Source organism: Phragmites australis, chromosome 2 (assembly GCF_958298935.1).
Source record: "Phragmites australis chromosome 2, lpPhrAust1.1, whole genome shotgun sequence".
Lineage (NCBI taxonomy): Eukaryota > Viridiplantae > Streptophyta > Magnoliopsida > Poales > Poaceae > Phragmites > Phragmites australis.
Window position 1 is genome coordinate 32,916,135 of NC_084922.1, and position 141,328 is coordinate 33,057,462.

Consider the following 141,328-nt stretch of genomic DNA (forward strand, 5'->3'; position numbering starts at 1 on the left):
CTTTCTTCTCCTATTCTTTTTCTCTTACTTGTCATAGGGAAGCATGTCAAGCGTTAGCACAACATATGATATTCGGCTTATCTTACCATTAGATTGCTATGTAGTGAGCACGGAAAGTACTAAAGCCAACGACACCGACGAACGGTGCTTAAACAATACAGAAAAACCCAGGTTCTTTTCCCGACCTATCCCGGGGAACTCCACATCGGGGCAGGAGAAAATACCCCTAACACCGCCCATATCTCGTCTCATCCTCACTACTCATCCAACCAACATCATAAACCTGACATTGTTATCATTGCGATAGTAATTAAAGTGTATGCTCGCGAACGATGAATTCATTTCACCGCTCGACTTCTACCTCATAATCTAAGCATGGCTAAGCAATTCAGTTAACCTTTGAGTTAGATAACATCAAGTTAAACCTCGGTTACAAGGATATGGATCATCAGTATCTCAAGACAAGAGATGTAATACATCAATATAGGTTTTACCCATACCAAAACCCAACACCGACTCGATAACATGCAAATATACATAAAGCATATGTTATCATATTAGACACATATGATCCAAATTAATAGGAGAAATAGGCTTAGATGTTTGCTTTGCTGATCCGGTGATCGCCTAATGCTACCCACGCAACACACGCAGAATTCTAGTAGATTGGCGTCGCCTTCACCCGCGCTCGCGTTACACTCCGGTTCTTCATTCACTAAAGAAGAACGCATGCAATGATGAGCATGAATGAGGTGCAACATTGTTAAGAGTGCAAGATATGCGAAAGAATAATAAACTTTACGATCTAAACAACACCGGAAAACTAACATGAGGCTAGAGATTCCGGGTTGAACTCGGAACATCCGGGTTTCGGAACCTCTAGGGTATACTTCGGACATGGGTTCTCAGTTAGCCATTTTTGGATTAACTCGGAAGTTCTGGGTCGAGTCCGGAATCTTTAGGTTAGGACGGAATGTCCGAGTGAAGCTCGAAATGGGGTTCTCTGCTAAATCTAAATCGAATTAACTTGGAACCTCTAGGTGATACCCGGAACTTCTGGGTGGGTCAGACTTTCCGGTTTAGGCTCCGAGCGAGGGTGTTCGGTTAAAAGCACCGCAAATTACCTGGACCCTCCGGGTCTAACCCGGAACATCCGGGTTGGGCCGACTTGAACTTCTCGATGGTTTTCCACGGTCGATTCAACTCGCATGTTGAATTTATCCTACATAGACATAGATATACACTATACAAAGGTTTCTAGACCCAAAATGCACCCCAAACCCTAATGATTTATGATGGTAATTCAGCGGGGTTTTCACTGGGCTACCCAGAACCTCTGAGTTCTACCTGGACTATTCGAGTTGCTACATAGAGCATTTCTTCACGAGGACAAATGGCCGATTTGATTTGCGAGATTCCTCGATCCAAAGAGAAAAGGTTTTGCACTAGTTTATGGACTCTAAACTTCATCTAGCAACATGGCAACTCGATTCCATGACTTAAACTCATCTAAAGTCTCGAAATCGCTCCTAAGCATCAAGAACATGAAAAGCATTGCAACTTCACAACCAAAGCTCCAAGCTCAGAATTTATCCAACCAAAGCGTGCATCCTTGCCATGGGAGCCTGGGAGACTCACCCAAGATGCTTTACTGAAGTTGGTGACTGTCGGGGGAAGTTGGAAAAGCTCGGGAAGAGGAAGAACGTCGGTGCTCCTCATGTTTCAACCAAGAACACCAAAACAAGTCAAGAATGACCCGAATCCTTTGAAAAAAAGCAAATGAATTGGATGGATGAGGAGCTTAGGAGTTAAGGAACACACGAGTACCACATGCATACCTCGATTGTGCTTCTAGAAGGCGGATTCGAGGAAGAGAGAGAGAGAGAGAGAGAGAGAGAGAGAGAGAGAGAGAGAGAGGAGGGAGAGGGGAGTTGCTCCCTTGCCTTTGCGGATTGGAGAGAGCATTGGGGAGTGAGGGAGAGAGAGGGAGCAGGTGGGGCTACTACCCAAGGGAGAGAGGGAGTGGTTGGCCACCTATGTGGGTCCACATGCTAGAGAAAGAAGCCCGTTTCAGCTGCGAATTCATTTCTTTTCTCTCCTAAATTTTTCTCTCTTATCCAATTGACTTAAAACCGAGTGCTCTAATGCTCTGAAACAAAATTACTTAAAATCAAATATAATGCTTATGAAGCATGATTATGCTTAATTACGTGATTACGGTTTTGGGACGTGACAGTGCCCGCGCCTGTCGGGCACAATACATGTGGGTACCCGAACCCGTGTTTAGGATTTTCATCCCCGGATAGTAGGCAGGGCCGCAGAGACAGGCACCAAGCCAAGCGATCATGCGTGATTAGATCCTTCTTGTGGCTATGTTTTTTGTATTTTTTTTCATGGCTCCAATTTGATCCAAGCAAAAGGAAAAAAATAAATACTTACCATCCTAATATCAGAGAACTGGTAAGAAGAAAGTGCTTAGAAAATAGGCTCGTAAACCTCACACTCTTATTTTTTTCGTTGACTTGTATTAGGTAGAAAGATAAAAGGTTTAATTATAAATGGTTTCATGAATTTGCAAGTTGGCTTGAGTTTAGCGAGTCTACATATAAAGCTTACTGTTTTATTTTTTTTTTCTTGATGAGAGATCAGACTAAGAAGGAGGCCAAATATCAAACATTTATTGTATATGGTTGGAATAATTGGCATAATAAAATAGACTAAATAATCATGTATGTGGTGTTGACAACCTTCACAACATAGCGCTAAAAAGTTATGATGTTTTGTTGAAAACATCACAACATATTTGAGGTTGCTATCCATAAACAGAGTGAAGCTTCTGGGATTACCAACAAGCATCATTTTAAAGTTGATTGTTTTAATGATGTTGTTGATTGGCTACTTCAAGAGCTTGATAGCCACTTCAACGAGACTATCTCAACTACTTGTTTGTTTAGCTGCATGTATTAATCGAAGAGATCCATTTCATGATTTCAATATTGAGAGTTTGTTATGCCTAGCTAAATTATATCCCAATTATTTTGATTTGGGGGGGAATTGAGGAAACTTAACCATAAAATTTTCCTTTACATTACTGACGTGCAACAAGATAATAGATTCTCCAACTTACAAACTATCGTTGAGCTTTTCCAGAAAATGGCAGTAACAAGAAAATATCTTTGATATCACTTGGTTTATCAGTTTTTGAACCTAGTACTTGTATTGTCTATCGCTACTGCTACAATTTAGAGGTGTTTTTGAATCATAAAAATATATTTACGCAATCGTATCGGCGATAAGTACATGAGTAGTAGCCTATGTGGAGAAACAATAAATGTTGAAAGTGACCGATGATGTCGTGGTTGGTCGCTTGGAGGCTACTTTGGTGTTATTTTGGTGTTATTTACTTTTACTGTGCTCATTTAACAAATATTATGGAACTGTTTATTTTAGTAAATATTTACATCATTACTTCGTTGTAACTATATATTATGTTGATTTTTTTGTCACATATACATTAAAGTGTGCACTGGGGTACAGCTTTGCCACTTAGGACAAGTAGTAGGACCGGTATTTGTCAAAGATCGTTACAGGAGTGAACTGACCACTGACCATGCAGAGTTTTATATGCGTGGCAGGTGAATGGTGTTATTCCCAAGTAATTTTCCATGCGCCCTTTTGACTTAGCAGACTAGTTAAACTTAATTAGTTATATTTTTATTTAATTATTCATTCTAAAAGTTTTCTCCTCTATATTTCTACACACTTCAACAGATTAGTTAAATATCACTTTCCATATCTCATATACAATATTTTATTTATAATGGTTGTTTCTTACAACGACTTTATTCTAACATTTATTTTATTCAACAGCTATATTTCAACAACTAGTTTTTTCAAATAGCTTTTCAACGGCTATATCTTCGCTCTATACATGAGCAGTTACCACACAAACACACATATTATAAGAGTAGTTATCATATAAGCACACGCGTTATAAGAGCAGTTATCATACAAGTACATGTATTGTAAAAGTAATTACCACATAAACACATGTATTATAAGAATTTGTAAGAGCAGTTACCACATAAAAATATACGTTATAAGAGCAGTTACTACACAAGCATACATATTGCAAGAGCAGTTACCATATAAACACACGTGTTCTAATAATATGTAAGAGCAATTATCATACAAGCACACGTGTTATAAAAATAGTTATCATACAAATACACGCGTTGTAAAAGCAGTTACCACGTAAGCAAATTTTTGAGAATTAAATTTATGTCCTAAAAATTCAAACGAAGTATAAAAATAGTTAAATTTGGAGAATTTTCATTTAAAATTTTTAGAAGATTTTAGTAGGAGCTAGTGTGATTTTAAAAGCTCTATAAAATCATTTTTTGAATTTATAAAAGAGGAGAGAAGAAATGGAGTTTTGAAGCAAAAGCTAACTTGTTGGCTTTGTTATAGGAATTTGGTGAGTGTGGAGGTGAACACCAAGTTTGGGAATGGGCAGCTATTTGGCTTTTTTATTTGAGTCGTGTTTTTCAATCTTCTGATCAATTTTAACATGATGAGCCGGTTAGCTCTTCTGCAGAAGATGCTCTAAGGTGTACCAAGGAAGACAGTGTTTTATACGCATAAAGTCGTTTGCATTTTATTCCTCGCCCTTTCGATCTATTTCTGGGGTCGCAGAGAATTCTCACAAAAGTCCCGTTCAGATCTGTTCACACCTCTCCACTTGGGTTTTGGGGGCCTAGCTCCAATGATTAACTGTGCTAGTAAAGCACAGTACATGGATTCTTCTTTTTGGATGTTTATTTCTTTCTGCTAATCTCATTATTGCTGATGTTGTGCACGATCCTGTATGCTGTTTATAGGTTCAAACTATTTATATTTTGTACCTTTTTTTAATAAAGGAAATAGTTTCCAGCATCTGTATTTTGAAATGCACATCTTATTACACAATTCAGCAACAAGCTGAGTTCAGACGGAAATAAATGATTATATGACTGGGCAAATCATGCATGGAAGAGTCTATTATTAGATTTTTCACCCGTGCTGTGCAAATAACACCATGGCAATGACCTCTAATAAGAAGCATGCCGCGCAGGCCTCCTCCTTTGCCTCCTCATGTCGCAGCATCACTAGAAACATATTCAGTAGGTTCCCCTAAACATAGTTTGCATAAAAGTAGTATGTTTTTAAAAACCATATCATTTCGACAAAGCCATATAATCTAACATAGAGCCGTTGTCCCCACCAAAAGGCATTTGTTTTGATTTTTTCCCATACACAAAAGCCAATCATTGAGCATGTGAGGTATAGAACTTGGTGGTGGTAATCGGGTAGCAATTTGGACAATTCATCAAATAGATAGCAAACTAACAATAAAAAAAGAGATGTTGAATAATCAAATTATTTTCACAGAAACATCACTTCTGACTACTATTTAATTCCTTTTAGCTAGCTTATCTTTAGTTAAAAGGACTCTATGTTGTAAGTATCACAAAAGGATTTTAATTTTCAGTGGTTTTTTTACCTTCCAAATAACCTTATGGATGAAAGGTATACATTGAATAATCATATTATGATACATAGAATGGACTGTGAATTGTCCGCTCCTATGTACATTCTAGGTAAATACATCCCTTTTCTTGTGTTAGTTGAATATGAGCTATTTTGGCCACCTAGTTTGGGCGGGCAATGAGTTTATCACCCAATAAAGCTCGTCTTAATGATACATTGAGCGGTTCACTATGTATTACATCCGCTATTGTAGCATGTTTTTGTGTACAATATAGTACAAAGTTGGATATTATTCACTTAAGGGGGATTGTCCAACTCAAGTGTATTTCCATAAACTCCTCTGTGAGCCATCTTTAATATGAAACGACCCGCCACAAATGAACTAATATTTGACCTTTAAAAGACCTTTTCAGAAATGTGAATCATCGAGCTTTATTTCAATATTTGATAAGGTTTTTGAGCCTAGATATTTATTTATGAGCAAAGTTTGCCATATACCATCCTCATTTAGCAGTTTGAATAGTCACTTACTCAGGAGGCACTTATTTTTATGCCAAGGCCTGTAATTCCCAGTCCTCCTTGATACTTAGACACAAAAGGCTCCATTTAGCAACTATGTAGTTTTTTTCTTATGATCATCTCCTTACCAAAAGAATCTAGAGCGAAGATAATGTAGTTTTTTAGGACCCCCTCGGAATTTTGAAGGACATCATAAACATAAGTAAACAACCGAGAACTGAATCTATTAGGACCAATCTGCTCCCATAGGACATGTGTTTGGCCTTTTAACTACTCAGTTTCTTCTCAAAACATTCCTCAACCCCCTTCCAATTAGGGATGGCAAAAGGTCAGATCAAGTGCGGGTTCAACAAAAACCCACCCGCCATGAAGCCTGAAAATCAAAACCCGACCTGCATCCGAATTACTAATCGGGTTGAAAGCACACTGCACCCGAACCCGGCAGGAACCTGTCGGGTCTTACGTCATCACAACTCAGAAATCAGAATACATGTTCAACCACTTAACCAGTCAACCAGATGTCCAGATATCAAACACCCAACATCTATATGCAATTTGACAAACAAGAGTGCTATCAAACACCCAATATCTGTCAAAACAAACTAAGCAAAAGAACCACTACAGAACATGACATAACCAACATCTATACACGAACTAACAAACTCAAGTGCTATCAAACTAAGTTCAGAACATGCATGACTGAACCACAGTAGCCCAGAATGACAGAATATTTGCTCAACCACTGAACCAGATATCAACCACAGAAGATGTAGAGAATACTTGTTCCTATCATCAGGCACATAAACACATACACTCAAACTGCTTATGCTTAGTGCCCTAATTCATACTTCATACAGCCATACTTCATACTTCATAACTCGTCAACCCCAACTCCTCTTAGCCTCCTGCAATTACATATTTACATTAGCTACTGAGAACAACATGCTTCTACAACACAAGTATCAAAGCATTAGTTTGCTAGAAACTATAGCTATAGTTTAGTGCAAAATATTATAGTTCAGTGCAAATGATCCCTCCATGCAAGAAAGGCAGACACCTCATTGTTGCAATGCAAAGGGAATTAATTAGGGGAACAATTAGGAAAGAGGTCATGCTTCTCCCCACAAAATACAAATACAAATCAAACTATGGAGTGAGAAAAGTTAGTGAGTTCTGAATTCAAGTTCTGCAAAATGTATTGCCAACCAAAAGGTGATGGAAAAATTCTTCTTCCTTGAAGGAGATTTTTAGTTGCAGACAGTGGAGATAGATTCACATGATTAGTAACTCATAATCGAATGGAAGCCGAAGTGAGAAATTCGCAGATTCTGAACTAGATTAGTGCTATGATAGCTAGATCACAGACAGTTTGCTTGAAGCATTATATCTGTCATGCAGACAGTCCTGGAAACTACAGCTATAGCTAGATCATAGACAGTCAGTTTGCTTGAAGCATTTATGCACTCAACAGCAACAAACACAATCATGCAGACCACAGAAAGACTATTGCTAGATCAACATATACCACCAAAATCGATCAACGAAAATATGATAGAGACACAGATAGCACCAAATCGAAGAAAAATAGCAGATCTGAGCAGTGAGCAGTGAGCACCTAGGCAGATCTGAGTGGAACCGATGGCTAGAGGTGGCAGCGCGTACCACCAATGACGAGGCCGGAAGGGATAGCATGGAGCCGTGGATGGCGAGGCCGAAGGAGCGGCGTGTCGGCATTGAGCCTTGGACGGGACGCGAGGCCAAAGGGGCGGCGTGCAGGCATGGAGCCCTCGACGGGACGGCGAGGCTAAAGGGGAGGCGTGCAGCTGTGGACAGCGAGGCCGGAGGGGCGATGTACCGGCGTGCCGCCGTGGAGCTGTGGACAGGACGGGCGGACGGCGAGGCCGAAGGGCTGACGGCGGCGGCGGCGAGTCCGCGAGTGCCTCAGCGCCGACCGCCAAGCAGCGACTAGCGTCTAGCAAGAGGCGAAGGGTGTCCAGCCGTCCGCGAGTCGGCGAGTGCTCGTCTGCCCAAGTGAGAATGCGAGATGTGAGCAAGGTTTCAAAATTCGATTATAGACCGATTATTACCGAGCCCCGGCGATTTCTGAAAGTAATTTGGTAGAATTCGGTAAAAATCTGTCGAATTTCTTCAATTTTTTTTATTTTTTTGAATTTTGAATTTAAATTTAACTGAAAACCGGTCAATTTCTGAATGCGAACTGCAACGAATTGATCGGTAACTGTGAATATCGAGCGGTTATCGACGTATTTTGAAACCCTGGATGTGAGACTTTGAGGAATGAGGCAATGGGCGATAGGGCGAATGGCTAAGCTAGGGTTTAGAGAATAAAGTTGGGCTAGGCCACTGGCGCTGGAAAAACATGTTTTCGACCTTCTGGGTGATCCACGGGTTAACCATATGAAAAATTACAAACTATGGCCCGCACTTGCTACATATTGGATATCCGATCCGTCATATCTATAGACAGGATTTAGAACCTGAATTCATACTTGTCGGGTGTAGAAACCATGGTTCACGTTACCGACTGGAGGTCAGTTACCGACCTCCGGCGGTAACCGAAAAACCGCGGTAACCGCGATTTTTGGGCAGTTACCCACGAGTTCGGCTATCATCCCTACTTCCAATCAACATTTGTTAGTTTTCTATAGTGTATATGAATTCCTAGGTACCTGAAGGGATATGACCTAACATCATACCCAAATAGCTGTATGTATTAGTATTTAAAGTTTTTAGCTTCAGCTTAGTAAAATAATTCACTCTTATAAAAAGTTTATTTTGAGCTCAAACAACGAAAACACAAAGAAATAGCTTCATGTTCTTAGCTTGATCCAAATTGTAGTCCATGAAGATAATAGTGTCGTCTACGTATCGTAAGATTGATAAGTCATCATCAACTAAATGTTGGACCACCTCATTGATTTGTTTGACATCCTTTGCTCTGTAAATTAATATAGCAAGCATATCAGTCGCTATATTAAATACCATAGGGGAAATTAGATCACCTTGTCGTAATCTTTTTTTTGTCGGGAAGTAATGACCAATATCGTTATTAAATTTAATGCCAACACTTTCCCTTGATACAAAATTTTCAATCCATGTACACCACTTAGGTGAGAACCTTTTTATTCATAGTGTTTGTTAGAGAAAAGACCATTTAACTTTATCATAGTCATTCCCAAAGTTATTTTTCAATATCCCAACGTTCAATTTATTTGTACGAAGTTCATGGATTGTTTTATGGATAATTACCACACCTTCCATGATATTTCTACCCGGCATAAATGTTGTTTGAGATGGACATCCCGTCGATCCTGTTAGTGCCAACCTTAGTAAATATCTTGAAGCTAACATTAAACAAGCATATGAGTTTGTATTGTTGAATTTGTTTTGCATCATCAATCTTTGGTAATAAAGTAATCACTCTAAAATTAAGACTGAAGAGAGATAGGTGGTTTTCATGAACATCCATAAAAAGAGTCATAAGATCCCTTTTTTTACTTCTCAGAAAATCTGGTAAAATTTAATTGGAAAACCATCTGGACCTAGAGGCTTATTGTGTTCCATGTAAATAATTGTCTCCCTCACTTCTTTCTCAGTAAATGGGGTAGTGAGAGAGTCATTCACAGTGTCACTCACTTGAGGGATATCTGTTTTGCGGGATTCCACCATAGAGAAATTATTTTCCTTCGGTAATCCACGTATATATGAACAAGTAGGAAATCATTGTCATTGTCATGTTCGATTTTTTAGGTGGATGACCCACCTTATTCTTTTTCACGAAGTTGGACTTTTTATTATGGGAACAACATTCAGATCACATCAAATGTGATCACACCCCTCATATACATCCTTAGTTAATTCACCACAAATGTGATCAAGGATAGTATCTAGATTGTCTGTATCCTCCTCATCACATACTATTCATTGCAACAGCTTGTTTCTTATTGTTTTTCTTCCTACCCAATACCGAAAGCCTATCAATCTTTGTATTCTTAATAGAAGCAATAGAAGTACTAATATCACTATTATCTCTACCCATCGATTCGTCTATGTTAGACATATTAGAAGAGATATGGGCATCTGAAATAAAATGAAATGATGTGGGCACTGAATTCATATCGACATCCTCCTCCAAGTAGCGCTTTGCCACCATCCGGTCCGCCTTCACCATTTTATGCTCATCATTATTTGTTGCTCATCTTTTGCTGTGTTTGCAATTGTTGGCTTTGCACCAAGATCAAAAATCATGAAGAACACAAATACACAAAATAACGAAGTCATTTTTCTTAACATGCACTGCTCCTTTATTTTTCAAGCGTACACGTTACAACTCATGAACACGACTCTTTTCTCATAGCACATTATGGGGTTGCCCCTATCATTCATTGTATATGGCTCGAATACTAAATTCTAAATCATACTAAGATCCAATCCTATTCCTACTCAGACTCTTACTCTACTCCGATTCTATACGTATTAAACTCTTATTATGACACCACATACGCACTTGCACTCAATTCCGGATGGTGAACACACATCTTTCACCATGCACTCAGTTTAGGGTGACAAGCACACCTCTTCCACTCTGCATCACTTAATTTAGGACAACAGACGCTACTTCGTCATCCTACACACACTCTATTTAGGATGATGAATCTGCACAAATACTTGCACTCGCACACATGTCTTGAACATGCATAGGCTCAACTACATGCACGACAATGACACACATACACAGGTATGTAGCACATCTACTATGTGCGCCACCATGACATGTTATCAACCTGACATCTTCACCACATTATAAAGCCACATACTCCATACTGCACGCACCATTGCAGCTATTCTCACACCACACCGTCGACTACCATCTTATCGATATTGTCGATGTTGTCGTAGCTTCCTGCCATCGACCATGATGATGCCATGTCTTCTTGATATATCACAAATCTCCGGATAGCATCAACTTCTACATCTTCATAGATTAAACAAGCTTGGATACCAATTGTTAGATTTTCACCATGATGAAACAATCACGAAGAACACAAATACACAAAAAGAACGGTATGATTTTTCTAAACACATGTTGCTCCTTTATCTCTTATATACGCACATGTTACAACTCACGGCCATATTTTTTTCTCATGGCATATTGTGGGACGTCCCTCCACTCTTCATTAAATATGGATCGAATATTAGACTCTGAATCCTACTCGAATTAATAATAAATTTTTATTAGGACATTACTTCAACTTTAATATAGACTCTCGTTTACATACCAAAATTAATCCTATTAAAAACAAAATTAACTCTAACAACAATGATATTAGTGTACTTGTGATGAAGCGCGTACCCAAGCAGATTAATTGGGGAAAGTATACGACCGATCTGCTTAAACTCAGCACCTAAAGAAAACAGCAAAAACATACAGAAAAAGCAAGAACGAGACAGCCTCCGTTCACCACAGCACCATATATTTTCTGTTCTGCCAGCCACTGATAGATCTGTATGCCATCACGCACGGCCGGACTTTTACCAGCGTCCGGTCGCCGTCAAAAGTGACCCAAGGGAGTCTACCGTACGTCGCAACTCACCTGCAGGGCCCTTGGGGAAACCTCTGCAGTCCCACCTGTCTTGTACCAAAACCAAACCAACCATCCACTTGATCCGGCATTGCAGCTCATCGGCCGCCGGTCAAGCCCAGAGACTCCCGACCAAGGCCCTGTTTCACACCAAAAGAATGTAGTGGCACCGGTACTCGCGCTACGTCACGCCTGCCCTGCCCAGTGCCCACTCGCATGGGGCAGAGCCTGAACCGACGCGAAAACGCGTCCCAGCAGCGAGGAGTGATGTACAGATTTACTACTCTTAAGATCACCTGATTCCAGTTACATAGACTCAGGCTCATCCATATGTTAACCTTAACGGGTTGCCATGCCGCCAACAGGCTGCAGGAGAAACGATGCGATGCGCGGCCACGGGCACATGGCGTGCCGTTGCGCGCCGTGAGACGCCTGCGCCGGGGACAGGCGAATATGTCCGCCTTGTAAGCTTTGGGATCTCGATCGGGCCAGTGGCCAGTTGGAATGTAGCGTGGATAGGCTGGGATCGATGCCCGTGGAAAGCTACAGACAAAAAGAGAGAGTGAGAGATGGCTGTCTGGTTGAGATGCGCCTCTGAGTTGGGGCACTCCCGCGTGATCCGTTGTGTCGCCCATGATTCTGTTCGTTCGTCTGCTGCATCGGTGTTTGCACTCGTTGCAGTACCAGTAGTAAAGGATATCTTGTCGAACGCCTGAAGCTAGTGCAAAAGAGACCAATGTCTAGGTATACGCTGTTTCAATCAGAAACTGAGGGTTATGACTAATGTGTTTGGCATCGGAAATATGTACCTGAAGCATTTGGCTGCTTGGGAAGCCCTTGTCAACAAAAGAACAGAAACAGCTATCTTTATGAGGCCAGGAGCCAGGTCGTCTCTAACTGGACCAAAATATTCTCGCTCTCCGGAGGCTCTATGGATCGCCAATTCGCCATGGTGATATCTAGGCTGGGCCTACTCACCTACTACATGTCGTTCCCACTCTCCAAGTTTTTTAATTTTTATATTTTCTAACATAAAAATATTTAAATATATCTCGGATGAAAAGATTTATAAAAATAGACATCTACCGTCTGTCATACAGCGGTTAGTCCAGTCCATCTACAGCTACAGTCTCTTACCGCTCTTTACTCGTGGTGAACAGTACTCCAAAGTTAAATTTCCCCTCCTATCTGAACAGTGATGTTCTATTGCTCCAAAAATTCTAAAACTTATTGTACGTATTCCATAATCCATGTGCAACCCATTTTAATTGAACTCACCCAAAAATCCTGTGTAGAATTTAAACTAAAATTCTCCAAAAAAGGCTACTTTTATAACTTCTAGCAATTGTTAGGGCCTCAAATAAATTTCTAAAAAACTGGTAAAATTTACTAATATTCTTCTTATGTGATGTGATAATTTATAAAATTATTTTTAGCACTATTTTTATATGTTTGAATTCAAATTAAGTTAAAAGAAGAATATCACATGAAATTATAAAAATACATATAAATGGTGCATTACAAAGGAATACAATTTTTTACCATATAATATTGGGCTAAAAATAATTTTAGAAATTATCACATCACATAAGAAGAATATTAGTGAATTTTACCAGATTTTTAGAAATTTATTTGAGGCCCTAACAATTACTAGAATTTATAAAAGTAGCCTTTTTTGGAGAATTTTAGTTTCAATTATACACATGATTTTTGGGTAAATTGAATTAAAATGGATTGCACATGAATTATGGAACAAGTACAAAAAGTTTTAGAATTTTTGGAGCAACAGAACATCACTGTTTTGAACACATAGGAGGGAAAATTGAACTTTATATTACTGTTCACCGCGGGTTACTGTTCATGCACAAGCTCACCCGCCTACTGCGGTGTCGGTAGGCTTCTATTTTGTAAATTTTTTCATTTGAGATATATTTAAATAAATTTTTATGTTAGAAAATGTAAAAATAAAAAAACTCCTCACTCTCCCATTATCAAATATCGCAGTATTGGATTTTCGAGGCCCAAACTAGTCAGCCCAACGAGGAAAGAAGAAAGCAGGCCCATGGAGCAAAATGTCGAGGACGACAGGAACAGTTGTTAAGAAAGTGCACATATTGATATACTCTCTCTTAAAAAAAGAGCATCGATATCACTATATATATTAGAGCGGTAGTGTCGGTGGCCAGCCGTGCTATCCACGTCAGTGGAATTCTTCTTGCGTGTTTGATACACATCACGTAGCTATGCTGCCGTGCAGCGTCCAGGTTATCGTCGACGTCGCCTGCCTATTAAGCATCGTGTTGTAGTGCGGCCCATGCGTCGAGCCATGGCACTAAGACCAGTCCTTTTTGAAGCAAATTTTATAAGATCATGTTCTACGAAAATCTTATTTTCTGTAATGACACGTGTTCATTCTCTCTCTATTCTTCAGCCTATTCATTTTCATCACAAGATAAATTATATGAATAGAGTCTCACCAGAGTCTTTCTAAACAAGATTCTATAGAATTTGCTTTGGATCCCTCCCCCTCGCTAGCCCTTAGTGCTGCCCACGCGCCAGCTCCAGGACCATAACACGCTCCCGTGCAACTAGGCCAGGTCTGGGATAAGAAAAATCACAGCCTCCGCCCTTATGCCTCCCCTTTGGCCTCGCTGCTACCTTCACGGTGAGCTTTTCCAGCTCCTCACCCTCCATTTCTACTCTACTTCACTACTACAGAAATAGACTTATATACCGGTCCATCACTGCTGGTTCCTTACGAGCCAACAGTGATGGAGTATCACTACCGATTTGTATCAAAGATCGACACTAAAAAACCATTCAAAAAAACTGGTAGTGAAACTTGATTATCATTGCCAGCTCGTGGCTAGAGTCAACAGTGAAACCTTGATTATCACTGCCGGTTGGTGGCTAGAGCCGGCAATGATAATCGTCAAGCATCAATGCCGGTTGGTAGCGAGAGCCGACGGTGATAGTTGATGACAATTTATTTTAAAAAATTCATAACGTTTTCATACGAAAGCGGATGGGACAAACTTTATATCAAAACTGTAGCCCTCGACGAGATCTACAACTTTGTAGTTGAAAACCTTTTCATTTGATATCATTTAGATATCCAGACAATCATTTGAAGTTTCAGACCGAAGATATCAAAAGGATTGCATATGCTAATGGTATCACTAGTACTTATATGGTGGGATGGTAAGGACATATCTCGCGAGCTGAGAGGTTCCGGGTTCGAGTGCCACGAATCACACGCGTGCGAAAAATCATGTGACTTGTGACTTGCGACGGCGCAGGAGTGAGGGTTCCTCAGGTGCAATTTTTTTTCAATTTTTCCGGCCCAAAAACATTAATTTCGCGCTCGACTATCACTGCCGGCTGAAACCTTCAGCCGACAGTGATAACCCCTTCATTGCCGGTCCACAGGTCGACAGTGATAGTCGGGGACTATCACTACCCGTTGCCCACTGCCGGCTCTAAAACCGGCAGTGAAACCCTTTTATGGGCTGGCAGTGAAGCGGTTTTTTTAAGTAGTGCTTGGTGGTTGAGTGCAGTGATTACCTAGTGTTTTCGCATTTCTGTTGTCTTCTGTTGAAGATTTTTAGCCTTTTGGTTCCCTTTGTTGCGTGTCCAAGGGAGTTCCAAGCAGCTATGCTTTGATTACCACGTAGCTTAACCACGTGGTGCTCATCATGCCCCCTAATTTTTGTTGGTGCGGTTGAACCCCCATGGGCTGATATGCCTCCCGGTTGCTTTTTATTGGTTGGGTCTATGATTCTTTTTCCTCCTATTTGTGTTCCATTTTTTCCAAAGGCCACTGTTGGCGTGGAATTTGGTAATCCTGTGCAATATGAATCTATCCTAGATAACTATCACTTTTCGCGGCGACACGTGACTTGTTTACAAGCAAACAAGCAAAGAATTTTGACCGGCAACCTTAAGGATCACCGTCCGGACGATTTATAAGCAAATTGACAAAGAACTATCACCAAATCACGGACACTCAAAATAGCAGCAAAGAACTACTCTAAAACTACCATAATGTGCAGGAAAGTAAATAAAAACGAAAAGTAGATGCAATAGTTGCGATTGACTGAGTTGTTGTTGCTATCGAACTCCATCCTCAACTATTTATAAGGGGGATGTGGTCGTGGTCCTAAGAAATCAAAGTAGGACTCTATTCCAATCCCAAACACGCTCTGTTCGGCCAAAAACGCAAAAAGAATCCGAGCAGATCTACGAATCCAACTCAAGTCGGACTCGAACTGAACACCGGATGGTCCGGTGAGAACAAACTTTTGATCACCGGACTATCCGATGAGTTCAACTCAACTGTACTCTAAAACTCTTTCTTAATATACACCGGATAGTCTGGCATTTGAAATACACTCACTAGAGGCTATCGCCGGACTAATATTTGCAGAGAGCAAATCCTGCTGCAAAAAATTGAAATACATGCACGGGATGACCCGTCGTTGACACCGAAAGCCTCACCGGACTAATTGTCGTAGAGAGCAATTTTCTCTACAAGTTTTGCCATTGAACTCGCTAGATGATCCGGCGCTACCTCGGATAACACACTAGCAATCCCGTGCAACACGAATCCATCCTGGATAACTATCACTTTTCGCAGCGACACGTAACTTCTTTATAATCAAACAAGCAAAGAATTTTCACCAGTAACCTTAAGGATCGCCGCCCAGATGATTTAAAAGCAAATCGACAAAGATCTACCACCAAATTAACTCAAAGTAGTAGGGAAGAACTACTCTAAAACTACCATAATGTGTAGAAAAGTATAAAAAAAAATTAAAATTAGATACAATAGTTATGATTGACTGAGTTTTTATTGCAATCAGCCTCCACCCTCAACTATTTATAAGAGGGACGTGGTCTTAGTCCTAAGGAATCAAAGTAGGACTCTATTCTAACCCTAAACACGCTCTGTTCGGCCAAAAACATGAAAAGAATCCTAACAGATCTACAAATCCAACTCGAGTCGGACTCGGACTGAACATCGGATGGTCCGATGAGAACAAAATTTTGATCACCAGACTATCCGATAAGTTCAACTCGGCTGGACCCTAAACTCTTTCCTAATATGCACCAGATAGTTCGGCGTTTGAAATACACTTATCAAGGCTATCATCAGACTAATATTTGTAGAGAGCAAATCATGCTTCAAAATTTTGAAATACATGCACCAGATGATCCAGCGTTGACATCGAAAGCCTCGTCGGACTAATTCTCACAGGAGAGCAATTTTCTCTACAAGTTTTGCCATTGAACTCACCGGATGATCCGATGCTACCTCAGATAACACATTAGACTATTTTTTGCAGAGAGCAATTCTCTCTATGCGATTCAAGCTATAAGCACCGAATAGTTTGTCGTTTGCATCGGAACCCTCGTCGGACTATTTTTTGTAGAGAACATGTTTTCGGCTAATATCAACTTACAAGCACCGGATAGTATGGTGTTTGCACAGGAGCATTCGGCGGACCAATTTGTACAGAGAGCATGTTTTCTACATAAAATCTCCTTCTACTCATCGGATAGTCCAGTGATGACACACAGTAAGCACCGGACTATCCTATGTGCACAAAAAGTCTGGTTGTGCTATTTTTTGCTATCAACACATGCCCCCTTGTTTTTTGGTAAAACTTGTGCACCAAAGCACGTTTTCTCAGTACAATCATCAAATAAATAATTATTCATCTTCGGCTATTACTTAGGATGATATGAATAATATATCAGCCACGTGTACGTTCTAAGGGTGATAGTAAATACACCGGCCATGTATAACTATGTATCTTAGGGAAATGGCAAATTACATCGTCCAGGTATGCTTACCTCTCTTCTCAAGCGTTTTGCCACACAATTGGATAGTATTTCTTCAAGTATTTCCTATTGATAGCCCGAGGCATCTTGTCTCCTTATAAATATTGCAATATATACAAATTTCTAGGTACGATTTCTACAACCTTAAAAGGATATTCCCAACTAGGAGACCACTTTCCAAACTTACTATCTTTTGACCCGACAAGTAAAATCATCTTCCAAACCAAATCTCCTACTTGAAATGATTTTTCCATTACTTTCTTATTGTAGGCTCTAGCCACCCTCAATTTATCCTTTTCAATTTCTCTCAAAGCTCTAAACATTTCATCATTGAGGTCATCTATTCTATATACCATAGCATTATAATAATCCACGACCGACAAATCATTTTTGTCATGCCACTCTCAATGCGCCAAGATTTACCTCAACGGGAAAAACGTCTTCTTGTCTATAGACCAACTCATAAGGAGTAACTTTTGTAGCACTATGTTTAAATATGCGATGAGCCCACAATGCTTCACTTAAAACCTCATGTCTTCTTTTTAGATGTTCTTCTATTTTCTTTTTTATGAGCTTGATCAAGGTTTTATTGCTTGACTCGGTTTGTCCATTGACCTGAGCATAATATGGTGAAGAATTGAGAAGCTTAATTCTAAATGATTCGGCAAACTCACATACTTGATGAGAAATAAAAGAAGACCCTTGATCGGCAGTTAAAGTTTGCATAATGCTGAATCTATAAATAATACGATCCAAATAAATTTGATTACCTCTTTATACGTCATATTCTTCAAAGGAACGGCCTCGGCCCACTTTGTAAAATAATCTGTAGCAACTAAAACAAAGCGGTGACCTTGGAAGATAAAGGATGAATTTGGCCGATGAAATCCAAAGCCCAGCCTTAGAATGGCCATGGTTTGATGATATGATTCACCATAGAAGCATGAGCTAATTGTATATCAACAAACTTTTGGCATGTTTCACATCGTTTGTAATATCTAGAGCAATCATCAAATATAGTCAGTCAATAAAACGCAGCTCTCCTTAACAGCCACATCATTTTGTGAGATGACTGATGCATACCACAAATACCTTTATGTACTTTACATATAGCAATTTTACTTTGCTCCGAACCTAAACATTTTAGAAACAACCCATCTATAGTTCAGCGATATAATTCACCATCCAACATCATATATTTTAAAGCTTTTCGCCCAATCTTTCTACCTACTAATAAACTAGGATTATCTAAATACTCAATTATCGGCTTTCTCTAATCATTAGGTGTAGGCAAATCTGATTTTTTGGGCAAAACTGAACTGTCCTCCTGCTGTTCGGCCAAATAGACACTAGCACAAGCCAACAACGATTTTTCTAATACAAAGAACATCCCTCTATTGACTCTATAACCGGATGCTTGCTACGCTAAATTATTTGCCCTCATATTTTCTTCTCTAGATATGTGAGTGATGGTGCAATAATCCAAATTTGTTATGATAGCTAAATATTTATCTAAGTAGCTATTTAGTGACCCAACAAAGCATTCAAAAATTTAAGAAACTTGCTGCACCACTAATAATGAATCACCAAATGCCTCTATATGTTTCACATCCATAGACTCTAAAATTTGTAAACCTAACAGAAGAGCTTCATATTCGACTTGATTGTTGGTACAAAAGTATTCTAAACGAATCGATGTTTCGAAAACAACACCATAGGTGAAACTAAAACAATACCAACACCTTGACCTTCTCTACAAGCCGAACCATCAAAATATAGTTTTCATAGACACACACTAATAACACTATGTAACACCCAGTTTTAAAGAAACAAACCGGGCACAACACATGTATGCTAGGATCAAGTTTCATATATGCGCTTACATCATTAGTGAATCATTACCGTGTCATTATTACAATAACGCTGCTTAACTTAATACAAAAGGACCTGAGGGTCTAAAAGAAAACACTACGGAAACTAAAGAGATCTTCAGCGCTAGCGGGGCTTCCATTCTTCCATAGGCGTCGACCGGAGGTACTCTAGCCTAGAATAGCAACTCTGGATTGAAGTCGTCTTCTTCGAAGGTAGCAGCCTCATTGACGGTTTCTGATCAGCAAAAGGGGAAGCAAAAGAAGGGGCAACGGGTGTGAGTACAAACATGTACTCCGTAAGTGTAGGAAAAACATGTTATGAGGCTCAAGTCAAGGAAAGGATAGACACAGGTTAACTGCACTAAGCAACTATGACCTATGACTTCAACATCAAGTATCCTATTTACTAGGTGAAGACACAATTATGACAAAAGGATTGACTCATCGGATTCCATCCGACTACCAAGACTCACCAGGTAATTCCATTACCCAGCTACCCGACCAACCATACCAACAATGATCCCAACTAATCCTGAAGAAGTCCAAGTTCGCTCTTATCCGTGAGCACGGCTGATCGACCAGTTTGATACTCTGCAGAGTTTGCACAGCTTTCCCCACGGGTCGTGATTCCCGTGTTGCTTCACACTTCCAGGGTGTGGAGTCGGGGTCTCACTAATTCAAACATTCTGTTATACAACTTCTTATCCCCATCACTCCTACTTCGGGTCACCTGATTACGAATATAGATATTGCCATGCTGTATTTTGGCTTGGGGAAAGAGTTAATCTGATTCACCCATAATAAACAATATAATCATTTACAATTCTTGCTGCAAGGGAGGAAAGATTTGTATATCGCCTTTTAGAGAATGACCCGAACCTCTGGCTAGCTTAGCTAAATTTGATGGTAATGCTCATTGCAAAAAGTTATGAAAAATATACGCCAATACAATTGCTTATTTGCTTTTATATCACTGTGAGCAAATATAGAGCGCTCTAGGAATGATGGTCAAGGTCCACCTGTTTTCAAAATTAACGGTCAAGTTCATCACCGTATTGGGTCTTTGCTTCCACATGATGGTGACCCTCCTAAGTTCATACATACATACATATATATATACATATATATATATACATATATATACATATATATACATATATATACATATACATACATACATACATATATATACATATATATACATATATATATATATATATATATATATATATATATGATACTTCTAACGAAATTAGAAATAGATTGCATGCATTGAACCCAAATGAAAGGCCTACTGACCCCTTAGATCCAAGGATAGTTGATGAGCTAATGCAAATGCTTGATGAGCATAACCCATTCGCAAAAAAATTTAGGCTAGCAAAAGATAGGCTTCAACACCATGACAATGAAGAGTTCATTATTAGAGTTATAGGGGCAAAGGAGGGTGATCCAGTACAATATAATTACCTATAACTGATCAGCTTGCCATGCTTGTCGTTGGTGGCTTCACACTAGACACATTCAAGCGAGACATAGTAATACAAACTCACGCTGGCTAGCTCCATCAAATATCCGCCTTGCACCCTACTTTCATGGTGCTTTAGTACCCTCTTCTTTTTCCATATGGTGAGCGTGGCTACCAGGTTGGAATACCCTATAGTGGTGTCAATCCATCTCAAAAAACACACGTGTCATAGCAACAATGCAAGACTATTTTCGCTACATGTTCCATTATAGAAAGAATCAGCCAAATCCATATGTATGTTACGGTGCACTGTCCAACCAAGCTAAAGTAGATGCTCGTGCTTTCATAGATGAAATAAGACTCTGCTTTATACTTAAAAACCAAGCTAGACTTAGAGTAGAAAACTTGCAAGGCATAGCTGATGCCGTCAGCCGCGGATGCATAGATGACAATCATATTGGGAAAACTGTATTGCCAGCTTCACACACTGGCAGAAGGCGCTACATGATCCAAAATTACCATGATATAATAGCAATATGTAGAGTATATGGACCCCAGATTTCTTTACAATGTTTACATGCAATTCCAAATGGCCAGAGATCTCTAAAGCATTGATTTTGGAGGCAGACCAAAAATCTGCAGACAGAGCTGACGTAGTTGTACGAGCATATAACATGAAACTCAAGGAACTTTTAGCATACACAAAAAATGGTGTGGTTTTTAGCCCTATTGACGCATGTATGCATCACTATTTACCATAACCTATTTTCCCTAAGTTAGGATGCGTTCATTCCAAATCCGCTCATACTTACTTTGTTCTCTTCTTTTTTGTTACACGGAATTCCTATACCCCTCATCAGTCCTGCATACTATCAAATTCTAGAAACGTGGCTTTCCTCACGTGCACATTATTGTATGGGTTTCCCATGACACCTCACAGCCAACACCTGCATATATTGATTAATACATAAGCGTAGAAATCCCAGATCGAAAATTTGATCCCCGAGGATACGTATTAGTTGTTGAACACATGACACATGGGCCATGCGGTGAAAACCACCAAGATAGCACATGCATGAAGAATGGCAAATGTTCGAAAGGATATCCTAAACCTTTTCATGTTGAGGCCACTGTAGATGAAAGTGGCTTTGCAGTATATAAAAGACCTGATAATGGCAGGTATATCCAGAAAGCAAACATGAGGCTAAATAGCCGATGGATAGTACCCTATAATATGTATTTACTTAAGAAGTTTCAGGCACATATCAATATAGAGTGGTGCAACAAAGGCATTTTTATCAAGTACCTATTCAAGTATGTGACAAAAGGTCTAGATTGTGGCAAGGTTTATATTGAAAGAATAAGAAATGGCCAGGGTGCACCATATGACAATGAAACTCAAACCATCAATGAGGTAAAAGAATATCTAGATTGCCGCTATATCTATGAGCAAGATGCATTCTAGCGCGTATTTGGATTCGACATTCATAGACATTTCCCAGCTGTAGAAAGGCTCCTTGTACACTTACCAAATAAGAATAATATAGCATATAATGTTGATGCTAATTTAGCCGATATTGTCTCCGTACAATTCCTATGTAGAACTATGCTAACTAAATGGTTCATACGGCTTGTGCCACCCGCTAAAGTGCACAGAAGGGGGTACCCGTGTCAACCTTTCCCAACCAGCCCCAACCGTGTGCGACATGCATCGCTCTGTGTGGCAGTACTAGAACTACTCCCGGAGCAAACTAGTACCACTTACAAGCCCGTTCGTTCACACCGTCGATGTTCAGACCCTACAAAATCACAGCTGCGAAGGTATTCGGCTCGCCTTACCATTAGATCGACATGTGGTGAGTAAGGTAGGTGCTAAAGCCAACTGTACCGACGGACGACCTTAAATGATGCAAGCGTCCTACGGTGTCCGGGTTCCCTTCCTGAACTGCCCCTGGACATTCCTTGAAGGCAGATGACACCTCTAACACCATCCACATCTCGTCTCATACTCATCACTCAACCAACCATAACAACCTCAACCATGTATTTGTGCGACAAAAGTAAATCCTATGCTCGCGAACAACGGAAAACGTCATCGTTCGACTTCTACCGAAAGACCTATGCACGGCTAAGCATATAAGTCGAACTTGTACCTAGACATAACATCATCTCAAAACTACAAGGAATTTGGATGAACAAGTCATCAAGGTAGAAGAATGCAATTGACGTAGGTTCTACCTATTTGTTCCCGACATCAACTCCCTATACATGCAAACCTATATAAAAGCATAATTTATCAATATTTAGACTTCATTCAATTCAACTGACAGGGTGCAATATGATAAATGCTTGCTTTGTTGTTCAGATGGCTGCCCAAAGTTTCCCTCGCTCTCCTGGATCATCGGCTCAACATTCTCTAAAAAGAATAACACGTGCAATGCCATGAGTATGAATAAAGTGCAACAATGCATGCCACAATGCTTCACAACATGTTAGAAGTATAAGATATGCGAATCAATACAATACTAAACAATCTAAACGAAAATCGAAAAATAACAGCCATCCGGAGTATCCGGGCTCGGACCCTCTGGAAGAGGTGCTCGGTTACTGCTTTTTATTTGACTAGCCCGGAGTATCCGGGTGAATCTAGATTATCCGGGTTCCGGAGTATCCGGGACATCCTCCGGGACAGGCTTTCGATTAGCATTATTTTAACTTGACTCGGAACCTCCGGGTTGGTCTGGACTATCCGGGATACCCCGGACACTCTGAGTGAGGTTCCGAACGAAGCTCTCTGCTACATGATCACATAACTACCCGGAGTCTCTGGGTTTGTTCGGATAATCCGAGCGATACAGACTTGGTTTCTTCACGATTTTTCCACTTGGATGTTTTGACTCATTTTACAAATCTGTGCTACACAAACGTGTACATGCCCTATCCAAAGAATCCTAAATCAAACTCGCACCCTAAACCCTAATCAATTTTGAACACAATTCATCGGACAAATTCTGTTAAACCCGGAGTATCCGGGTGAGTCCGGAATATCCCAGTCAGCCAGGAAACTGTTCTTGAGTGGAATTTTGGTTGATTCGAGTTGAGATCTTTTCCAATCCTAAAGGGAACATGTTAGGGATAGTCTAAGGGTATTAGGACTTGTTAATCAACTACCAACACGACTCTAGAGCTCAGATTCGACCAAAACTCTATTTTTGCTCCAAAAAGCTCAAGAATGCCAAGATCTTCAAGAACTACTCGATTCTTCCACGAAAACAAAAATGGATTGGATAGATAAGTAGCTCATGAGCTACAGAATGCAGTGGTACCACATGTATACCTTGAATCCTCCACTTGAGCTCGGATTTTGGAGTAAAAGAGAGAGTGCTTGAGTGGGAGAGGGAGAGAGGGAGGGCGGCTGCTGCAGCATCAGCTGGGGGAAACATGGGGAGTGAAGAGAGGAGAGAGAGAGAGAGAGGGCAGGTGGGCTGCCCCTTTGGAGTGGAGGAGGTGTGGGGCCGGGTGGGTCCCACATGATAGAGAGAAAGAGGTCCGTTTTAACTACGAATTTAATTCTTTTCTCTCCCGAATTTCTTTCTCTCATCCAATTGATTTCAAATGAAGTGCTCTAGTGCGCCAAAATAATTTACCTCAAAATTAATTATGACGCTAATGATGCATGATTAAGCTTAATCACGCGATTATGGAATTTTGGACGTGACAAAAAAGTATCCTCAAGGGAGAGAGCTAACATATTGTGAATTCCCCTCAAAGTGGTGATGTGATGAAACATCAAGAACATGGAAACCTAGGCAGATAGGATAAAAAAAAGGTCGGCTATATTATGTCCACCAATCTGTTGGCGAGCGCTATTACCTTAGAATGTTATTAATGGATGTTAAAGGTGCACACAACTATGATAACCTCAAAACATACAATGGTGTTACATATACAACGCTTAAAGAAGCATGCAGTGCCCGTGGCCTCCTTCGTGATGACCAGGAATGGTACAACGCTTTTGATGAGGCAACAGCTTGGGCCACTTCTGCGCAACTTAGGCAGCTATTTGTTACAATGCTTCTCTTTTGTGAGGTCAACAACGAACATGCTTTCTTTGAAAAAGTTTGATGAGCATTAATTGATGATATTTGTCGGTGTATAGAATAGGGGGCCCCCTGTTCCGTGGGCCCACATTGGCCAATTCAAGTTGGCAGAATATTTTTCCTGGATTGGGGTCCCACCACACGACCAGTCTGTGCCTTCGTGACCAGGATATTTACTACATAAGGAAATCATGCGACCACCCTTCGCTGGTCGCCGGGCAGTTACTCACCAAACCAGTCTATTCTTATTAAATAATTTCCACTCAACTGTCTTTCCTTCCCTAGGCACTCCACCCCGGCGGATAGGTCTTGGTCAGTACAGAGGTGTCATGCCTGTCCCGTAACATTAAATGCTACGAGACGGGCTTGTAGGTGTGGCAGGCCTCTTCGCAGGTGCGAGTGCGAGACCGGTGAGGGGACAGGGCAGGCCGACTGGCCAGGGTGAGGTGAGCATGGAGATGTCTAACGGATGGGATGGGTTCGTCAGTATCATCAGAGCAAAAGGGGTCCACTTGTAAGTTCACCATCTCTCTCTAGTATATAAAGAGATGGAGGAGTCGATAAAACTCATATGTAACTAGTTCCGAAACACTAATAACCAAATACACAGGACGTAGAACTATTATCCTTCTAGAGGCCTAAACCTGAATAACCCTTGTGTTCTTGAGTTCATAGCATACGCACCCTGTAAGCGTCGTTTACACACCCCTCGACTGATGCACCCTAGAATCATTGTCAGGGATTAACCCTTCAGGCGAATAATCTCATCATGGGCACACTACTTATTGTCTTTTTTTGTGCACTATGTTTCAGATTTTAAGCGCTAGTTTGAAAACATATCAAAAACTTATGTCCTGCCAGATTGCAATTCTTGCATGTGCCATATTTTAATGTCAAGGTAGATCATCATGGTTTCATATCCTCCATTTTGTTGTGTAGCTAGCAACATCTGTGTGTTTACTGCCATGTTGGGTTTCTACATATGTTCCCATCCGCTGTCCCATGAATGCATAAACAGCTTCAGTTTCAGTTGTCTTTTAGATATGCTACTGCTCAACAGCTTCTTTCGTGCATCCGTGTTCACCTCCTGTTATCTAAAAAGGTGCATTTACATGTTATTGTTTAAGAAGTTGATGCTTTGTTTTGTGCCCAGCTTCATCATGCTTGCTTCAGAAATGCTATAAGTAGTTCCAGGTGTAATAATGTTTGATAAGATGCTTTTCTCTCTTATTGTTGAAATTATTGAGGTTACTGTTTCTCAGCCGTTATCTTTGAGGTTGCTAATTCTTGGTCAATAAATGGTTGATGCAACCCCAACAACTAGAATATTTTGTTGTTAGGAGATCTCGCAGAAGTTAGAGCTGAACAAAGTAGTGTGCTCGGGCGATTGTCATGTAGTTATTTTATTATCGTGTAGCAGTAAGCATCTGCAATCTTAGTTCTCGAGTGCCTTTACTTGTCTAATTTGACATATGTTTCTTTACCCTGAAATACTTTCAGTAATCCAATTTGCAGGTGATTACAAGGAGCCAATGACGCTCTAGCACAGCCAAATGGAAGGCTCTGCCACCGTCATCTCCATAATGTCCTTTATTGGAACATTTTTCAACGTGTAAGTGCAATTCAGTATCAATTGTGAACACGTACCTACAGGTATTCATATATTGTTTTTCAATTTAGTACAGTTTAGTGATAGCTATGATTTAATTTTCATTTGTGCTAATTAGAGGCGAACTCAGGACAATCGAACTGTACCACAAAAATAAATATGCAGCTGTGCAAAGACTTATATCAAAATTAGTAGCTTAGGTGTCCAATGAATAAGGGGAGAGAACATCATTAAGGTAGTTGATTATACATTGTCGATGCAGTATAAGAGTTCAATTTAGATTTCTTCCCCTGTTTTGAACTACAATGGTGAAACCTTCTTAATCCGAACAAAGTCCCTTTTACCATGTATAAATTGCATATAATGTATAAATTAAGATAGTCTCAAATAATAGCCCCTGAGAGCTGGCCAAAAAGAACTTTATACATCATTTCTTACATATACTATATTAAATGCTCCTGTACAAGTTCTAATCACATTCCTTTCTGCTTAATCCAGACATGACAGTCATTCAAGAGCACGTTTAGTTGTATCAAATACAAACGCAGAAAAGATGGATGCCTCAATTACGTGTTGGTTACAGGTAACCAAAGCAACTTATGTCCTTCTGTGTGTATCAAAACTGGATGCCTGCTCCTCAACTGATAGCCCGGTGCCATCCTTTCAATACTCCTTGCACTTTTGCATCCTCCTTGATGTATTGTAGAGTTAGGTCTAATCTCTTCACCCGGAAGTCTATTTAGCTCTTAAGGGAAAACTATAAAACACATCTTTTTTTTTTTTGGTTCTTTCAGGTTCTGTAAATGTTGAGATGCAAAGGAATTCTCAGCTCACGATCTGCAAATAGTCAGTTAAACACGGCAAATGTTCCAAATAGTCGGTTAAACACGGGCAATTGGGTGCGGCAATTGCCGCGCCGAGCTTCTAGTAGATCCAAATTGCAGTGAAATGGAGCATATGTAACGGAAGGTTTCAGGAGACCGGAAGAACAATGCGTGATCAGCTCCAGCATGGGAAACCCGGGAGCCAGAGCCAGCGCCTGCGATTTGTGAGAGCATATATTCGACAGTTAGGATTCATACACTTTTGCTAGCTAGACAACAGACGCGAATAGTTGTTCATCGCATCCTGCTCGTCGATTCATACACTTGCATGGTTTTCACTTAGAAGCGAAAAACTGAAAACTTTTGTTTATCAGAGTTACTCCTGATTCTACTTGAGGAGCTGCTCGAGCTTTGCTAAACAAGTCCGGATGCTACCTGTGCATGAATTCGATTGTCATCTGGACCACGAATGCCCTGGTACTCTTACAAGCGCGGCGCATATGGTCTCCTTGATGTTAAGTTTTGGGACGGCTGCAGGTTCGCAGATGAGACTGACCTGCATGTTTGCTTCCAGGAGCCTTGGCTGGTGATAATTAGCTCCAACCTGCTCCTGGCACAACAGATTGTTTAGTTGCTGGTACTACAAGACTACCAGCTAACGGTTTGCTTACTCTCTAAGTTTCTGGCTTGTGAATTTTAAGTACAAATCGGACACACGTACTCATGCATTGTACTCAACATCCCCCGATCGAGCGTGAAACAACATTTGTTTTTCCATGACGGACAGTAGTACGTGCTGTCCATCTTTTCACTAATAGAAGGATCGATTTCGCATGCGCCGAACAATATAATTTCTTTTAAGATGTAGATGTCAAATGATTCTGAGTAAATTTGAGGCGCGCGAAGCTAGTTTCTTATAACTAAACTCAGCGTCAAGAGAGGATACCGAGTACTAGTGATGTGCGTCGTGACGTAGATCAAATAGAGTCGCCTGGTCCTCAACCTAGACGCAGAAAGATGTGACTACCTCCATAAACAGATGGAAGAACGCATGTTAATCAACCCTGTTCTAGGATTCACACGATTCAGTATTACCAGGAGGACTCAGCGTAAGCTCTACGTGTGGATGTATGCTTTGATCAGTGCAGGTGTGTGTGTTGTTGGCTCCAGCTGCCCAGGCATCCATCATGATGCGCGATACCGGCGGAACAGGGTAACAGAAAGAGACGTTGTGCATCGTGGCAGTGCCAGGAACTTTCATGGATGGCAAACAAACCAGACGTCTTTCGAAGCTGGGAATGGCTCAATGGCCAGTTGTGAGATTGACAGGGACCGTACGCGCATGCAGCCATGTGACGGCCCCTTTTTTCATGCAGCCAGACGCGACTTTTGTGCGTGCGCCGATTATTTGGGCCCGAGATTGCCGTCTGCGAACCGCCGAGGTTTTAACTGTACCGATGCGCTGGTGTAACGAACTTGCAGTAACCAACGGTCTGAATCATGAAACGAAGAGGCGTTGGTGCCAGGATTAAAGAACTGACCAAGTGACGATTTGCCTCCATCTTGCTGGATCATGAAAGCAGAAGCAGCCATGGGCAGGCAGGCTCCCGGGGCAACTGTGCTCCGAGCACAAGCCATTTTGAGTTTTGAGCCCTTGGCGTCGCTGCTCGAGGCTACCAAACCACTCACCTTTTCTGACCAGACCAATCAAGTTTCAAGCCCTTCGAACTTTTCACAGGAGCTGCCTCCGAAATTCAAATAACCCAACACGTGCAGCACATCCAAGCCGCTCCAGCGAGCGCGCTAGCCGTGCCTCTCCGGCGGACCGGAGGGAAAACTGCGAGAAAACATGCGGCGGCCGAGCGAGAAAAGGCGCGCAGGGAACCGGTGGTTATGGTAGGCCTGCACGCCTTGTTGCCGCGGCGAGTTCGGCTCCAGCCCGGCGGCCGCAGTCCGGCCAGCGGTCGCACCTGTACAACTGCTGCTGACCTTTCGGTCTGCGCCAAGTGTTGCACCGCCTGTTTCAGATTCGCCCTCACGCTTTTTTTTTCCTCATCAGAATTCAGAACTATACTACGTTCAGACCTACTCTGATTCTTGGCGACCATAACCACCGATTTCCTGTGTCTCTCTCGTCCATAATTGTGAACCATATGGCAATTATGCCCTCATATATTTGCAGGGCTAGTTTTCCAGTTTTCTAACTGAAAAACTACGGTTCTCTCTTTGTGAACCATAACCACCGGTTCCCTGCGCAGCTTACCATAACTAACTGCGCGGCTTATAACCACCGGTTCTCTCTTTTCCTCCAAAAGCTGTCCACTGTAACAATTGCCAAACCAGACCACCCACACACACAAGTGGAGGATCCTGTTGTCTGTAGAGCCCAATACTCTGATTCTTGACGCCCTCACGCTTTTTTTTTCCTCATCAGAATTCAGAACTATACGTTCAGTCAGCCTCGTATTGCGCCACCAGAGAAAGAAGCCAAGCCAAGGATCGAACCCGAGGCACTCTCTTGTTTCTGTTTTCCTTCAGAATCGATTGGTCATTGCTTGGCGCAACAGGAGTTTGCTGTTCATTGCTGAACGTACACTCCGTGACGTACTACGATTTCGTCTCGGTCTCAGCCGTGTCGAATCCGAGCTCCTCGCCCACTTTGCTCGCTCGCCGCCGAACGCTTCGATTCACCCTCACCCCGGAGGGCCTCCAGCTTTTTAGCCAGAGCTCGACCGAGGACCTGAAGTTCGATTATGCTTGTGGTCCGTGTGACAAACTGCGGTGCAGAACTACTTTAGGTTTTCAACTCCTGACACTTTCGTCTTCTCTGTATTCGCTGACCTACTCTGATTCTAGCTGTGCCAGGTACCATAACTGCTTCCGGAAAGATTTTGTTTTTTTCTTGGAACGCCAGCTGCTCGACTAAGATTTTGTTTTTTTTTTTTTTTAAACATTAGCTTCTGGAAGGAAGATCATGAGTTTACTCTTGGGATGCTTGCATGTTTCCAAATTCCATCGCAGTTAACATCCGAGTGTACCTCTAATAATCTGGAGATAATAACAGCGTGAAATTTTAGTCGGTTAACATATGATGAGCTCAGTGCGAAGCCAGATCAAAATGAGGAAGATGTTCGTATAGTTACTGTTTAAAAATTTATTATTCATTTACTATTTATCATAATTTGAATAAGAAAGTGTGCATGTGCACCCGCCTCCCACGACGCGGCTACTCCACTTGTTGAGCTTGCCGTTGCGATATCGAACCAGCAACACTGACAATAAACGATGAGCTGGACTCCTTGTACACCAACGGTTACGTACCAGCAGCACGAAGTCATCTGGTGCTAACCGCGAGAGGCGGAACGGTTTTTATATTCCCGGTCGTCTGAGCCATCCCCTGCACGTCGCCTCCCACCCACGTCGTCTCGGTCCCATCCAAGAATCATCTTCATCAACGTCTCCTCCTCCTCGCACTGCCCCAGGGCCATGGCCATGGCTGCAGAGCTGGACATAGCACCGGTGGCCATCTCCCCGGCTGCCGGCGCGGCGGTGCGGCAGCGCAGGGGGTGGCTCCGGCGGATGTACTCGCCAGTGGGCGCCGATCAGGAAACGGCGCCGAGGACGATGGAGCCGGCCGATGCCACCGACGATGGCAAGGACAGGCAGCGCGCGCGGCGCGGGTGGCTGCGGCGGCTGGTGCCGCGGGAGCACGCGCTGCGGGGACGGCGGTGGAAGCTGAGCGGCGCGTCGTCGAGGCTGGCGGCCGCGCTGCCGCGGTGGAAGCGGATGCCGGGGCTCTCCGTCGGCGGCGGCTGGGCGCCGGCGCTGCTCGACGCCGTCGCGTTCCGCGTGATGTACGTGGTGGAGGCCGTCGTGCTCGGCCTCGCGCTCTCCTGCTTCTTCTGCTGCTGCGGCTGCCAGATATGAGAGCATGCATGCACGCCTCTGCTCCGCCTTCTTGCTTGCCCTTCTGCTTTGCCGATGGGCGTGTGCCTAATCTCTCCCTAATCATCATTAAGTAGCCTTTTTGTTGTTGCATTATGGTGTAAAGATTTTTTTAAACTCAGCATAATACACACGCACACTTCACATCAACACATGTATTACAACGCCTACTAAAGATTAAAGATATGAAATTTGAAAATTAACAAGATCACTGTGAACTTCTCTCGCTATTAATAGATACATCACATACTTCTAAAAAAATTATGCCTTCACGTAAGGAGCGAACCTTGGATTTGGATAAAGGAAACAACAACTATCTCTACCAACAGCCCAGACATGTGCACGGCGTTGCTGCCCGCTGCCGGCGCGCTTGCTTGCTACCTGCTGTAATGTGCGCGAGCTTAGCCGCCGCTGCCGCCTCAGAATGTGATGTAGTATATTGGTGTATGCTCGCCGAGCACAATGACCAGCTACACTGGCAAAGGTTGCGCAAACGGCAGATATATCACTGCATTTGGCAACTCATGATCCCTGTTTCCTTCTCTCTTTTTTTCCTTTGAGAGAAGACCCATGTTTCATTCTTCAACCACGAATTTTACAGTGATAGCGTTCTTAAGCTAACACCATGTATAATAGGTGCAGGTGCCTCCACCTGTATCCGTGCAATCTCCGGTCAGGCTGCATAATTGGGATAGTTATTAGGTCATGCAGTAGCTACTCCCTCCGTTCTTATTTATTCGAAATCTAATCTGTACATCAAACATTCAAAAGTTTGACCATTGATTTGTTTGAAAAAGTTTAAACTATCAAGATTGCACCTGCATGAAAATTCTGTTACCATATTTGCAGATCATGTTCTAAATGACCTTAGAACACTCTGTTACAGTTCCTACTGTCAGGCAGGGCTTTTCTTATCTCTACACCAGGGACGCCTTTTTGCTGCTAGTATATTATCGTTTCACTTTCCTCGTGTTTGTCTCATAGTACCAGCAGTTCGCCTTTCGTTGAAGTGACAGAAGTGGTTCGACTCCTCTCTGATACACTCGTGCTACATAACAAAAGGCGCAATGCCTCCCGTGATATATTCGTTTAAAAAAAGTGCCTACCGTGATATTTAAAGTATCTTATCTAATTTATTTAAAACATATTCTTACAAATAGATTGTCCCTAAAACTATTTCTAGTTTTGACGCTCAGATCGTTGGCGCAGATGTTGAACGTCACAATGCCAAACCCTGTGGTGCTGACATGGTGTGACGTGGAAACGGTATCGCCATGTCAAGGTTTAGGGTCCGCGTCAAGGTCACAATGCCGAACTCCGTGGCGCTGACATTCACAACTTGCGCGCCAGGGCAGCTGTCGCTGACCTACGACGTTCCCTGGCGCTGACCTACAACGTTGCATTGTTGATGTGTGGAACATGTATGGCTGCCAAAAGACCGAAGCATGTCAGAGAAGACAAGAGAGGACAAAAAGAAACGAATATGGGCCTGTTTGGTTGATGGGCTCAGCCATATGTCTAAGCATTTTTCATGCCTCGAGGTAGCTTGAATTTGCTTGAGAAACTGCCTAACGAGATACCTCTCAAATGCAAGGCAATGTTTGGTTAATGCCCTGAAACAATGCCTGAGTAGAGAAGGCAGCCAGGCAACGTTTGGCTCGTGATTGGGCTGAGGTTACACTCACCATTTGTTACAAATGTGGTGAGGTTACTCCTTTTGTATTTGTTCATTTTTTATGGTAGAAATGTGAAGCATTTAAGTATGAGAAATAAGAAGAAATGGACATTTAGTTATAACTGTAGCAAATGAGTTCTAATATCATGGACTTAATTTCCACTGTATAATATATTACAGTTCAAGTTTGTGCTTATACTAGAAGAGCAATGACTAATATCTTTGATTTTTGCTGTGGACAAACACGAGAGGAAAGTGAGTTGTGCACCGACACGAGCTGAACGGTGGCTGCCCTTATCCATTTGAGCTGGGCTAAAACGGGCCGATTTCACTGTGCATTCAGCCTGTTTCGGCCTTTTTACGAACTCTCAATATTTGAGTAGCTATTTGGTGATGTAAACGATATTTTTAAAAAAAAATCTTTTCACATATAGTTTTAGAATTACCTCTAGTTTTTTTTGGACTTTTTAAAGTTTTTTCAAAATCGATTTGAATTTTTTTAATTCAAATTTGGTTACCGAGCGCATTATGAAACCGAACCGGACCGGTAAAATCAGTTACCGCACATTTCAAATGGGAACCGTCGCATTTTTAACCTAGTGGCACGTTGTCATGTACTATACTGGTTTACAAGTTCACGTCGTGTTCCCCTGTGCGCTGCGCTGACGGCCCTACCAAAATATCCACTGCGGCCAGCGCGGTTAAGATATTCTGCAGTCGACGTCACCCCACCTGAAAACTGAAGAATTCAGAATTTCAGATCGTTTTCCCTCGGCCCGATCATGCACGGCCTCTTCCTAGTGCAAGAAAAAAAAAACCCACCTTATCTACACTCACTTCCCTTTCCAATATCGTGAGGGAGGATACTAGAAGGATAACATGCGTACGATCGGCAGGCAGAGGAGCTGGTCGACAGTACTAGCCTACTAGGATGTCCATCTCGCCGCCACCGCCGCCAAGGGGCCGCGCGGCAATGAGGCTTCTGCTTTAGCGGCCTCGGCGTCGTATTGCCATGGGCCATGGCCGCTTTGGCACGCCCCTGCTGGTGACGGGACAGAACAGTGTTTGGCCGTGGTCACTGCTAGTCCTCCGGAGAGTGAAAACCGAGAAGTTGGAAGACGCTGGGCGGTGGCTGGAGCACTGGAGCGTGCATGCATAGTGGTACAATCAACGTAGAGTCGTCTCAGATGCAGCTACAGATATGGGTTGCACGCAGATCCATCCAATATGCACTACAGTAAGTCCTATCGAAGGAGATGGATAGAACAAACAGAGGCAAACCACCCCTCCTGCGTATACTATACAACTTTCCTTTCTGTTTATCCTGAAACAAATCTGAGTTGGGAGTTGGAACTGCTCATTCCTACGTAGTACCCATCAAAATCAGTTTTTGCACAAAGAATTGCTTTTGACAGTTGCTTAAAAATAAAAGCAAATTACATGATACCTCAGCTTTATCTTGTGACAAATTTCTTGGGGAATGCAGGGAAAATGTTTGTTTACTTCATGAATCAGTTTTTGCAGAGTGACCGTGCACTCTTTCTTATTCGAGTAACAGATCTGAACTTATCCGCCTGCTTTTTCCCGAACCTCACAGGAAAAGAAGGCGTGGAATCATCTTCAAAATGCAGATAAAGCATGCACGTTACCCCATCATTCTTCATTACAAAGGACACGAATTATGTCATGAGATACAACTGATTCATGTTACTGCGGCTCATTTGCCAACAGTGAGCCGCATTTCGACTCTCTAGAAATTTCATTGCTGGGAGAATGCCGCAATTACACTGAGACAGCTGATTCATGCTGCCCAGTACTGCGTTTCAAATTTCAATGTACGGATTCATGTCCTCCATGGCCATTGGCCAGGATTTGCGTACTTCAGAAACCCATTCAGTCGGGAAATGCCAATGTAGACTTTTGGCAAATCTTCATTTCACAATCAAGACGACAAAATAGAAATATACCTTTATGCCCATTAGGATCTGCTGCTAAGACCCTCGACAGTTGTATTAACCGAGAAATCAACACGCTAGGCAGAGTAGTGGACCAAGAAGTATGCTTGATGAAGCACCAGGCCTGGTGCATACATCATTGTTACACATCTCAATCTCTTTTCTTGCAGCAGCACTGATAAGAACTCCAGTCACCAGAAACTAGGTACCTTACAGCACAGCGGCCGATAAAAATGAATAGTCAAGCAACTACAGCCTGTGTAATCTAAAAGAAATAATACAAATATGCATGTGGGTTAGCAAAATCACAAACTATGCCCGGTGACTCCATGGAGATAATTCTGCACATCATCGTTAAACTAGTACATACGCAACACCTGCTATCATGCACTCATGCTGTCATTGATCTCCTCTGCCGGCTTCCAACGCATCCAACGCTTGGCTCGTTTGCCTTCCCATCTGACCGTGCCAAGAGACATTTGCTGTTGAGTCTGTGTTACCCAATTCTGTGGAGCGCAGCGTTTGGCTCTCGCCCTCCCGCTCGGTGATGTACCTGGAGTGCGCGTGAGGCCAGAACCCTGTCATCATGTACATGGTTAGAGCATGCGTTTGATTTGGCTTGTTTTTCGACAGAAAAACACAGGGAAGCGATGCAGCTACAAGAATTGCACAGAGAACTCTGTAACTGGAGTGGTTTACAATCCGATTTATTAGTTCATCACAATCGCTACAATGTTTTATAACAGGAAAAGGAAGAATACAGGATTCAGCATGTTTGCAAAGCTGCGCAGGCACAGTATCCTCAATACACAACACTTCATTGTCAGGCAAGGGAAAAATTAAACGACGTACCTTTCTCGTCCGATGGAGCTGGAAAGAACTGCAGGTAGCAAACTGAAGCAACCACCAATCCTGCACGAGCACGACACACCCATCAGCACAAGGATAGAGTTTCAAACTAGTGATAAAGGCTTTGTCAATCACATTGTAATGACAGCAATGTCATTAGAAAGAAACGAAACGAAAGATTAAAGCGGCTCTGAATCCTAATCAAGACATGAAGTTACCTAGTATGGCACGGGGCAGATCGTACGAGTTCCTCCTCCTGATGTAGAAGATGGCAAAGATAATCATGGGCCCAATGACAGCAACGATCTGCGCATTATCCAGGACAAAGATGATACTAAAATTTCGTGGAATGAATCTTGAGCGAACCAGATGGGGACGGTGTTGCTGTTCATGGGGTATTCGAGGTCGGTCATCATGCCGGCGCCCACGAACCGGTGGAACGGCTCGATAACGTTGAACAGGACCACGATGCCTATGTCAGAATCGGACATAATTTTAATCTCCTGCTGGCCTCGCGACACTAGTTTGACAAGAACCAGGTAAGTTGCGTCATGCTAAGCAAATCTTTCGAGAATTGGAGTTTTGTAGGGCTTTCCCTCCTTCGAAAAAGAGGAACCCTTCCAGAAATTCTCGATGGCCCGGGAGGGCCAAAGAGGGGGTTTGGAAATAGTTTTCAACCAGCAATTGACGCGCCTCGGTATTACCTCACTAGCTGCGTCATTGCCCCAAGCGCAAAGATGGTTTTCCTCCGGCCCCCAACCCCCGTTCTTATTCCCCAATCCCTCCCTCGCCTCTTCCTCGCTAGCCGAGGTGGGACAAATCACCCAAACCATCACCCATCAGCAACCGAGATGCGCGTACGCCAACCGTTTGGGCCAACTCACCATGGGCCGAAAGCCCAGTACCATCGGCTGGTGTCGCGGCCGGCCCACGAGAGGCTGAGAGCCTCTCCGCCTCGCCTCGTCTCCGACTTCCTCTCGCCGCAAACCTGCTCGCTGCCGTCTGCGCTCCTCGAGCCCGCCCTGAACGGCTGAACCTCGCGTAAACCCCAGTCCCCCCGCCCCGCGTGGTGAGAGAAGAAAGGGTTTGCCTTCGCCGGATGAAAACGAGGTCGCAGACGGCGCCGAAGCCCCTCAAGACAGTGGCGCTGGCGCCCAGGCCGAGGCCCAAGCCAAGCGGGAAGGGCGACGCGCGCGCCCCCAAGAAGCCCCCTACCGCCTTCTTCTACTTCATGTATGTTCCGCCCTGCGTCTCTATCTCGATCTCTTCTCCTCCGTATTTGCCTGCTGCTGATTTCGTGTCTGCTGCCGACTGTGACCGCGCTGCGCCGTCCGCGGCCTTACCAATTGGTTGCCGTGTCAAGGGTTTCTTGAAATCTGAATATTTGGTGATGTTCTGCGGCTCTTAGTAAGACCTTATGCATATTAGGTGCTCAACTCGCTGCTGTTGACATCATATCTCACTCGGATGCGCATTTGCTCGTGACTCGCTGTTGTAGCTCACTAGCTTGCGCAACCAGGTTTCGACCTAGGTTTATGTAATCTGTAATGCAATTGTTTGCTTTGATTTCTAGATGTTGGGAGGTTAGGTTACAGGAAGGTATCCTGAGAATGGGGTATGGATTTTTCCTAGTTCTTTGTCAAAATTCTTCTCTTTGTCCTAGGCTGGAGGCAGCTTAATTTGTAATCCCATCTCTCTATTTGAGAATTGCGATTGTAGAATAGTGTCATTAGTGAAGCATTCCTACTGCACGGTGTGTGAAGGGCACCCTCTCTTTCTCATTTCAAGGGCATCTCTGATTTGACAAAGGGGCCAGCTTATTGTACTCAGTCCACAGTAGCACTGCAAATGGTCTATTACACATGTCGCGTAAAGAAAATCGTATATGTTGTTACTTGCCAGACTTTTGATGGTTACAAAAAATTTTAATCACTAATGAAACTAACTTCAACAGTTACATTCTGGTTGGTTATCTGAATGCTTTCTGCTGCATGCAGTCATCATCAATGAGCATACTGCTTGCTTATCCTCGAGATTTTTCACATATCTATAGGTGTAACACTAATGCAAAAGTTGTTTTTGTTGTTCCCCTTTTTGTATTAAACAAATTTATATTGATGCTCTATGTTGTGTTCAAGGGAGGACTTCCGGAAGACTTACAAGCAGGAAAATCCAAGTGTAAAAACAATGCAGGAAGTAAGTTTCCGCTATTTAGATGTTGAAGCTTGAAACTTCCTAGTCATGTAGTAATATATAACACTGCAGATAGGGAAGGCATGCGGCGAGAAATGGAATACAATGACATTCGAGGTTGGTATTTCTCCCTTACAGCCTGGTACTTTTGTTGCATTTGGTACTTATCCCCTCATGCTGCCTGCTGATATAAATTGCTTAATAACACCATGATGGTGGCGCAAATCTGAACACATGGAGTGGGTATGTAGTTTGGCTTGTACTTCTTTTTTTCTAGGGAAGCTTGTACTTTCTTTATGAACCAGTTCATTTGTAAACAATACGTGGGAATCAAATGGAAGCATGAAGTGTTTTATTAGGGTCATCCAGGTTAAACAACTGAAGCAATTGCCTTTGGTCCCTGTCTCTCTTATCGCATGAAGTGTTTTACCTACAAACTTTCTTGTCTATGTGCCTCGTTGTAGAGCTAAATCTATTTATTTTGTTAATTTCCTTGTTTAATTTGGACTAGCTAGAGCATTTTTATTGTTGAGTTTAGAGAGTATGCATTGACATGGGTTCTGTAACTGTTGATGTTTTGTGACCTATGTGCTCAAATGATTTCTATTGGCACTTTAGATAAAATCCAGTAACGTTGCTATGGAACATATCAACGTGCACTTTATCTTTTTCATGCATACCTACAAACTGCAGGGAAAGCAGAAAGAGTAGCATTGCTATGGAACCTATCAGGATGAACTATGAATTGTTTCAAGCCTTAAATATTGACTACTCCTATATGTGTTGAGGAAAATGAGAACTTTAATGTTTTCGTGGGCTTCTTCTGTTTTGGACCGGCTGGCCTTTCTCCTCTTTGTGGCCCGGGCCCATTCTTGACGGGTTCAAGGACTCGGCAGGCGCTAGGGTTTGGGCACGGGGTTCATTCGGCTGGTGAAGATGCTGGGAGCTGGCGGCTGGGCGGCGGCGCAACCGTCTCCGGATCCTTCGGGCTCGGGAGACTGGAGGGCGCCGTCTTCGTGCCTACTTGAAGGTCAGCATCCCCTCGGTGGAACTCAGAAGGGACAGGAGTATTCTCCACTGGTTTTCCTCTCTAATCTCTCTGATTTGGCTTGATTTCCTGATCTGGAACCGGGAGCTCTTCTCTCTGGAGTTTGTGCTTCGGTATTTAGGGGATTGAGTGGAGGAGCATCTGCTCCTGGTGTTGTTCGGTGCTGCAAAGCTGAGGCTCGCCCGCACTGCGGTGGCTGTGCGGTTGAGGTACTGTATCTCCGTCATCCTCACTCCGGCGGCAACGGCGGGTGGTTGAATTTCTGGGACAGCGGCACTTAAGCCGTGCCTTGCCTCTCTGATTGATCTGTTTGAGTGCATAGCACTGTGAGTATACCAAATCTCCTCTCTCTTTCTCGGTTAAATTGGACAGCTCAGATGTGCATGCTTAGTTGCTCGATGATGATGAAATGTGTAGAGATAGAGCAAATTTCTGAGTTCTATAGCTGTGATATGAGATAAATCTAGCTCTGTGATTCAAGGCCTTTACCTGGAGGTTATTTTGAGTGATTGACACTCTGTTCCTGTACCTCAAGTTATCTGTTGGCTTTGTATTCAAGTGTACATCATATCTGTGTGATCCCTGTATGTGTGCTCTTATATTCTCAGTTCTGTTAATTCTCTCTGGTATTGATTCTTGAGGAGCTAGCAGTGTAGTACTGTCTTTTGATAGCTGGTTCATGCCTTTCTGTTGTGGGGCAGTAGTCTGCTAGCTTTGAGAAATACTAAGAACTCTTTTGATCTGTACAGTCCTTTTTCAGTATGATGAACTAGAAATTTGAGAGCTAGATTAGACTCTATCTGCTATTGGGGCACTCTGAAATTTTGCTCTATTCATGATGCTTATTGTGGAACAATTTGGGAGCAGAACATTTAAAGTTCTGGGGCCAATTGCTGCTTCATTTCTGAGAGCACTATTAATCAATTTTCACATCTGCTGTCCAATTTATGTCTTACTCATGATATCTGTTATTTCAGCTTCTCTGTCATATTTCACTAAGATCATGTGTGTTTATGATGTGCTATCAATATCTTATATACTTATTTATGGAATTATGGACTCCATACTCTTATTATCGCATATTATACAACAATCCAGAAATCCAACTGCTTCTGTGAGGGCTAGCTCTGGCTCTTCCACCCTACCACCGTCGTCCTCGGACGCGATAAAACCTGAGATTTTCGATGGAACCGGCTTTAAGCGCTGGCAGGCTCGGACGAGGCTGTGGTTGATGGAGCTCGGACTATTCTGGGTCCTCACTGAAGAGCCGCCCGCCCTTCCGGGGGAAGTCGTGCAAGATGAGGTCGAAAGAACGCGTCTCAGCGCGTTGATGGCCCGTTGGGAGAAGGCAAATGCCTCAGCCTTAGCACGTCTCTTGGCCGTCCTATCGAACAGGCTCTTTGACGTCTACGTAGGGTTCGGGGAAGCACGAAAGGTGTGGACGGAACTGAATGACAAGTATGCTGAAAGTGACAACGGCAACGAGTCCTTCATGATGGCAAGCTACCTGAACTTTCGTATGGGAGATGGCAGATCAGTAATGGAACAAATCCATGAGTTACAGCTGATCGTGCGTGACCTAGGCCAGTATGGCCGTGTTCTCCCGGAGAACTTCCAGGTTAATGCTATTCTGGCCAAGCTGCCTACTTCTTGGCGTGACTTTGTCACTGCACGTCAGCACTTAAAGCAGCGATTGACTCTTAATGAGCTCATTGCTGCTATAAATGTCAAGGAGAAGTCTAAGGCAGGCTATGGTGGGGTGAAGGCGCCCGCTCAAGCTAATCTTGTCGAACACAAGAACCATCCTGGGAAGAATGTGAAGAAGGAGAAGGCTAAGCCTGGTTACTCTGGACCGAAGGCTAATACTACGAAGAAGCCTGAGATTGTCTGCTACGTCTGCGGCGGGTTGGATCACAAAGCCAACAGATACCGCGACCGTAAAGGCAAGGGGCCAACACCTGACCAGCAGAAGGTTGCCAAAGCCCAAGTGCATGTGGCAGTTGCAACAGCCGATGATACCGGCAAAGGCGACTCCACTAGTGGGTATGTACCTGAGGCCTTTATGGCAAATTCACTAGTAAGTTGGTGGGTTGATACAGGTGCTACAAGGCATATTTATGCTGATCAGACATGTTTCTCTTCTCTCCAGGGCGCAGACGGTGGATCTGTACTGATGGGGAACGGGGTCTCGGCAGCAGTGCGCGGAGTAGGACAAGTGAGCCTGAAGCTGACTTCCGGCAAAACTCTTGTCCTGAAGGACGTACTATTTGTGCCTGCCATGACCCGCAATCTACTCAGTGGATCGATGCTGTGTCGGCAAGGAATAAAATTAGTCTTCGAGTCGAATAAAGTAGTGATGACCAGGTGTGGATCGTTTGTAGGGAAAGGCTATGATTGCGGAGGCATGTTCCGCATTTCTATTCTTGATAGTTCTGCAAACATTTTCTATTCTTCATATTCTAATAAGAACATTGATATTTGTCATTCTCGCTTATGTCATGTTAATAATGAAACAATTGTGCGTTTGAGCAAGATGGATCTTATTTCTACATATAAGTATGACAAGAGCCATAAGTGCGAGGTGTGTGTGCAAGTAAAGCAGCCCCGCAAACCGTTTCATACGGTCGAGGGGAGAAGCACCTCGCCACTAGAGTTGGTCCATTCTGATCTTTGTGAGATGAATGGAATATTAACCAAGGGTGGCAAGAGATACTTCTTTACTCTTATAGATGATGCCACTAGGTTCTGCTATATCTATTTGCTGAGAACTAAGGATGAAGCATTAGAATACTTTAAGATCTATAAGGCCGAGGTGAAAAACTAGCTAGAAAAAACAATAAAGAGACTGAGGTCTGACAGAGGTGGGGAATATATTCCCAGGGATTTCTCCGAATTCTGTGAAGAAAGTGGTATAATTCATGAATTTACGCCACCATACTCACCACAGGCCAACGGAGTAGCCGAAAGAAAAAACCGAACAATTTGTGACTTGGTTAACACCTTGTTACAAAGTTCTGGTATGGCTAACTTATGGTGGGGTGAGGCTGTTCTCACAGTTAACTATGTCCTGAACAGGGTCGCTCCTCGGAATCGCGAGGTAACCCCTTACGAAGGATGGAAGGGGAGGAAACCAAATCTGTCCTTTCTTCGCACATGGGGCTATTTAGCTAAAGTTCATGTGCCCCTGCCGAAGAAAAGGAAATTATGACCAAAGACTGTCGACTGTGTCTTCCTAGGGTATGCACACCAGAGCACAGCCTATAGATTCCTAGTGGTCCATGAGGTCTCAGGCATTGCCGTTAACTCGATAATGGAGTCTCGGGATGCGACATTCTTTGAGCACGTCTTTCCTGTGCGAGCGAAGGAAACTGTTTCCCATGACTTTTCTTTTGATGACCATGTTCCTCAGGGTATTGATGACACGATACCTGATCTGGAACTTAGGAGGAGCAAGAGGCAAAGAACTGGAAAACCATTGGGAGATGATTTTGTCACCTATGTCGTGGATGATGAATCTCGAAACCTTTCAGAGGCATACGCTTCTCCAGAAGCGGAGTACTGGAAGGAAGCAGTCCGTAGTGAGATGGATTCGATTATCACTAACAGAACCTGGGAGCTAGCAGACCTCCCAGTTGGATGCAAGCCAGTCGGCTGCAAATGGATCTTCAAGAGAAAGCGCAGACTTGATGGTACTATAGAAAAGTACAAGGTCAGACTAGTGGCTAAGGGTTTAACGCAAAAGGAAGGAGAGGACTATTTTGATACATATTCTCCTGTTGCCAGGTTACCCACTATCCGTGTGCTCTTAGCACTGGCAGCCTCGCATAATCTCCTTGTGCATCAGATGGATGTCAAGACCGCTTTCCTCAATGGAGAGCTGGATGAGGAGATTTATATGCATCAGCCAGATGGATTTGTGGTAACAGGACAGGAGCGTAAAGTATGCAGGCTAATCAAATCCCTGTATGGTCTCAAACAAACCCCTAAGCAATGGCATGAAAAAATTGATACTACACTAACTTCGGTGGGCTTCTGTGTTAATGAAGCCGATAAGTGCGTGTACTATCGTTATGGTGGGGGTCGAGGTGTTATTCTATGTTTATACGTGGATGATATATTGTTGTTTGGGACAGACCTGAAAATGATTAACCAAACCAAGTTTTTTCTATCTCAGAACTTCGATATGAAGGATTTGGAGAAGCTGATGTAATCCTAAACGTCAAGCTCCTAAAGGACGAGAATGGGATAACTCTCAGTCAATCCCATTATGTGGACAAGGTGCTTACACGTTTTGGTATGATAGATTGTAAGCCTGTAGCCACGTCTTATGATCCAAATGCTAAGCTGAAGAAAAATGTAGGCCATAGAAAAGACCAGTTAAAGTATTCACAGGTGATAGGTTCCCTCATGTACTTAGCCAGTGCACTAGGCCTGACATCTCATATGCAGTATGCAGGTTGAGTCGTTATACGTCCAACCCAGGGGATGATCATTGGATAGCACTGGAGAGGATACTCAAGTATCTAAAGGAGACAAAGAACCTTGCAATTCATTATTCTGGCCATCCTGCAGTTATAGAGGGATTCAGTGACTCAAACTGGATCAGTGACTCGGATGATATGAAGGCTATGAGTGGATATGTTTTCACTCTAGCAGGCGGAGCAGTGTCTTGGAGGTCATCTAAGTAGACCATCCTTACTCGCTCCACGATGGAGGTTGAGCTAGTGGCGCTAGACTTAGCAGCCGTAGAAGCAGAATGGATTAGAGCTCCTTTCTGACCTACCGATATTGGATAAACCAATTCCGACTGTTCTCACCTACTGCGATAACTAAACCGTTCTGGTTAAGGTGAAGAGTAGGAAGGACAATATGAAGTCTTCGAAGCACATAAAACGGAGACTCAAGTCGCTCAGGCATGCTCTAGAGACGGGTATAATCGCAGTGGATTATATTCAGTCTGAAAGGAACCTAGTGGATCATTTCACAAAATGAATGACTAGAACAGTCATTCAAGCGGCGTCAAGAGGAATGGGATTATTACCCTATGATAAAGTTAACACCGGCAGTAACCTACCCTAGGAGATCGGAGATCCCGTGAACTGGCTCTAGGAGAACAAGCTGCGTGGATATAAGAGCAAATCGATCCTATTTGCTGCTATGCTCTGCTGTAGGAGAGGGTGAGCTGCTGGCTCTTAATGAATTCAGTGCCAAATGGCAATAGATATCGTCCTACAGAATATCTAGGAGAATTCACCTATGTGAGTGTGATTGTGTGGTCGCGATCACAGAGAAGTCGGGTACTTCTCTGAGTGGCACTCATGAAGCAAAGGTACTTGGACATTACCATAACGTCCAACCCGAGAGCTATGGCAAATGCAGCCTCGTACAGGGTGTTGCTTGAGAGGAGGCTCTCACACCAAGGCTGAGGATCAAGGCGAAGTCCTCCTCATCCTGTGTGAGCCAATTCACATGCAACTAGGTAATTTGTTCAAACCTGAAAGGTACATTCTACTCAAATCCTGTATATCAAACCGGTGACTTCAACATTAAATTTTGGTGGGGATTGTTGAGGAAAATGAGAACTTTAATGTTTTCGTGGGCTTCTTCTGTTTTGGACCGGCTGGCCTTTCTCCTCTTTGTGGCCCGGGCCCATTCTTGACGGGTTCAAGGACTTGGCAGGCGCTAGGGTTTGGGCACGGGGTTCATTCGGCTGGTGAAGATGCTAGGAGCTGGCGGCTGGGCGGCGGCGCAACCGTCTCCAGATCCTTCGGGCTCGGGAGACTGGAGGGCGCCGTCTTTGTGCCTACTTGAAGGTCAGCATCTCCTCGGTGGAACTCAGAAGGGACAGGAGTATTCTCCACTGGTTTTCCTCTCTAATCTCTCTGATTTGGCTTGATTTCCTGATCTGGAACCGGGAGCTCTTCTCTCTGGAGTTTGTGCTTCGGTATTTAGGGGATTGAGTGGAGGAGCATCTGCTCCTGGTGTTGTTCGGTGCTGCAAAGCTGAGGCTCGCCCGGACTGCGGTGGCTGTGCGGTTGAGGTACTGTATCTCCGTCATCCTCACTCCGGCGGCAACGGCGGGTGGTTGGATTTCTGGGACAGCGGCACTTAAGCTGTGCCTTGCCTCTCTGATTGATCTGTTTGAGTGCATAGCACTGTGAGTATACCAAATCTCCTCTCTTTCTCGGTTAAATTGGACAGCTCAGATGTGCATGCTTAGTTGCTCGATGATGATGAAATGTGTAGAGATAGAGCAAATTTCTGAGTTCTATAGCTGTGATATGAGATAAATCTAGCTCTGTGATTCAAGGCCTTTACCTGGAGGTTATTTTGAGTGATTGACACTATGTTCCTGTACCTCAAGTTATCTGTTGGCTTTGTATTCAAGTGTACATCATATCTGTGTGATCCCTGTATGTGTGCTCTTATGTTCTCAGTTCTGTTAATTCTCTCTGGTATTGATTCTTGAGGAGCTAGTAGTGTAGTACTGTCTTTTGATAGCTGGTTCATGCCTTTCTGTTGTGGGGCAGTAGTCTGCTAGCTTTGAGAAATACTAAGAACTCTTTTGATCTGTACAGTCATTTTTTCAATATGATGAACTAGAAATTTGAGAGCTAGATTAGACTCTATCTGCTATTGGGGCACTCTGAAATTTTGCTCTATTCATGATGCTTATTGTGGAACATTTTGGGAGCAAAACATTTAAAGTTCTGGGGCCAATTGCTGCTTCATTTCTGAGAGCACTATTAATCAATTTTCACATCTGCTGTCCAATTTATGTCTTACTCATGATATCTGTTATTTTAGTTTCTCTGTCATATTTCACTAAGATCATGTGTATTGTTGATGTGCTATCAATATCTTATATACTTATTTATGGAATTATGGACTCCATACTCTTATTATCGCATATTATACAACAATATGGCCATGAAATTTCAGCTCCATAACATAGTTATGTAGCAGTTCTGACTTCTTTTTACTTGCGTCGAACTTCCTTTCACGATTTGATAGAGAGCCTTGCATAAAGGGCTTATAAAGAAGAAAAATGTGTTCCTCGACAAGATGTAATTCTTCATATCTGTCTGCTGTTAACAATTTCACTTTATTCATTTCACCAGGAAAAAGTGAAGTATTATGATATAGCTACTGAGAAGCGTGCAGAATTTGAGAAGGCGATGGTTGAATATAATAAGAAAAAGGTGTATATTGTACATGTTTGTCCTGTTACCTGTTACGTGTTGTCATTTTTATCCTCTTCCATGTCCTCAAGTTTATTTGGTTTCCCCACGCAGGAAAGTGGAGACATGTCCGAGGAATCAGATTAAGACTAGAACTTAACATCGGGCTGTTCCGAATTTCTGATGGTTCACCGTAACTGGATAAACTATCAATTGTATATTACAGAACTGTGCCTTGTAATGTAATTTGTATATTCTAGGAATTTCAGCTCATGCAGGATCGTACCTTCTGTAATGGACTGATAGTATTAAACTGCCACGGAGTCTGATACGGGTGGTTTTCACCTGGACCTTATTTGTGCTTCATGCTCACTGCTGGTTTTGTTCATACTTCACACTAAAAGTGGTTATATAAGAACTTGTGTCGACTGTTCTCCGGTGCATTCCATTACAGATAAAACAATGATAGCCCTGTTTGTCAAATGGCTGGAATGTTTCTTATAACGAGAATGCTTCCCTTCATAAGTTCGGACGTTGTCATCACGGCTGATTATGGAACCAACGGCGCTGACTATACTTTATTCAAATGATAGATTTGAACTTTCTCTGAATAAAAATCAATTTACATCTCACGTTTGAACTCAACTCAATGAAGAAAAAAAAACATACGCTACGTGGACAATTCTCATCCACGTAATGATGTTCCTCTCTCGTAGTCATCTCTTTTGACTGATCTAGACTCACCACTTCATCGCCTCTATCTCTCTCCCTCTTCTGCGTGGAGTTTGATCTCATGGACAGGAGCTCGATCCTGTGAGGATGAGTATGGACCCTAGCAGTAGGGCCCCCATTTTGATTGCAAGGAGTTCGATCTCGTTAGTGGAGCATCATTTAGGCGTATGTCAAAGAGCTCAATCCATATGAAGAGAAGCTCCATCCGGCTTAGAAGAACTTGAATCCTAGCGGTAGGACGTCGATTTGGGTGGCAAGGAGCTCGATCTTGGTGGTAGGGCATCGATTCGAGTGGCGAGGAGGTTGATCCTAGGGTAGAGCTTCGATTTGCACCACGAGGAGCCCGGTACTAGCAGGAAGACGCCTTTGTGGGTGGCAGAGCTTTGATTTGGGTAGTGATTAGTTCATTCCTCACAAGATGACTTCGTGAGATGCTTATTCTGATAGGGCTCCATCGGCCCTGATGGGATCCTCGATTGCAACCTCTAAAAAGCTCAATGCTATAGTCATCGTGCACAACGTCTACGCTTCAGGTAGGCACGTTGCAAATAGTTTTTTGATATGTTGCAATTGGTGTTTTGATTTGTTGCAACAGTGAAGAATGTGGATGATGACGGTCTCCTCTTTCTTTTGTCCTCTCCTTTTCTTTTGTTGCAATTCGAGCACCCTCCTGCAAATATGACTTATTGCAGATGTTTCACTTTCTTTTTGATATGTTGCAATTATGGTTTCTTAATATTGTCCCTTATATTTTTCTATGTTGCATTGTCCTATATTTGTTTCTTGAGATTTCTGAATACTATATTTTAATATGTTACACTTGTATTACCTTTATGTTGCATTGGTATTTCTGAATACTATATTTGGTATTTTTTATTTATTGTATTTTCATTTTGGTTCTAGCACTTGTTGCATTAAACATTTCGATTTGTTATAGTGGTTATTTGTCTCTGTTATAGTTAAAACTTGTTGCAAATGTGGAGGCAACATTCCGTATTTTAGACCATGTAGATAAGTAATTTTGGTGGTGTTGCAACTATACGTTTGGTTTGTTACACAAGAGTAATTTTTTAGTTGCAACACGGGTACTTAGATGTTGCCCAATTGATAATTGTTTCAGTAAATTTTGGATGTTGCAAACTGTATTTCATATTATTGCACATGTGTAGCTAAATTGTTTCATGAGTCAATATCAAATGCTATGACGGAGAGCATTGGATTTCCATGTTGCAGATCAATTTTTTTGTTGTGCTCGTTGAATATGTTGGTGAGTTTGATTTTTCTCTTATTTTTTGTTGTGGCATGGTGGAAGAAGCAAAACTCGATAATTTTTGTGCAACAATTAGTGGTATTGGAGGGTAGGGGAGTAGATGGATGATTTAATGGTTAAAAATCTATATTTTTTTATATTAGTAATGACACATATTTCTTGTGATTTTTGCCATCTATATAACATGAGTCAAGTTCTTTGAAGATTTTTATCACCGTAACTCGAGAGGGTGTGCGCGATGTTATGATGAGAGTTTTTCAGGTTCAATCTACATCAATCCTATATCCTATAATGATTAAACGCCCGAGGCTAGCACCCGGATCGAACTTCCTAGCGCCGTGCCTTACGAGTGCCCGCCCACTCACACGTTGCCGGCGCCGTGCCGGCGCGCCGCAGTGCGCAACGCGCCAAGCGCGCCGGCGAAGCGCACGGAGCCCTTGAGGCTGTCCCAAGCCAGAGACCAGAGGTCGTCCTCGACGTCGCGTCGCACCGCGGGCACCCTCAGCAGTGTGCCGCGGAGCACCTCGAAGGCGGCCGGCGCGCCAGCGGGGCGGAACGGGACGTAGCGGGACAGCACGGGCTGGCAGTCCCACTCGAGCACGGCGCCGTATATGGAGCCGTCGCGCTCGTCCACGAGCGCCTGGGCGTTGCTAGGCCCGTGCGCTCGTCCCGCTTCTCCTGCCGGTCCAGCTCCAGCAGGTACACCCCCTAGATGAAGCACGCGATCGCAATCTGCCTGTAGTTGGGGTCTTTCCTGCATGCATGCAATGCGACAATTCTGATGGAAATCACAATGTTGCGTGCTTCACAGAAGTGAAAGTGAATGCAAGTGCAACTGAGCAGCTTGAGCGGAGGATATCCCTCCAGCTCGGGGACGACAGGTTGCGGGGGCCGTACACATGGAACTCGAACGGATTTGGCCCCGCCACCGCCACTGCCACGACCTCACCGGCTTTCTGGTCCGGCACCGCGCTAGCCATTGTTCTCCGGTGAGGTCGTGGTCCGCCAGTCTCGTCTTCGCAGCTTTAATAGCACGCGGGGAATAGCATGGAGTCGGGATGATTTGCGGTGCGGCAAGAATAGTTTGTTTCAAGATGGAACTTTTTATCCTTGGGCTTCTTTACATCAGCGGCTTCTATCCAATCAAGGGAATATGGAACGTGCTTCTTCCTCCTCTCATTTCTGCTTTACCATGCCATTTTCAGGGATTTTTTAAAATAATATTATTTTTCTTGGAAATTACAAAACTAATACCCAAAATAACAAAAATTCACAAACAATACACATTCGCTCAATGAAATCGCAAAAACCTATTTTTGCTGAATGAAACTACGAAAGTAGAAAAATAAAGAATGAAAGTGTCGCACTATGGAAACCCGAAAAAATATTTTCACAGAATGAAAATTACGAAAAATAATTTTTCATGTCACATAAATGCAAAATTATATTTTCACAGAACAAAAATGCGAAAATTAGTTTTAAATTTTTTAATGCGTGCAAAAAATATTTAGTGCCCATGCAAGTTGCTATTTTGTTGTGGTGCACAAATATTTTTCACGCGATTGGTTTGCCATTTTCAATTATTGAAGTGCAGTGATTCATCTATTCTAACTCGAGTCGTGTCTGTCGTTACTTATCCTTCATGTTGTGTACTAATCTATAACTAATAAACATCAAACCACTGTGGACAACTAATTCCATGTGTTCAAAATTAGTATTATTTCTAAAAAATCCCATTTTCAGAACTTTCAAACGACTAGAACGGAGACAACTTTGCGAGCATACAACATTCGCCAGCATTTTTTTCTGACACATCACACAGATATGGAGACACACAAACATAATGGGAAGGCCTAGAAAGCATGAACCGAACACGCCCTAAGGCTGAAGGAATATCCACTGAAGGCCTAGCAAATAACTCGAGAATCAAGATGACATTGCCTAGATTTGTATACAACAATATTCTGCACAACCAACTGTACATGCAAACATCATTTGGTGAATTTGACTCTACTGGGTCAAAGAAATACTGGCAAAACAGATTTCCGATATCAGTTGCATGATTGCATGAACTGTTACAGCTGCTACATGGAAAAAATGTGAGGACATCACTAGCTAGCTGGTAGGTTCAGTGGCTGAAGAGGCCTGCTTTTCAGCAATCAACTTCTCCAGCCGTTTCTTGAAGTAAGCTTGCTTGAGTTTCTCTCTACGAGCAGCATCCTGCTCTTGTCGCCGAGATCTCACTGTTGAAGCCTTCTGCCTTGCCTCACTTACCTCCTCATGAACCTCCCTGCAGACATAGTGGTGCAAGTTAATAAAAAAGGCCCGAAAGACATTATTGTCCAAAGAGAAATCAAGGTGTTGAAGCTGAAAATTCAGTGATATTAATATCATCTGGTGGCAATAAGGTTCACTGATCTCACCAGGTGGAAAAAACACAAATATTTTCCAAAATGATATCAAGCAACAGACTGATATACCAGAGTCATTTTTCTTATCATACCAATTCAGGTATCTGATAAACCAACTTGAAGCGACTGAAGACAGCTTGTGCAATCCCATTTGCAAACAGTCTTTAACAGGAAGAACCATTGCAAAGAGTGGATCTGCATGCAAGCGCTAAACATTTGCTTTTTTAGGGGCGTGACTATTGTATTAGGTCGCGGCAGGCAGACTATGGGCATGGCACATAGAAAATAGTGGTACACAATAAGCCAACACCCAAAAACTCATGACGACAGCTACTAGGAAGATCGATTCATAATCACCATGTTGTCTATGTATGCATCACGTGATTACAACTTAAAAAGTTAAAAGTGTCAGGAATGCCGGTTTTTATTTCATATTATCCTGTCTGCCTTAGAGAAGCAAATTTCCCTTGATTTCTAGAGAACAAATGAAGTACAAACGTAACAGCACTTTATGCATGATAACTTGATAAGAGATAATACAGAAGATCAGTGTCGTCAGTGCAACCACTGTCCATAGAAAGAAGTACCTGACAAAGCGCTTGTGTTCATCTCTGTCAATTGTAGTGCCTGTTCGGCCAAGGCCCATCGGTTTGGCATTTGCCATAGGATCTTCATGATCATTTTCTGGCTCTGCAGCATCAGTGGCCCCATGGCTATCTGGCAGCTGAGGCTCATAGGCACGATCAAAGCCTTTTTGGAAGAAATCCACACAATATTTCTCCTTGTCTTCTTCATCAGGTAGTTCGCCTCTGGATAACTTTTCATACAACTCTGCTTTCTTTTCTAGAGCAGCATAGCTTGCAGATCCATCTTTCACGGCTTTCAGCTCCAACTTATCTCTGTTGCAAAAACAAGTATCAAAGGAGACATCAGTTCTGGTCAACACTCAAGACTCCACAGCATGCACAAAAACAAATTGGAAAAACGGTTGAATGCGACTGACAATAGAATGAGCAGAACATGATTGCATTGTAACCATGACACTTAGAAATGCTGTATAAGCAGCAAAAAAAAGAGAGTTAACGTGTGTTAAGTGGAAATGCTTAACTGCAAATTAACCGAGCATTTATGACCTGGACGCCAGTTAATTGGCATTGGGCAAGAGGACAAGGTGACAATTAGATTCACATTCTACGTAGTCAGAGAAAAAGGAATATGTTTTGTTATGGGATAACTCCCAAGAGGCAACTAAATACAGGTACAGTTCCTCGTTTTGTTGCCAGTTGTGCCATTGCTGAGAAAATGTTAAAATTTCTCCTCATTCAAGAAACAGTGTGAATCAAATTCTAAGGTATCATTATGTTACAAAGAGCAATCAGTACATTATGCTCAGTTCTCGCTCAATAATCCTACCAGAGCAGAAAGATTGACAAGATAACAAGCATCTAATACTTACCAAAGAAAACTCTTACTTTCCTGGCACATGCTACACAAACAAACATCGGTAAACACAGCACGACCAAATCTTGTAAAACATTGGTCTTCCAAAGCTCCATAGATATAAACTAGGACTAATTTACCGCAAAAAGAAAATAATAAGTTAGGACTTATGGTTCCCAAATTACTTCAGCAAAGCTTTCACATCAGCCATATAGGGCATCTAATACCTAAACCAATGGCACGCTATGGGACTCATTCATCAATTCCACCCAAAATTAACATCAAATGGCCACGCTACAATTAAACAAGCTGATCACAAGTGCGTGAGAAGAACTGGGAACGTACTTGTGGGCCCTGGCGTCTACGCCCGAGTTCTTGGCCCCGAGGGGGTCGGTGGGTGCGGAGCGCTTCTTGGCGCGGCGGAACTCGCCGGAGGCCGCGGCGGCGGCGTCGGGGGCTATGGGATTGCGGGCCTCTTCCTGGGTGCGGTAAAGCTGGGCCTTGAGGTCGAGGATGGACGCGGCGCCGACGCCCTCGATGGCCTTGTGCTTCTTCGGCATCACCGCCGACTCCGTCAGCCACCCCAGCGACTCCATCCGCCGCTCCCTCAAGCCGCCCTGCTGCTCCGACGGCTGCGGCACTCCCGAGGAGGACGGCCCGGTCGCTGCCGGCGACGACATCGCGGCGGTGGCCGTCCGGGGGATGGGTTCGCGGGTGGGGGGGGGGGGGGGGAAGGATCCGTGGGGAAAGAGGGCGAAGGTCGGTGTGGGCTGGGCTGGTGGCTTTGGGAAGGCTACGTCATGACTCATGTGGGCTTAAATTTTAAGCCTCCGTTTTTCGATACTTATCACTTTTAAACAAACATATATATCAAAATATATCAAATATACTATCAATTTTAAATAAGAAATAAAAAAAATATCCTTACAAATTAACATAAATATTCTAGAATCTATCGTAAATAGATGGATAAGATATATTTTGTATGGATAAAATTGAGAACTATATCTTAAAAAACGTGAGGTGATAAGTATTTAAAAACAAATAAAATAGTCAAAAGTGACAAGTATTGAAAAACGAAGAAAGTATAAAGTTGAATGGGTTCTTAAAAAAATTTATAAATATATGTATTCGTTTTAAAAAATATTTTTTTTAAAACAGATATATGTATTTGTATTTTTTATTTAAAATAAAAAAATCCGGTTCTAATTGGAGACTCAATCCATAGAGATATTTCAGGTCAAAACGACCCCTTTTTCCTGGAAAAACGTGCAAATTCGTCTAAAATTGAGTGTAAAAGCCCTAACAATTCTCAAAAATCCACATGTACGTAATACCGTTTGGAAAGATATATAAATACGACACCGACGTGTAATAGCGTAGTCTAAATACGAACTCAATATCCCTCGAGCAGTCTCGTGCTCGTTCCGGAAAATTATTTTGTGGGCCCACCCGGCCGCCCAGGCTCCAAACGAAGCTCAAGCATGTGGTGCGCCGCGGCCGTGCCAGCGCGCCCCTCCTCGCCGGCCGTCCCTGTGGTCGAGGCGTGCACCTCCGCTCCGCCGCGAAAAATTGGGAATTCCATATAGCCCACGCCGAGTAACCGACGGGCTTCTTCTACTCCCTTCCTATCTTTGTCCCAGCGACAAGCGTCGATCGATCTCATCCATGGCGTGCAGCTTCTCGATCCCCCTTCCTCCGCCACGAGGCTCCAGGCCGTGGACGCGGCCGCCGTGAAGAACGTCAGGGTTCCCCTCAAGGCCTCCGTCGCACCCGCGCAGAGGTCGCTCGGCACCTGCAAGGCTACTGCCCGGCAGGAAGACGCCACGCAGGAGTCCAGCGTCTCAGGTATCACCTGGTTCTTGCACCCTCGAGCTATAGTTGTCCTGGGGAATCCGTACGAGAAATGTCTCTGGCTTTTTAGGCTAGCATAGCAAGGCAAAAAGAAACGACAAAATGATATGAAATTAATTAGGCTTGATTGAGGATCCAAATTAATGATTTATCACAAAAAAAAATTGGCCCTTTGATAATGATACCACTTATATCAATGAAAGGTGTGATCATCTAAGTCAATTACGGTAGATCAGAGTGGCAAATAAGTGAAATCACTTCTTGACGGAGGCAAAAAATCAATGATGGAAGTGCCCCATGCTTTGTGCACCTAAGATTAGTACAGCTGCTTCAATGTCCGTTCTGTTTTCTTTTAAAAAGCATATGAATGCCCTCATTTGTGTGTCCATACCCCCCATTCAGTAACCTGTTGAACAAGGTGGCAATATCTAAATGGAAAATCAGATACATTGTTTCTTTTTTTTGAGATGAGAGACAGTGTTTCAATTGTACGAGGTTATTCTATTTACGTTCTATTGAAGAAAAATGTGAATCCAAAAACAGTTTTCAATCAATTCCCTCTCTGTCCAACTCTAAATTTCAGATGAAATGAAAAGTGCCACTGTCACTAACTAGAGTCAGATGTTTCAACTTTCAATTCAAGTACGGCTAATACTGCTGCCTAATAATGTCAGATGTTTTAATTATGATTGCCATTGTTACTTTGATTCACCTTTCCTATGTCTAGCCTGTGTGTCCCCGCGGCGCTAACGGACTAACATTCCTATGTTTCGTTCCGAAGTTTCTTCGGCGCGCACCCAGCTGGACCTCCTGGAACAACTGACATCGCCTACATCTGATGGAATTGGTAAGTCTATGTTCCATACAATATAACAGTCTTTCGTTCTCACTCCTCATCCAAATCAACTCTTATGTCAACTAAGAATGTCTCATTGGGCCTAGAGAATGGTAGCGCGCCTGCAGCAACCCTTCAACGCGCTACTATCCAGGAGCAATTGTCGGCGCTAGCCAATGGCAAGACGAGTTCACCCTCCCATTGGGCAAGAAACTGAAGGAAGGCCTGAAGATCCTCAACAACCTGACCGTGTCACAGAGGAGGAACATCAAGAGGCAGGCCCTGCTCACTAAGGTCAGTGGACTGAATGACTCGGTCTTCTTCGCGACTGTTGGGGCGTTTGTGCTCGTCCCTCCTTTCGCCATTTTAGCTATCGCTGTCTTAACGGGTTATATCCAGCTCTTGCCTTGAGTAAAAAGGTGTAGGCTATTTAACTAATCATTTTCTTTCGAGAATACACAAGAGAGATGTGTATGTTGAATTAAGAAGAAGAAAGTACATATGACTTTTACAACATGAGGCACCGAGCGTTCATCAAACCCTAGTGTTTACATTAGAGGACTATGCTAAGAAGCGTCACAACGTAGAGAGGCTAAGCGAGACAGCTAGGACTGCGCAATTGCCCTCTGTCTCAAAGCAGCTAGGTCCTTGGCTCCCGCCACCATCCTAAGACTAGTCATCTTAAGACTGGTATATAGGAAGATGCTTTTGCTCTGCAATAGAACTGTATATATACATCGTGATAATTTGTATGTGGGGTAAGTAGGTTTTGTATGCAAGGCTGTAAGCACTTGATATAGCACACATTTGGCATAAGAAGCGTCGATAGAACCAATATGAACACAACATGGTAGGCATGTAGAATACTGAATGCCAACAGAAATAAGGATAATAAGTTATATAGAGGTGCAGCGTGTATTGATTAAAAAAATCATATGTGTTAGTCTCTTCCTCTCATTAAAATTAGCACTGTGAAATGTTGCATCCCCTGAAGTGCTGATTCTGACAAACCTGGAAGAAAATAAAAAGTGCGCCCATAGAACAATGAACATATGATTAGAACATGGACCTCCATCAAGCACAGTTAGTGTCATTTCGTCCCTGAAGACATACTAGTATAATAAAGGCAAAATGCAAGATACAACACCAGAGGCTCTAATCCTCTCCGATTCCAATTCAAGTGTAAAAAATGTACAATATTCTGGAAGACACAGCTCTCACATGTTCTAAAAAAGGCACACCTCTCAAACCAAACAAGTTACCAAACCACTAGCGGCATTACCAATTTACCATCTTCTTCAGCAAACTTTACAGAGCCTGCCTTCCTACACTGTCTTTTTGTTTGGAGATTTCACTCTTGCGCCATAGCCAGCTCCTTCCGAAGGGTAGTCGGATAGGTTCTGCGATTATCGGTAGGCCTTAGCTGCTCAGCAGGGAGATGCCCTTGCTTCATCACGTAGCTCCATCTGTCTATCATGAGGTAGAAGAAAGCCAGGAAGGAAACCTCAACGGTGAGGAGGCTTGTCCAAAGCCTCACGCTCTTGGTGGCTCTCTCGTGGTAGGTGCGAAGACCAATGTAGACGTTTGCGATGCCAGTGGCGCAGACTGCGATTCCCACAAGCCAATGGAAGAAGTACCACAGACTCCTTACCTTGACACCTCTGCAGAAATATGAAACAGGATATGATCTAGGCATAAGCTTTGTGGGAAATATTGAAAGGTTGCTGTGATACAGATGGAAAGTTGTTTTGTTGTACCTTTCTGGCCTGAAGAAACCGATAATTGGCTGAAGCCACATGAATCCATATAGTGCCAATCCTACTCTTTGGTGGCTGTTACTGAAGGAGTTTTCGAAGTTCATTAACGACAGCACTGCGCCGCCTGTAGCAAGAAGGACAGCCGCAATCTGCAAACTCGATTGAGCACATAACATTTATTTTCTGATGCTCCGCAAGGAAATGAAACAGAAACATTTTTAAGGAAATGTTATGTCACAAAGATGATACAAACCTGCGAAATGATATGGCAATAGAAGAGGACTCGGACGCATCTGCCGTTTTGAGATTTGCTTGACATTCTGACTAGTATTATCCCTACCGGCATCAAGAAACCAAACGAAAACCAGTGGAACAATGCATGTAGCTTGAGCTGAAATGATACTTTGGGTGTCATCTGGAAGAAAAGCAACTTCTGCGATCAGTAGTGTAACACTGCTTGCACCAAAAACCATTAGATATAGGAACCAACGAAGAGTTGTTTTTTGAATATAACTCAGAACTTAAAAAGAATCCTAAAGTGCAATTAAAAGACCTCAAAAGTAGATGCAAAAATAACTCTGATTACCTCCAAAGGATGGCCAGTTTTGTTGTGGCTTCGATTGATGTTCTCCGTGGAATTCGATGCGCCATTCGATGGCGCAAGAAGCGAAAGAATCACAAAAGTTATGTACAGAAGGAGCAGTCTTTTTCTCTCAGACACTACCATTTGTGCTAACCAATTTGACCACCCCTCAGAAGGAACAGCTCAACAAGACAACAACAAGCCCACACAACGAACCTCCAAAGGGGTTCCTAAACTTGAGAACTGAGAAGGATCAACAAACGCAGTTCCCTTTGCCTGCGCTGAACAATGGAAGAAGAAGAAGAGGAGCAGCAAAACTCAACCTGTATCTCTCCCTCTCACACTCGCTCATGCTGCCATCCTTTCTTCCCTATCCCTACTTCTGAAATGCTCCTTCGCCTTGCAAACACACTAGAATCCCAAGAACAGGGAACCAATAGGAAATGCAATCCGGAACACACGCTTCCAGCGAGTTGCCCTGTGGCCTGTGGGAGCTTTTGGTATGATGATCATCCAGGCTCCCCTTTTGCTCGGTGCTCTGCAATATATTATGGTGGAGTTCGCTAGCTCTTGCGTTGGGGGACCGGACGGAGCAAAATGAGAGGTGGGAGGGTCCTTTTGAGCGCATTTGGGCGAGCTTTTTACAGCTCCGGGGCATGATGATGGCTATGGTAGGGCGAGGAGGAGAGGCTTTTCTTGTGTGGTGCGGTGCGGCGCGGTGGTGCAGGACGCGGCAATGAACTGATCTCTCTCTCTCTCTCTCCTTTGTTTGTGTGCGCCTCCAGCTGAAACGCAGAATTTGGGTGATCAATTGCCGGCCAGGTATCTGCGCCACCCGGTGCCTGTACAGGCCAGTGGAAACCGGCCGGTTTTGAGACGGTTTTCAGCACTCATGGCGCCGGTATTATGCTCTTCCATTTCTCTACAACAACAACAAACCTTTTGTCACTAACAAGATAGGATAAAAATGAAACTCACAAGATCTCACTAATAAGATGATAAGAAAATAATAATGATAATAAAAATACTAGTAACAAAAAAAATAATGGTATAAGGAGATTGATGTAGAAATTATAGTTCTGACACGTAGATTACTAAATTTTATACACTTCATGCTGCAGCTATAGAAAGGTACAGGAAAAACATCATCACTAGTCTTGAAGCTCTAGATGGAAGACTCATAACTGATCATTATGAAAAAGCTACGATTCTTTAGGAAACTTTTAAAGAAAGGATGGGGAAAACAGTCAATCCACAGACATATTTCAATCTGGAAGAATTGGTGCAAAGTAATGACCATCTGGATCAGCTCACAGAACCCTTTAGCAAGGAGGAGACTGATAAGGTAATCCAACAAATGCCAGCTGACAGATCTCTTGGTCCAGATAGCATTAATGGTATGTTTGTCAAGAAATGTTGACACGTTATAAAGGAAGACTTCTATAACCTTTGCAATGATTTTCTTAGGGAGATCTAGATCTCCAAGCCATCAATAACTCATTCATAACCATGGTTCCCAAGTGCAACAATCCTACTGGAGTAAATGACTATAGGCCTATTTCTCTTCTAAACTGTGTTCTCAAGATAATCAACAAGATCGTGGCTAATAGGTTATAGGCTATAGTCATTCCTTTGCTTCACACAAACTAGTATAGTTTCATAAAGCAAACAACTATCCAAGACTATCTAGCCTGGGCTTATGAGTACATCTATCAGTGTTAACACTTTAGGAGAGAGATAATAGTGTTGAAGCTTGACTTTGAGAAGACATTTGACACAATTGAGCATAACACTATTCTCAACATGATGAAGTCCTTGGGTTTTAATGAGACTTGGTGTAAATGGATTTCAAATTTTTTAGAATCTGGTTCTTCAGTTGTTTTGTTGAATGGAGTGCCTGAAAAATTTATTCACTGTAGAAGGGGTGAGGCACAGTGATCCCCTCCCCTTCTTTTATTTGTGCTTGCTGCTGATCTGTTGTAGTGCATCATCAACAAAGCTCATGTTATGGGACTCTTCAGTCTGCCCATACCCTCAAATACCACAAACGAATTCCTTATAGTGCAGTATATAGATGACACCATATTATTCATGAAGGCATCCCAGATGGAACTTTTTTGTCTTAAAAGCATTCTCGAGACCTTTGCACAGTCTACTGGCTTAAGAGTCAATTACTCTAAATCTTGTTTGGTCCTCTTGAACTTGACTCAGGACAAAGCTGCGCAGTTAGCGGTTGTTTTTGGCTTGCAAGCTGGAAACCTTGCCTTTTATCTACCTAGGACTCCCCTTGGGTACAACAAAGCCAAGGATTGAAGATTATGCTCCTCTCATGAACAAAACTGAAAGAAGGCTCACCTCCACCTCTGCTCTCTTGACACATGCTGGTAGGTTGCAACTGGTCAATTCAGTTATATCATCTTTACCCATTTATACTATGTGCACTTTGCAAGTCTCGTGTGCAGTAATAGATTATATCGAAAGGCCTAGAAAGCATTGTCTCTAGAGAGGAAATGATGTAAATGCAAAAGGTAAACCTCTGGTAGCCTAGAAAAAGGTGAGCAAACCAAAGGCAAAAGGTGGACTGGGAGTCATAAACCTGAGAAGTCAAAACAGTGCTCTCCTCCTCAAATATTTGGATAAGCTCTACAACAAGAAGGACCTATCTTGGGTTAAACTAATTTGGACTACTTATTATGCTAATGGAGAAATACCACATGCAACCACAACAAAGGGATGTTCTGGTGGAAAGACATTTTAAAGCTTAGTGAAATGTTTAGAGGAATTGCAAAGTGTAAGGTTGGAAATGGTATTACAATACTTTTTTGGAGTGATGTTTGGAACAATAATACTCCCTCCGATTGCAAATATAGGTTATTTTAGACTTGTGCACAAGGGTTAAGAAAGTAGATCAAATGACCTTGTTGTCCTTTATTTATTCTGCATTGGAAAAGATAACTCATTCATTTGTGAGAGTGGTAGCATTTATTAAACAAGGGCAAGACGGGAACAAAAGAGAAAAAATGCATAAAAGTTCGAGAATGACTTATATTTAGAGAATAGTTGAGGAGGCTAAAATGACCTATATTTACAACCAGATGGAGTATTTTACAAAAAACTCTGCCTAGACTTTTCTCTTTTGTTCAAAACAAGAATATCTCAGTTGCAAATGTTCTAAAAAGTAATAAGATCCAAGACCAATTTCACATTCTATTCATTGAGCAAGCTTATGAGGAGTTTCTTACACTGCAAAATCTGATACAGGAAGTCACATTACAAGAGGATGAACAAGATAAGTGGAGCTACATATGGATCTAAGACCTATTCATCAAAAAAGTTTTACAATCTTTTATACAAGAACTTCTAGGCTCCTCAACCCTTCCTTTGGATATGGAAGTCTAAAGCTGCTAACAAGCTCAAGGTGTCCTCTTGGCTTCTTCTAATGGATAGACTGAACACTAGGAACATCTTTAAAAGAAAGAAATCCAAGGAGACAATAATAATTTTAGCTATGTAATATGCGTTAAGCATCCTCAGGAAACTGTTTTCCATCTCTTCTTTGGATGTCAATTTAGTAGATGTTGTTGACAAATGCTAAACATACAATAGAACCATGATTAGCCCTTTTTCAACATGATGGCGGACGCCAAACATAGCTTCCAATCTCCATTCTTCATAGAAGCCTTTATCATTGCTGCTTGGCAAAGAAACAGAGAAATGGGCTTATCTTTGAAAACAGACACCCTAGTCTTGCTTCTTGAAAGCAGAGCTTCTTAGATGATTCCAGGCTCTAATCTCATAGATTAAATGAGAATAAGAGACAAATCTTTCTAAGCTAGCTTGATTCTCTCCCTTAGTTTGCTCATTTGTTTCTCTCTTAGTTGAGAGTGTTTGTTTTGTTTTTCTCAATCTTTTGTTTCTCTTTTCAGTTGCTTCTGCCTTTTGTGCAGTTTCTCTTTTGGTTCAATAAATTTTGCAATAGAGGTCTCCCCTACTATTTTCCTTAAAAAAAATATTCTTTCAAATCTCTCTTCACAGACTCATCCGATGTTAGGTTTGATCCATCTATATCTCTCTTCATATTATTTGCACTTCTTAGTATCCGTTATACACTAGTGACTAGAGACCTATGTTAGAAATGTTCAAACCATATCAATCGATATTGAACGAGCTTTTCTTCAATTGACACTAACTTTACCCTTCAATTGAACAAGCTTTTCCTCCGTTTCTCTCTTCATTGAAAATTCTGTTAAACAGATTTATATACAGCACCGTCTGGTAGCCTTCTGGAGTTCTGGCACGTGTTTCTGTTTGTTAAAACTGATTTTTTGAAGAAAAAAAACACCGTCCGGTAGCAGTAGCTGGTAAGGGGTAACCGGCCGGTATGGGAAATTTGAACCTTGTAATGTACACAGTGTATGCGCAGTTGGTCCTCTCACCAACTCCATCACGGCACATCTTTTTAAAAAAAAAAAAAAAACTCCATCTCTGCATGTTTATGCTCGTGCATGGGCTTATCTAAGATACCTCCTGCCTAGCTAGCTACATGTCAGATTTGGAGTAGCTATCACTTTGATTCATGTGATTTTGGCTGCAAAAGAGAGAGGAAGGAAAGCCGAAAAGATTGACAGTGTTGGGAGATTTGCATGGCGTAATAGGCCGCCAAGCTAGTGGTCGTTCCTAATGGGAAGTTCAGTTAACGAGTCCCTGTCATACGTACCTGGAGAAATTTCGGAAGCCACCTATCTATCACTTCCGTTGTTTGGGCGCAACAAGGTTTCTACTTGTAGAACTACATGAACATGCATGATCATTAGATAGTAAGTGCAGCAATCTTCATCTAAAAAAATGTAGGTGCAGTAATGCGCCGGTTAGCCTGTTAGTTTTCTTGATGCAGCAATGAGTTGTCATGAGTTATACTGTAGGAATTGGTGACTGTATTACCAGGATGATGCGACCGTGTCTGAATCGAACCCTTACCGTTAATGATCAAACGAACTGATTGTTCTTAACGGTTACTCATCGTAGGTGAAACTAGACTGCTCTAGATCACATCACCCTGAACCATCTGCTCAATGGAAGAAGTTTTTGGAAGTTCAGAGCATCTTGTGCATTCAGCTCGATTGCTTAATGGCACATGTGACTGCAAAATTAATTGTCCCTTTTATTATTAATAAATTACGACAGTAGGGGTAGGGATAAAAACGGAACGGTAAAATCCAGAACCGATCTTTTTTGGTTTTTCTTGATCGTTTTTAATTTCTCTAGAACTTATATAAAATCGGATCAATTCCGAACTGATAAATACGATAAAAAAATAAAAAAAATATAGCCTAATTTCTAACTGTATTTTCAAAATACCATATTTAACCGAAAATTTATGAGCAAACTCCAAATAATTTATGTTTTTCCAGTCTCAAATCATTCTAATTTTTATAGGCCCCGACTCCATACCAATCAAGAGGCCTTAAAATAATAAGATGGTCAGCTGCACCCTATTCATTTTATAATTTTTTTAATATAATAGACAGGTTGTTTTCAATTTTCATGTTGTAGTACATTTTGTGGTACTTATAGAATAATTATGCATTTGGTATCAATATATTGAATGGATTATAATTTATCTAGTGTGAATATATTGTATCTTATATGATCGAGTTAAGACTTATTCGAGTACTAAGTTAAAGACTAGTATCGTTGTATGGACGAGTTATGAGTTATATTGTTGTATGGTTGAGTTCAGACTTAAACGTATCTGGATGATTGCTACGGGGCGGTGTTTCCGATCTAAACTATCGGTTTCCGACTGTAATTGACGTGTTTCCGTTCCGATGACTTTGTTTTCGAAGTTTCCGATATCGTAATCGTTTCTGATATTATTGTTTCCGATTTCGATTCCAAGAATAAATATCAAAGTGAAAGTGATTTGGAATATTTTTTTATTATTTCTGACCGTTTTCATCCCTAAGCAGGGGTTTCCCTTTCCGCTAATGTATTCCCTCAAAAAACAAAAGGTGTTCCCTCTGTGCATTGCAATTTGCACAGGTGGCAGATCCAATTCTATGAGCGAAAGTTTTGGATGTTTTTTTATAACCACATCTTTTCTTTTCTTTTTTGAAGAACCAGACTCTTGAGATAGTGTTTAGTTAAAAGCGTTTAGTTGGCGATAGGCAACGATGAGCTTTTAGAAGGAGTTAAAGCGCTAACGACAGCAATTAGCCAACACGCTCATGATGACCGGCAATTTTCTACCCCCAAACACAATAATTTCTCCCATCTTTGCCCCGTAGCCAAGGCGTAATCCGACAGTGGATACCGATAAATATCGAGATAATGTTCTAGAAATCTTGTCACACGGTGGCGAAATTATATGCTCACGAGTAGATCGAAACACCAGATGGCAGGCAAGCTGAGTCGCATAATACTTGTACAGCACTCTCACTCATTAGATCCTGCAGCCCCTGGACCAGTGCTCAGTTTGTCCAAGCAGAACCAGTGAGGAGACCAGTGGAAAAGGTTGAGTAATACTACAAGGCAGCCTTTGGTCTCCATGCCACCATCATGTTGTTGTGGTTGTTCTCCTCTGTAAAATCTGCTAGTTCATCAAAGATAGTTTTTTTTTGTTAGGAAAAAGGTAGTGACAGCTGCTTTCTGTTTGCAGAGATAAAGTTGTCATTGCAATATATGGTCAAGGGCTGACTAATGATCATTTGTTCAGAGCTTACACTTTAAGCTTCAACGCAAATAAGAACTACTAAGCTCTAAACTTTCAATAAAATTATAATAACAACTCTGCATATTTTCAGTTGTTCCAACTTCCGACGAATAAAATATTCTGAATGTCCAATCTTGCAGTATGGTATACACAAGCAGAAGCAGTTGGCACCAACATGTGGTTGAAGAAGCGGATCATACAACTGAGCCCAACGATGTTGTTGCAAGCACTGATGCATCCTCTACAGACGGTTGCTGCCTCTTGATCACCCACTTACTTTCTTGGAACATAAGCCAGTAAGCAGCTAGGCAGCGAGCTCAGTAGCTCAAGGGTTTTGAAATGCAGTTCGTTGAAATGCAGTTCGTTCGAAGCATAATGATGGCTGCGATCTCCTTTCCAACAACCGTAATTCACCAATGATCATCTCCACCGGCATTCGCTCGATTCGTGCTTGGGTCCTTCGCTGGAATAAACTTCCGAGCGAGTGGCCAAACCGGACCCAGGATCGCATCAGCGCTCCCTGATTAGCCAGCGGCCGGATTAGTTTTGTGCTGTGCCTTGAAAGATTTGTGGATGTGGAAGGAACATGGTTTTTCTGCCCTCAAGGGGCACGTGCCCCCAGCACATCACCACTAGATCTGCACTAAGATTCGTGCACATGCACATGGTACATGCTTTTAAGGGTAGAATTTACTTTCCCGACGTGGAATCTGTGGGAAGATACACAAATCTGGAAAGCATCATCCTAAGCTAGACTGACATATGGGACCTGTGCGAAGAAACGGCTTGTCCCTAAGAAACTGATGCTATTTTTCCAAATTGTATTGATGTTTATATTGTTGGTACTAAGAAAGCTGTTCAAAATTAACTCGTTCATGCAAATAGCAGTGCTCCTCTGTACACCCCCCGCAGTATAGTGATTTACGAGCACGGTGGTTAATTTTGCAATGCTAAGCTCATACTAATTTTGCAATGCATGCCACTAAAAAACTGTGTGCTGAGAATTTAAAAATTAAGCTCATACTAAAAATTAAGCTCATAAGCTAACAGTTTTTTTCAGAAACTATAAGCAGCTTTTAAAAAAAAGTCTATAAATTTCAACAGTATCAAACAGAACCTGTTATAAGCATATGCATGGATGGGCCTGACAAAGGAAGCTGCAGATGCTGCTTCACAAGCCAAAGATAGCTACGAGCTATCTGGCCGCCTAAAGCTTACACTAGCACAGAATAGTGCTGCCGCCTCCATTTTCGATACATTGCGGGATCGTCTTTCCTTTCAAGGAGTATACTGAGCTACATGATTGTGTTTGAGGCCCTGGGATCAGGCTGTGCTGTGCACCCTGACGTGTTTAAACAGGTCGAGCCCTGGAGCCCCAGGATTGTGTTTTAGGCCCCAGTGTGTGAATACTTGTCCATAGAAGTTGCGGATCTCAGTTCTCCACAGCGATCAAATATATGTAGATTACGCTCGACAAATTTGTGATGTTGAAGTGGAAATGCTTAATATCTTGCTTGCTGTCGATCTTGCAGTCTTTGCCCAAAGCATCCTATTCTTTTGGGCCGAAACGGTACATGCGGGCATGCGTCTATGGAAACTTCTATCCGGTAGAAGCTGGCTGCGCCAGGCCAGGGTGCTATGAGATCTTGCCTAACGGTCGTGCTGTGCTCTACCGCTGGTGCCGGTGAATTACGTCAGGCATTATCAGCTAGCCGTCTTACTCAGGTTTTAGGACTCGAAAACTGGATATCTTCACTTCCTTGGAAACACAAACATTCCCAACCACCACCAAAAGCTGTCAGACCATTGCGTTGCAGATATAGCTGTTTAGCAATGAACATAGGTTCGGCAACGACACACCACCACCACACATATCTATATGTAGTGCCAATGAAGTCTGTCGATTACTAATATCATACTCAAATGGTTCGCTAAGCAAGTCTCAACGAGAGATGAAGCATCAAACCGATGAGGCCTTACCACGTCAAAACTTAACAAACACAAACATTCTGACTCTTATGATTCCAAGAACTGACCCACAACATCCATCACAGCCCAATCACATGAACAGGTTTGGCCTCGACGCCTTGAATGTGGTCTTCAGCTTCCTGGTTGGCGGCCTGACCTTGCGGTACACAAGGGGGAACTTGATCTTTGCGTTGTGGAACTGCTTGGTGTTGTCCCTCTTGCACAGCTTGAAATGGACTGTGGCGGTCTTGATGATCTGGATGCAAGGGGATCTCACACGGTGGCGAGAGGCCATCTCATTGTACATCTGCTCCACAGCACCATTCAGAGTAGTGTCACGGTACTCCTTGTACATGTTATGGTAGCCAGTTCTGCTCTGGTAGCGCAGCCAGATGCCATAGTTCTTGATCGTAGTTGGGTTACGCTCAAAGATCTGAAAACATAAATGTTGAGTGATATAACAAGGGAGTACTATCCGTGCAGTTGTGAATTGATGCAGGAAGTCAAAACAGATAAAAGAAGTATGGCAATTTGGCATGCATATCAAAACCTTCCAAGGTTAAAATAACTAACATACATGTACAAGACAAATAAAATTCTGATAATTAAGTCATTAATCACTGCTAAGTCCTCATACAAGCATCACTCATTTACGACTGTCCCAACTGGTCCCGGATCCAGTTTGTTCTACAGCTAACACTACCTTGGAGGTCCAGAAAAGCCGCAAAGATTATAAAAAAGAGAGAAAAATGACGAGTTTAGAACTGCTAAATTAATTTGAAATATCATGGTAAACCTGATTTCCTGTACATTGGAATTAACCACTGATAATTACATTTCATTTTTCTCATAAATTGATAAAACTAGACAACTGGTGTGTCTAGAAAAATATCTTAAGGTGAAATGCAAAGATATAACTTGATCCACATTTTCCAAGCTTCCTATAGAAAAACTGGTCTAACCCTGTGTCAGATGCAGATATTTGAAATGCAATACAGATGGCAATATGCCATTAGTAAGTCAAAAGGGAAAACAAATTGGTTGCAATAGCTACGAAGGGATATCGGCAAATACAACGTCAGGCATCAATACCTCAGAGAAATGAAAGAACTTTCACTAATTTGGTAATCCAAGAAAGAAACGACGTTCATTCAGGTATCTACGAATCACAACTAGGACGACGAGCTATAATCTTAAAGGGAACTTCCACAAGAACCAAAGATCATGATGACAGCTGTCACAGTACAGTACTAACAACAGAAATGATATCTACGCTGGAGATCAAAACGGGTTACGCATCTAGAACATAGGAATCGTTTACACAGTTGATTACTAACTAATGTGCTCGGAGTCAGCAATGTTCGCATGAAGCAGTCTGCCAATCGACCTAAGAGAGGGATGCCGGCATGCCCATCGCATAAGATAAGGCGAGAGACGTACCTCGTTGATGGCGAGCACCTGGCCGTTGCTCTTCTTCACCTTCTTCAGCTTCCTCAGGAAGTACCTACACACACGCAAAAAGAACACATCAGAGACGAGCGAATCCTTGAAAAAAAGAAAGAAAAACAGCAAGAAGCGTGGCGACAAGGGCTCACCAGAACTTGCTCTTGGCGCGGACCTCGTTGGTGGCCCAGAGCTTCATGCGGTAGATCTTGGGGTGCTCGTCGCCGGGCGTCGGCAGCGCACGACCGACCACCTGGTACTGATGGAACTGCACACATGCGCGGAGACATCAATCAAATCAGCTACACCGCTCGAGGATATCGAACCGCCTCCATCGAAGCAACGGAGCAAGTGTAAGCGTAGAATCACTTACCCTGAAGGCCACCATTTTCGCGAGCCCGTCGAAACCCTAGCCTAACCTAGCCTACGGAGACGGGGAGGCGGCGGGCGAAAGAGGCGCCAGCCGGAAGGAGAGGAGCATTTATAGGTGGCGAGTTTCGGTGTGAACCCTAATGGGCTAATTGGTGCCATTTTGGGCCTTATTTGGAATTTTATTTGGGCTTTTCGTTCTTTTGTTAAGGCCCGTTTTTTTAGAGCCCTTGAGTTTTCCCCTTTTTGAGAGGTAGAGAAGACATATAAGCGAAGAGTAAAATACAGAAAAAATCGTTAAGTTCGCAAGAACATTATATATTTGAAATTTTATTTTGGGATTTTTCAATTTCTTTTCTGATATTTGGGACTGGTTTGGAGAACGCCCATCGCTCCAACCTCTGTTTGGTGTCTCCGGCGAGGTCGACCGTGAAAGCAGCCAGTAGCGCCATTGCCTCTGAACAATCCTCTCTGCGTGTATTGTTTGACACGGCATCCGTTTCGTCATCGCGTTACTAGCACGACCAAGCTCGCCATTGCAAGCTGAAGGAACGAGGAGCTTATGCAATGGAACCCACTGCGATTAGTGTCCTACGATCGCAGCTCAACGTACCTTGCACGACGCAGAAGCAATAATAAGAGCTTAAAGTCTGCAATGCTAACTCGACGAAGTTTGCAGCTCTCGTAGAGAAAAAGCTGGAAATAAACATATCAAGCCATCCTCTAATAATCGTACGTGTACCAGTTCTAAACTTCCAATATACTCAGAGCTTCGAATACCTTGGTAAACAACCAATGGAACTGATGCAAATATTATCGATCAGAAGACAAGTTCGGAGTCTGGCACAAATCGTAACACCACTATGAACCATAGCTTGAAATAATGGTATTGTGGCAAATTTTCAAATAAGTAATGTGCAAATACATTGATGTCACTCCACTCTAGAAGCATATAGGTCAAACCACAAATAGGAGAGTACATCAGGCTTGTCCCACTCTGTCCTTTCTATGCATACATGTACAACCCAGATAACTCAACAAAGTAGGAGAAGAATCAACGTTTACATTAAGCAAACCGCTGATAATTGATGCCGTGCTCACCACACATCAGCGCCTTTTGTTGCACCAAGCAGAACAGCAATTGCAGCAAGTGAAGCCTGTTTATGGCACCAGAACGTTCAGAGCAAGTTAGTCCAACTTTTGTGCATTCAGCTGCAAGAAAAGGAGTAGAACTACCATGCCATGACTACTAAATATCACATAATCAAGCATTAATAATTGATTTTACTACATCAGTGTAGTGACTAGCTGAATTTGTTGCAGCAAAGTTCCTATGATTGCTAGGTGAATGGACATAATGCTTCCATCCTATTATTGAGTTACTGCCAAAGCTATGTTGAAATTTCATTTTATCTATTGTAAACATTTTTGAGAAACATAAAGATGATTGTCATTTAAACAAGATGCATTCAAACTTTTTGTTTGAATATCCTGTTATAGGCGCTAATGTAGTGTTAATGCTATAATGAAGCTGCAGGATTATGGTATTGTCTTTGTGGCTTGTGTGTGTGAAACTGTCAAATAAACCTGATACTGCATCTAAAGTCCTCAGTCCCTCAGAACAAATGGACATATTCTTCACCAGTAATCCACAAGGAAAACAAATAGATATAGCTGAAGGAAACATGTGAACTGCAGAGCATTCAATTGCTGGAAAAAGACTTACAGCAATAGTGCAGGCAACATATCCTGGTTTCTCCCTGTAATCATGTACTCGGACGCAGATCAGAACAAAAGCTCCAATGTACCATGGAATAGCAGCAAGGAAGAATCCAATAATAAACCTTTTCCGAAACAGAAGAAGCATCAGTTCCGAGTCCATATGAGTTCATAAATGAAATGCAAGATAATCAATGTTCAGAGAAACTTACAAAAGCCAACCCATGCCAAGGCCACAGCATGGAAGACGTCGCATTCTCACAGGCCTTCCTTCAACAACAGCAATATAACCTACGAAACGGCAAATTTGAAAATCAATAAGCCAAGTTAGGTCGAAGTTCCAATTTATTTTTTCAATGTATATTGCTCGATTTAACTGCATAAAGCTGAATTGTAGGTCAACTGAATCATTCGAGTTCCTCTTAAAGTATTCATTTGCAGAATTATGTTGATTATTTTTTCACACAGATCCTCTTCAGTATCATGTCGCTTTTTTTCTTTTTTGCACACAATAAAATATCCTTTGCCTACTTATTTGTTTCTATATATAAAAAATTCCTGCTCATTTACTTCAAAATTTCAGAACACTTCAAAAAGAGGGGGAAACCATATAACATTCAGTCTCTCAAGGGTTCCACGAACCACAGATTTCTATCAACCTCTAATACTTTAAATTCTTCAAGGGCATGGCTAACACCATTAACCTGAAACTTGGGGTTCTGATGGCAAAAAGAGATGCAACTAAAAAGACTAATGAAACGTAAATTCAAGAAAACTGGAGCAGGCATTATAACGCCATGTGCCCATGTGAGCATACAGTCTAAGCATATAAGGAAGGATCACATGAGCGATTTAAGTATACCATGTATAACAGTGTAAGGTTCATTGTAGAAAAATATTTCTAATTAAACAAGTTGCCCTGCATACACTAAACCCAACAGGGTTTCCACCATCCTATTTTTTCCAAAAGTTTGTAGCTTGAAGTAAATCAATACACAGGACCAAAATCCTCCAACAAAAGAACGCCTCCTGCAGATCAATCCTATCAGACGCATCAACAAAGATAAGCACAAAAATCGCATGGTGCCGTACTACTAGGGTTCCCCGTACCTGGCACGGCCTGATACCCCTGGGCGTAGTACGGCGCGGCCGCCGAGTAGGGCTGCGGAGGAGGCGGGTAGACGGCGTACGACGCCGGAGGCGGCTGCGGGTAGTGCCGGAGCCCGGGCGGCGGAGCCGGCTGGGGGAATCCGACCGCCGGCTGCGGGTATTCCCCGGAGGCCGACGGGGGGCCGAAGGTTCCATATTGCTGGTGCTGCGGCGGCGCCGACGGCGGGAACCCGTAGGACGAGGATGAGGAGTCCGCCGAGCGGGCCTTGCCGTCGGCGTCTGGGATCTCGCCCGCCATGGTTGGCTCGCGCGGTGGCAAGGGTTGGCTAGGGTTGGGAATTGGCGCGCGGGAGAGGGGAGGGAAGAGGGGGAGAGGAGGGAAAGAGACGAGACGACGGGTAGGAGACTCGGAGGATTTTGCTTAGCGCGTTGCTGTTTGTTGAAGCCGTGGCCTTCCAGCCTGCCAGGTGTGGTTAGCGGTTAACCTTTCTGTTTACCAGTTTGTAGAGTCAAATCTAATTTTACAACTAAACGTGTTACTTGAGGAGCAGCCAAAGGACAAGCGCCATGGTCTTATACACCGTCTCATACATTATCATCTATTCTGTAGATGATTTATCATCTCGTAGTAATGCATAAAGGTTTAATTTATGTATTGATCAAATAGATTATATGAGTTGTATGACAAAATAATTGTTCGATGATGTGAAAGTAGTCTCATACTTTTAAATTTTAGTTTACGAGAGAGAAAAGATATTTTTCTTCACAGCATTTAAAATTTTACGTACCAACACATAAGATCACCATACGTAATTGCCGCTCCAATTACCGTAATAATGTCAAAACATTTACCGGTGATTGTGCGGTTAGGAAAGGTTGGTTTTTTATCTTTATTTGGATGGCAAGCATGTGATTAATATTTTCCATGTCCCAACCGCAGTGGCATGTTAGCAAACACATGGCGAAAGATTCTCTCTGCTGAAATTTCCTCTCTCTCTCTTTTTTTTTTTTTGGAAGAAACATGAAGTTTGTCAGTTTGATAACCGTCCAGGTCATTTAGACCACAAAAAAAAAACGTGTCTTGCACCTTAGCATCTAAGTTACCAGGCTGGGGCGATGATATCACAGAATAGCTTCAACAAAAATAATGAGCTTCCGCACACATTATTTCCAGCCTAGGTCATGTTTTCACGCCTGGCTAAGAGCTTCCACGCATATATATGAAAAAATAGGAAGTATCTTTGGTACTTTAGGATTATATACTTTCACATACGTATCTTGTAATATATAGAGTAATTTATATGATAAATAATATATATATATAGAGAGAGTATATAAGTATATAAGATCATCCAAATGGTATGTATATTTTTTTAAAATAATTTGCATATATATTTTTTAGCATATTATATTTTATGTATAAATATAAAAGTATTATCAAAATCTATTAAAATTGATGAATTTCTTTTTAATTTTTTCATATAATTCACATTAAAGTATCTTAGAATGAGTATATAAGTATATTTATAGTAATAAAAGAGTATATCCAGTTCATTTATTTGATATATCATAATAGAGAGTATGTACTCTGAAAGTACAGACATAATTTTCCTATTATGTGCTTAGGCGTAATGTAGTTCATCTCTGCGCGCATCCCTAGTTATGATCCTAAAAACAGTATAGTTACGATTCAAAAGATATGTTCTTACTATAAATATATATGGTCGTAGCTTGGATACCTTCACTAGCCATAATTATATACTTTTTTGTCATGTGATGATAACTTGTTACGATCTTAAAAATAGTATAATTGTGATCCGTAAGATATGTCAATTACTACAAATATATATGATCGTAACTCGAATACCTTCTCTAATCATAATTATGTACTTTTATCATGTAATCGTAGCTTGTTTACTTTTGCACACACTCCGTAATTAAGATCTCAAAATGAGTATACTTACAATCCACCAGATAGATCAGTTAATACAAATATATATAATCGTAACTCAAATACCTTCTCTAGTCGTAATTATATACCTTTTGTCATATGATTGCAACTTCTCTAGTCGTAATTATATACCTTTTGTCATATGATTGCAACTCAACTATATGTGCTATCGTAGCCAACTATTTTCTTAATCATAACTGACAGTTTTTTAGTTGTAATTATGAGTAGCGAAATAATGAACCACAGTGCAGCTAGACGCAGCATATATGTATGTATATTTATTCTGCTTCAATGGTATCATGAAAGAACAATAGGAAAACAACTACATGATTTTGTTCTGGAAAATAGAAATGACATGATTGCGCTTTCGCAGTTTCAAATTCAAGTATTTTATCTAGGAAAAAGAGTATTAAAAAGGCTGGTTTCTTTCCAGGCGATATATTATCTTTGGCATATATCCCACCATAAAGTAAGATTTGTTCAGAATGATTTGAAATAAGAACCTTGTGCAGCACAAGACGAGATGCAAACTGACTTCTATTATTATTATCATTTATCATCAAATAATAATGCCTTGCAACTTACAACTTGTGGCCACATCAGCCAATGTCTAATTATTTCCTCGCAATATCACAGGATGCAGCAAAGAAATTATTTAATGTACAACACAGCTGCAATCCGCCCGATGTGGTCGTGAGCACCACTGCAGGCTTCGACTGGAACAGTTCACATCTTCGGTGGTAGATCCTGGATACCGCAAACCAAATTGGCGGGTATAGCTGCATCCATCATCTTCGGATAAGACAAGTTCAAGTCTGTCCAAGATGAGAGTTAAAATAAGAATTCTCTCAATTAGTCCAAAAAAGGATTAGTTTGACAAGCACAGCGGGTATGCTCATCAGGAACATGGGTGGCATTCATATAATGAATGTATGAATAAACATGCATATATCCATTGCGACAACTTACTTTCCATGATCGATTTGAAAGTTTCCTACAAAAATTAAAGTTAAATATAATTAGGAAAAAGGGAAAGTGGCTGGTAGGTGCAAATGAAGAATTAATTTCGGCCTAATTAGCAATTACCTTATCTTTTGTCAGCCGGGGATTGTAGGCAACCTCCTCTTCAACAGTACTTACCTGCAAATAACGCAAGTCAAGTGTCTGACAAGTTAGCTGGCAAACTTGAAGATAATGACTATGCCACTTACTGTGAAACCTTTGTAGTCATGGCCAGGATAAAGCAGGGTATCCTTTGGCAATGTGAAAATCTGATCAGGAACACAGAATCTGTTAGTTAAACTTCATATTTTAGCTTACATTTTTTTTAGGGGTGTGGTAGTTTTATTAATATATATGAAAGTATTTTAGCTTACATTGATACGAAACAAAATTTTGCGTACTTACCTGTGAATGCACGGACTGATACAGCTGATCAGAACTTCCACCCTGTAACACCACCGAATACAAGCAAGCAATCAATAGAAAATCACTTATCTATGGTTCGATCAAAATTTCTACAAGAACAACGAACTTCCACTAACTAATTAACCATATTACCTGGAAGTCTGTCCTTCCACATGCACGTATAAGTAAAGCATCACCAGTAAAAGCCATCCTTGGTGAAGGCTGATCATCAGTATCACCTGTTACATAGGTCACACAGCCAGCAGTATGGCCAGGAGTAGCTCGAACCTGAAAAAGAATGCCATTTCTGCTATAAAGTTTCATGTCTACCAATAATATAAGATAATCTAATTAAAAGCAAACAGCTTTAATACTGGTTGTACATATACATTATAAAAAAAACTTTCAATTCAGAATAATTTTAGTTTTGACAATCAACATTACATTTAGGAAAATGCATACGAACACATCAAACCACATACCTTTGCATAGCATCATTTTCTATGAGCCAAGCTGCAAATCATCTCTTATGCAAAGCTTAACCTTTCACTCTACTAATATGACAAAGGGCCTCAACAGATAGTCTGGTAAGCTAAAAATATATAACGATGGAATTTTCACACTGTTAATGAAAGAATGCATCCAAGCCTAAGGTCTCATATTCAAAGGCAGTATACAACGAAATAGAGGGAACAATTTGCAAAATTCTTGATTTGAGTTTAAGACCAGTCATTGATTAAATTCAATCAAGCAGAAGATCTTAAAAGAATTAGAATGGTATAGTATTCTCCATAGTTCTGTTGAGCTTTCTAAGATTGGAGACCATCTGATGATAATAAGTACAAACACAAGTAATTTATATACAGTAAATGAACAAAGCAACACATAGTAAAGTAGCTTAATACAATGTGATTTACCTCAAGGAAAAGGTTGCCAAAGTAAATTTTATCACCATGGTCGACAAAATGGTCTGCCTTTCCTCCACTAATTTTTGAAAGGACAGATTTGACTCCTGGTAGCTTAGTCTGCGAGTTCATACCATTAGTTAACCAATCAATTGTCAAAGAGAACAAAGTATCAAAGCTATGCAAAGCAAAACTCATCAAAACATCTGCAGAAGCTCAGGACTGTTTACCTTTATTAAACCAGTTCCAGTGACATGATCTGCATGCACATGAGTATTCATAGCATACACAAGCTTCAAGCCTAATTCCTTGATAAGATTAAGATCTCTGTCAACTGTTCTGTCGACAGGATCAATCAACTGATCACAGAGTAAAACAGATTAGAGAGATTGACCAATGTATATATTTATATATCAATCAAGTCGAAAGAACATTATTATAGCTCAAACTAAGTCAATAATTGCTTCTAGTTTAATTAATAGTTAATTAATCATGTGGCGTATCCCCAAACAAGTCTCAAATTTTGGTTTACACTGCTTGATAGAAAAGCCCACAGGCACCTCAGAAAATTTTAAGGCCATCTTCAATAAAAGAAAGGGAACAAAAGTTCTTGCTTTCATGTGCTTCAAACTTGCCTATCAAGTTCTAGCCTGGAAACCATAGAGATTAATGAGATATAAAATGTGAATTGTTAAAACTAAGTACTGAACCCAGCCATTGATGTAGGACTAACAGGTACAGTAAGCATCTTTTCCAAAATTACTGAATCGACGCAATCCAATTGAACAAAATGGAGTCACTTCCATAACTTATCATAAATGCAGTTTCCGAATTGACGAATTCCAATCACTTTCACTGGTTACAATTATTCATATAATTGATCAAGAATTACCAAGGATCATTTACGGCCACGAATTTACTAGCAGGGAGTACTAGTAATACACAACCCACAGGCAAACCATTTATTTCTGTATTAGATTTGTTCACTAACTGCACAACTTACGTCCGCATCAACATTTTGATTCTACAACTGTTGAGAACTCGACTCATACAACACTTAAGCTACTGTACACACCCACATGTAGACCCAGTATTTGCCATCTGATCAACCTACAGAGCAAACACATTCCCAAGGCAGTGCTGATGCCATGAACCCAACCCAACCCAGGAAGAGCTGGACTCACCACGGCGGGCTTCTCGGGGTCCGCGACGTCGGCGAGGAGGTAGGTGTACGTGGAGCTCTCCTCCTCGAACAGCTGCCTGAAGAGCAGCCTCCTGTCGACGCTGGACCCGGCCCTGTACGCCATCGCGAGGGCCGGCGGCAGCAATCCCGCGCTCGGCAAGACAGGCCGGGGATCGCGCGAGGCGGCAGACGGCGACCTAGCTGCTGCTGCGGCGGCGGCGGCCAGGCGCGGGACCAGGTGGCGATGCAAGCGAAGCGGAAGAACCATTGCCCCGCCCGCGCCTGGTTATATAGGGAAGAGTGGGAGGAGGGAAGGAGCAAGCAAGCAGCAAGGTACGGCCTGGTTCTTATCGCGTGGATTTGCACAGGGTCGTGGACCTCGCGGGTGGCGTGGTTGGGTAGCGTGCGGGAGGTGGGACGGATCTCCAACGGGACGGCGGGATCGGGGCGAGGCCGTCGGCGCTGACGGAGCTGCCCCGGCAGGACGACACGAAACGGGACGGGCGGAAACCGCGGCGGAAGCCGAAAGGAGATTAGGGACAAGTTGGAGATCGGGACGGGCTTGTGGGTTTGTGCTGTTTCAGGTTTGCGGTATCTCCCGTAGCAAAATCTCTGACCCAAACGTAGCAACCGATCTAGTCCGTCTGTCGTTGGAACGGACGGCTAGGATCGCGTGCAGTCCTTAAGCAGGTGTTTGCAGTGGCGGACCCAGGAATTTCAGAGAGCCTGGGCTGGGCGCAGACCGTGCCCATACGAGCTAGATTTTGTCCAAAATTTAACGGGTCTAAATTACGAATTTTCTCACAGTCTATATAGAGATATAAAGGTGAGCCGAAACGGAGCCCGGGCGGGCGCCCAGGGTCGCCGGGCCCTGGGTCCGCCACTGGGTGTTTGGATGCTTGAATTTGTCACAGTTTGGCTGGGTGGTTTCCTGTTATCTCGAAAACATGTTTATTTAGTTGTTTGTATTTACTGTTATCATATGACCTATCAAGTGTAAATATACGATCCTATCATGACCCGATAGTCAAACTTCATTTCACAGTCTGATCTGACGGATATAGTCTTTTATATCTGTTCATGCAGACGAATTCACTTATTAGTAATATAAAATCATCTTCGTGTAATTAATTAATCACAATTTTAACTCTTATATTCACTTCTGCAATCTCATATCAACCAAATAAAAACTCAACTCAACTCAACTTATCCGAAAAAATAATCGACCAAATATTTTTCTTTAAAAGATATAATTTTACTTGGACTGCTTTCAATCAACCAGAATATACCATACATACATATAGAAACCTATCCTACGGGATCTCAGTCCGTTCGTCAGGCTATCGAGTTCAGCCAGAGCTTCAGGTTTCAAATCTCGCAAGGATTTCAAAACACTGACACGGAGTAGAGCGCAGTCATTTGAAACTGCAGGTGTGGACTCGTCCGTTTGAAGCTCCGTGCCAGCTTTGCATCCGGCAAAGCACGAGCCATGCTGTCGATCGTGGAAACTGGAAAGTAGCGGGAGATGACCTCATGCATTACATATCGCGAAAAGGATAGGGCCATATGGAGCTCTGCCATGTGATCTTGCTTAGTATTATAGCTCTAGTTCTGGAACTCCCAATAAATAAAGCCATAAACTGATTGCTGATCAGGACACGCATGTTGCGACACACTGATCTGATTCGTGCTTTCAGATGGATAAGCCAACGGACATGTCAGTGGATCGGCATCGTTGTGGCGATCAAGCTAGCCAAGTTATCGAGCACTTGCGCAGGCGGATACCAGCAGTGGAGAAGTCCTTGGATATCAGCAGTGGAAAAGGCATAATCGAGCACTTGCGCAGGTTGGTGGTTCATTACTTATGATCGGGGAATCATATTTAAGATGGTCAACTTTCGGTTGAGATGTTCCGAAGTTAAGAGGGTCAACTTTTGAGGTCATTTACTTTCAGCATTCGCTTATGTTTTTATTAAATGTTTTTACTAAATTATACCTTTACGTAAATAAGCTTATATAAGATTTATTATTTGTGAATGTCTTTATATCATATTTTATCATAACTTGTGAAGAACGAAATATACTCACACTTACTATAAGCACACTACTCAGTCAAGGAAGATTCTAACGACTACTCTGAAGAAGATATGTTCTGAGGTGGTACTCTCCATCGACTGCCTACGGAAATGGAAGAATAAAGACTCTACGCTAGTTGCAGTTTTATTAGCTTCTTTTCAATCCTCGGATGTCGCTTTGTAATGTCCGATAATAACATTAAGTTATGATATTGTGCTTTAATTATTATTTATGAAATCGATATATATTAAGTTTGATTTCTAGCTCAATATATAATGTGGGTATTGGACTAGTCCTGACATTCTACATTGACATTGATGGGTGGAGTTTTGTGTAGGACTAGTAGATGTTCTGCAAAACTGCCTTGCAGGTTGGCCAAATGAAAATAAAATCGATAGTGTTGTTTATTACCTCTTTCTGATTGGTGATTACTATTAACTTGACAGGGTAACAGGTTTTATTTGGAACCATTTTCCAGTTTAGGAAGGGATTCAAATTATAAATAATTGTACATACTTTTTTGCTTTACTTCCTCAGTGCTTATGCTTATGCTACTGTTGATCAGGCTGTACCGCAGTATATAGGGGCCTGTGTAAAATTGAAATTACACTCTCAGAAAAGAAGACATCTTTTCTCGAATACAGTTGTATGTGTATCGTTAAAAACAGAATTAATGTTATATATGGTCAATATTTATAAATAAAAGAGGAATGTTTGAGAAATTTATAAAAATATAATAATATCCAATCTAGGAGAGTTGTGGTATGTCAAGAGTCTATTTATATTCTATATGCTATACTATAGTATCCAATTTGAATGGGTGACAAAAATTCAGTTACAACTAAAGGCTAAAATATGCTTAGTACTAGTATTATAGTTATATCTAATCTTCGTATAAAATTTTTTGAGATGTAGACGTTCGTAGTGAGATGAATGGCTAAATTAATGGCCTGCTGATCTAATTAATAATCTAAAATTATAGAAATTAACTTTAATAATATATGATTGATAGCTACAAGAGACCCTTGTAGGGTGGGCCCTGTGCGGCCGCCCACCCTGCACATGCTAATCAACGGCCCTACTGATGATGACCACAGATTGGTTCAACACCCTTGCAGGCTTTTCATGCGAGGTAGCTTTTATTTACAGTCACACCAAGGAATGGTTGCACATAATGAAAAATTGTTCATGCTTTCCTTGCTTTACTGCTTCCATGCTGATAGGAGACGAGAAATTATTTTTTTAGCTATGCAAACTTAAACTTAGGTTAACAAAACATCAAATATTTCTTAATCTTTTCCCCTAACAAACTTTCTTAGATGATACACTAGATTTAATATTTAAATGTGTCTTCTTCTTGCAGATGTGAAAAATTTATGGCTAAGCAAGGTGGCACATTATGGCTCTTTAGTGCCTACATCGAGGGCTGGATCGCTGAAGCCCTGTGTTTTGGTAGTAACAAGAATGAAAAAGATGGATGTACTGTAATCAATAAAAAAAAATCGATGCATTGTAATCAAATAAAGGTGTTTGTTCTGTTATTGTACAAAGAAGTTGTTTGCAAAATCTATGTTAGACTTAAGTATTGTTTCTAGAATAATGTTTTCAAAATATGTTTCCTTGTTCTTTTGATAGCCAAGTGCATATTAGCTTACACACATGCATGACATCGACATTAGCAATACCAATAAATGTGCTTATGTTGAATGAGAATTCTGTATTTCCGTCGAGTGAAAATTTTGTATGCCCGTAGCAACGCATTCAACCAGTCTATCTAAAAAAAGCTTTCGCTTAGTCAACATTGAACAACAGGCCGAGTCTAGGGTCATGACTGTGAGGCTTAAGCCTTGGGCCAAGAATCAAAAGCCTGTGGAGATTCTACATGAGAAATTGGAAAGAAAAGCTCAAGAGGACCCACCCAATACAGCACAGAGCTTGGGCTGTTTTCTGGCTCCCATACAACGAAGAGATTAGTGTGTTGTTTTATCTTTACTACTTAAAAAATCTCTAATAAATTCATTTGTCTGCCCCTGTCCTTCATCCATCACGCGCGTCCCGCTCCCTCTCTCGTTCCACACCTTCCCCATCTACACGCGCCAACACATGTGCCCCCACACTCGTCACCCTCCTCGTGGGTCTCATTTGCGTTCTGCCTCCTGATTCTCTACTCCCCTGCATCTCCTCCGCTCCTACCGTTTGACTTCTCCGCTCTTGTCAGTTTTTTCCCATGAAAACCCTATGAAGATCGGCTCCTGAATTCACACCCACAATCCAGTGCAGACCATTCGCAAGCACTGCACCGGTGTAGGATCAAGGTGGCCGACTATAGGGGGGTGAATAGACGGTTCAAAAATTTCTTGCAAGATATAACCGATTCTAATGCGGAATTAAAAGATCAGTTACAACACACATAAAACCCCCAAAATCTATAGCACAACAAAGTGATTAATTCTATATCTATATCAAGGTTTGCAACCTAGGGTGATATGTAGATAATTATAATTCTAAAAATGTAAATTGTATAATGTAAATAAACTTAAGTAGACAAACTACAAAGAAGACACCAAATTTTTACTGTGGTCTCGAAGACTTGCCAACCTCCCATAATCCACGTTGAGGTGAGTTCAAGTCTTTAACTGCTCCTCTTTCAAGTATGCAATTCTCTCAACGAGAAGAGGCTCGCCAGAGCAACTTGATCTTGAGCTGGATTAATCCAATGAACCACTCGCTACCTTGATTCCATTAGAGTTACACTTTACTGCTCCGACAATACGTGCACAATGCCTCTCACAATCACACCGGTCCTTCTCACAAGCTTTGAGAAGATCACCGGATCACAACACCATCGCGCCGCTTAGGTGTTGGCAAACATTAAGAATAACAAGCTAAGACGAACTCGACTCTCACCAAGTACCTAAATCTCAATCAATAATGAAAATGCACTTGATTCTTGTCTCACAACCCTCTCTATATGCAACACATGCTCAAATATGTGGGTAAGACTTTACTTAGCTCAAGGATGCTCAAATGGGGGCATAAGACTTACTCCAAGACGCTGGACAATAGGTATATATAGGCCACAACACCAAAACTAGCTGTTATACACGGGATGATCTCTCAGTGCATCTGGCGGTCACACCAAGGTACAACTGGTAGTCAAACTGCTACTAGATCAACGACTCTAAAACTAGTCGTTACAGACTTTTCATGCCTCTAGCAGTCAGATCATTCATCTTGGCGATCAGACCGCCAACCTCTCAAGAAAAACAGGGGTTCTCTCCAACCTCTAGCGGTAAGACCGGCCACCTTTGCGATCAAATCGGCCACCTTGGTGGTCAGACCGTCACCCGTTCTAGAGAGATGAATGTTTTTTGCAAGCTTCAGGAGTCAGACCGATCACCTTGGCGATCAGACCATCACCTTGGCGGTTAGATCGGAATTCTTGACAGTCAGACCGCCACTCCCTGATCAGCACACCTGGCATTCAGAGAAACGACGATAACTTTTGAACCCGATGTACGATTTAGGTGATCTTGAACTCTACGAAAAACTTATTCAGATGGCTACACATCCCAACTAATTGCTTAATCTCAAACACATTAGATCAAACCTAAAACATAGTCTAAATATCCACTACAATAAAAACAACATGAACATTAATCTTTTGCAAAACAAATTTGCAACCTAAATGTTTCATATGACTAAGGGTTAAAGCATTCACTATAACAACATATAAAATATCTTTGCAAACTTAGTGACATGCCATATGAAGTAGGAACATAGACTTAAGATATTTGCAAAATCCATTTGCAAATAATAGCATCCTACCAAAGAAAGTATGCACATGTAAAATTGAGCTTGTCAACACATGATAAAAATTCAAATAATCATTTAAACTCCTCTTAATAGTATGATATTTATCCTATCAATTTGGTCATTTCTCTTCTCTAATCACTATTGACAGGTAAAAGAAAATGTCCTACATTTTATACTTTTTCCTTGAGCTAGCCATTCTGTTGGACTTGACGAACACATCATCCGAGTCTCAATATTCTTCTAGGTTTGTCATCAACTCTTCACCTGAGCTTGATGATGATGTCCATCGTCGCTTCCCATCTTAATCCTCTCTTGATCTTCTAGAAGCTTGATGAAGTTCACTTAATTGCTTTCCATACATTAAGTATGAAAGACTTTTCTTTTTACATCATCTTTATTTGGTTTACCACCGAGGTATGAATCACAAGCATCAAGTATATAAGTTATCCACTAAGATTGTCTTTATCTTGCTCTTCCATCTTAGCACATTAAATATTTCAATTCAATATTTTCCTTCATATGGAATCTAACTTCAACTTACTCTCAAACACATAGCACATGAGTTAGTTTATAAAACTCAATTGATAATTCTATACCTGTAGTTACTTGGTCTCTACAAGTAACTTTGGTCTTCACGCTTATTGTCAATATTCTTGAGACCATCATCAAACTCCGATGTCTTTTCCTCTCTAGCTTCTTCATCATCACATGAGCATCACTTAGAGCTCAATAACTTCTATGCATATCTTTTGATCTCATGACATTCCTCAAAGAATTCATGCTTTATCATTTAGGCATCTCTTATGAAATAACCTACTAACGATTCTCAACATAATTGTTAGTCCATATGTATTATCACCACTTACCCGAGCATTATCTAGAGCTCATTCATCTTGATGCATTTCTCTTGATCAAAAGGCATTCCTCAATAAATTCATACTCAATACTCCATGCATCACCTATATAAATAATCTATTAATAATTCTCAACATGCGATTATCGGTAGGCCTTAGCTGCTCAGCAGGGAGATGCCCTTGCTTCATCACGTAGCTCCATCTGTCTATCATGAGGTAGAAGAAAGCCAGGAAGGAAACCTCAACGGTGAGGAGGCTTGTCCAAAGCCTCACGCTCTTGGTGGCTCTCTCGTGGTAGGTGCGAAGACCAATGTAGACGTTTGCGATGCCAGTGGCGCAGACTGCGATTCCCACAAGCCAATGGAAGAAGTACCACAGACTCCTTACCTTGACACCTCTGCAGAAATATGAAACAGGATATGATCTAGGCATAAGCTTTGTGGGAAATATTGAAAGGTTGCTGTGATACAGATGGAAAGTTGTTTTGTTGTACCTTTCTGGCCTGAAGAAACCGATAATTGGCTGAAGCCACATGAATCCATATAGTGCCAATCCTACTCTTTGGTGGCTGTTACTGAAGGAGTTTTCGAAGTTCATTAACGACAGCACTGCGCCGCCTGTAGCAAGAAGGACAGCCGCAATCTGCAAACTCGATTGAGCACATAACATTTATTTTCTGATGCTCCGCAAGGAAATGAAACAGAAACATTTTTAAGGAAATGTTATGTCACAAAGATGATACAAACCTGCGAAATGATATGGCAATAGAAGAGGACTCGGACGCATCTGCCGTTTTGAGATTTGCTTGACATTCTGACTAGTATTATCCCTACCGGCATCAAGAAACCAAACGAAAACCAGTGGAACAATGCATGTAGCTTGAGCTGAAATGATACTTTGGGTGTCATCTGGAAGAAAAGCAACTTCTGCGATCAGTAGTGTAACACTGCTTGCACCAAAAACCATTAGATATAGGAACCAACGAAGAGTTGTTTTTTGAATATAACTCAGAACTTAAAAAGAATCCTAAAGTGCAATTAAAAGACCTCAAAAGTAGATGCAAAAATAACTCTGATTACCTCCAAAGGATGGCCAGTTTTGTTGTGGCTTCGATTGATGTTCTCCGTGGAATTCGATGCGCCATTCGATGGCGCAAGAAGCGAAAGAATCACAAAAGTTATGTACAGAAGGAGCAGTCTTTTTCTCTCAGACACTACCATTTGTGCTAACCAATTTGACCACCCCTCAGAAGGAACAGCTCAACAAGACAACAACAAGCCCACACAACGAACCTCCAAAGGGGTTCCTAAACTTGAGAACTGAGAAGGATCAACAAACGCAGTTCCCTTTGCCTGCGCTGAACAATGGAAGAAGAAGAAGAGGAGCAGCAAAACTCAACCTGTATCTCTCCCTCTCACACTCGCTCATGCTGCCATCCTTTCTTCCCTATCCCTACTTCTGAAATGCTCCTTCGCCTTGCAAACACACTAGAATCCCAAGAACAGGGAACCAATAGGAAATGCAATCCGGAACACACGCTTCCAGCGAGTTGCCCTGTGGCCTGTGGGAGCTTTTGGTATGATGATCATCCAGGCTCCCCTTTTGCTCGGTGCTCTGCAATATATTATGGTGGAGTTCGCTAGCTCTTGCGTTGGGGGACCGGACGGAGCAAAATGAGAGGTGGGAGGGTCCTTTTGAGCGCATTTGGGCGAGCTTTTTACAGCTCCGGGGCATGATGATGGCTATGGTAGGGCGAGGAGGAGAGGCTTTTCTTGTGTGGTGCGGTGCGGCGCGGTGGTGCAGGACGCGGCAATGAACTGATCTCTCTCTCTCTCTCTCCTTTGTTTGTGTGCGCCTCCAGCTGAAACGCAGAATTTGGGTGATCAATTGCCGGCCAGGTATCTGCGCCACCCGGTGCCTGTACAGGCCAGTGGAAACCGGCCGGTTTTGAGACGGTTTTCAGCACTCATGGCGCCGGTATTATGCTCTTCCATTTCTCTACAACAACAACAAACCTTTTGTCACTAACAAGATAGGATAAAAATGAAACTCACAAGATCTCACTAATAAGATGATAAGAAAATAATAATGATAATAAAAATACTAGTAACAAAAAAAATAATGGTATAAGGAGATTGATGTAGAAATTATAGTTCTGACACGTAGATTACTAAATTTTATACACTTCATGCTGCAGCTATAGAAAGGTACAGGAAAAACATCATCACTAGTCTTGAAGCTCTAGATGGAAGACTCATAACTGATCATTATGAAAAAGCTACGATTCTTTAGGAAACTTTTAAAGAAAGGATGGGGAAAACAGTCAATCCACAGACATATTTCAATCTGGAAGAATTGGTGCAAAGTAATGACCATCTGGATCAGCTCACAGAACCCTTTAGCAAGGAGGAGACTGATAAGGTAATCCAACAAATGCCAGCTGACAGATCTCTTGGTCCAGATAGCATTAATGGTATGTTTGTCAAGAAATGTTGACACGTTATAAAGGAAGACTTCTATAACCTTTGCAATGATTTTCTTAGGGAGATCTAGATCTCCAAGCCATCAATAACTCATTCATAACCATGGTTCCCAAGTGCAACAATCCTACTGGAGTAAATGACTATAGGCCTATTTCTCTTCTAAACTGTGTTCTCAAGATAATCAACAAGATCGTGGCTAATAGGTTATAGGCTATAGTCATTCCTTTGCTTCACACAAACTAGTATAGTTTCATAAAGCAAACAACTATCCAAGACTATCTAGCCTGGGCTTACGAGTACATCTATCAGTGTTAACACTTTAGGAGAGAGATAATAGTGTTGAAGCTTGACTTTGAGAAGACATTTGACACAATTGAGCATAACACTATTCTCAACATGATGAAGTCCTTGGGTTTTAATGAGACTTGGTGTAAATGGATTTCAAATTTTTTAGAATCTGGTTCTTCAGTTGTTTTGTTGAATGGAGTGCCTGAAAAATTTATTCACTGTAGAAGGGGTGAGGCACAGTGATCCCCTCCCCTTCTTTTATTTGTGCTTGCTGCTGATCTGTTGTAGTGCATCATCAACAAAGCTCATGTTATGGGACTCTTCAGTCTGCCCATACCCTCAAATACCACAAACGAATTCCTTATAGTGCAGTATATAGATGACACCATATTATTCATGAAGGCATCCCAGATGGAACTTTTTTGTCTTAAAAGCATTCTCGAGACCTTTGCACAGTCTACTGGCTTAAGAGTCAATTACTCTAAATCTTGTTTGGTCCTCTTGAACTTGACTCAGGACAAAGCTGCGCAGTTAGCGGTTGTTTTTGGCTTGCAAGCTGGAAACCTTGCCTTTTATCTACCTAGGACTCCCCTTGGGTACAACAAAGCCAAGGATTGAAGATTATGCTCCTCTCATGAACAAAACTGAAAGAAGGCTCACCTCCACCTCTGCTCTCTTGACACATGCTGGTAGGTTGCAACTGGTCAATTCAGTTATATCATCTTTACCCATTTATACTATGTGCACTTTGCAAGTCTCGTGTGCAGTAATAGATTATATCGAAAGGCCTAGAAAGCATTGTCTCTAGAGAGGAAATGATGTAAATGCAAAAGGTAAACCTCTGGTAGCCTAGAAAAAGGTGAGCAAACCAAAGGCAAAAGGTGGACTGGGAGTCATAAACCTGAGAAGTCAAAACAGTGCTCTCCTCCTCAAATATTTGGATAAGCTCTACAACAAGAAGGACCTATCTTGGGTTAAACTAATTTGGACTACTTATTATGCTAATGGAGAAATACCACATGCAACCACAACAAAGGGATGTTCTGGTGGAAAGACATTTTAAAGCTTAGTGAAATGTTTAGAGGAATTGCAAAGTGTAAGGTTGGAAATGGTATTACAATACTTTTTTGGAGTGATGTTTGGAACAATAATACTCCCTCCGATTGCAAATATAGGTTATTTTAGACTTGTGCACAAGGGTTAAGAAAGTAGATCAAATGACCTTGTTGTCCTTTATTTATTCTGCATTGGAAAAGATAACTCATTCATTTGTGAGAGTGGTAGCATTTATTAAACAAGGGCAAGACGGGAACAAAAGAGAAAAAATACATAAAAGTTCGAGAATGACTTATATTTAGAGAATAGTTGAGGAGGCTAAAATGACCTATATTTACAACCAGATGGAGTATTTTACAAAAAACTCTGCCTAGACTTTTCTCTTTTGTTCAAAACAAGAATATCTCAGTTGCAAATGTTCTAAAAAGTAATAAGATCCAAGACCAATTTCACATTCTATTCATTGAGCAAGCTTATGAGGAGTTTCTTACACTGCAAAATCTGATACAGGAAGTCACATTACAAGAGGATGAACAAGATAAGTGGAGCTACATATGGATCTAAGACCTATTCATCAAAAAAGTTTTACAATCTTTTATACAAGAACTTCTAGGCTCCTCAACCCTTCCTTTGGATATGGAAGTCTAAAGCTGCTAACAAGCTCAAGGTGTCCTCTTGGCTTCTTCTAATGGATAGACTGAACACTAGGAACATCTTTAAAAGAAAGAAATCCAAGGAGACAATAATAATTTTAGCTATGTAATATGCGTTAAGCATCCTCAGGAAACTGTTTTCCATCTCTTCTTTGGATGTCAATTTAGTAGATGTTGTTGACAAATGCTAAACATACAATAGAACCATGATTAGCCCTTTTTCAACATGATGGCGGACGCCAAACATAGCTTCCAATCTCCATTCTTCATAGAAGCCTTTATCATTGCTGCTTGGCAAAGAAACAGAGAAATGGGCTTATCTTTGAAAACAGACACCCTAGTCTTGCTTCTTGAAAGCAGAGCTTCTTAGATGATTCCAGGCTCTAATCTCATAGATTAAATGAGAATAAGAGACAAATCTTTCTAAGCTAGCTTGATTCTCTCCCTTAGTTTGCTCATTTGTTTCTCTCTTAGTTGAGAGTGTTTGTTTTGTTTTTCTCAATCTTTTGTTTCTCTTTTCAGTTGCTTCTGCCTTTTGTGCAGTTTCTCTTTTGGTTCAATAAATTTTGCAATAGAGGTCTCCCCTACTATTTTCCTTAAAAAAAATATTCTTTCAAATCTCTCTTCACAGACTCATCCGATGTTAAGTTTGATCCATCTATATCTCTCTTCATATTATTTGCACTTCTTAGTATCCGTTATACACTAGTGACTAGAGACCTATGTTAGAAATGTTCAAACCATATCAATCGATATTGAACGAGCTTTTCTTCAATTGACACTAACTTTACCCTTCAATTGAACAAGCTTTTCCTCCGTTTCTCTCTTCATTGAAAATTCTGTTAAACAGATTTATATACAGCACCGTCTGGTAGCCTTCTGGAGTTCTGGCACGTGTTTCTGTTTGTTAAAACTGATTTTTTGAAGAAAAAAAACACCGTCCGGTAGCAGTAGCTGGTAAGGGGTAACCGGCCGGTATGGGAAATTTGAACCTTGTAATGTACACAGTGTATGCGCAGTTGGTCCTCTCACCAACTCCATCACGGCACATCTTTTAAAAAAAAAAAAAAAAACTCCATCTCTGCATGTTTATGCTCGTGCATGGGCTTATCTAAGATACCTCCTGCCTAGCTAGCTACATGTCAGATTTGGAGTAGCTATCACTTTGATTCATGTGATTTTGGCTGCAAAAGAGAGAGGAAGGAAAGCCGAAAAGATTGACAGTGTTGGGAGATTTGCATGGCGTAATAGGCCGCCAAGCTAGTGGTCGTTCCTAATGGGAAGTTCAGTTAACGAGTCCCTGTCATACGTACCTGGAGAAATTTCGGAAGCCACCTATCTATCACTTCCGTTGTTTGGGCGCAACAAGGTTTCTACTTGTAGAACTACATGAACATGCATGATCATTAGATAGTAAGTGCAGCAATCTTCATCTAAAAAAATGTAGGTGCAGTAATGCGCCGGTTAGCCTGTTAGTTTTCTTGATGCAGCAATGAGTTGTCATGAGTTATACTGTAGGAATTGGTGACTGTATTACCAGGATGATGCGACCGTGTCTGAATCGAACCCTTACCGTTAATGATCAAACGAACTGATTGTTCTTAACGGTTACTCATCGTAGGTGAAACTAGACTGCTCTAGATCACATCACCCTGAACCATCTGCTCAATGGAAGAAGTTTTTGGAAGTTCAGAGCATCTTGTGCATTCAGCTCGATTGCTTAATGGCACATGTGACTGCAAAATTAATTGTCCCTTTTATTATTAATAAATTACGACAGTAGGGGTAGGGATAAAAACGGAACGGTAAAATCCAGAACCGATCTTTTTTGGTTTTTCTTGATCGTTTTTAATTTCTCTAGAACTTATATAAAATCGGATCAATTCCGAACTGATAAATACGATAAAAAAATAAAAAAAATATAGCCTAATTTCTAACTGTATTTTCAAAATACCATATTTAACCGAAAATTTATGAGCAAACTCCAAATAATTTATGTTTTTCCAGTCTCAAATCATTCTAATTTTTATAGGCCCCGACTCCATACCAATCAAGAGGCCTTAAAATAATAAGATGGTCAGCTGCACCCTATTCATTTTATAATTTTTTTAATATAATAGACAGGTTGTTTTCAATTTTCATGTTGTAGTACATTTTGTGGTACTTATAGAATAATTATGCATTTGGTATCAATATATTGAATGGATTATAATTTATCTAGTGTGAATATATTGTATCTTATATGATCGAGTTAAGACTTATTCGAGTACTAAGTTAAAGACTAGTATCGTTGTATGGACGAGTTATGAGTTATATTGTTGTATGGTTGAGTTCAGACTTAAACGTATCTGGATGATTGCTACGGGGCGGTGTTTCCGATCTAAACTATCGGTTTCCGACTGTAATTGACGTGTTTCCGTTCCGATGACTTTGTTTTCGAAGTTTCCGATATCGTAATCGTTTCTGATATTATTGTTTCCGATTTCGATTCCAAGAATAAATATCAAAGTGAAAGTGATTTGGAATATTTTTTTATTATTTCTGACCGTTTTCATCCCTAAGCAGGGGTTTCCCTTTCCGCTAATGTATTCCCTCAAAAAACAAAAGGTGTTCCCTCTGTGCATTGCAATTTGCACAGGTGGCAGATCCAATTCTATGAGCGAAAGTTTTGGATGTTTTTTTATAACCACATCTTTTCTTTTCTTTTTTGAAGAACCAGACTCTTGAGATAGTGTTTAGTTAAAAGCGTTTAGTTGGCGATAGGCAACGATGAGCTTTTAGAAGGAGTTAAAGCGCTAACGACAGCAATTAGCCAACACGCTCATGATGACCGGCAATTTTCTACCCCCAAACACAATAATTTCTCCCATCTTTGCCCCGTAGCCAAGGCGTAATCCGACAGTGGATACCGATAAATATCGAGATAATGTTCTAGAAATCTTGTCACACGGTGGCGAAATTATATGCTCACGAGTAGACCGAAACACCAGATGGCAGGCAAGCTGAGTCGCATAATACTTGTACAGCACTCTCACTCATTAGATCCTGCAGCCCCTGGACCAGTGCTCAGTTTGTCCAAGCAGAACCAGTGAGGAGACCAGTGGAAAAGGTTGAGTAATACTACAAGGCAGCCTTTGGTCTCCATGCCACCATCATGTTGTTGTGGTTGTTCTCCTCTGTAAAATCTGCTAGTTCATCAAAGATAGTTTTTTTTTGTTAGGAAAAAGGTAGTGACAGCTGCTTTCTGTTTGCAGAGATAAAGTTGTCATTGCAATATATGGTCAAGGGCTGACTAATGATCATTTGTTCAGAGCTTACACTTTAAGCTTCAACGCAAATAAGAACTACTAAGCTCTAAACTTTCAATAAAATTATAATAACAACTCTGCATATTTTCAGTTGTTCCAACTTCCGACGAATAAAATATTCTGAATGTCCAATCTTGCAGTATGGTATACACAAGCAGAAGCAGTTGGCACCAACATGTGGTTGAAGAAACGGATCATACAACTGAGCCCAACGATGTTGTTGCAAGCACTGATGCATCCTCTACAGACGGTTGCTGCCTCTTGATCACCCACTTACTTTCTTGGAACATAAGCCAGTAAGCAGCTAGGCAGCGAGCTCAGTAGCTCAAGGGTTTTGAAATGCAGTTCGTTGAAATGCAGTTCGTTCGAAGCATAATGATGGCTGCGATCTCCTTTCCAACAACCGTAATTCACCAATGATCATCTCCACCGGCATTCGCTCGATTCGTGCTTGGGTCCTTCGCTGGAATAAACTTCCGAGCGAGTGGCCAAACCGGACCCAGGATCGCATCAGCGCTCCCTGATTAGCCAGCGGCCGGATTAGTTTTGTGCTGTGCCTTGAAAGATTTGTGGATGTGGAAGGAACATGGTTTTTCTGCCCTCAAGGGGCACGTGCCCCCAGCACATCACCACTAGATCTGCACTAAGATTCGTGCACATGCACATGGTACATGCTTTTAAGGGTAGAATTTACTTTCCCGACGTGGAATCTGTGGGAAGATACACAAATCTGGAAAGCATCATCCTAAGCTAGACTGACATATGGGACCTGTGCGAAGAAACGGCTTGTCCCTAAGAAACTGATGCTATTTTTCCAAATTGTATTGATGTTTATATTGTTGGTACTAAGAAAGCTGTTCAAAATTAACTCGTTCATGCAAATAGCAGTGCTCCTCTGTACACCCCCCGCAGTATAGTGATTTACGAGCACGGTGGTTAATTTTGCAATGCTAAGCTCATACTAATTTTGCAATGCATGCCACTAAAAAACTGTGTGCTGAGAATTTAAAAATTAAGCTCATACTAAAAATTAAGCTCATAAGCTAACAGTTTTTTTCAGAAACTATAAGCAGCTTTTAAAAAAAAGTCTATAAATTTCAACAGTATCAAACAGAACCTGTTATAAGCATATGCATGGATGGGCCTGACAAAGGAAGCTGCAGATGCTGCTTCACAAGCCAAAGATAGCTACGAGCTATCTGGCCGCCTAAAGCTTACACTAGCACAGAATAGTGCTGCCGCCTCCATTTTCGATACATTGCGGGATCGTCTTTCCTTTCAAGGAGTATACTGAGCTACATGATTGTGTTTGAGGCCCTGGGATCAGGCTGTGCTGTGCACCCTGACGTGTTTAAACAGGTCGAGCCCTGGAGCCCCAGGATTGTGTTTTAGGCCCCAGTGTGTGAATACTTGTCCATAGAAGTTGCGGATCTCAGTTCTCCACAGCGATCAAATATATGTAGATTACGCTCGACAAATTTGTGATGTTGAAGTGGAAATGCTTAATATCTTGCTTGCTGTCGATCTTGCAGTCTTTGCCCAAAGCATCCTATTCTTTTGGGCCGAAACGGTACATGCGGGCATGCGTCTATGGAAACTTCTATCCGGTAGAAGCTGGCTGCGCCAGGCCAGGGTGCTATGAGATCTTGCCTAACGGTCGTGCTGTGCTCTACCGCTGGTGCCGGTGAATTACGTCAGGCATTATCAGCTAGCCGTCTTACTCAGGTTTTAGGACTCGAAAACTGGATATCTTCACTTCCTTGGAAACACAAACATTCCCAACCACCACCAAAAGCTGTCAGACCATTGCGTTGCAGATATAGCTGTTTAGCAATGAACATAGGTTCGGCAACGACACACCACCACCACACATATCTATATGTAGTGCCAATGAAGTCTGTCGATTACTAATATCATACTCAAATGGTTCGCTAAGCAAGTCTCAACGAGAGATGAAGCATCAAACCGATGAGGCCTGAGGCCTTACCACGTCAAAACTTAACAAACACAAACATTCTGACTCTTATGATTCCAAGAACTGACCCACAACATCCATCACAGCCCAATCACATGAACAGGTTTGGCCTCGACGCCTTGAATGTGGTCTTCAGCTTCCTGGTTGGCGGCCTGACCTTGCGGTACACAAGGGGGAACTTGATCTTTGCGTTGTGGAACTGCTTGGTGTTGTCCCTCTTGCACAGCTTGAAATGGACTGTGGCGGTCTTGATGATCTGGATGCAAGGGGATCTCACACGGTGGCGAGAGGCCATCTCATTGTACATCTGCTCCACAGCACCATTCAGAGTAGTGTCACGGTACTCCTTGTACATGTTATGGTAGCCAGTTCTGCTCTGGTAGCGCAGCCAGATGCCATAGTTCTTGATCGTAGTTGGGTTACGCTCAAAGATCTGAAAACATAAATGTTGAGTGATATAACAAGGGAGTACTATCCGTGCAGTTGTGAATTGATGCAGGAAGTCAAAACAGATAAAAGAAGTATGGCAATTTGGCATGCATATCAAAACCTTCCAAGGTTAAAATAACTAACATACATGTACAAGACAAATAAAATTCTGATAATTAAGTCATTAATCACTGCTAAGTCCTCATACAAGCATCACTCATTTACGACTGTCCCAACTGGTCCCGGATCCAGTTTGTTCTACAGCTAACACTACCTTGGAGGTCCAGAAAAGCCGCAAAGATTATAAAAAAGAGAGAAAAATGACGAGTTTAGAACTGCTAAATTAATTTGAAATATCATGGTAAACCTGATTTCCTGTACATTGGAATTAACCACTGATAATTACATTTCATTTTTCTCATAAATTGATAAAACTAGACAACTGGTGTGTCTAGAAAAATATCTTAAGGTGAAATGCAAAGATATAACTTGATCCACATTTTCCAAGCTTCCTATAGAAAAACTGGTCTAACCCTGTGTCAGATGCAGATATTTGAAATGCAATACAGATGGCAATATGCCATTAGTAAGTCAAAAGGGAAAACAAATTGGTTGCAATAGCTACGAAGGGATATCGGCAAATACAACGTCAGGCATCAATACCTCAGAGAAATGAAAGAACTTTCACTAATTTGGTAATCCAAGAAAGAAACGACGTTCATTCAGGTATCTACGAATCACAACTAGGACGACGAGCTATAATCTTAAAGGGAACTTCCACAAGAACCAAAGATCATGATGACAGCTGTCACAGTACAGTACTAACAACAGAAATGATATCTACGCTGGAGATCAAAACGGGTTACGCATCTAGAACATAGGAATCGTTTACACAGTTGATTACTAACTAATGTGCTCGGAGTCAGCAATGTTCGCATGAAGCAGTCTGCCAATCGACCTAAGAGAGGGATGCCGGCATGCCCATCGCATAAGATAAGGCGAGAGACGTACCTCGTTGATGGCGAGCACCTGGCCGTTGCTCTTCTTCACCTTCTTCAGCTTCCTCAGGAAGTACCTACACACACGCAAAAAGAACACATCAGAGACGAGCGAATCCTTGAAAAAAAGAAAGAAAAACAGCAAGAAGCGTGGCGACAAGGGCTCACCAGAACTTGCTCTTGGCGCGGACCTCGTTGGTGGCCCAGAGCTTCATGCGGTAGATCTTGGGGTGCTCGTCGCCGGGCGTCGGCAGCGCACGACCGACCACCTGGTACTGATGGAACTGCACACATGCGCGGAGACATCAATCAAATCAGCTACACCGCTCGAGGATATCGAACCGCCTCCATCGAAGCAACGGAGCAAGTGTAAGCGTAGAATCACTTACCCTGAAGGCCACCATTTTCGCGAGCCCGTCGAAACCCTAGCCTAACCTAGCCTACGGAGACGGGGAGGCGGCGGGCGAAAGAGGCGCCAGCCGGAAGGAGAGGAGCATTTATAGGTGGCGAGTTTCGGTGTGAACCCTAATGGGCTAATTGGTGCCATTTTGGGCCTTATTTGGAATTTTATTTGGGCTTTTCGTTCTTTTGTTAAGGCCCGTTTTTTTAGAGCCCTTGAGTTTTCCCCTTTTTGAGAGGTAGAGAAGACATATAAGCGAAGAGTAAAATACAGAAAAAATCGTTAAGTTCGCAAGAACATTATATATTTGAAATTTTATTTTGGGATTTTTCAATTTCTTTTCTGATATTTGGGACTGGTTTGGAGAACGCCCATCGCTCCAACCTCTGTTTGGTGTCTCCGGCGAGGTCGACCGTGAAAGCAGCCAGTAGCGCCATTGCCTCTGAACAATCCTCTCTGCGTGTATTGTTTGACACGGCATCCGTTTCGTCATCGCGTTACTAGCACGACCAAGCTCGCCATTGCAAGCTGAAGGAACGAGGAGCTTATGCAATGGAACCCACTGCGATTAGTGTCCTACGATCGCAGCTCAACGTACCTTGCACGACGCAGAAGCAATAATAAGAGCTTAAAGTCTGCAATGCTAACTCGACGAAGTTTGCAGCTCTCGTAGAGAAAAAGCTGGAAATAAACATATCAAGCCATCCTCTAATAATCGTACGTGTACCAGTTCTAAACTTCCAATATACTCAGAGCTTCGAATACCTTGGTAAACAACCAATGGAACTGATGCAAATATTATCGATCAGAAGACAAGTTCGGAGTCTGGCACAAATCGTAACACCACTATGAACCATAGCTTGAAATAATGGTATTGTGGCAAATTTTCAAATAAGTAATGTGCAAATACATTGATGTCACTCCACTCTAGAAGCATATAGGTCAAACCACAAATAGGAGAGTACATCAGGCTTGTCCCACTCTGTCCTTTCTATGCATACATGTACAACCCAGATAACTCAACAAAGTAGGAGAAGAATCAACGTTTACATTAAGCAAACCGCTGATAATTGATGCCGTGCTCACCACACATCAGCGCCTTTTGTTGCACCAAGCAGAACAGCAATTGCAGCAAGTGAAGCCTGTTTATGGCACCAGAACGTTCAGAGCAAGTTAGTCCAACTTTTGTGCATTCAGCTGCAAGAAAAGGAGTAGAACTACCATGCCATGACTACTAAATATCACATAATCAAGCATTAATAATTGATTTTACTACATCAGTGTAGTGACTAGCTGAATTTGTTGCAGCAAAGTTCCTATGATTGCTAGGTGAATGGACATAATGCTTCCATCCTATTATTGAGTTACTGCCAAAGCTATGTTGAAATTTCATTTTATCTATTGTAAACATTTTTGAGAAACATAAAGATGATTGTCATTTAAACAAGATGCATTCAAACTTTTTGTTTGAATATCCTGTTATAGGCGCTAATGTAGTGTTAATGCTATAATGAAGCTGCAGGATTATGGTATTGTCTTTGTGGCTTGTGTGTGTGAAACTGTCAAATAAACCTGATACTGCATCTAAAGTCCTCAGTCCCTCAGAACAAATGGACATATTCTTCACCAGTAATCCACAAGGAAAACAAATAGATATAGCTGAAGGAAACATGTGAACTGCAGAGCATTCAATTGCTGGAAAAAGACTTACAGCAATAGTGCAGGCAACATATCCTGGTTTCTCCCTGTAATCATGTACTCGGACGCAGATCAGAACAAAAGCTCCAATGTACCATGGAATAGCAGCAAGGAAGAATCCAATAATAAACCTTTTCCGAAACAGAAGAAGCATCAGTTCCGAGTCCATATGAGTTCATAAATGAAATGCAAGATAATCAATGTTCAGAGAAACTTACAAAAGCCAACCCATGCCAAGGCCACAGCATGGAAGACGTCGCATTCTCACAGGCCTTCCTTCAACAACAGCAATATAACCTACGAAACGGCAAATTTGAAAATCAATAAGCCAAGTTAGGTCGAAGTTCCAATTTATTTTTTCAATGTACATTGCTCGATTTAACTGCATAAAGCTGAATTGTAGGTCAACTGAATCATTCGAGTTCCTCTTAAAGTATTCATTTGCAGAATTATGTTGATTATTTTTTCACACAGATCCTCTTCAGTATCATGTCGCTTTTTTTCTTTTTTGCACACAATAAAATATCCTTTGCCTACTTATTTGTTTCTATATATAAAAAATTCCTGCTCATTTACTTCAAAATTTCAGAACACTTCAAAAAGAGGGGGAAACCATATAACATTCAGTCTCTCAAGGGTTCCACGAACCACAGATTTCTATCAACCTCTAATACTTTAAATTCTTCAAGGGCATGGCTAACACCATTAACCTGAAACTTGGGGTTCTGATGGCAAAAAGAGATGCAACTAAAAAGACTAATGAAACGTAAATTCAAGAAAACTGGAGCAGGCATTATAACGCCATGTGCCCATGTGAGCATACAGTCTAAGCATATAAGGAAGGATCACATGAGCGATTTAAGTATACCATGTATAACAGTGTAAGGTTCATTGTAGAAAAATATTTCTAATTAAACAAGTTGCCCTGCATACACTAAACCCAACAGGGTTTCCACCATCCTATTTTTTCCAAAAGTTTGTAGCTTGAAGTAAATCAATACACAGGACCAAAATCCTCCAACAAAAGAACGCCTCCTGCAGATCAATCCTATCAGACGCATCAACAAAGATAAGCACAAAAATCGCATGGTGCCGTACTACTAGGGTTCCCCGTACCTGGCACGGCCTGATACCCCTGGGCGTAGTACGGCGCGGCCGCCGAGTAGGGCTGCGGAGGAGGCGGGTAGACGGCGTACGACGCCGGAGGCGGCTGCGGGTAGTGCCGGAGCCCGGGCGGCGGAGCCGGCTGGGGGAATCCGACCGCCGGCTGCGGGTATTCCCCGGAGGCCGACGGGGGGCCGAAGGTTCCATATTGCTGGTGCTGCGGCGGCGCCGACGGCGGGAACCCGTAGGACGAGGATGAGGAGTCCGCCGAGCGGGCCTTGCCGTCGGCGTCTGGGATCTCGCCCGCCATGGTTGGCTCGCGCGGTGGCAAGGGTTGGCTAGGGTTGGGAATTGGCGCGCGGGAGAGGGGAGGGAAGAGGGGGAGAGGAGGGAAAGAGACGAGACGACGGGTAGGAGACTCGGAGGATTTTGCTTAGCGCGTTGCTGTTTGTTGAAGCCGTGGCCTTCCAGCCTGCCAGGTGTGGTTAGCGGTTAACCTTTCTGTTTACCAGTTTGTAGAGTCAAATCTAATTTTACAACTAAACGTGTTACTTGAGGAGCAGCCAAAGGACAAGCGCCATGGTCTTATACACCGTCTCATACATTATCATCTATTCTGTAGATGATTTATCATCTCGTAGTAATGCATAAAGGTTTAATTTATGTATTGACCAAATAGATTATATGAGTTGTATGATAAAATAATTGTTCGATGATGTGAAAGTAGTCTCATACTTTTAAATTTTAGTTTACGAGAGAGAAAAGATATTTTTCTTCACAGCATTTAAAATTTTACGTACCAACACATAAGATCACCATACGTAATTGCCGCTCCAATTACCGTAATAATGTCAAAACATTTACCGGTGATTGTGCGGTTAGGAAAGGTTGGTTTTTTATCTTTATTTGGATGGCAAGCATGTGATTAATATTTTCCATGTCCCAACCGCAGTGGCATGTTAGCAAACACATGGCGAAAGATTCTCTCTGCTGAAATTTCCTCTCTCTCTTTTTTTTTTTTTTGGAAGAAACATGAAGTTTGTCAGTTTGATAACCGTCCAGGTCATTTAGACCACAAAAAAAAAACGTGTCTTGCACCTTAGCATCTAAGTTACCAGGCTGGGGCGATGATATCACAGAATAGCTTCAACAAAAATAATGAGCTTCCGCACACATTATTTCCAGCCTAGGTCATGTTTTCACGCCTGGCTAAGAGCTTCCACGCATATATATGAAAAAATAGGAAGTATCTTTGGTACTTTAGGATTATATACTTTCACATACGTATCTTGTAATATATAGAGTAATTTATATGATAAATAATATATATATATAGAGAGAGTATATAAGTATATAAGATCATCCAAATGGTATGTATATATTTTTAAAATAATTTGCATATATATTTTTTAGCATATTATATTTTATGTATAAATATAAAAGTATTATCAAAATCTATTAAAATTGATGAATTTCTTTTTAATTTTTTCATATAATTCACATTAAAGTATCTTAGAATGAGTATATAAGTATATTTATAGTAATAAAAGAGTATATCCAGTTCATTTATTTGATATATCATAATAGAGAGTATGTACTCTGAAAGTACAGACATAATTTTCCTATTATGTGCTTAGGCGTAATGTAGTTCATCTCTGCGCGCATCCCTAGTTATGATCCTAAAAACAGTATAGTTACGATTCAAAAGATATGTTCTTACTATAAATATATATGGTCGTAGCTTGGATACCTTCACTAGCCATAATTATATACTTTTTTGTCATGTGATGATAACTTGTTACGATCTTAAAAATAGTATAATTGTGATCCGTAAGATATGTCAATTACTACAAATATATATGATCGTAACTCGAATACCTTCTCTAATCATAATTATGTACTTTTATCATGTAATCGTAGCTTGTTTACTTTTGCACACACTCCGTAATTAAGATCTCAAAATGAGTATACTTACAATCCACCAGATAGATCAGTTAATACAAATATATATAATCGTAACTCAAATACCTTCTCTAGTCGTAATTATATACCTTTTGTCATATGATTGCAACTTCTCTAGTCGTAATTATATACCTTTTGTCATATGATTGCAACTCAACTATATGTGCTATCGTAGCCAACTATTTTCTTAATCATAACTGACAGTTTTTTAGTTGTAATTATGAGTAGCGAAATAATGAACCACAGTGCAGCTAGACGCAGCATATATGTATGTATATTTATTCTGCTTCAATGGTATCATGAAAGAACAATAGGAAAACAACTACATGATTTTGTTCTGGAAAATAGAAATGACATGATTGCGCTTTCGCAGTTTCAAATTCAAGTATTTTATCTAGGAAAAAGAGTATTAAAAAGGCTGGTTTCTTTCCAGGCGATATATTATCTTTGGCATATATCCCACCATAAAGTAAGATTTGTTCAGAATGATTTGAAATAAGAACCTTGTGCAGCACAAGACGAGATGCAAACTGACTTCTATTATTATTATCATTTATCATCAAATAATAATGCCTTGCAACTTACAACTTGTGGCCACATCAGCCAATGTCTAATTATTTCCTCGCAATATCACAGGATGCAGCAAAGAAATTATTTAATGTACAACACAGCTGCAATCCGCCCGATGTGGTCGTGAGCACCACTGCAGGCTTCGACTGGAACAGTTCACATCTTCGGTGGTAGATCCTGGATACCGCAAACCAAATTGGCGGGTATAGCTGCATCCATCATCTTCGGATAAGACAAGTTCAAGTCTGTCCAAGATGAGAGTTAAAATAAGAATTCTCTCAATTAGTCCAAAAAAGGATTAGTTTGACAAGCACAGCGGGTATGCTCATCAGGAACATGGGTGGCATTCATATAATGAATGTATGAATAAACATGCATATATCCATTGCGACAACTTACTTTCCATGATCGATTTGAAAGTTTCCTACAAAAATTAAAGTTAAATATAATTAGGAAAAAGGGAAAGTGGCTGGTAGGTGCAAATGAAGAATTAATTTCGGCCTAATTAGCAATTACCTTATCTTTTGTCAGCCGGGGATTGTAGGCAACCTCCTCTTCAACAGTACTTACCTGCAAATAACGCAAGTCAAGTGTCTGACAAGTTAGCTGGCAAACTTGAAGATAATGACTATGCCACTTACTGTGAAACCTTTGTAGTCATGGCCAGGATAAAGCAGGGTATCCTTTGGCAATGTGAAAATCTGATCAGGAACACAGAATCTGTTAGTTAAACTTCATATTTTAGCTTACATTTTTTTTAGGGGTGTGGTAGTTTTATTAATATATATGAAAGTATTTTAGCTTACATTGATACGAAACAAAATTTTGCGTACTTACCTGTGAATGCACGGACTGATACAGCTGATCAGAACTTCCACCCTGTAACACCACCGAATACAAGCAAGCAATCAATAGAAAATCACTTATCTATGGTTCGATCAAAATTTCTACAAGAACAACGAACTTCCACTAACTAATTAACCATATTACCTGGAAGTCTGTCCTTCCACATGCACGTATAAGTAAAGCATCACCAGTAAAAGCCATCCTTGGTGAAGGCTGATCATCAGTATCACCTGTTACATAGGTCACACAGCCAGCAGTATGGCCAGGAGTAGCTCGAACCTGAAAAAGAATGCCATTTCTGCTATAAAGTTTCATGTCTACCAATAATATAAGATAATCTAATTAAAAGCAAACAGCTTTAATACTGGTTGTACATATACATTATAAAAAAAACTTTCAATTCAGAATAATTTTAGTTTTGACAATCAACATTACATTTAGGAAAATGCATACGAACACATCAAACCACATACCTTTGCATAGCATCATTTTCTATGAGCCAAGCTGCAAATCATCTCTTATGCAAAGCTTAACCTTTCACTCTACTAATATGACAAAGGGCCTCAACAGATAGTCTGGTAAGCTAAAAATATATAACGATGGAATTTTCACACTGTTAATGAAAGAATGCATCCAAGCCTAAGGTCTCATATTCAAAGGCAGTATACAACGAAATAGAGGGAACAATTTGCAAAATTCTTGATTTGAGTTTAAGACCAGTCATTGATTAAATTCAATCAAGCAGAAGATCTTAAAAGAATTAGAATGGTATAGTATTCTCCATAGTTCTGTTGAGCTTTCTAAGATTGGAGACCATCTGATGATAATAAGTACAAACACAAGTAATTTATATACAGTAAATGAACAAAGCAACACATAGTAAAGTAGCTTAATACAATGTGATTTACCTCAAGGAAAAGGTTGCCAAAGTAAATTTTATCACCATGGTCGACAAAATGGTCTGCCTTTCCTCCACTAATTTTTGAAAGGACAGATTTGACTCCTGGTAGCTTAGTCTGCGAGTTCATACCATTAGTTAACCAATCAATTGTCAAAGAGAACAAAGTATCAAAGCTATGCAAAGCAAAACTCATCAAAACATCTGCAGAAGCTCAGGACTGTTTACCTTTATTAAACCAGTTCCAGTGACATGATCTGCATGCACATGAGTATTCATAGCATACACAAGCTTCAAGCCTAATTCCTTGATAAGATTAAGATCTCTGTCAACTGTTCTGTCGACAGGATCAATCAACTGATCACAGAGTAAAACAGATTAGAGAGATTGACCAATGTATATATTTATATATCAATCAAGTCGAAAGAACATTATTATAGCTCAAACTAAGTCAATAATTGCTTCTAGTTTAATTAATAGTTAATTAATCATGTGGCGTATCCCCAAACAAGTCTCAAATTTTGGTTTACACTGCTTGATAGAAAAGCCCACAGGCACCTCAGAAAATTTTAAGGCCATCTTCAATAAAAGAAAGGGAACAAAAGTTCTTGCTTTCATGTGCTTCAAACTTGCCTATCAAGTTCTAGCCTGGAAACCATAGAGATTAATGAGATATAAAATGTGAATTGTTAAAACTAAGTACTGAACCCAGCCATTGATGTAGGACTAACAGGTACAGTAAGCATCTTTTCCAAAATTACTGAATCGACGCAATCCAATTGAACAAAATGGAGTCACTTCCATAACTTATCATAAATGCAGTTTCCGAATTGACGAATTCCAATCACTTTCACTGGTTACAATTATTCATATAATTGATCAAGAATTACCAAGGATCATTTACGGCCACGAATTTACTAGCAGGGAGTACTAGTAATACACAACCCACAGGCAAACCATTTATTTCTGTATTAGATTTGTTCACTAACTGCACAACTTACGTCCGCATCAACATTTTGATTCTACAACTGTTGAGAACTCGACTCATACAACACTTAAGCTACTGTACACACCCACATGTAGACCCAGTATTTGCCATCTGATCAACCTACAGAGCAAACACATTCCCAAGGCAGTGCTGATGCCATGAACCCAACCCAACCCAGGAAGAGCTGGACTCACCACGGCGGGCTTCTCGGGGTCCGCGACGTCGGCGAGGAGGTAGGTGTACGTGGAGCTCTCCTCCTCGAACAGCTGCCTGAAGAGCAGCCTCCTGTCGACGCTGGACCCGGCCCTGTACGCCATCGCGAGGGCCGGCGGCAGCAATCCCGCGCTCGGCAAGACAGGCCGGGGATCGCGCGAGGCGGCAGACGGCGACCTAGCTGCTGCTGCGGCGGCGGCGGCCAGGCGCGGGACCAGGTGGCGATGCAAGCGAAGCGGAAGAACCATTGCCCCGCCCGCGCCTGGTTATATAGGGAAGAGTGGGAGGAGGGAAGGAGCAAGCAAGCAGCAAGGTACGGCCTGGTTCTTATCGCGTGGATTTGCACAGGGTCGTGGACCTCGCGGGTGGCGTGGTTGGGTAGCGTGCGGGAGGTGGGACGGATCTCCAACGGGACGGCGGGATCGGGGCGAGGCCGTCGGCGCTGACGGAGCTGCCCCGGCAGGACGACACGAAACGGGACGGGCGGAAACCGCGGCGGAAGCCGAAAGGAGATTAGGGACAAGTTGGAGATCGGGACGGGCTTGTGGGTTTGTGCTGTTTCAGGTTTGCGGTATCTCCCGTAGCAAAATCTCTGACCCAAACGTAGCAACCGATCTAGTCCGTCTGTCGTTGGAACGGACGGCTAGGATCGCGTGCAGTCCTTAAGCAGGTGTTTGCAGTGGCGGACCCAGGAATTTCAGAGAGCCTGGGCTGGGCGCAGACCGTGCCCATACGAGCTAGATTTTGTCCAAAATTTAACGGGTCTAAATTACGAATTTTCTCACAGTCTATATAGAGATATAAAGGTGAGCCGAAACGGAGCCCGGGCGGGCGCCCAGGGTCGCCGGGCCCTGGGTCCGCCACTGGGTGTTTGGATGCTTGAATTTGTCACAGTTTGGCTGGGTGGTTTCCTGTTATCTCGAAAACATGTTTATTTAGTTGTTTGTATTTACTGTTATCATATGACCTATCAAGTGTAAATATACGATCCTATCATGACCCGATAGTCAAACTTCATTTCACAGTCTGATCTGACGGATATAGTCTTTTATATCTGTTCATGCAGACGAATTCACTTATTAGTAATATAAAATCATCTTCGTGTAATTAATTAATCACAATTTTAACTCTTATATTCACTTCTGCAATCTCATATCAACCAAATAAAAACTCAACTCAACTCAACTTATCCGAAAAAATAATCGACCAAATATTTTTCTTTAAAAGATATAATTTTACTTGGACTGCTTTCAATCAACCAGAATATACCATACATACATATAGAAACCTATCCTACGGGATCTCAGTCCGTTCGTCAGGCTATCGAGTTCAGCCAGAGCTTCAGGTTTCAAATCTCGCAAGGATTTCAAAACACTGACACGGAGTAGAGCGCAGTCATTTGAAACTGCAGGTGTGGACTCGTCCGTTTGAAGCTCCGTGCCAGCTTTGCATCCGGCAAAGCACGAGCCATGCTGTCGATCGTGGAAACTGGAAAGTAGCGGGAGATGACCTCATGCATTACATATCGCGAAAAGGATAGGGCCATATGGAGCTCTGCCATGTGATCTTGCTTAGTATTATAGCTCTAGTTCTGGAACTCCCAATAAATAAAGCCATAAACTGATTGCTGATCAGGACACGCATGTTGCGACACACTGATCTGATTCGTGCTTTCAGATGGATAAGCCAACGGACATGTCAGTGGATCGGCATCGTTGTGGCGATCAAGCTAGCCAAGTTATCGAGCACTTGCGCAGGCGGATACCAGCAGTGGAGAAGTCCTTGGATATCAGCAGTGGAAAAGGCATAATCGAGCACTTGCGCAGGTTGGTGGTTCATTACTTATGATCGGGGAATCATATTTAAGATGGTCAACTTTCGGTTGAGATGTTCCGAAGTTAAGAGGGTCAACTTTTGAGGTCATTTACTTTCAGCATTCGCTTATGTTTTTATTAAATGTTTTTACTAAATTATACCTTTACGTAAATAAGCTTATATAAGATTTATTATTTGTGAATGTCTTTATATCATATTTTATCATAACTTGTGAAGAACGAAATATACTCACACTTACTATAAGCACACTACTCAGTCAAGGAAGATTCTAACGACTACTCTGAAGAAGATATGTTCTGAGGTGGTACTCTCCATCGACTGCCTACGGAAATGGAAGAATAAAGACTCTACGCTAGTTGCAGTTTTATTAGCTTCTTTTCAATCCTCGGATGTCGCTTTGTAATGTCCGATAATAACATTAAGTTATGATATTGTGCTTTAATTATTATTTATGAAATCGATATATATTAAGTTTGATTTCTAGCTCAATATATAATGTGGGTATTGGACTAGTCCTGACATTCTACATTGACATTGATGGGTGGAGTTTTGTGTAGGACTAGTAGATGTTCTGCAAAACTGCCTTGCAGGTTGGCCAAATGAAAATAAAATCGATAGTGTTGTTTATTACCTCTTTCTGATTGGTGATTACTATTAACTTGACAGGGTAACAGGTTTTATTTGGAACCATTTTCCAGTTTAGGAAGGGATTCAAATTATAAATAATTGTACATACTTTTTTGCTTTACTTCCTCAGTGCTTATGCTTATGCTACTGTTGATCAGGCTGTACCGCAGTATATAGGGGCCTGTGTAAAATTGAAATTACACTCTCAGAAAAGAAGACATCTTTTCTCGAATACAGTTGTATGTGTATCGTTAAAAACAGAATTAATGTTATATATGGTCAATATTTATAAATAAAAGAGGAATGTTTGAGAAATTTATAAAAATATAATAATATCCAATCTAGGAGAGTTGTGGTATGTCAAGAGTCTATTTATATTCTATATGCTATACTATAGTATCCAATTTGAATGGGTGACAAAAATTCAGTTACAACTAAAGGCTAAAATATGCTTAGTACTAGTATTATAGTTATATCTAATCTTCGTATAAAATTTTTTGAGATGTAGACGTTCGTAGTGAGATGAATGGCTAAATTAATGGCCTGCTGATCTAATTAATAATCTAAAATTATAGAAATTAACTTTAATAATATATGATTGATAGCTACAAGAGACCCTTGTAGGGTGGGCCCTGTGCGGCCGCCCACCCTGCACATGCTAATCAACGGCCCTACTGATGATGACCACAGATTGGTTCAACACCCTTGCAGGCTTTTCATGCGAGGTAGCTTTTATTTACAGTCACACCAAGGAATGGTTGCACATAATGAAAAATTGTTCATGCTTTCCTTGCTTTACTGCTTCCATGCTGATAGGAGACGAGAAATTATTTTTTTAGCTATGCAAACTTAAACTTAGGTTAACAAAACATCAAATATTTCTTAATCTTTTCCCCTAACAAACTTTCTTAGATGATACACTAGATTTAATATTTAAATGTGTCTTCTTCTTGCAGATGTGAAAAATTTATGGCTAAGCAAGGTGGCACATTATGGCTCTTTAGTGCCTACATCGAGGGCTGGATCGCTGAAGCCCTGTGTTTTGGTAGTAACAAGAATGAAAAAGATGGATGTACTGTAATCAATAAAAAAAAATCGATGCATTGTAATCAAATAAAGGTGTTTGTTCTGTTATTGTACAAAGAAGTTGTTTGCAAAATCTATGTTAGACTTAAGTATTGTTTCTAGAATAATGTTTTCAAAATATGTTTCCTTGTTCTTTTGATAGCCAAGTGCATATTAGCTTACACACATGCATGACATCGACATTAGCAATACCAATAAATGTGCTTATGTTGAATGAGAATTCTGTATTTCCGTCGAGTGAAAATTTTGTATGCCCGTAGCAACGCATTCAACCAGTCTATCTAAAAAAAGCTTTCGCTTAGTCAACATTGAACAACAGGCCGAGTCTAGGGTCATGACTGTGAGGCTTAAGCCTTGGGCCAAGAATCAAAAGCCTGTGGAGATTCTACATGAGAAATTGGAAAGAAAAGCTCAAGAGGACCCACCCAATACAGCACAGAGCTTGGGCTGTTTTCTGGCTCCCATACAACGAAGAGATTAGTGTGTTGTTTTATCTTTACTACTTAAAAAATCTCTAATAAATTCATTTGTCTGCCCCTGTCCTTCATCCATCACGCGCGTCCCGCTCCCTCTCTCGTTCCACACCTTCCCCATCTACACGCGCCAACACATGTGCCCCCACACTCGTCACCCTCCTCGTGGGTCTCATTTGCGTTCTGCCTCCTGATTCTCTACTCCCCTGCATCTCCTCCGCTCCTACCGTTTGACTTCTCCGCTCTTGTCAGTTTTTTCCCATGAAAACCCTATGAAGATCGGCTCCTGAATTCACACCCACAATCCAGTGCAGACCATTCGCAAGCACTGCACCGGTGTAGGATCAAGGTGGCCGACTATAGGGGGGTGAATAGACGGTTCAAAAATTTCTTGCAAGATATAACCGATTCTAATGCGGAATTAAAAGATCAGTTACAACACACATAAAACCCCCAAAATCTATAGCACAACAAAGTGATTAATTCTATATCTATATCAAGGTTTGCAACCTAGGGTGATATGTAGATAATTATAATTCTAAAAATGTAAATTGTATAATGTAAATAAACTTAAGTAGACAAACTACAAAGAAGACACCAAATTTTTACTGTGGTCTCGAAGACTTGCCAACCTCCCATAATCCACGTTGAGGTGAGTTCAAGTCTTTAACTGCTCCTCTTTCAAGTATGCAATTCTCTCAACGAGAAGAGGCTCGCCAGAGCAACTTGATCTTGAGCTGGATTAATCCAATGAACCACTCGCTACCTTGATTCCATTAGAGTTACACTTTACTGCTCCGACAATACGTGCACAATGCCTCTCACAATCACACCGGTCCTTCTCACAAGCTTTGAGAAGATCACCGGATCACAACACCATCGCGCCGCTTAGGTGTTGGCAAACATTAAGAATAACAAGCTAAGACGAACTCGACTCTCACCAAGTACCTAAATCTCAATCAATAATGAAAATGCACTTGATTCTTGTCTCACAACCCTCTCTATATGCAACACATGCTCAAATATGTGGGTAAGACTTTACTTAGCTCAAGGATGCTCAAATGGGGGCATAAGACTTACTCCAAGACGCTGGACAATAGGTATATATAGGCCACAACACCAAAACTAGCTGTTATACACGGGATGATCTCTCAGTGCATCTGGCGGTCACACCAAGGTACAACTGGTAGTCAAACTGCTACTAGATCAACGACTCTAAAACTAGTCGTTACAGACTTTTCATGCCTCTAGCAGTCAGATCATTCATCTTGGCGATCAGACCGCCAACCTCTCAAGAAAAACAGGGGTTCTCTCCAACCTCTAGCGGTAAGACCGGCCACCTTTGCGATCAAATCGGCCACCTTGGTGGTCAGACCGTCACCCGTTCTAGAGAGATGAATGTTTTTTGCAAGCTTCAGGAGTCAGACCGATCACCTTGGCGATCAGACCATCACCTTGGCGGTTAGATCGGAATTCTTGACAGTCAGACCGCCACTCCCTGATCAGCACACCTGGCATTCAGAGAAACGACGATAACTTTTGAACCCGATGTACGATTTAGGTGATCTTGAACTCTACGAAAAACTTATTCAGATGGCTACACATCCCAACTAATTGCTTAATCTCAAACACATTAGATCAAACCTAAAACATAGTCTAAATATCCACTACAATAAAAACAACATGAACATTAATCTTTTGCAAAACAAATTTGCAACCTAAATGTTTCATATGACTAAGGGTTAAAGCATTCACTATAACAACATATAAAATATCTTTGCAAACTTAGTGACATGCCATATGAAGTAGGAACATAGACTTAAGATATTTGCAAAATCCATTTGCAAATAATAGCATCCTACCAAAGAAAGTATGCACATGTAAAATTGAGCTTGTCAACACATGATAAAAATTCAAATAATCATTTAAACTCCTCTTAATAGTATGATATTTATCCTATCAATTTGGTCATTTCTCTTCTCTAATCACTATTGACAGGTAAAAGAAAATGTCCTACATTTTATACTTTTTCCTTGAGCTAGCCATTCTGTTGGACTTGACGAACACATCATCCGAGTCTCAATATTCTTCTAGGTTTGTCATCAACTCTTCACCTGAGCTTGATGATGATGTCCATCGTCGCTTCCCATCTTAATCCTCTCTTGATCTTCTAGAAGCTTGATGAAGTTCACTTAATTGCTTTCCATACATTAAGTATGAAAGACTTTTCTTTTTACATCATCTTTATTTGGTTTACCACCGAGGTATGAATCACAAGCATCAAGTATATAAGTTATCCACTAAGATTGTCTTTATCTTGCTCTTCCATCTTAGCACATTAAATATTTCAATTCAATATTTTCCTTCATATGGAATCTAACTTCAACTTACTCTCAAACACATAGCACATGAGTTAGTTTATAAAACTCAATTGATAATTCTATACCTGTAGTTACTTGGTCTCTACAAGTAACTTTGGTCTTCACGCTTATTGTCAATATTCTTGAGACCATCATCAAACTCCGATGTCTCTTCCTCTCTAGCTTCTTCATCATCACATGAGCATCACTTAGAGCTCAATAACTTCTATGCATATCTTTTGATCTCATGACATTCCTCAAAGAATTCATGCTTTATCATTTAGGCATCTCTTATGAAATAACCTACTAACGATTCTCAACATAATTGTTAGTCCATATGTATTATCACCACTTACCCGAGCATTATCTAGAGCTCATTCATCTTGATGCATTTCTCTTGATCAAAAGGCATTCCTCAATGAATTCATACTCAATACTCCATGCATCACCTATATAAATAATCTATTAATAATTCTCAACACAATTGTTAGTCTATATGTATTATCATTAATTATCAAAATCACACTTAGAGGCTAGATGCACCTTCAACTAGCCCTCCTCCATCTTTCCTCACCTCATCGCCCTGCTCCCCCTTGTATTCGACTCCACTCATCAATGTCATCCACATGAGCCATAATCCTCAGTCCGTCACCCGTCAATTGGAGGTTTGCCTGACGCCTCCATCGATGCACGACCGTCTGCCAGTTCCTGCACCACCATGTTGTTCCCGCCTCCACCTCCATCTACCCAAGTAGGAGAGGAGGACCTGCTCTATTGACGTGATTTGCCACCCACTTCCTGCACCAACGCACCATCAATCAGGTTTTTCATCGCCTCGCGACCCTGCCGAGGCCATCCATACACGCAAGTGAGAGAGGTCCTGCTCCATTGACACGATCCATTGCCAAGTTCTTGCACCAACACACCATGGACCATAGCTCATGTGGATGACATCGATATGAACTGAGGTCATGGTGGAACCGATCTGAGTTGCCGATGTATTTGTGAACTGGTGGCTGCCCGCATTCATGGGACGAACGACTACAACAGAAGAACTGGAAGGTGCAGAATGAGGCCAACATCGACCTGGCCACCCTCTGCGACTTCATCACCGACCCCAAGGATGCTCACCTCTGCGAGTTCGGTGAGATACGCTCCCTACACCCCTGATCCATCCCATTGCGCGCTCGGGTTTGTACTATGCTCTATTTGTGCGGTCCTGTTTGGAGATTTCTCAGTTTTTTTTCTAGTGCTAGATTTGATGGGCACCCTCATCCTCGACATCGGTGATCGGATCTAGCACCCTCATCCTCTACTATTGTTGTTAGGGGGATGGGGTGTTTCACCTTCTCTGAACTTTTCTCGCTCTTTGTTTGGTGCAGCCATCAGAGGCGATCCATGAGGTGGTGTTCGGCGGGCAGGTGACGGAGGAGGAGGCCGAGAACCTCAACAAGAGGTGAGATTCCAAACGTTTTCCTTGCGGGAAGACTCTTACCAGGGTGGAGGGACTTGGTCTCAGTGTTTTGTTCTTGTTGTGGGTGAGTTTTAGGCCTTGGCAATTGTAGATCTCTCAAGATTTTAGGCTCCACCTTAGGGAAAGGTAAAACTTTTAGGATGCCATCGCTGATCTGTAGAGGGGTGAGTAGAGAAATCTGTTGGATTTGAGTATCTCATCGATGCCATCCTAAAACTTTTAGGATGCCATCGCCAAGTTTAGTTATGCTCTATAGGCTCTGGTTAAAATAATTACCACTAGACTGAAGTGTAACATGGCTTGGATGTTCATGTAATGCGATCTCACTAGCTATGTTCGAATTTTGAAATAGGACCATGCCCTTTGAAATGTGCCCCTTAGTTTTGTAGCCCTCTTGCACTATTTTAGAAACTTTTCCAACTTAGGGGTGCTCTTGTTGCATTTTACTGATCACAAGCCTCCTCATTTCTGTGTGGTTCGAAAAAGTTCTACACATAATCTTAGTTTTGTTGGTCGTCCAGATTTCAAATTAGTACTCAGAGGGATGTTCGACTATGTAACTCTTTGTTTTTCCAAGAAACCATGCTTAGCTCATAAGTGGAAGGAGATGACAGGAAGTGGCACCTTTGTAACTGTTCGGATGGGAGTTCTAGAGATGCCACTAAGGTGAAGCTCTTCCATATGCTCTCTATGCTCTCGCGCTCCACTTCTTGCATAGATCCCTAAGTTCTTGACGGAATATTTGCTCTTACATTTATGTGATTTCTTGGGATTTCTATAGTATGATCATGTGTTGCCGCACCGCTGTAGATGAACCCATTAATCGTGTGGATTATATTATTGATCTTATTTTATTAGCAGTGTATGGATTCAAGGGGTTGATTCAGCAAGGCCACCAGGTGTGCCCGAGCACACCCAATGAAGCGATATTTAAACTTATTGTGTATATAGTTTTGTCAATTATTTTGATAAAATATCGTTGCATGCATAGCATCCAAACCTGCCATGCAATATTCTTGTGAAAGGTTTTTGGCTTGCATTGCAACATTATCGAATTTATTTTGTTGGACAGGTGGATTCTATGTGTACGCTTACTATCAATGTTAACTTTTGACTAACTGATCTTAAGATTTATGTAACTTTCATCGTTATGTTTTTTAGATATTCAAGGGTGACTTACAGTAATGCCATGATAATTGAAATTGTTTCACTCTTATTCTCAGAGAGGGATATGTTATGATTGAATTTTTGCGGGCCAAGAACACTGGTTAGAGAATCATGAGGTACTTTGCAGTAAGCAATAGTTTTTGCATATGCTTGATGTCATCTTGTGCAATTTATATTTTCGTTGCAACACACAAGTACTCAACTAGTTTAGGAAAAAGTTTATATTGCCTCCTTCAACTATTGCTCGAGTCTGTTTACCCCCCTCCTCGAACCGCAAAACCAAATATCCCACATCCTCTAACTATTCAAACTGGTGAAATTTACCTTCTTAACTGATTTTAATGGTGGTCTCGTCCTATGTGGCAATGGGGCTCACATGTCATATGACGTCCACCATGTTCTCGTCGACGAGCACACGGGGGGGGGGGGGGGAGCGGACGAGCCCCGTCAACCAGCCGCGACATACCACGAGCTCCGTGCCACCGATGATGTCTGTGCCGATTTACTCCTTGAGGAATGCCTCGACCATGATCCTTGGGTTCGCGATGAGCATGAATCGACACCTGCACGTCGAGAACATGCACCATGACTTCGGGTGGAGGTCAGAGTAGTAGAACTTATGCAATACGGCATGTGCCTTGACCTCAATGTCGGCGACCCTGACGCCGGCCATGGACGCTGTCGGTGACATGGGAACCAGGAGTCCCTGAGTCCTGAGGCCAGGACAGCAGATGCCACGTGACGCCTTCCCTCGGGGACTATCTCCCCGAGGCCCGAGAAGGCCCAGTTCCGGGAGGGGTGCTCAGGGCCATGAACAGTGGTCCCCGAGTACTCGAGTTCCCCAAGGACCCGAGAAGGCAGTTCCGGGAGAGGGCGTTCGGGGCCATGAACAGTGGTCCCCGAGTACCCGAGTTCCCCGAGGACCCGAGAAGACACAGTTCCGGGAGAGAGCGCTCGGGGCCATGAACAGTGGTCCTCGAGTACCCGTAGTTCCCCGAGGACCCGAGAAGGGACGCATCCTAGAGAGGGCACTCGGGGTTATGAACAGTAGTCCCCGAGCACCCGTAGTTCTCCGAGGACCCAAGAAGCCCCTTGCCGGTGGACCCCACAAGGGCTCAACGATGAGGTGTCAGTTGGTGAGAGGCCCGATGCTGCATTTAAGAGGGAGCATGGCCTGCCACTTCCAACCACTCCCCCCATGCCTGTTGTCAGTCTCTGCCACCACCTGATAGGGAGGCGTGGGGACATTTAATGCGACGGGTCCCATCGCACGTCATCCTGCGCGGCTTGGAGATATCGTTGCTGGGCTCGAGGCATATCGCCTGCCGCCCTGCTGTGTTAGACCTACTCTGACCGAGTGGGCACGCGTGGTTGCTCGGCGGCTGCCTAGTGGGCCCCCTGCTGCACCCGCTAAAAGGTGGCATAATGGGCGACAGGACCGGCCGATGGCGCATTTTCTACCCCACGTAACATCAAACTACAGCCCCATGATGGTTGCTTTCCATTTATGGCTCATGGGGACTCGTACCTTCCTTTTTGGGTACGCCAAGCCTCCCCCGATGGGATAAAAGGGGGGGGGGTACACTCCAGAGGAAGACAGGTGCAAGCAACCAGCCGAAGAAGACAAGTTTTAGAAGTTGAACAAGCCGAAGCACACGAGTCTGAGAAGCGGAGCAGAGGTTCACCAAGCTCGAAGCAAGACCGAAGCTCTAGACTTAGATAAAAACCTTGTAACACGAGAGATCCAGAGAAAGGCATTCCCAGAGCATTATTAGCATACACACAGGAGTAGGGTATTATGCTCCGTGCGGCCCGAACCTGTCTAAAACCCCTCGAGCATTTACTCCCACTACCATCCGATCATCTGTCCCGCCTATATCTCATATACTCGCATTAAATTCACATACAAAGTAGATTCAGAATCATCCCCCCGGCTGAATCTCAAAGGGGATCCCTCAGGATCCCCGCTTGAGGAGTTCATCCTCCGACAGACGCGAATATGAGCACCTAGATGCGGTCCAGCTCAGACACGAGGTAGTAAAGCATCCCCATGAGCGGCGCCAGCATGATGAGCAACAACAGCCGCAACACGCCGCCGGTCTCGAACGCCATGTGTGCGAAATACGGGAGCAAGCTCCGGTCGCACAGTAGGGTGCTATCCAGGTCAGCTTGAGCCGGGGCTCACCAAGGATGGAGATCGACACTGTGAGCTTACCACAAGACTTGGAGAAGATAGGCACGGACCCTCGGTTTTTCCCAAAAATAGAGCACCACCGTCACCGCCGTTGACCAAATGGTGAGCACCGCATGCTCCTACTCTACGTTGTTGGCCCCTTCTTTCTCTCTCTCCGCAGCTGCAACCGCATCCTCACCGAGCTACCATGTCCTGCTCATCTCTAGTCGCCAACGCGACCTTCCCGTTCGATCTGAACCCATGGCGAGCATCATTGTGCCCCTACCACTCTTTCTTGAGCCCTATCTCTCCCTGTTCATGCCCGTGTGAGGCCCTCACCGAGAGCACCTCCTCCTTCACCCTTCTCCATCATAGCTAGCCATCAGCAAAGTCGTATTGACCAAGGAAACACCAACAGAGCACCAGCCACACCCCACAGCTCCCTCTCGCACCTCCTGTTTTGCCCCAAAGCACGCACAAATGTGTTTCCGATGTTCACAGACGTCATTGCCAACTCCAGTGAGCTCTCACCGTTGCTACAGCCTGGTACCGCTAGGGATTTGTGGCCGACCACCTCGGTGGCGTGCCGGTGCTCCACTCCCCGCCGATGACGGTGGTGACATCGCCGAGCCATCGTTTGGTGGCTGCGGCCGCTGTCTTTGGTTTGCGTCGAGGCTTTCGCCATCGCTGAGCCTCAATCTTGAAGCTCTCTCTGTTTTTTCCCCTCCAAGCCCGTGTGAGGTCACCGTCGAGCCGCCTCCTCCGCCGCCTTTCCTCTCCATAGTCAGTCGTCCTGGTGCACCCCTCGAGCCAAACTGAATCGCGGATGAGCTTCACTGCCTCCCATGGGCCCTCTTTCTACGCTCCACGCCTAGCTTCCGCGCCGTTTGGCCAGTTCCGGCCAAACTCCAGCGAACGCGCAGCAGTCTGCACGTTGTGCCGAGCCGCCCCCCTCTCTCTCAATCAGTGCCCCTCTCTCTCTCTCTCTCTCTCTCTCTCTGTGGCTAACACATGAGACCTGCTGTGCCACCTTAGCATCTTTTGACCCGGTCGAAGTTGAGTTATCGTCACATAGGATGAAATCACTGTCCAAACCGCCTTAGCGAGGAAAAACAAATGATTTTAATTATTGCGAGAGGCTCCATATCTGATTTTCCGGTTTAAGAAAGAAAATCAAACAAAGACAATAATTAAAGGAGTCAAAATAGACTTTTTCGTTTTATTTACCGCAGGCCACAGGACCGTCCCTTTGGGGATGACTGAAACGACGATGCTTATCCTGGCAGTGCCGCAGCGCCTGAGCATCTCATGCAAGACGATGCTGAGCTTGCCGCATCTCATTTGCCCGATTGGCTTCACAGGCTGCGCTGCCGTAGCACTGGAGCTTGCTAGGTTTGTTGAAGTCCTCAACTCCTAATGCCAAACGTACTGCAACCGGGACAGCGGCTACGGTCTGCCACTGTCGAGGAGAATCCGAGACGCTTGCCTCTGCGTTCGCTTGCAAATGGTGACAGGTTCAGTCGTTCAGAGCACCTTCGGTCGACCTAATAATCATATCTAGGGAGTACTATTTCGTATGCGTTGTCAAGCAAACCGATTTACCCCGAAAAAATGCTGGCAACGATCATGGGGGCAGTGTCCCTCGTATCTGTATGTCTAAGCCGTCACGTTGTGGACTTGGTGTCTATCGGCTGGCATCAGTTTCACTTCAACTTGCATTCGACACATGAGAAATGGGAACTTCTGTTTGAGGTCTGGCGAGTGGTGAAAAATTGACTGACTGGTACAGAAAACTCAGGAGCGCATAACTGACATTGCAGAAAAACTCAAATCTTTAATTTGTGTTTAGAATCACGCAACATCGTTGATCCATCCGTGATCGAACTCATTGAAGATCAGGAACCGCCCTCGGATCGACACGCATGAATGCCAGATTTACTTCACGGCCAAGAGTACAAGCAGGATTTAGTTACAGACCTCTTGCTACAGCAGTCATCTGTGTCCATGTCTCCGTACCCCACAGTACTCCACAATCAGACTACGCCCACAGTTTCCAATTCCTATGGATCCAGCCATCCAGAGGGCGGGGGGTGCATCCGGCCGGGCGAGCTACTGCATTATTTGCATACGCTGAACCCAATGCAGGCAGATAGACTGAGTACGTACACAACCTCTGTGAGTGCAGTGAAAATTTGGCCGAGAGTACTGTGCACGTGTTGCTAGAAACTGAACTACTGTGACTGTGGAGTGTGGACTGTGGTGGTAATCAATCCCGGCATCTCCTCTCTGCCTTCACCGCTTCACGGGAGGCCGGTATCGCTCGGATCCTGCCAACTCCGGCACCACCACCTCCACGAGCGTTCGGCTTCCACTGTTTGTCCGCACACCTACAAACAACGCCCTCCTTTCCCTCGCTTGTCTCGCTCTCGCGCTGCCTGTGCCCGCTGTCTGTCAGTTCACGTTACCGGCCCCGGGATAAGCCAAGCTTCTTCCTTCCACGCTTCTTCACCATAGCAAATCGGCAATGGATTCCTCTAGATGCATCGGCTTCCGCCACAGCCCGGTCCTGTTTCTGTTGCTCGCCGTCGTGTCCCTGGTCGGCACGTCGCGTGCCAGGGAGGCGCCGCTGCCGCTGCCCGTGCAGGTGGCGGCGGTCGGCAGCAGGCGGGCGCCGGAGCGGCACGGGCTGTCGCCGGACTTCTACGCCAAGACGTGCCCGGCGGTCGACCAGATCGTCGCCAACGTCACCGCCGCTCGGTACCGTGACTACCCCGCCGCCGGACCCGCCGTGCTCCGCCTCTTCCACCACGACTGCTTCGTGGAAGTACGTAACCAATGCCTGAATTCCTGTTCACATGCTCTAATGTACAATTCTCATCGCAGCTGAGATCCTCACCACTTCTTGAGCCGCATTGCACCCACATTTTCCTGCACCTCGAATTGCGTTGCGTTCAGGGAACGCACGCACGCGTCTCTCACCGTGTGCACATTTTTGGCGTCGCCGGTGTCTGATCAGCTGTGAATTTTGCTGTCGATGCACACACGCAGGGCTGTGACGCGTCGATACTGATCGCGCCGACGGCCGACGCGAGAGGCACGGCGGCGCGGGCGCCCAAGGTGGAGCGGGACGTGGAGGAGAACAAGAACCTTTCGCAGGAGGCGTTCGACACGGTGGAGATGGCCAAGGCCGCCGTGGAGAGCAAGTGCCCCGGTATCGTCTCCTGCGCCGACGTCCTTGCCCTCGCCGCCCGAGACTACGTCCAACTGGTGCGTACCTAGTACCTACGCATGCTGATGCATTAATTCCCGCTCCTCTGATCGATCGATGGCGTCTCCTCCTTCCTCTTGTCCCAGTTCTCTCTCTCTTGATTTCCGCAAAAAACGCGCGAGTTTAGTGGTGCAATCAGAGCGAAGGGACACCGTTAAAGCACAGTATTATGCAACCGAAAGCGCGAGCAGGCTGAAACCCAACCGTGGGTCTCGCCGAGAGAAAGCGATTGCAACTGAAACCCAACTGTCAAAGCTGGGTACATTGGCAAGCTAGGGGCCAAAGTGAAGCGCGGCTGGGGGAGAAAAGCTTAGCTACTTTGTTTCGCTTTAATTTGCATGTGGATAAAGGCAAGCACCCGGCCTGCCAATGCCCAATGGACGGCATGTGAACGAACGTCGTTAGCAAGGAACAGGGCGTGTTTAGCTTAGCTTAAGTAGGCCAAGCAAGTGCACGTACTGATCATGATATCATGATCAATGTGTACTCCTTTCTGGTTTGCAGCTGCCATATTGATCATCATAGCAGTGCATCGCGGTCGGTGATCTATCGCTACTAAACAGTTTCATGCTAGTGTGGGCCAGTAGAGCTAGCTTGTGTTGTGGTCGTACTCGTGCCTCTGAGATCGAGATCAATGGCTTTTAATCCGCTTCACAACACAATTTCACTGACACGAGTGAAGTAAACAACAGGAAGTACATTGTTTGGGTGGTTATTGCCTGATCCAGCTAGGGAGACAAAGGTCGCTAGCTCGAAGGCTAATACCAATTGGGCCCTGGGGATTCGACGCTCCCTTGGATCTTATGGTCGCAAGGCACCAAAGATTGCCTCAGCCGTGTCAAGACCAGCAGATTTGGCGCTACAAACTTAGGGGCACATGGGCGGGTTTATGTGCAAATTACCTAACCAATGCAGGTAAACATGTTGCCTTCAACTTGTCCTGTTGCCTCTGAGCGAGTCAAGTGTCGTTTTCTTCCCTCTCTAGCAATAGTCAAGCGCCCAACCTGGCCGTTGCTTTGTTGTGTAGTATGGTCGCCCATCTTTGGAATCGGCTCGTGCATCTTTCTGGACCACCTTGCATAGCTAGGTCACGAGTCTCAAAGAGGCCAATCATACACCAAAATCTACGGTTCATAACTTTCATTCTTTTTCTTTTTTAGGATATAACCAGGGTTCACGAATTTGTACGGCCACTGAAATGTAGTTGCCAGCAAATTCTCTAAAATTCACAAATACCGGTACCAATTCAGTGAAATTAGATAGAGACTAGACGAATTTTGTTAAATTTTTTAATTTGAATCGGACCAAAATATGGTCGCATTCTGAATGCGGTGCGGACCGAATTCGTCAAAAACCGTAAATTTGGAGCGATTTTCCACAAATTTGTGAACCCTGGGCATAACATTTGTTCGGTGCTTTATTCTCTGTCTAAGAAGAGTGATTGGTGGCCGAATTAGTTTGGGCCTGATAGCAAATGCCCATTTCAAGCCGCTTGTGTCAAAAGCCCATTATATGTTGATCTTTTTGGAGTTTTTTTTTTATATTTTTTGAGTAAAAATTTAAATAAATAGATTCTCAGCGAAGATATTTGCAAAACTAGGCGACTGCAGCCCTCTGAGGGGGCGGTTACGGGTTCTAACTAGGCATAACCGCCCTCTCAGAGGGCGGCAAGAGGGGCTAACTGCCCTCTCAGGGCCTGGTTAGCCCCTGGCCGCCGCCCTCTCAGGGGGCGGTTGGGGCCTTTTTTCCTCTAAAAATATTTTTTTTCCATTTTATCCTTAAAAATGTATTATTTTTGTAATTAAAGAAATAAAAAAGGAAGGGGTGTAAGGAAATTAAGAAATTAAATTTGGAGTAGATTATGTAATAAAGGGAGAAAAAAATCAGTAATTAGTAGTTGCAGCATTTTACGTGGGTATGGGGTGCGAACGAGGACAAACATAGTATTAAACACAGGATGAAAATATTACAATACACTGTAACCGCGACGACACGATGAGGAAACAAAGGTGGCATGTACGGTTCGCACTAAGACCTACTTATTAGTACGCCGATCCTAATCATAACATGCCTTAGGGAGGGAAAGTATGTCGGGTTACATTAGGTACTCTCTACTGCGCGCATTTAGGATACTTTCCCTTTCGGAGGGCATCGGGACCTGCCGCCTTAGCACGGTGGGCTCTCTCCCGCTTCCTTTCCCTCTCAGCCTATCGAGCCTGAGCCACGGTACGGTCGTGCGCCACCTTCCTCATGCGCTCTTCTTCCTCCCGCTTGAGGCGAAGTTCCTCTTGCTGTTGCTCGTACTCCCGACGTGCGTATGCTTCCCTTCTCCACCTCATGTTCATGTCGACCCACAGCTTTTGTAAGTCATTTTGCTCATTGTCGAGCCACTGAATAAAATCACAGAGCGGTGGAGGGGACTGAACAAATGGAACAAGATGAGCGGTTAGTAAAAGAGGGTGCGTAATCGGAAGAGATGAGACAGATATCTGTTACCGTACCGGTCGATAACCAGTTGTTGCATGGCGATGCTTGTCATACTCCTAGTTGGCACACATGAAGAAGCGCAGCCCATAGGTGTATGAGATGTCCTGCGACTTGCGGAGCTTACAAAGGTCACCACAGAAGCACATTGGTGGTTCGAGACCTTCAGGTATGGTAGTCCCCCAATGTTTCTTTGGTGGGCTCAATAGAGCTGAGGAAGACATTGCACTTGAGAGATATGAGAAATGAGCGATGCTTCACCGTAAGGAGGTTCGGCTATTTATAGTTGGGGGAGGCAGGAGCATTGGATTCGCTCTTGAAGAAAGGAGTGAGGGCATGGGCGTAGCTAGTGGGAGGAGCATCGGATTCCATCTTGAAAAATGAGAAAGTTTTGTCATTGCCCATGGTTAGAGATTCCACGTTTATTGGTACCCGTGTTGTCATTTACTGATTTAAAAAAGCTAGGTAGTGCTGTCACATCTTGTTTAAAGCCTGCGGCAGGAGGCATGTGTTGTCAAGTCAGGGTTAAAGTTTAGTGCTGTGGTCACTTTTTCATTTAACGTGTCTGAATATGAAATGCATTTACGAAATGCTAAGTCGACCATACAAAGTAAACGTGTCTTAATACATAGGAGTACATCACGAAGCGAATATGCATATGTTAATTACATAAAATGTAAAATGCTACTCATGCCTCCCTCGTTGCCGTCGCCCGTGCGTCCCATCGTGGTCCCGATGCCGCTGGTTAACCCTCACGTGACCCCTGGAGTAGGTGAGGGGGTCGGGTGGACCGACGTGTTTGGTAGGCCTAGTAGGCCTCGCTGTGGGGACGCGCCTCCTCAACGACGTCCTGTAGCGCTTGGGCCCATGTTGCCACGTAAGGGGCCAAGCGCTCCGCCTAGAGGTTGCCAGCTGGCTGGCCTTTCCGCGTGTACCTGCATTGAAACCACAGTAAATGTAAGTCACACTGAAACGAAGGTTGCTCAAACTATAATTTTGCAAAGGTACCTGTGGACTTGCACGGGGACGGTATGGATGGGGACGAGCGGGAATGCCTGGTGACGGCCAAACTGCCGCATGACACGGTGCGGTGAGTACTCTTCGACGTAGATATGGAAGACAAGAGGCACCTTGGTGAGCCAGTACTCCTCGTCGTGGGTGCACAAGGGTGACAAACCCAACTCTGCACGTGCCTGTACGGACGGAACGCTGTATGGATCCCATACCACATCGTTAGGACGTAGCCTGTCAAACTGGGTACGAAAATGCTCGTATGCGCTGCGAGGCTGCTCGTGCGCCCAGTGTGGCTGAGTGACAAACATCAATACAAATATTCAGAGACTAACACAATACGAAGGAAACTGTTAATGTAAAATACGTACCCGTCGACGACACCACATCGAGGCCATTGTAGGCGCGTCCTCGTCCGTCTCGCCGTACCATTCCTCTGGGTATGGGGAGCGGTCCACCACCGGCCTGCCTATGGAGAAATGCTCGTACGACCATAGCTGAAGAAGAAGTGGACACCCGACGAAAGTGGCTAATGCCTCCTTCTTCGTGCATGCATCGCAGAGCGCCCGATACGTCGCAGCAAGAACAGCGGATGCCCAGCTGAACTGCGGTACGTCCTCCGCATCAGCGTCCGCTATCGACCGGGCGTACGGCACAAGCGTTCTCGTAACCAGGTGGCCTTGGGCACTAGTGAACATCACCCACCCAAACAACCAAAGCAGGAAGACCTCCAAATGTCTCGAGACCGCGTATGCGTTGGCGTGTGGGTGTATGTACGCCGGCTGCACATATGACTGGTGTCAGAAAGTATCATTACGACATATTTTATTAGTATTCGATAGGTTGTATGTTACCGTACCTGAAACTGTAGGATCCACTTCTTCGTTGGCCCTCGTGCATCAGATAAGAACTCAGGCACGTAGGGGGGTGCGTCCGCCTTTCGCTCCACCGGCCCAAATCGCTGATGCATGTCGTTCATCCAGTCAGCCTGCATATCGATGACCCCAACTGCAGCTCCCGAGCAAGGAAGGCCTAAGAGGTAGGAGACGTCCTGCAGGGTTGGGGTCATCTCTCCGCACGGGAGGTGGAACGTATGTGTCTCCGGCCTCCAACGATCGACCAGTGCTGCTATCAGCGACCGATCGAAGTAGAAACGACGAGCCACAACCTCGGGGTTCTCCGTCGATCGGGCCTCGACCAACCGACAAAACGGTAGGAGTCCGACCGCTGCCAACCTATAAGTATTGCAGTATATCAATAATATGTAACAACAGCAGTGATATGACAATTTTGTATCAAATTTTCTAAGTACCTGTGGCTCCATCGCTCGTCTATCGTCAACAGCTCTCCAGGGCCTCGTGGGCGAAACACTCCTAGCTTCGTCTAGTGTTCGGCGGATAAGAAGCTGCGATGCTTCTTGTCCACGGCAGGGTCCAAAAGCTCGGGGGTCGAAGGGTGAGCCATCTATGCATTTGAAAGACATGTACATTAATACATTGATAAATAAATACAACAACAATATACTTTGAATGCAAATTAACTATATGCGAAATTAACAAATATTAAAATGGTACAAAACTAGCTCAACACATATGAAGCTCACCTAGACAACAGGTGCATCACCGCCTGCATTTTTGGGACAATATTTATAAGTGTGACCTACTTCATTGCACTGACTGCATCGCTTAATCCTAGGGCCAGCCTCGGATTCATCCATATCGTTGTGAATTCGACGAGTTTGTCTTCGGCCCGGTGCGTTCTTCATCTTTCCCAAATCAGGCACATATATTCTTGCAGGCCTAGGGTTACTTGTAAACGTGTCAACAATGCCGTAATCATACAGCTCCTAGTTTCAAGTGTTCAGTATTTGATCTTTCATGAAATATTGTGACACATATTGCCTGGAAAGCATATGGTGCTCTGCGCATGCAGCTATGACGTGTGTACAAGGTTTGTGGAGTAATTGTGGCTTCTGACAACTACATATGCATGTCCCACTCCTTAGCACACACTCTTGAACATGCCGCTCACGTCTACCCCCCTCCGACCCTTATCTCGACACAGGACACTGAACCTGTGCTCTGCAGTGCCCTCGTGATTTGAGCGATGCATGTGGGCCTTCCTATTTACCTTCTCCATATACTCACATAGCATCCGCCCGTAAAGCATATGATTGTCCTCCATTACAACCTTAGCAGCTGCATACCGATCAATGAAATACTTGCAGGTCCCATGCAAAATGCCTTCTACAATTCCAACTAGTGGTAGGGACCTCATTCCTCGCATGACCCAGTTATAAACCTCTACAAGGTTTGTAGTCATTACTCCATACCTAGCACCATCACTGTCGTACAGCAGAGCCCATTTTTCATTCGGCTCATTGCGTATCCACTGTGAAAAGCTCCTAATAGATGAGCCCGATCTCCTTACAATCTGCGGAGTATCGGTTGGGAGAGGACCGAGAGCTATTGGTTCCTCACCGTTAGGTGAGCCTCTGCAGTTTGTTTAAGAGTCAGTTCATCAAGTCTTGCCCATAATGCATTGAACTTACGTTGCTGGTTCTGACTGCACAACTTCTTGAAAAGCTTCATTAACTCTTTGTTTTTAAATTGTCTGTAGAAGTTCTCACCCATATGGCGCATGCACCACCTGCTTTTGAGATCTGGCCACTGTACTGGTACACCCCGTCGCACGCTACCATATATCCAGCAAAGCCTGCAATAATCCTGCATGTCTATCATGAATGAGACACACATCTGGTCGGTCAAGAACAATTGTATGCTTAACCCGCTCTAGGAACCAATACTAGCTGTCCCCGTTCTCACTCTCTACGAACGCAAACCCTAGTGGTAGGACTTGGTTGTTACCGTCGACCCCTATTGCAGACAAAATCTGCCCTTTGTACTTCCCAGTCAGGAATGTTCCATCTAGGCATATGATGGGTCGGCAATATCTAAATGCTTTGATAGTTGCAGCGAATGCAAAGAAAGCACGCTGCAACACTCTTTTTTTGCTGTACTCCACATTAGTAGAGGGGTAATGCTTGATATCATACTAGCTGCCTGGATTTCTTGCACAAATTGTGGCTAATTGACGAGGTAGATTGTGATACGAATCTTCATATGTACCGAACCTCATCTCAATAGCTTTTTGTTTCGCCCTCCATGCCTTCGGATAGTTTATTGTGTACTGGAATCTTTGCTCAATAGCACGGATTATTGATCGTGGCTCATACCTTAAGTTGTCCACAATCTCTCTGTACATAATATTTGCAATGAAAGCAGAAGACAGGTTTCGGTGGGCGAACTCTATTTCTTCAATGTGACAATTATGTTCCTTAACTATTGAGCATTGCTAGTAGTCTGCCCATTTCCCTCTGAATGCGTGCACCCGCCAAGGGCACTGAGGCACCAAGCACTTCACATCATACTCTCGTTTACTTAATTTAACAACCTTGAATTGCCTACGAAGAGACAACGATCAGAATTTTACTGCATCAATAACTGCCTCTTTTGTAGGGTACATAGCACCCTGTGACACCTTATTCTCATGGTACTGCCACGGTGTCTGGTCAGCCTCGCTAACCACCAACTTCGAAAATTCTTGATCCCGCCACTCTGCAGGAACTGGAGCATTACCCTCCTCATCAGAAGAATCCCCATCGGCAAGGCCTTCCTCCAACTCTTCATCCTCCAAATCCATATCTTCAATGATGCTAGGGATGTGCTCCCCTTCATCAGCTACACCCATCGGCTGCAGCTCTGAAACATCACCAACCTCCTCCCTGGACCCTACATTAGCCACCTCTGACTCATCTTCCACTGCCTCACTTGGTCCTGCTACTGCTTCTGCAGAGTTCACCTCATTTTGATCTTTCAGGTACGCCTCAGCTAACAAAAACAAGCGGCAGGCCACATTCACAGCATATATCTACATACTGCCTCCAAGTTGATGTGGCTTCGATGGGAACAAGCTCACCAAAGTATCCATGACTAGCACGGCTCAGGACAGCTTTCAACTTTAGCTCATATTGCTGCGGATCCAGTTGGAAAAACCGCATAAGCCATTTGCACACACCCACAATAGTCCTCTCATTAGCTTTACTAAGCCCCTTCATGACATGATGAAATCCAGACAGATCTACACCGTTAGGACCGTACCTAATTTCACCCTCACCATAAATATATCTGAAAAATTAATTTATCTGCCATCCCTGGAAACACCCGCAAACATAACCCATATTAAGACAACAAACTATATTTCTGATTATCGGATAAAATAGTTTTTAAATGCTACCCTAGGTTCGCAAATTATCATCTACTGTTGCCTCCTACGTCCGTAGGTACAAATAATATATAAAAATAATATACTACAAATAACATACTGAAAATAATATACTAAAAATAATATACTATAGATAACATACTGAAAATAATATACTAAAAATAATATTCTATATTGAACTACTATCGTACCATTTTCTAACTAAATTTAACAATTTTCTAAACCCTAGGTCATAAATATCTAAAATCTATGTCATATACTACTACTGCACTAATTAACAATAATAAAAAGGAAAAAAAGATTTACCTGAAATTTTTCTTCAAATCCGCGGTCCAAATGCAGCAGGGCTTCGCCGACCTCTCTTCCTCCCCTCTCCTCTCCTCTCTTCTCTCTCTTCTCAACTTTTCCTTTTTTTCGGATTTTTATGGTTTTTTGCCCAATTTTTAGCCTTTTTATAGCAGCAGGGCGCGGGGGGCCGGTGCGGCGCGACGGGCGGGGAGGAGCCCTTACTGCCCCTTGAGAGGACGGTAAGGAGCTCTACCCGCCCCCTCAGGGGTGGTAAGTCTCTGGGCCTGGCGGGAACGCCCCACCCGCCCTCTGAGGGGGCGGTTAGGCCTACCGCCCTCTCAGGGGGTGGTTAGGACCCGTAACCGTCCTCTCAGACAGCTGCAGCCCCCTGAGGCGCCTAGTTTTGCAAATATTTTCGTCAGGAATCTATATATTTAAATTTTAACTTAAAAAAATATAAAAATAAAAAACTCATCTTTTTGAGCAGGTGGGTGGGCCGTACTACCCGGTGAAGAAGGGCCGAAAGGACAGCAAGGTGTCCCTGGCGGGCAAGGTGCGCGGCAGCCTCCCGCGCGCCAACTCCACGGTGGACGAGCTCCTCCGCGTGTTCGCCTCCAAGGGCCTGGACGCCGGCGACCTGGTGGCGCTCTCGGGCGCGCACACCGTGGGGTTCGCGCACTGCGTCCACTTCCTGGGCCGCATCTACGACTTCCGCGGCACGCGCCGGCCCGACCCGCTCATGGACGCCCGTCTCGTGAAGGCGCTCCGCATGTCGTGCCCCTCCACGGGCGGGAGCGCCCGGGTCGTTGTGCCCGTCGACGTGAGCACGCCGTTCCAGTTCGACCACGCCTACTACGCCAACCTGCAGACCAGGCTGGGCCTCCTGGCCTCCGACCAGGCGCTCGCCCTGGACGCCCGGACCAGGCCGCTCGTGCAGGAGCTCGCCGCCGACAAGGCCCGCTTCTTCCAGGCCTTCGTGGCGAGCATGGACCGGATGGGGTCCATCCGGATCAAGAAGGGCAGGAAGGGGGAGGTCAGGAAAATCTGTAGCCAGCACCTGCTCTGATAGTCTGATGGTCTCGGTCTCCAACATGTACTTGTACGTCGATCTGTGTCCAGGGCTGGAACTCAGTCTAAAAATGAGTGAGGACATAACAGTGATTAGACTTTTACAACTTCATAAAAAAGAATTAAATTCCCTGAAATCCACTGAAAAACAAGATTTCGAGCCATCTATACTGGGGCCGCCCATGTCTGTGTCAGTCAGCACGGCATATACAGGAAGAGATGGCTCTTTCATGTTTACATGTGGACCTTGCATGTTTAGAGTTTACAAGGGCTATTGTTTGCTGTGCAGGCCAGTTTGGTCAGAGAGCTAGTAGGTTCATTTTCGGCTGTGTTTGTGCAGGAAATGTATGTGCAGATAGCCAGGTTGGTCTCACTCTTATGCCGTGTGCCTTCCTCTCGTTTGTTTCTTTGCGCGTGCCGGTGAATTTGTACGAGCACGCCCCCTCTGTGTGTGTGTGGCATCCCGTTTGTTTGATTGGATTTAGAGCCGAGTCCGTGTGGTATGATCCTTCCTCTGCCTCAGCAACTTGTTGATGATGCCATTGGTGTTACACAAGGTATATTTTAGCAACTTTCCCATTTATTTGATCCCAAAATTAAACAATGACAAAAGCATAATTGTCAGTAAAATAACATGTGCATTTGAACAGTGTAAAGAATAAAGATCATGCTACTCATATTATCATCATTTTATTGCATGGCAATGACACACCAGGGAGGTTAAATAAAATTAGCAACATAGCTATAAGAATTATTTAAAATAAAATATGCTCTCAGTGCGGGTTACGAGTTAACAGCTTTCCAACGGTTGAATGGCCTATAAGATCATCAACAATGCATGATAGCTTCACTGTTTTATTCTAGAGTTTAGTTATACTAGTTCAAAGCTAATTACTTGAATCACATTACACCTAACAGAACCATATCAGCAATAATGTAGCAGTAAGAGAGCAGTTCAACCATGATTAAAGGGCTTATAAGGATGTCCAACAGAACGCACAAAAATTAGCCAAATGAAACTAGTCTAGGATCAACCTTTACTGTCATGCATGTGTTTCACTTGACCGCAATCATCATCGAGCTACACAGAACCTCCCCTCAAGAACCATCACTCCCAAAACAGTGCATAAGACATCACATACTATTATGGCAGATTGCACGTAGATATTACAGCAGCGATTGGAACGAACGTACTTCTTGTCAAAGAACGAAGTCAACAAAGGCAAAGCACGCACAAGGTGTTGTCCTAAAATATAGAGACGTCCCCTCTTGTACCGAGGTTGACACGGACATTGTTTTAAGAGATGCGATGCCTATAATGCCACCCATAGGATATGCCGTGGAAGACACCTGAGGAACAGAAGAACGCTGCAACAGAGAGAGGCCAACTCCATGCCAAGGAGCATGTCGCCGAACAACACCAGAACGCGGACAGAACGTGCATACGCACAGTCTCCACGTTTAGAACACGCTGGAACGCGCGGTCACCACCTGCAGAATGTGCACGAAGGCGCAGTCACCACCAATGGAACGCGCACGAAGGAACGATCACCATCACCAAAACACGAGCGGGTCGCGGTTACCACGGCCAAGCCGCGCACGAAGGCGCGCCACAACTGTACAACACCGCACGTACACGACCACCAGGGTGCTCACACGAAACGGCCGAAAGCAAGCCGTACGACACCACGTCGCCTAGGACCACCAGGGCGACGACACGGTCGCCTCCATTCACCCACAGGAGCAGCCACACCAGGAGGGCAATAGCTCGCCGGTCAGCCGCTCGGATGGCCGACGACGGGGCGTTGCGTGATCGGGCACTCCACCGTGAGGAGGAGCACCAGCAACGTCGTGAGCACCACCACGGCAGGGAGTCAAGCGGGAGAGGTGGAGGAAGGAGGTCAAAGTGGAGCTTCTCTGGATAGAACACATCAGAGCCAAGAGCTCCGTTTTAACGAGTTGGGGCATCTGCGAGCGAGCGCCATCGCCACTCCGCACCTGCTGCTCGCACGACCGCGTCGTGCCTGCTAGGGCAGAGGACAGGCGAGCGACCGCCACCGCATATGATCCCCTCCTCCAATCCCTTATTGTGAAGGGACAACTTCGGCCTGGAAGCGACCGATAATTACGCGCACAATAAAAATATCATAAGTATACAGATCAATTGTAGCACTTTTATACGTGGTATTCTGTTATCGTATCCATAGATATCAGCAAATAAACTAGATATGGGTTTACTTTAAACTAACAAATTAATTCTACTCATGAAAACAATTATATAAAAGGCTAGGATGTTGATAGTTATGATGATATTTAAACATAAAGATTAAAGAATAGATAGATCTTCAAGCCTTATCTAAATATACAATAAGTACTATATCAATAACAAATAGTTATAGTTAATAGCATAAATATATCAATGTGTAATATATGATCAGTTTCTTTAAACTTGTTAATTCCATTCGATTATCACTTACTAAGCTCTCATGGTTTGTCTCCTCAGGGTGTCACGTAGGAAGGGTATACATACCCTTAATTGCTCGTTGAATATGAGCTTGAGAATGATAAGTATGTGGATAGTTTAACTAGCTCATCTCATACCTTAACTAACGTGCTAATTTCAACTAATAGATCTAATCAACATGATTATATCTACTAGCTAGTCGTATAATCGCAATCTAGACAGAGGATAAAGAACAGGCACAATAATCATAACCAAAAAGGAATATATGATCACAGATCTTTAATATAAAAGCTATTGATACTTCATAAAGCATAAGATACAATCACCATTGTAGCATACCTTAATGATGACAGGTTCAACTCTGAACCTCAATCTAATTAGAGTCTCACGGTCTAATTAGATCGACTAAACTAGCATAAACTAGTCTAGATAACTAAAGCTAAAACTGAAGACGTTTCACCGAGATTGGCTTTGGACTTAGGATCTTCGATGTCGAAAATGTCGAGAGGGTCATCTCTATATAGTGCTGGGAGTTGACGACAACAAAAGAAGTCCATCCCCGTGGTTGCCACGCAACACAAGGAAAGGGTGCCACGCGGCACCAAGGCTCCTTTGCTGTGTTAGCCACGACGAACTCCCAGATTGATTCATCCTCCTTATAGAAGATGTCCAGGGCTTCTATGTGACCCCAATGCGTGTAGATTTTTTGAGATGGACTTATAAAGATAAGTCCAAATCTTTAACGATTCACTTTCCATATTTGGCACTTTTGGAAAATTCTCAGTGATGTTAGTGGTAGTTTCTGGAAGGCTTGTGCGAGTGGAAGGTACTTCGGGCCTTGGATGGGCCGAAATGGGCTTCAAAATGTATGTCTTCCTACAAGGTCCATTTGTGTATGATTTCGTCATTTTTTTTTACTGATTTCTGCAAGTCATAACGAAATGACACTATACACGAATATCATCAAGGTTAGCACTAATAATTAATAATAATAACAAATAATCTATAATATATTAAGAGAATATGATGATAATAGATGTATATAATGAACGCCATCAGTTTCCTGCCCATTTTTCTTTTTCTAATTTCAATTGTTGAATTTTGACTTCAACTCAAATTCGATTTTAAGGGAAACCCCTATAAACTCCAACAACCACAAAGGGTTAGTCTAGAAGGCACTAGTGCATTTTGCCCCATTCTCACCCGATTTTTTCTTACCTCGTCTCCACTTCTGACTCCCCCTCCACTCCTTGCTGCCGCCAGACGCCGCCATAAAGGGTTAGTCTGGAAAACACTAGTGTGTGTAGGGTTAGTCTAGAAGGCGTCGCTCCCGGTAGAGCCCCCCGACGAGCCTCTGACCCCACCACTACCCTCTCGTCTCCTTCCTCGCCTCCTATGAGTTTCATCACCGCATCTTTGTCCCACCCCACCCTTCTTCCTCATCTCCAACGGTGGATCCGCCACCGCCGTCCACTCCCTCGTTAAACCCACATTCCTAATGCCCCCGCCGTCAACCTCGCCCACGACTCTATAGCGCCATCGCTGTACCATGGGGACGCCACCCGCCACTAGCATGAATGATGCCCTCGATTTTCGCTCTAACCCCATCTCCACACCCAAAACCAGAACCTCAAAACCTAACCCTAACTCTAAAAGCACGCTGGAGCTTGTTGGAGTCAAGGAAGAAGGTAAAATGACAATGATGTCACCTAGAGGGGGTGAATATGCGTTTAATGAATTTGTCCCCTTTTACCGTTGGTCTAAACTTGCAGCGAAAAATAAACTAATAGATTTTTCAAAAGTGAATATCCTAAATAGTTAGGCTTAACTAGTGAACAATCACTCTAAATAAGTGTGGAGGTTACAATCCTAGAGTGACAAAGATTATTCAAAATTAACAAAAGATATGCAAGAAAACTCTAGTTAAAAATCCTGAAAACACTGTTCACTGGAGACTCCGGGTTGACCTGGATACTCCAGGTTCAGAGCTGATTATACAATATCCAGAGTTTTCAGGTTAAATCCAAAACCTCCGGGTTCAATAGAGAATGAACTCGAAATTGAAATTAAACAACGCTTAAAGTGTTCTAGCTCAAACCAAGTGAAGTTGTGTGTTTCAAGTGATGATTCTAAGTAGATTCACAGAGAACCTACAATCAAATGCACACGAACAAGTAGATCGAGCAAAATGCATAAATATTAAGCACGGACACAAGAACATGAAAACAAGAGAGGAGACATGCGATTTTGTTTTCCAAAGTTCGGACAACTCCTCTAGACAGTCCTACGTCTTCGTTGAGGGGCTTGGTCACACTTGAGCCGGGTCCCTCTCAACCTTTTTCCTCACCAAGCTCGGTCACACTTGAGCTTGGGTTTCCACTCTTGATTTCTTCCCTTCCGGAGGCAAAATCGAAACCTTTACAAACTTCTCACGACGCACTACAACTTTGGGTGCTCGCTGACGACGCCTAGCCTCCTAGGAGCTCTAAGCTCCAAGAGTAACAAACGCTTCGCCAACTTCTTGCCGATAAACTCAAGTGCTCAAGAATAGAGTTTAGCTCACTTACACTCAATCTTTCAATCTCTCAACCCAACTTACTTTTCTTCTCAAATCACACACTAGATTGGAGTGGGGGAGGAGTTCTTTTGGCTCTAGAATGTTTTTTTCTTTTATGCACAACAGCAACAAAGAATGAGGGTGAGGGGGTATTTATAACCAACCCTCAAAAACTAGCCGTTACACAGCTTTTTGGTTTGGTTAGAAAACTCTTGAGCACTGAGACATGATAAATAGCTCAAGTTGCATCTCTCTTAATAGTGCGGCATATCTATACTCAATTTCAAAGATAAAACATGTTTGAATCACATTGAGCCTTTGAATACCTTCAAGTACCACTACTTTCCTTCAAACTTAGAGGGTTGCCAACTTTTATGTCATCATCACTCCATCTCTTCTTGATTCTTCATGTGATTGATGTGAATCACCGATAGCTTTACATGATCTCGCACGGTATAGGTGCAAAGCCTTCACTCGCTCTTTCCCACCGCCTTAGTCCTTCGTCGTCAAGATATTTGTTTGTCATTCACCACCGTATGGTCCATCTAAGCCGAGTCTTGCTTGCCCTTCACTATCTTGCCATAGAAAACTACTTTTTGTATTCAACATCTTCAATAAATTCACTTTATCATATATGGAGTCCAATCTTGTTCTTCACTCTTGACATATAGAATAGATCAACTCAACTCATGTCTTCTTATGGATGCTAAACCCAACTCACTCTCAAGTACAAAGCACATGGGTTAGTCCATAAAAATCAATTGCCAACTTTTATACCTGAAGTTACTTGATCTTCACAAGTAATTTATTAGCCTTCATGTATATTGTCAATCTTATTGAGCTTCTCCTTCTCCTCCTAAGTATCATCTAGCATCAATAAGAGCTCATTCATCTTGATGCACTTTAAATTTCTCCATTTACCTATAACTCATGCATATCTCTCCTCCATGCATTACCTATAGAACAACCTACTAACAATTCTTAACAATATTGTTAGTCCATATGTATTGTCATTAATTACCAAAACCACACATAAGGGCTAGATGCTTCAGAAGGGGATGAGGGAAGGCAAAAATCGGATAACGAGGGAGGCTAAAATAATCGAGTGAAGTTTTGAAAGGACAATGATATCGTCTAGAGGGGGTGAATAGACATTTTAACAAAACTTCGACCCCTTTTGATATTTGGTCTAAACTTGCAGCGGAAATAAACTAATATATTTTTTACAATTGAAAAACCTACATATGCTAGGCTTAACAAGTGTATAATCATCCTAAATAGAAGGTTACAACCCTAGTGTATGACAAAGGTTATTCAAATATAACAACATATGCAAGAAATTCTAATCGAAAGTACTGATATTACTGTTCATTAAAAGTTCCAATACTGTTAATTGGAAGTTCAAATTTTACTATTCGTTGAAACTTTTGATCAGTGCAAAATGACAGATTTTAATATTACGAAATTAACTCAATGCACATACAAATAAACATATAAGCATGAATATAAAGGTAATGCACAAGAGTAAAGAAATATATAGGAAAATAATTTGTTATCGAAGTTCGGATCTCCACCATATCTTATGTTTTCGTTGAGAAAACTTGGTCACACTTGAGCTGGGTCTTTTTCAACCATTTTCCTCACAAGTTTGTACCCATGTACTCCTCATCTCCACTATGACCAACTCTTCCTCTACTCCAAAGATAACGAGTCCCGCAACCACTTCTGCGCCTCCTCACAATCTTCACTTGAGGAGATCGCCAGTAATCCACTACTGAGCCATTTAGAAGACGGTGGTCAAGTGCTCAAGTGCCAGCAATTAGAAGTTCGAGCACTTGACCAACAATCCACACATGCAACTAATGCGACACGTGCGAGCAACCCAAACTCCACACACCTCACACACCTCACTCTATCATCAATAAGCCATAAATACTTGATTTTCACAAAATCTTGATAGAGAGGAGAGGGGAGTACTCAAAGGTGAAACATGAAGTTCTAACACCACTTCTCAGCACCACAAAGCAAGCCAAAAAGCCCCAAACATGTTGAGAGGACAAGAGCACCTTATTTCTAAAAAATTGGACTTTCCGACTAACATCAGAACTTTCGATTCTAGGATCGAAACTTCTGATCAGCACAGCCAATACTCAGAAAAATGGCGATAAATTTTGACTCCGATGTTCGATTCTAGTGATTTTGGACTCTATAGAAAGCTTATTCAGAGGGCTACACATTCCTACTGAATTCATAATCTCAAACAAATTGGATCAAAACTAAGAACATTTCAAAAGCCTATTCGGACTTTAACCCATTTTACAAAGCTTAATCTCCCAAGATTAAACTATTTACCATATGGAACATGCCAAACACCACTAATGCTTGGCCACAACCACTTTTCACCATTAAAGCTGACAACACAAAGGTTAAATCTAAAATACCTTTTAGATACTTCGGACTCTTAAAATGAACTCTCAACACAAACCTATCCCGCACTAAGACATGGTTTGAGCACTTGATACAACAACCGAGTAACGCTTTTGGCAGCTCCTCTTGATAGTACAACTATCTATCCTATAACCCAGTCTCCTACCAAACTCCTTGAGACCGGCAAAACTAGAAAACCTATTATAGTTATACCTTGACCTTGTGCAATTCTATCGGACTTGACGAACACATCATCCAAGTCCTGACGCTTCTCATAACTCTTCAAGGCTCGTCATCAACTCATCTTCTCTTAATGACGATGATCATCCCCGCTTCCATCTTGATGTTCACTCGATCTCCAGAAGTTTAATGAAGTTTACTTGATTGCTTTCCATGCACAAAGCATAAGAGATTTTACTCTTCGCATCATCTTCATTTGGTTCACCGCCAAATCGTGAGTCGTAAGCATCAAGCACACAAATTATCCACTAAGATTGTCTTGATCTTGCTTTTTTAATTTGGCATATTGAATATCTCAATTTAACTCATGACTTTTTATGGAACCTAATCTTCACTCTTTCTCAAGTACAAAGCACATATGTTAGTCCATAAAACTCAATTAATAATCTCATTACCTTTAGTTACTTGATCTCTACAAGTAACTTAGTCTTAATACTTTTACCTTTAGTTACTTGATCTCTACAAGTAACTTAGTCTTAATACTTTTACCTTTAGTTACTTGATCTATACAAGTAACTTAGCATTAATACTTATTTTCAATCTTATTGAGACTATCCTCAACCTCTGAGATCTCTTTTACTCTAGCTTCTCTTTCATCACATGAGCATTACCTAAAACTCAACGACATCGATACATTTATTTTGATCATACGACATTCTTTGATGAATCCATACTCAATCCTTTATGCATTATCTATAAAACAATATACTAATAATTTTCAATATAATTATTAGTTCATATGTATTATTATTAATTATAAAAACTACATTTAAGAGGTAGAGAAACCTTCAAAAATTAGCATTTCCCTACATTAAAACAATGATAGTCAGATCAGTGGTTGAGCTTTAAAAAAAAAAGAGGAGAGGCAATCTAGCATGAGCTTAGATTAAGAAAGGCTAAATTAGCAATTTATTGCTATTTAGTAGTAAAATTAAATACTTCTTCAACAAATTTTCAAAATTAGAGGGGTCATGGCCCACTTTGACCCACTGACCTCCTCCACTGAGTCCGATCAGCTCAGGAATATGACGAGTTCAAATCAAGTATAAATGAGGACGACAAAGTAATTAGCTAAGGATGCTATAGGCTCGGTGCAAAACACTGCACCTGGGCCAATGCTAGCCAACATGGTCACTCTAACAGCGGTCAAATGATGCAGTCACGTGGGTGTGTGGTGAGTCCGGGTCGGACTTGTACTTATAAAAAGCAATTTGACCGGACTCGCACCCCTAGCCGCTGGGCACACATCACCTGACCCGAAGAGGGTGGCCCAAATGAGTAAATGGAAAAGCTGCCCCAGGTAGGGAGCAAACTCAATGGAGGGAGCCCACGCCCACGCCCCTGTACCGGTAGTCAGGCAGCCTAGTTAGAGAGAGTCCTTGCCTAGCGATGCGAAGTCCCGTCGCCAGATCCTACGTTTTGCCCCCTACGAGCGCGCTGCACATCTGCCACCCCTGCCGTGTTGACGACAACGACAGGCCTTCTTCCATCTTGGAGAGGGAAAGGGAGATAGAGACTAGAGCGAGAGAGAGAGAGTCAAAGAGGGTAGGCACAAAGGGCGTCCGGTTGGTCTGCCGACGTCCGGACGGAAGGACAGTCTTGTGCTACTACATTCGTAAGGTCTCTGGTCTCTCTGTTCTCTCCCTCTGCAGTTACTCTCTGTCTGCGTTTTCTGCCCAGCTGCGACGGCAGGGGAGGGAAGCTAGGGGCCCTGGCCTGGTTGCTTGCTGCTGCACGGGAGAGGGCTGCCCACACGTAACGTATCTCGTGTCCCACGCCCACGTCAGCCACAGTACCGTAACACGGTGCCCGAGAGAAAGACTCTGGGCGTGTTCTGATACAGCTAAAATCCAATTTAGCACCTCATATTTATCATTTATATATTGAAAATAAGATGTATTTGGTGGTGTCGAATGTGGTACTGTAGCTTTTATTCGACATCTCATATATTGAAAATCAGTGTATTCGATACATGAGGTTCTCGGTATAAAATAACAGTATCAAAATGTCCACAGTCGGTACATACCATACTTGGTATACAAGGTGTCAAATACAACATTGTAGCCTATGTTGGGTAACTCATCTGTCAAATACACCTGATTTTTGGTATATGAGTTGCCGAATATGCCATATTCGGCATCTCGTGTGCCAAATATGATCGGGACTGTGTTTTTCGGTGTACGATGTATCAAAAGTCAGTTATCGGTAAATGAGTGCTGAATAAGGATACTAAAATTGTGAAAACGATAATCTGTTATCTATTCCGGTAAATACGATAGTGTATATTATCTAATTTTGGATTTTGGCCTTTTGGTTATTGCTCTATCAACTTTACGTGGTCTGAGGAATGCCTGATAGCTCTCTAGAAACGTTTGGTTGGTGCCCTGAGGTTCACGCCTGCTTAGGCACCGAGCTCAAGCTGAGGTATCCGAAATCGAGCGCCTGAGCTCACATGTCTCGCTCGCGCTTGCGCCTGAGTCATTGTCCTCTCTCCCACCATCCTTAGCCTCTTCCTGTCGAAGCTGTAGACACAAGAAAATTCATCCGGAGATCTTAGTTAGATTCCCAGCCTCAACTCCCTCTTCCTTGCCATGGGGATTGAGATTGAGCGCCATCTTCCTCAAGTTCGACCGTTGATCGAGCTCTCTTCCACCGTCGATTTCTCCCGAATTCGTAAGCCTCCGGCAAATCACTTCGTCACACACCTTCTAAGCTTCCTTGCGCACCTTTTTGATGCTTTCTTAGCTCATCTCCCCTATGGACAGAGCCGTGGTCGACGGATTCCCTATCGCCGAGCTCCATCACCCACCATGGAGCACCTTGACATTGTCAGCCCACTCCAGCGCCTCCCTGCCCAAGCCAAGATTGCGAGAGCTCCCCCACGACCTACTGAAGCTAGGGCGCGCCTCCATTTCGCTCGGCCCGTTGCCGGCCGGGACCTCCACTGGAGCAATGCATCGCCGAGCCGCCATTTCTCGTCACTGTTTGGGTTTCGATCAGATCCGTCGGCGGAGGAGCCCATGGTTTGAGTTCGCCATCACGTGCTAAAGGTGGTGGTGCCCTCCGTCTGTGCCGCCTCTCATACTCCTCCATTCTCTCTCTCCCGCGCTCTCCTTCATCACCATCACGAGCACTTGTTAATCAGGCATTTGTTCCAACAAAACACCCCTTCCATACCCTGTCTGATCAGGCAACTCCCTCGTGCCTGTGTAGTCACGATTTTTGCTCAGGCATGATAATGACGGGAGCAACCAAACAGGCCTAAGACTAAGATCGGTCGTGCCGTACGCCGGCCCTCCACCGGCCGAGAAAAAAGCGCGATGCCGGGTGCGCCTCTGCGTGCCGGTGCAGGCCGCCGTCCCTAGTCCGGTCGATTTCTCCGTGTTCGTGCGCCTCGATGGGTGGGTTCTAATACCTGTACGTGTTCGGCTGCGCATGACTTGTGAAATGGAGTAGTTGCGGCACCACGTACGCCCCACCGTCTATACGTGGCACATACTTCAGGACGCACATCCGACCTTCATTGATCGGGGACACAGTGCGCGCGCGCATGTACAGTACCGGCGTGTTTGCTATAGTTTTTTATGCCATGTTCCTGTACACGTAGCTATGTGTTCTTGTTCCTTTGAGTACACGTTTGATTGCTTGGTGGTGCGGATGAACGCCTCAACCGCACACGTTCGATTCCGAGATATCCATGAGCTGCCTTAGCCGAATACGTCTTCAAAATTAATTAAGTACTCCGCACCGTGTGCAGGCATGTATATTCTCCTGCATGTTCCTTATCATTTTTCTTTCCTTGGGCATTGCTATTTTGAAGTTGATTTTTCCTTCAAGGTACATACACATTAGATTTTTTTCCGAGAACACGCAACACACGTTTTCCGATAAGATAAATGAAAAACAAACCAAAAGAACACACACTAAAAACAAAATTACAAGTAGTTAGACTATGCTGCCTAAACGTATTTAGGGGCACCTACCAGTGGCCCGAGAATCCTATTTGCGTACTAGACACATCACCTTGAAATCCAACCAACAACGTTTGGCTCTTTGCCATTTATCTCTGGATGAGGAGCGATAGCCAAATGAAACCTACCTGGCACCACGTGATATCTTCTTAGGCGATCCACCGAGTCAGGGAGATGCAAGTAAGAATTTATGAGGACCCTAACATTGTTCTTGTTCCATAACCTCCCAACAGCTAATATAGCTTGGTAGGATTTGATGTGAGAAATCTGTTTTATGTGACTCAAATCCTACTCAAATAAGGACTCATGAGAGGTGCTACTAGGATTCCCACATATTCCTCTACTAGGAGTAGAATTTCTACTTGCAAGAGTGAATGCCTTGTAGGGACTAGATTTCTAACATAAGTAAAGTGGTGAAGGCCATAGGAGAATCAAATCAAGTCAACACAAGGTCTCATCTAAGATTTTGTAGGGGCAATTAGAAGCGCTCAAGAGTATTAAGTTAGGCAATTCTTCAGCACTAGATTCTTGTATAGGGCAAGAATCCGAGGGTCCTAAAGGGCCAAGTAGGGTTCTGAGAGCAACAATCACTTGTACTCTTTTGCAGTTGTGCTTAAAAATTTATGTCCAGTTTTGCCAAAATCTTGTCCTCTTGTCGTGGTTGTTTTGATGTCATTATTTAGGTTTTTCTATGAGATTCATCTACATGGTTCTTGATACGGTGTACGCTCGTATCGTTCTCGCAATATCATATCCGGATCCGATGGCTGCTACGTATAATTAGGGGTATCCAACTCTAACAAAACCCATACCCTACCATTGCGGCATTGTGCTCATTCCATATTGTGAGTACCCGTCCAAATTGTATTCGAGTTAATCAAACTGAACGATCGTTTAATAAGATGAGAGCTAGCATGCGTCCGTCTCTCAACATGCCACATGCTAACCCCCATCTCACCACCACAATCATATCCACTAAATGATTAAAATGAATCCAATCCGGGCAGTCCCAATATGTGTGTTTTGAAAATTTCTAGGAGAGCTATTATCCACATATATCTCCACCAACATATGCATCACAACATCACGATTATACAAAAGCTCAAATGATTACATGTTGATAAATTAAACAATTGACAATTATCATCTAGCGTAATTATACATAAATCATAGCGGAATAAACATCTAAAAGAAAGTGAAGACTGGTGGCACCATTTGCCCACAGCAACCGACTGGGCTTAGTAGTAATATAGTGACCACACGTCACCGCACCACTCTCGGTGGGGTACAAGTAGCAGGTGCATAACTTCACCTGCAAAACAAGCAACAAAGCACGATGAGTACGAAGATATTCGCAAGACTTACACATATGGGTATATATATCCCCGCCTCTAAGGATAATGCATTTGTATGAATTAGCAGGAAATAGGCCACAAGGTTAATTAAAATATGTGAAAGGTAATTTAACTTACGACTTAAACATGTGAGCACCTACATATCCTAACTCTTAAACTATCCTAGCCTAACCATAAGAACATAACCATAACTGACATACGAATATGGTTATCTCAACATAGAATATAACCGAACAATCTCATCTCATCCCACATAACCTCTACACCACCAATACCAAATGAGACTCTACGGTGACGTTTAATAAACAATAAGCTTGCTCATAATAGAGAACGCGACAATTCAAATTGATTTTACACCTTACAAGAGAGTACATCGTTACCTACATGACATGAGATCACCCTTCATACAACCCATCGGTTGAATGCGATGATTCACATGACAACCATTCATGTACCCACCCCGAACGTTTGTTCCCATGCCCGAGTATGCGGAGGCCACCTAGATCTACTCCTGGAGCAATCTCAGGTGCCTCTACAAGTCCCCTCACTCACATCACAAGTGTATGAGTCAAATAAACATGACAACATACGATACTTGGCTCATCCTTACCTTATTCGGATATGTGGCAGTACAGAGAGGTGCTTAAGTAAACATCGTTAACAAACGGTGCTTAAACGATGCAAGGTGTTTATAGCATCCGAGTTCCTCTCTCGAGCTACCTCTAACACCGCCCACATCTTGTCTCATCCTCACCAACTCTTTATCCTAACATCATTATCATCATGAAAGTAATTAAGAATATAACTTGCGAACGATGGAACATGGTTACCCCTAGGTTACAAGAATTGGGATCAACAATAACAATACATGGATTAATGCAAAAAGATAGGTTCAACCCGATTCCCGACATCGACTAACTAAACATGCATATACGACATATAGCAATATCTAATAGATTGATCAACAATTCACCAAAATATGAGAGAAATATGATAGATGCGCCTTGGTGTTCTACTTCAAATCAAGATCAACCAAAAAAACCTTCTCAAGAAAACTCGTCATTCTCCGGTTCATCGATCACAAAAAGAGGAAAATGTATCGTAATAAGCATGATGAAATGCCATCAAATAAACTTCATGACGCATGATCATAAACAAGATGCAATATGACATGTCATGAAAATATTTTTCCTAGTTAGCACATATCATAAGAAGACTAGAAAAATTGGTTTCACTAATTTTGGACTTGTAATGAATTAATGAAGCTTTAACATAATTAATTTATGTTGTAAAGTTAATTAATTATTTCATGGTTCTGTATATTTTTAATAGGTAGAGGACATTATTATGAAACCAACTAAATTTGTTTCACAATTTTTGGAGCTATAAGAATTTATTATGAATTTTACAAATTTTAACAAAATAATAAACAACACTAAAATGATTCGGTCCCACAATCAGATCGCCAATATGGACGGTCAGATCGCTGGGAGTGGCGGTTGAACTATGGAGACAGATAATCAGACTCCTGTGAAGTGCGTCAGTATGATACCCGATGGTCAGACCGGCCCGAGGGGCGGGCTGCCTCCTGGAATGGCGGCCAAACCACAATGAGATGCGGTCAGACCATTGTGGTCAACTAGTGGCACTTTGGAGAGCTCACCGGTGATGATTTCAGTAATGCCTTTGGCAAAGGCCGACACCTAAATGCTCTATGTAATTAGAGGATCCATTTTAAATGGTTTGAGCGACATTCATGGGGCCAAAAGCTTAGCCACATGGATCGACATCCATGGCTATGTGGAGCTCGGTCCTATGACTATGAGGAGTGGGAGAACTTGAAGGGAAATAAGGGAAAAGGGGTTGGGGAGCTTCATCATGGTGTGGGGAAGCTTTCTTGAGGGTTGGTCAGCTCCGGGGAAGCTCTGATGTGGAGATCGACTTTGGGGTGCTCTCACTAGCCTAAAGGTGGAAGAACACTCGGGGCTTGCTCTGGAGAGGGGGATGCTTGGGGATGAGTTCGGGGACAACGTGAGGAACTTATGGGGACCTCCTCATTCAATCTTCATCTTCTGTTGAGCTCGAGGTGGAAGAATGGTGAGGGAGCTCTCCTTACTTCCTCTCTCTCTCAAGTGGGGAAGGAAATTAATGAAGGAGTGAGTGAGGAAGAGGGAGTGAGTGAGAGTTGGTAGTGGCTTTAAGTGGTGCATCTAAGCTCTGGTGGTCCGACCATGGGCAGGA

General features: G+C 42.7%; 14 protein-coding genes, 1 long non-coding RNA gene, 1 other non-coding gene and 1 pseudogene across 16 annotated transcripts; 4 read left to right on the forward strand and 13 right to left on the reverse strand.

Annotated features, from left to right (window-relative positions):
- Positions 1-6,522: 6,522 nt before the first annotated feature.
- LOC133908426 (uncharacterized) lies at positions 6,523-8,087 on the reverse strand. Its single transcript, XR_009908207.1, has 2 exons — positions 7,664-8,087; positions 6,523-6,953 (listed from the first exon to the last, which is right to left on the reverse strand). It is a non-coding gene; the product is annotated as an uncharacterized LOC133908426 (long non-coding RNA).
- A 22,509-nt stretch (positions 8,088-30,596) lies between these two features.
- LOC133910019 (uncharacterized) lies at positions 30,597-31,441 on the forward strand. The gene has a single exon (XM_062352542.1). It carries the CDS (start codon positions 30,851-30,853, stop codon positions 31,289-31,291), a length of 441 nt encoding a protein of 146 aa, XP_062208526.1. The 5' UTR covers positions 30,597-30,850; the 3' UTR covers positions 31,292-31,441.
- A 3,066-nt stretch (positions 31,442-34,507) lies between these two features.
- LOC133910020 (probable lipid phosphate phosphatase 4) lies at positions 34,508-36,524 on the reverse strand. Its single transcript, XM_062352543.1, has 3 exons — positions 36,007-36,524; positions 35,792-35,851; positions 34,508-35,517 (listed from the first exon to the last, which is right to left on the reverse strand). Exons 1-3 carry the CDS (start codon positions 36,071-36,073, stop codon positions 35,339-35,341), a joined length of 306 nt encoding a protein of 101 aa, XP_062208527.1. The 5' UTR covers positions 36,074-36,524; the 3' UTR covers positions 34,508-35,338.
- LOC133910351 (U4 spliceosomal RNA) lies at positions 36,377-36,527 on the reverse strand. Its single transcript, XR_009908521.1, has one exon. It is a non-coding gene; the product is annotated as a U4 spliceosomal RNA (small nuclear RNA).
- Positions 36,528-36,758: 231 nt separating this feature from the next.
- On the forward strand, positions 36,759-46,568 carry LOC133908427 (high mobility group B protein 14-like). Its single transcript, XM_062350453.1, has 5 exons — positions 36,759-37,021; positions 37,927-37,984; positions 38,054-38,098; positions 46,151-46,231; positions 46,325-46,568. The coding sequence occupies exons 1-5, from the start codon at positions 36,888-36,890 to the stop codon at positions 46,355-46,357; spliced, it is 351 nt and encodes a 116-aa protein (XP_062206437.1). The 5' UTR covers positions 36,759-36,887; the 3' UTR covers positions 46,358-46,568.
- A 2,005-nt stretch (positions 46,569-48,573) lies between these two features.
- LOC133905592 (uncharacterized) lies at positions 48,574-49,192 on the reverse strand. Its single transcript, XM_062347417.1, has 2 exons — positions 49,022-49,192; positions 48,574-48,966 (listed from the first exon to the last, which is right to left on the reverse strand). Exons 1-2 carry the CDS (start codon positions 49,190-49,192, stop codon positions 48,574-48,576), a joined length of 564 nt encoding a protein of 187 aa, XP_062203401.1.
- Positions 49,193-50,107: 915 nt separating this feature from the next.
- Positions 50,108-52,779, reverse strand: LOC133908428 (uncharacterized protein At4g18257-like). Its single transcript, XM_062350454.1, has 3 exons — positions 52,409-52,779; positions 51,211-51,522; positions 50,108-50,502 (listed from the first exon to the last, which is right to left on the reverse strand). The coding sequence occupies exons 1-3, from the start codon at positions 52,741-52,743 to the stop codon at positions 50,328-50,330; spliced, it is 822 nt and encodes a 273-aa protein (XP_062206438.1). The 5' UTR covers positions 52,744-52,779; the 3' UTR covers positions 50,108-50,327.
- Positions 52,780-53,466: 687 nt separating this feature from the next.
- On the forward strand, positions 53,467-55,691 carry LOC133908431 (uncharacterized; annotated as a pseudogene).
- Positions 55,692-55,712: 21 nt separating this feature from the next.
- On the reverse strand, positions 55,713-57,713 carry LOC133908429 (cytochrome b561 domain-containing protein At4g18260-like). Its single transcript, XM_062350455.1, has 4 exons — positions 57,096-57,713; positions 56,763-56,924; positions 56,510-56,658; positions 55,713-56,413 (listed from the first exon to the last, which is right to left on the reverse strand). The coding sequence occupies exons 1-4, from the start codon at positions 57,234-57,236 to the stop codon at positions 56,104-56,106; spliced, it is 762 nt and encodes a 253-aa protein (XP_062206439.1). The 5' UTR covers positions 57,237-57,713; the 3' UTR covers positions 55,713-56,103.
- Positions 57,714-65,684: 7,971 nt separating this feature from the next.
- On the reverse strand, positions 65,685-67,748 carry LOC133908433 (large ribosomal subunit protein eL20-like). The gene is made up of 4 exons (XM_062350457.1): positions 67,589-67,748; positions 67,368-67,483; positions 67,213-67,276; positions 65,685-66,205 (listed from the first exon to the last, which is right to left on the reverse strand). Exons 1-4 carry the CDS (start codon positions 67,601-67,603, stop codon positions 65,864-65,866), a joined length of 537 nt encoding a protein of 178 aa, XP_062206441.1. The 5' UTR covers positions 67,604-67,748; the 3' UTR covers positions 65,685-65,863.
- Positions 67,749-68,459: 711 nt separating this feature from the next.
- On the reverse strand, positions 68,460-70,863 carry LOC133908432 (large ribosomal subunit protein eL20z-like). The gene is made up of 4 exons (XM_062350456.1): positions 70,414-70,863; positions 69,516-69,594; positions 69,311-69,428; positions 68,460-68,741 (listed from the first exon to the last, which is right to left on the reverse strand). Exons 1-4 carry the CDS (start codon positions 70,709-70,711, stop codon positions 68,682-68,684), a joined length of 555 nt encoding a protein of 184 aa, XP_062206440.1. The 5' UTR covers positions 70,712-70,863; the 3' UTR covers positions 68,460-68,681.
- A 2,022-nt stretch (positions 70,864-72,885) lies between these two features.
- On the reverse strand, positions 72,886-76,403 carry LOC133908434 (persulfide dioxygenase ETHE1 homolog, mitochondrial-like). Its single transcript, XM_062350459.1, has 9 exons — positions 75,861-76,403; positions 74,907-75,035; positions 74,689-74,796; positions 73,925-74,059; positions 73,772-73,813; positions 73,576-73,635; positions 73,451-73,504; positions 73,334-73,358; positions 72,886-73,179 (listed from the first exon to the last, which is right to left on the reverse strand). Exons 1-9 carry the CDS (start codon positions 76,125-76,127, stop codon positions 73,091-73,093), a joined length of 909 nt encoding a protein of 302 aa, XP_062206443.1. The 5' UTR covers positions 76,128-76,403; the 3' UTR covers positions 72,886-73,090.
- A 6,307-nt stretch (positions 76,404-82,710) lies between these two features.
- On the reverse strand, positions 82,711-84,275 carry LOC133905651 (cytochrome b561 domain-containing protein At4g18260-like). Its single transcript, XM_062347426.1, has 4 exons — positions 83,685-84,275; positions 83,352-83,513; positions 83,099-83,247; positions 82,711-83,002 (listed from the first exon to the last, which is right to left on the reverse strand). Exons 1-4 carry the CDS (start codon positions 83,823-83,825, stop codon positions 82,711-82,713), a joined length of 744 nt encoding a protein of 247 aa, XP_062203410.1. The 5' UTR covers positions 83,826-84,275.
- A 7,902-nt stretch (positions 84,276-92,177) lies between these two features.
- Positions 92,178-94,344, reverse strand: LOC133908436 (large ribosomal subunit protein eL20-like). Its single transcript, XM_062350461.1, has 4 exons — positions 94,185-94,344; positions 93,964-94,079; positions 93,809-93,872; positions 92,178-92,801 (listed from the first exon to the last, which is right to left on the reverse strand). The coding sequence occupies exons 1-4, from the start codon at positions 94,197-94,199 to the stop codon at positions 92,460-92,462; spliced, it is 537 nt and encodes a 178-aa protein (XP_062206445.1). The 5' UTR covers positions 94,200-94,344; the 3' UTR covers positions 92,178-92,459.
- Positions 94,345-95,055: 711 nt separating this feature from the next.
- LOC133908435 (large ribosomal subunit protein eL20z-like) lies at positions 95,056-97,459 on the reverse strand. Its single transcript, XM_062350460.1, has 4 exons — positions 97,010-97,459; positions 96,112-96,190; positions 95,907-96,024; positions 95,056-95,337 (listed from the first exon to the last, which is right to left on the reverse strand). The coding sequence occupies exons 1-4, from the start codon at positions 97,305-97,307 to the stop codon at positions 95,278-95,280; spliced, it is 555 nt and encodes a 184-aa protein (XP_062206444.1). The 5' UTR covers positions 97,308-97,459; the 3' UTR covers positions 95,056-95,277.
- A 2,021-nt stretch (positions 97,460-99,480) lies between these two features.
- Positions 99,481-102,999, reverse strand: LOC133908437 (persulfide dioxygenase ETHE1 homolog, mitochondrial-like). Its single transcript, XM_062350462.1, has 9 exons — positions 102,456-102,999; positions 101,502-101,630; positions 101,284-101,391; positions 100,520-100,654; positions 100,367-100,408; positions 100,171-100,230; positions 100,046-100,099; positions 99,929-99,953; positions 99,481-99,774 (listed from the first exon to the last, which is right to left on the reverse strand). Exons 1-9 carry the CDS (start codon positions 102,720-102,722, stop codon positions 99,686-99,688), a joined length of 909 nt encoding a protein of 302 aa, XP_062206446.1. The 5' UTR covers positions 102,723-102,999; the 3' UTR covers positions 99,481-99,685.
- A 12,825-nt stretch (positions 103,000-115,824) lies between these two features.
- Positions 115,825-126,504, forward strand: LOC133910021 (peroxidase 19-like). The gene is made up of 3 exons (XM_062352544.1): positions 115,825-116,494; positions 116,719-116,937; positions 125,493-126,504. Exons 1-3 carry the CDS (start codon positions 116,195-116,197, stop codon positions 126,069-126,071), a joined length of 1,098 nt encoding a protein of 365 aa, XP_062208528.1. The 5' UTR covers positions 115,825-116,194; the 3' UTR covers positions 126,072-126,504.
- The last annotated feature ends 14,824 nt before the right edge of the window (positions 126,505-141,328 follow it).

Bases quoted from the DNA above. Each gene is read 5' to 3' on its own strand.
- LOC133910019 (XM_062352542.1), top strand. From the start codon at position 30,851: ATGGCCATGGCTGCAGAGCTGGACATAGCACCGGTGGCCATCTCCCCG.
- LOC133910020 (XM_062352543.1), bottom strand. From the start codon at position 36,073: ATGATTATCTTTGCCATCTTCTACATCAGGAGGAGGAACTCGTACGAT. The intron at 35,852-36,006 runs GTAACTTCATGT...GTGCTCGTGCAG, and splicing joins TCTGCCCCGTGCCATACTAG to GATTGGTGGTTGCTTCAGTT. The intron at 35,518-35,791 runs GTACGTCGTTTA...ACATGATGACAG, and splicing joins AGCTCCATCGGACGAGAAAG to GGTTCTGGCCTCACGCGCAC.
- LOC133908427 (XM_062350453.1), top strand. From the start codon at position 36,888: ATGAAAACGAGGTCGCAGACGGCGCCGAAGCCCCTCAAGACAGTGGCG. The intron at 37,022-37,926 runs GTATGTTCCGCC...GTTGTGTTCAAG, and splicing joins ACCGCCTTCTTCTACTTCAT to GGAGGACTTCCGGAAGACTT. The intron at 38,099-46,150 runs GTTGGTATTTCT...TCATTTCACCAG, and splicing joins GGAATACAATGACATTCGAG to GAAAAAGTGAAGTATTATGA.
- LOC133905592 (XM_062347417.1), bottom strand. From the start codon at position 49,192: ATGGCTAGCGCGGTGCCGGACCAGAAAGCCGGTGAGGTCGTGGCAGTG. The intron at 48,967-49,021 runs GTGAAGCACGCA...GCATGCATGCAG, and splicing joins TTGCATTCACTTTCACTTCT to GAAAGACCCCAACTACAGGC.
- LOC133908428 (XM_062350454.1), bottom strand. From the start codon at position 52,743: ATGTCGTCGCCGGCAGCGACCGGGCCGTCCTCCTCGGGAGTGCCGCAG. The intron at 51,523-52,408 runs GTACGTTCCCAG...TTTTTGCAACAG, and splicing joins GTAGACGCCAGGGCCCACAA to AGATAAGTTGGAGCTGAAAG. The intron at 50,503-51,210 runs GTACTTCTTTCT...CTATGTCTGCAG, and splicing joins GAACACAAGCGCTTTGTCAG to GGAGGTTCATGAGGAGGTAA.
- LOC133908429 (XM_062350455.1), bottom strand. From the start codon at position 57,236: ATGGTAGTGTCTGAGAGAAAAAGACTGCTCCTTCTGTACATAACTTTT. The intron at 56,659-56,762 runs GTTTGTATCATC...TCGAGTTTGCAG, and splicing joins ATTGCCATATCATTTCGCAG to ATTGCGGCTGTCCTTCTTGC. The intron at 56,414-56,509 runs GTACAACAAAAC...ATATTTCTGCAG, and splicing joins GGTTTCTTCAGGCCAGAAAG to AGGTGTCAAGGTAAGGAGTC.
- LOC133908433 (XM_062350457.1), bottom strand. The intron at 67,277-67,367 runs GTGAGCCCTTGT...GCGTGTGTGTAG, and splicing joins CGCGCCAAGAGCAAGTTCTG to GTACTTCCTGAGGAAGCTGA. The intron at 66,206-67,212 runs GTACGTCTCTCG...TTATGTTTTCAG, and splicing joins AGGTGCTCGCCATCAACGAG to ATCTTTGAGCGTAACCCAAC.
- LOC133908432 (XM_062350456.1), bottom strand. From the start codon at position 70,711: ATGGCGGGCGAGATCCCAGACGCCGACGGCAAGGCCCGCTCGGCGGAC. The intron at 69,595-70,413 runs GTACGGGGAACC...GCCGTTTCGTAG, and splicing joins GGGGTATCAGGCCGTGCCAG to GTTATATTGCTGTTGTTGAA. The intron at 69,429-69,515 runs GTAAGTTTCTCT...GTTTCGGAAAAG, and splicing joins CTTGGCATGGGTTGGCTTTT to GTTTATTATTGGATTCTTCC.
- LOC133908434 (XM_062350459.1), bottom strand. From the start codon at position 76,127: ATGGTTCTTCCGCTTCGCTTGCATCGCCACCTGGTCCCGCGCCTGGCC. The intron at 74,060-74,688 runs GTAAATCACATT...ATTCTTTTTCAG, and splicing joins TTGGCAACCTTTTCCTTGAG to GTTCGAGCTACTCCTGGCCA. The intron at 73,505-73,575 runs GTAAGTGGCATA...CGTTATTTGCAG, and splicing joins ATGACTACAAAGGTTTCACA to GTAAGTACTGTTGAAGAGGA.
- LOC133905651 (XM_062347426.1), bottom strand. From the start codon at position 83,825: ATGGTAGTGTCTGAGAGAAAAAGACTGCTCCTTCTGTACATAACTTTT. The intron at 83,514-83,684 runs GTAATCAGAGTT...CTTTTCTTCCAG, and splicing joins AAACTGGCCATCCTTTGGAG to ATGACACCCAAAGTATCATT. The intron at 83,248-83,351 runs GTTTGTATCATC...TCGAGTTTGCAG, and splicing joins ATTGCCATATCATTTCGCAG to ATTGCGGCTGTCCTTCTTGC.
- LOC133908436 (XM_062350461.1), bottom strand. The intron at 93,873-93,963 runs GTGAGCCCTTGT...GCGTGTGTGTAG, and splicing joins CGCGCCAAGAGCAAGTTCTG to GTACTTCCTGAGGAAGCTGA. The intron at 92,802-93,808 runs GTACGTCTCTCG...TTATGTTTTCAG, and splicing joins AGGTGCTCGCCATCAACGAG to ATCTTTGAGCGTAACCCAAC.
- LOC133908435 (XM_062350460.1), bottom strand. From the start codon at position 97,307: ATGGCGGGCGAGATCCCAGACGCCGACGGCAAGGCCCGCTCGGCGGAC. The intron at 96,191-97,009 runs GTACGGGGAACC...GCCGTTTCGTAG, and splicing joins GGGGTATCAGGCCGTGCCAG to GTTATATTGCTGTTGTTGAA. The intron at 95,338-95,906 runs GTAAGTCTTTTT...TGCCATAAACAG, and splicing joins ATGTTGCCTGCACTATTGCT to GCTTCACTTGCTGCAATTGC.
- LOC133908437 (XM_062350462.1), bottom strand. From the start codon at position 102,722: ATGGTTCTTCCGCTTCGCTTGCATCGCCACCTGGTCCCGCGCCTGGCC. The intron at 101,631-102,455 runs GTGAGTCCAGCT...CTCTGTGATCAG, and splicing joins ACCCCGAGAAGCCCGCCGTG to TTGATTGATCCTGTCGACAG. The intron at 100,231-100,366 runs GTAAGTACGCAA...GTTCCTGATCAG, and splicing joins ATCAGTCCGTGCATTCACAG to ATTTTCACATTGCCAAAGGA.
- LOC133910021 (XM_062352544.1), top strand. From the start codon at position 116,195: ATGGATTCCTCTAGATGCATCGGCTTCCGCCACAGCCCGGTCCTGTTT. The intron at 116,495-116,718 runs GTACGTAACCAA...GCACACACGCAG, and splicing joins ACCACGACTGCTTCGTGGAA to GGCTGTGACGCGTCGATACT. The intron at 116,938-125,492 runs GTGCGTACCTAG...CTTTTTGAGCAG, and splicing joins CCCGAGACTACGTCCAACTG to GTGGGTGGGCCGTACTACCC.